The sequence below is a fragment of the Hyperolius riggenbachi genome, chromosome 3 (genome assembly GCF_040937935.1).
Source record: "Hyperolius riggenbachi isolate aHypRig1 chromosome 3, aHypRig1.pri, whole genome shotgun sequence".
Taxonomy (NCBI): Eukaryota; Metazoa; Chordata; class Amphibia; order Anura; family Hyperoliidae; genus Hyperolius; species Hyperolius riggenbachi.
In genome coordinates, this window is record NC_090648.1 from 450,144,400 (window position 1) to 450,270,089 (window position 125,690).

General features: G+C 46.6%; 1 protein-coding gene across 5 annotated transcripts; it reads right to left on the reverse strand.

The window, feature by feature from the left end:
* Positions 1-2,573: 2,573 nt before the first annotated feature.
* On the reverse strand, positions 2,574-118,007 carry LOC137564233 (WAG22 antigen-like). 5 transcript variants are annotated; one of them, XM_068277835.1, is made up of 12 exons: positions 117,798-118,007; positions 53,375-53,524; positions 52,162-52,250; positions 48,529-48,594; positions 40,683-40,730; positions 35,773-35,823; positions 28,633-28,710; positions 24,780-24,827; positions 23,777-23,824; positions 21,328-21,360; positions 9,975-10,849; positions 2,574-2,740 (listed from the first exon to the last, which is right to left on the reverse strand). In XM_068277835.1, exons 2-11 carry the CDS (start codon positions 53,421-53,423, stop codon positions 9,980-9,982), a joined length of 1,380 nt encoding a protein of 459 aa, XP_068133936.1. In that variant the 5' UTR covers positions 53,424-53,524; positions 117,798-118,007; the 3' UTR covers positions 2,574-2,740; positions 9,975-9,979. The 5 variants fall into 5 exon arrangements, with proteins under 5 accessions (XP_068133936.1, XP_068133934.1, XP_068133937.1 ...); XM_068277833.1 differs by having other exon boundaries at positions 117,683-118,007; XM_068277836.1 differs by lacking the exon at positions 117,798-118,007 and adding an exon at positions 114,935-114,954.
* Positions 118,008-125,690: the final 7,683 nt, after the last annotated feature.

Here is a 125,690-nt window from a genome sequence, read left to right on the forward strand (position 1 = left end):
TTACTTGCACCACTGTACCTAATTGTATGTGTTGAATTGCATGCACATGTTGTACCATCTCTGACCCTGTAAAAGCCAAAAAAAATTCTGGGTACAACCCCCGTTGTACTTGGCGAAATAAATATGATTCTGATTCTGATTCAGAGTACAACGTAACTGAAGGGTATCACTGGATAATGAGATGATTAATACCAGTGAGCAGTAAGCACAGTGCAACGTAAATGAAGGGTATCATTGGGTGATGATTAATACCAGTGAGCAGTGAGCACAGTACAACCTAACTGAAGGCAGGGTATCACGGGGAAATGAGATGATTAATGCAAGTGAGCAGTGAGCACAGTACAACCAAAGTGAAGGGTATCACTGGGTAATGAGATGATTAATACCAGTGAGCAGTGAGCACAGTACCACCTAAGTGAAGGGTATCACTAGGTAATGAGATCATTAATACCAGTGAGCACAGTACAACCTAAGTGAAGATATCACTGGGTAATGAGATTATTAATATCAGTGAGCAGAGTACAACGTAACTGAAGGGTATCACGGGGTAATGAGATGATTAATACCAGTGAGCACAGTACAACCTAACTGAAGGGTATCACTAGGTAATGAGATCATTAATACCAGTGAGCACAGTACAACCTAAGTGAAGATATCACTGGGTAATGAGATTATTAATATCAGTGAGCAGAGTACAACGTAACTGAAGGGTATCACTGGGTAATGAGATAATTAATACCAGTGAGCAGTGAGCAGAGTACAACCTAAGTGAAGGGTATCAATGGTTAATGAGATGATTAATATCAGTGAGCAGAGTACAATGTAACTGAAGGGTATCACTTGATAATGAGATTATTAATACCAGTGAGCAGTGAGCACAGTACAACCTAAGTGAAGAGTATCACTGGTTAATGAGATGATTAATACCAGTGAGCAGTGAGCACAGTACAACCTAAGTGAAGGGTATCAATAGTTAATGAGATGATTAATACCAGTGAGCAGTGAGCAGAGTACAACCTAAGTGAAGGGTATCAATGGTTAATGAGATGAATAATACCAGTGAGCAGTGAGCACAGTACAACCTAAGTGAAGGGTATCAATGGTTAATGAGATGATTAATACCAGTGAGCAGTGAGCACAGTACAATATAAGTGAAGGGTATCACTGGTTAATGAGATGAATAATACCAGTGAGCAGTGAGCACAGTACACAATGTCACTCACGAAACTTAATGAATGACCAGCACTAGCAGTGGCAGTGTGACTGTCTGTAAGTAGTAGCTGAAGTGTATGACTGGTTAGCTGAATACAAGTGAGCACTCTGAACCTGCCTGCCTGCACTAAACACACTAATCACCAATACACTCTGACTACACTGACTACAGCAATGACTCACTGGCTAGCTAGCTAAATACAACTGACAAGTACAATATAAGAGCACTGTTAGGAGTAAAAACACTGGGTTTTGACTCAGAAAATGCGCTTGCTGAAGGAACAATGGCCTGGTGATGATCCTCTCAGTACCAGAGTCTAGCAAGAACTGAGTTTTTCCATCATGGCCGCCGCTTTATATGCAGGAGGGGAGGGCATAGCCTCCCCTCCTGTGATTGGTTGCTAGGGCCTGGCTGGGGGCCTCTGATTGGGCCAGGGTAGTCACTTCCGCCTACTTCCGCTATTCACGACCTAACCACGAGTTCTGCGCCGTTTTCACGAGCCTGAATGCGTTCATTCACGGTCTGCTGAAGCGGATTTTAGTGAATAAAAATTGATTCACGGCGACGAATACCCGTGGTGGAGAGCTGAAAAATGGTTGTGGAATCACGGCAAGTCGTGATCACGACCTCCATCCGAGCATCACTGGAATGGAGATCAGGTCAGTGGAATGCAGAGACTCGGGTGAGTAACCTCTCATTTATACTCTGCTAGGGACTCTGCATTGGTAGGGTAGGAGGGAGGGAGGCACTTGGGGAGGGTAGTAAGCTGCCTTTCCATCATCAGGGGCCTGTAGGCACGTGCCTACAGTGCCTTATGGTAAATCCGGCCCTGCAAACATCTGTAAGCTATGGTGCCTATACACGGTACCATTTTTTCTTTTTTTTTGGAACATAGAAATTTGATTGATTATTCCATTTGGTCGAAATGTTTATCAAATTACTTTCAATTTCTCTTTTATATATATTTACATTATTTTCAAGGTACCATAAACAAACGTTTGATTTTTCCGAAAATCCGAGTAAAGCGATTTTACATGAAGGAATTTTTTTAAAATCTATTAGTACTTTCTTATACAACCTAACATACACTATACAATTTCACAAACAATCAACCAGATTTTTCCAACCTGTTCGATCAGATTTTTTATCGAAGGAACTGAATAATTGTTTGTATTTGCTTGATCAAAACATTTTTTTTTCGATTTTCACTCTATTTGATCTTTTAGATCGAATAAATGGGAAAATCGAACGTTTTCATTGTACCGTGTATGGGCACCATTAGTAATATAATAAATGTGCTATTTTTTTTTTTTTGAAAGTGGAGACCAGTAGTTAATAAGGCAATTTTCTGAGACAAGGCTGTTTTTAATGCATTTTATTAATCATATTTTTGAAGCATTCATCAAATAAAAGCTATGGACTTCAGAATCAAAACAGGAGATTTTGTGTAAATCATTTAGCAATGAATCATTCTAACATTTGCAGCAGCTGATTATTTTGTTGTTGTAGGAAATCACTTTTTGTGACCTGCAATTAAAAAAGAAATACAAGTTTAGTAACTTAAAAAAAATCACATACTGTAAATGGCAATTTTAAAAATGTGTTAGAGAAATTTTTTTTGTTCTTAAAGGATACCCGTAGTGACATGTGACATGATGAGATAGACAAGTGTATGTACAGTACCTAGCACACAAATAACTATGCTGTGTTCCTTTTTTTATTTCTCTGCCTGAAAGAGTTAAATATCAGGTATGCAAGTGGCTGACTCAGTCCTGACTCAGACAGGAAGTGACTACAGTGAGACCCTCACTGATGAGAAAGTCCAACTATAAAACACCTTTTCCTTGCAGAAAATGGCTTCTGAGAACAGGAAAGAGATAAAAAGGGGAATTTCTTATCAGTGAGGGTCACACTGTAGTCACTTTCTGTCAGCCACTTACATACCTGATATTTAACTCTTTCAGGCAGAGAAAGAAAAAAAAGGAACACCGCATAGTTATTTGTGTGCTAGGTACTGTACATACCAATGTCTATCTCATCATGTCACATGTCACTTCGGGTATCCTTTAAAGTGAAACTTAACCAGTTAATGGCAATCAGACGCATTAAAACATCCTGTTCGCCGCTGTTAATGGCAACAGGACGTTTTAATGCTTCTGATCGCTCTGCCGTCGCTGTGCACGAGTGCGCGCGCTCCCGCCGCGCACACACGTTGAGTCTCACAGTTCCGTGATTGGACCAGGGAATCACATGTTCCCTGGACCAATCAAGTGCCAGTAAGTGAAAAAGGCAGATCATTGTTACAAATCAGTAACAATGACCTGTCTTAAAAATGTTTGTAAATAAACTCGTTTTCTCCATCCCAGCTTATCTATCACCTCAGATTGCTGTCAATTAGCATTCAGAGGTGACAGGAGCTGGGAGAGAGAATCTGACTGTACTTGTGGTAGGCTTTTTGCTTTTTTAAATAACATTTTAACCCCATACTAGCCTAATTAACCCCTTAGCCCCCCCCCCTCCTTAGCCATTGACCCCTGTTCTGTTTAATTTTAGTATATTTTAGTACTTTTCTGTACTTTTTCACCCCTCTTGTCTCTCTTCTGCCCTTATTTTGGTATTTCTATCTATACTTTTCTATTTTTTCGTACCCACCTTAGTATAAAGGTTTGTGCGTTATACACATCAGAGAGAGATATTGTAGTGTATGAATCCCTCCTACCCTTCCATGGCAGGTTAGGGATCAAACAATACATCCCAAGTAAGGCTGCAAAGTATGGGGTGACATTTTATAAGGTATGGGAGAGCAACAGTGGCTACACATATGCTTTTATGCTGGCGTACGTACGAAAAGGGCGTCGGGAAAAAAGGGCGCGTGGTATAAACGATAAATGGAAAATATCGTTTATAGAAATATTGTGTAGAATTTCGTTTATAAATAGTGTTTTATGAATTTATAAATCACTAAATAATGTGTATGAGATCGGCAATTCTTAAAACGTTAATCTTCCCTATTTGTAAAGTGAAACTTATATTTACGTTTATTAAAAACCCTCCCTGTACCTATCCCTAACCCCTAGACCCCCTGTTGGTGCCTAAACCTAAGACCCCCCTGTTGGTGCCTAAACCTAAGACCCCCCAGTTGGTGCCTAAACCTAAGACCCCCCAGTTGGTGCCTAAACCTAAGACCCCCCTGTTGGTGCCTAAACCTAAGACCCCCCTGTTGGTGCCTAAACCTAAGACCCCCCAGTTGGTGCCTAAACCTAAGACCCCCCAGTTGGTGCCTAAACCTAAGACCCCCCTGTTGGTGCCTAAACCTAAGACCGCCCAGTTGGTGCCTAAACCTAAGACCCCCCAGTTGGTGCCTAAACCTAAGACCCCCCTGTTGGTGCCTAAACCTAAGACCCCCCAGTTGGTGCCTAAACCTAAGACCCCCCTGTTGGTGCCTAAACCTAAAACCCCCTATGGATAATAATGTTTTACAGACATTAATAAATAAAAAATGTAAAGAAAAAAATGTAAATTATTTTTTTGGGTGGATAATAATGTTTTAGAAATGTTTTAGAAATAGTGATTTAGTATCTTCATAAACGTTATTCGTCACGGGCTCATTTTGTAAACTTAAATCATCACAAACATAGTTATAAATCCTTAAAAATCTCCGGGCGCCGTTATAAATCCTTAAAAATCTCCGGCGCCTTTTTTTCCCTGTTCAGCGCCCATTAAACGATATTTATAATGGAAGTGAATGGGGCGCCCTTTTTGTCCACTTGTCTCATGCGCCCAAATCTACTGCTTCCTTTATGCTGTATGAGGGCAAAGATAGCCATTTACAGCCAGCTGGATGCCCACCATACATGCCAACCAGTGGGAAAATTGTGGTGGAACTATCTAACCCACTCCTCCACCAAGGCTATCATGTGTATGTTGACAACTACTACAGAAGTATTCCCCTTTTTCGCATTTTTATACTCAGCCCAGACTGGTGCCTGTGGGACATGAGGCCAAACTGCAAAGGCCTCCCACCACAGGCGGTTAATAAAAAATTAACAAAAGGGTAAATTGTACAGTCTCAGATGTGGTGAGCTCCTGGCTGTAAAATATAGGGACAAGAGGGGCGTCTTGATCCTGACATCCATTAAAAATGAAGCAATGGTTCCTGTCACAACCTCTGGAGAGCAGATCGAAAAGCCAGTGTCATAATGACTATAATAAGAAGATGGGTGTGGTGGACCTTACAGACCAAATGTTGTTGTACTACCTTTTACAAAAGAAAAAAAGAGGGCCTGGTACAAAAAAAGTATTTTTTTTTTTACCTCTTACAATGCACAAAGCTGTTGTGCTTTTTAGAAAGACAGGCCATGATGACAGCTACCTCCAGTTTCAGCAAGAAGTGTTAAGGTCGATGATTAACGAAAGTGCCCATATTACGAATTAATTCAATCCTATGCAATTGGATGACACAGTTCGCCCAAGTGGAAGACATTTTCCTGCCCTGATCCCCCCGAACGAAGTCAAGCAGAAGCCACAGAACAGATGTCTGGTGTGTACCAAGAACAAGAGGCGGTGTGACAGCAGATACCACTGTCCAAAATGCCCCTCACTGCTGGGACTCTGCGTTGTCAGCTGCTTTGAAGCATATCATACCCTCAGCAGTTATTAGACATCTTTTTTTTTATAACCCTAAATTTTAACTGGACTCTAATTTTTTCTCCCAACTTTTATTTGCCACTTACTGTCCCTCAAAAGAGCTCACAGTTTCCACTAGTGCACATTAACCCTCCACTGTTTTTGGGCTTGTGGGAGGAAACCAAGAAGTTTGGAGGAAACCCAAGACTCTTACAACCTGCAAATAGATTTTTTCCCCGCTTGGACTTTCTGCTGCAGGTTGAGAGTGTTAGTCACAAGACTTCACTCTGCAGACCACTCCCCCCCATCCCCAATAAAGAATTACATTGTTACATTTGGTAAAAAAGGGCCTTAAAAAAATCTAAATGTATAAAGGGTATCATTTTAAACGTGACAAGCAAGAGAAGAGAATTTGGGGTGTTTGATAGATGAGACCTATGTCATGTGAATTTTTTCTGTGCCAAAAAGAAAAAAAAACTAAAAAAAAAGTACAATGATCAAAGTTTTGGTGCAATTTCAGCAAAACCAAGTCCAAATGATACAAATATGTATATCTGAGTAGGTCTGGGTCTCTATAGTTTTCAGAATGGTGCAGGGGCGTAACTAGAAATCACTGGGCCCCCCTGCGAATATTTGGATGGGGCCCCCCCCCATAGGTGCCAAATAATAGTAATGGGGCAGCGTTTCACTGTAAATTAATTGTAAAGTGGGCAGCATTTTACCAGACAATCGTAATGTGGGCCAGAAAATCGTAATGTGGGCAGAGTTCACCAGAAAATCGTAATGTGGGCCTTTAGAAAATCATAATGTGGGCAGAGTTCACCAGAAAATCGTAATGTGGGCAGCAAACACCTGAAAATCGTAATGTGGGCAGCAGACACAAGAAAATCGCAATGTGGGCAGCAGACACCAGAAAATCGCAATGTGGGCAGCAGACACCAGAAAATCGTAATGTGGGCAGCAGACACCAGAAAATCCTAATGTGGGCAGCAGACACCAGAAAATCGTAATGTGTGCAGCAGACACCAGAAAATCGCAATGTAGGCAGACACCTGAAAATCGTAATGTGGGCAGCAGACACCAGAAAATCCTAATGTGGGCAGCAGTGACCAGAAAATCGCAATGTGGGCAGCAGTGACCAGAAAATCGCAATGTGGGCAGCAGACACCTGAAAATCGTAATGTGGGGAGCAGCCACCAGAAAATCACAATGTGGGCAGCAGACACCTGAAAATCGTAATGTGTGCAGCAGACACCAGAAAATCGCAATGTGGGCAGCAGACACCTGAAAATCGCAATGTGGGCAGCAGACACCTGAAAATCACAATGTGGGCAGCAGACACCTGAAAATCGTAATGTGGGCAGCAGACACCAGAAAATCCTAATGTGGGCAGCAGACACCAGAAAATCGTAATGTGTGCAGCAGACACCAGAAAATCGCAATGTAGGCAGACACCTGAAAATCGTAATGTGGGCAGCAGACACCAGAAAATCCTAATGTGGGCAGCAGTGACCAGAAAATCGCAATGTGGGCAGCAGTGACCAGAAAATCGTAATGTGGGCAGCAGACACCTGAAAATCGTAATGTGGGCAGCAGACACCAGAAAATCCTAATGTGGGCAGCAGACACCTGAAAATCCTAATGTGGGCAGCAGACACCAGAAAATCATAATATGGGCAGCAGACACCTGAAAATCGTAATGTGGGCAGCAGACACCTGAAAATCGCAATGTGGGCAGCAGTGACCAGAAAATCGTAATGTGGGCAGCAGACACCTGAAAATCGTAATGTGGGCAGCAGACACCTGAAAATCGCAATGTGGGCAGCAGTGACCAGAAAATCATAATGTGGGCAGCAGACACCTGAAAATCGTAATGTGGGCAGCAGACACCTGAAAATCATAATGTGGGCAGCAGACACCAGAAAATCCTAATGTGGGCAGCAGACACCAGAAAATCATAATGTAGGCAGCAGACACTAGAAAAAAAAATGCACCTGTGAAAAAAAACCAATTCACTTACCTGACAGAAGTCTTCTCCTCTCCCGGCATCTGGCGTGCAGCTCCCCGAGTCCTCCTGCAGCACATCTCCCGCGCTGACAGGCAGAGTGCAGGGCTACGGCAAGATGGCTGCCGAAGCCCTGTACTAGAGACACAAATAGTCTCCAGTGTAGGGCTTCTTCGGCGGCCATCTTGCCGTAGCCCTGCTCTGCCTGCCGGAGACTATGCAGGCTGCTGGTGGAGCGGGGCTGCGGGGAATGAACTGGCGCAGCGTCTATTAGACGCTGCGGCCAGTTGAGCACCTTGCTGGGGGGTCCAGAGCACAGCTCCCCCCCACGCACAGTGAGCGGGCCCCAGAGCAGCCCCGGGCCCCCCTGTGGCTGAGGGGGTCGCATCCCCGGTAGGTACGCCAGTGGAATGGTGACATTTATGACCTGTATCGAATGTTCTGAGACTCCAGGGGCTTTGCTAGGAAAGAATGACTGTATTACTTTTGGTGCAAAAAAAAAATCCATTGGCGCTGCTCAAGGTTAACACTGTATTGTGTGGCAAAAAAAGCTATCCGATTATGTATACAGGGTATCATTTTAACTGTGACAAGCTAGAGAAGAGAATTTCGGGTCTTTGACAGCTGAGGCCTATGTCATCTGATTATAGTGGCTCAACTCCCTTTCCTATACAGTTCTCTGGTGTCTAGTGGTCCACCTTTGCACCCATAAACAGTTCCCTGGTGTCTAGTGACCCCCATCCTCCCCTATACACTTTTATAGTGTCTAGTGCTTTCCCCATATGGCTTCCCTGGTGATCTAGGGCTAGACACTGAGACCAAGTTGCAAGCCAACCTCAATGTCTAGTGGCCTCTTCTCTCCCTTATAAAGAAGTTCCCTGTTGTCTTGTACCCCCTTGCTCCTCTATAAAGTTACCTGGTATCTAGTGGCCCCTCCCTCCCCTATACACATCCCCGGTGTCTAGTGGACCCATTTCCTCCCCTATAGAGTTCCCTGGTGTGTAGTTGTCCCTTTTGCACCCCTAAACAGCTCCCTGGTGTCTAGTGACCGCCCTCCTCCCCCTATACAGTTCCCTTGTATCAAATGCTTTCCTTCTTCACCCCCCCCCCCTTTCCCAAATGGCTTCCCTGGTGATCTAGGGCTTCACCCCCAATAAAGCTTCCCTGGTGGTCTAGAGTAGGTCAAACATAATCCATAGTGGGGAAAAAACTTGAGAGCCAAATGTGATGGCTCTGCAAGGCCAGAGTTTGCCCATGGGCCAGAGTTTGACATGCATGGTATAGATCCATACCAGGGGGTGCTTTTAAAAAGACTAAATAGGACATTAAAGGGAAGGTTCACGGTACTAAAAAAAACAAACTGCACTCACATGGGGCTTCTTCCAGCTCCTGGCAGTCGATCGGTGCCCTCGGCGAAGCTCCTCTCCCTCCGGGCGTCCAGCAGTGAAGAAGCCGACCTCGCCAGGTCTGGTTCCAGGTCAGCTTCCGTGCGCTCCACGCCGGGGGGTCACGTGGTGTAGAGACATCATCGGGTCTCTACTGCGCAGGCGCAGAACTACTGCGCCTGCGTAGTAGAGACCCGATGACGTCACGTACATCACGTGACCCGCGCCGTGGAACGCACATGACGCCGACCCGGAAGCCGACCTGGCGCCCGGAGGGAAAGGAGCTGCGCCGAGGGCAACGATCGACTGTCAGGAGCTGGAAGAAGCCCCAGGTAAGTGCAGTTTTTTTTTCTTTTAAGTGCGCGGATCTTCCCTTTAAGGCTTTCCTATGAGGAGATGGATTAGTCCAAAGCCTGTGGGTAAGAGAATCAGAACAGTCAGTTCAATAATACCTTCTGTAAATTACAGCTACATATGAAATCATTTAATGACATTACACTTTGCTTCAGGACAAATACAGTATACTTTTTCTATGTTAAAAAACATGTATTTAACATTTTACAGTTGTCATCATATTACTCCTTTAACTAAATCTCAAGTTTCATATTTTTGTTTCTAGTTAAGATCTCTAGATGTGGATTTCTTTCATAATTTTGCCCACATGAGGAAAAAAAGAAAATGCAGTCAGACAAATTAACCTTTTTTCCCCTCTATTTTAAAAAGAAACAAAAAGAAAACAACACACCTCTTCTATTTCTTAATTAAAAATCTTCGTGTTGTGCCTTCATTCTGTGATGTGCTTCCTCCAGCCATTGTCATACCACTTGTACCAGGTAGAGCAAATATTCCTTCACCAGCACCCAGCGCACCACTAAATCCATTTCCATTAAATCCTGCTGCACCTTGTGAACCACCTCCAGCACCTAGTGTACTGCCCCCTAGCATTGCTGTTCCGGTTGCAGTAAGACTGATATCTCCACCGAGACCAGTAGCTCCCATACCAGAATTTAATGAATCACCAACTCCACCTGCTTGCCCAACTAGTCCGCCAAGCAGACTTCCTTTTCCATCTTGTCCACCAAGCAGACCTCCTAGCCCAAGTACTCCACTAAGCAGACCTCCTTGCCCACTTTGTCCACCAAGCACTCCACTAACAGCATTAACAGCAGTATTTGCAACTCCATTAACTATATCTGTCACTGATGTAAGAAGCCCAGGAACCACTTCTGTGACACTTCCAAGTGCATTTCCCACATTAAGTCCTTTTGTTAGTCCTCCTACGGTATTCAGAACCCCTCTTGTGACTCCAGGAACTGCTCCTGCGACATCTCCAAGTATGTTTCCCACACCAAGTGTTCCTGTCATTCCTCCTGAGGGCCTTACAAGTCCTCCTGTGACACCTCTAAGTGTGCTACCCAGCCCTCCAATGGTTTGAGTAACTGGTTTTATTAGACTACTTATCCCCCGAAACACTTCATTAGTCAAAGAGGTCCTTCCAAGTAGCTGTTGAAGAAGGTTGCTCAAAAGTCCCAGATTCTTGGAACCTATCTCAGCAAGAAATTGCTTCGGACCATCTATTCCTGTTGTCCTTCCATCAAGGCTTGGAAGACCAAGGAAATCCTACATAAAACAAAAACAAACAAACAAAAACATCAGAATGCCTTAGCAATAGAAAATGAAATCATTTAAAGTTCGTGCTTTTTGGTAATTATTATTTTTTAGTAATTATACAGTGCTGACATCTTCCACAGCGCTTTACAAAGTATATTGTCTTGTCACTCACTGAGGGCTGGAACCCACAGGAGCGCTTTTGGCAGCGTTTTGGCAGCACTGCGATACGCTAGCAGTTTGCCAAAACGCTGGGCTAATGTTAATGGATGGGGCAACTTCCACAGGAGCGTTTGCGTTTCCCAGAAACGCAAACGCAGGACCTGCAGCATTTTGGGAGCGTTAGCGCTTCAATGTAAAGTATTGAAACGCTAGCAGAAACGCTCAGCAAAACCTAAACTGAGCGGTTTTGCTAGCGTTTTGCGGTTCAGCACACTGTAACAAAATGAAAAATAATTCACAGGACCAATCAGGATAAAAACGCAAAACGCTACGCACCCGCTGGGCAAAAAAATACAATGTTGCAAAACACAACCAAAAATGCGCATGAATCCGCTTGCAAACCGCTCAGACAAAACGCTAGCGGTTGCGTTTTGCTATGCTGATTTCAGTGGGTTCCAGGCCTAACTGTTCCTCAGAGGAGCTCACAATATAATTTCTACCCCAGTCATGTGTCCACCCACTATAGTCTAGGGCCAATTTGGGTGGAGCCAATTAGCTTATCTGTATCTTTTTGAGATGTGGGAGGACATCATTGTACCTAGAGAAAATCCACGCAGACACAGGAAGCCTACAAACTCCATCCAGGTAGTGGAATTCAAACCTTTTCTGCATTACATAAAGTGGAGTAGAGAATCTTCATTTTAAGTGACCATACAAAGGTCAATATTTTAGAATATGTAATCACTTTCATCAATGTTTTATTGATCCTGACATAGCCAATTAATCAGTGCTGCTCAGCAAGATTTCGGATATCCGAGTTACCCAGATAATCCAAATTTTTTCAGTTATCCGACCGGATTTGGATTTTGGATACCTGGGCCCAAATCCGGATAGCAATCCGCGGATAGTTGTGAGGCAATCCGGATATCCGCGGATATCCGAGGATATCCAACTATTGAGATACTCTAACTGAGAAGATGACGTCTATGACGTCATTGAGCCAATCAGAGGGCTCCCAGGGGCTCCCAGCAGAAGCCCTAGCAACCAATCACAGAAAGGATCCCTGGCCAGCCCCACCTGACCTCATTCAGCCAATCAGAGGCCTCCCAGCCTAAGCCCTAGCACCCAATCACAGAAAGGAACCCTGGCCCCCCTGTATAATAAGGAGCGGTGCCATGATGAGAAATATCGTCCTTGCTTGTCACTAGTGCTCACTGAGAGACATGCTCCAGTGCTGCTGGCATAGCAAGTGTTGTATACAGTGATAAACCTGAAGTTGTTCAGTGATTAACACCTTCAATATCACTACACTATTGTTCTATTGTTTATTAGGTAGCTAGTGGCACTTGGCACGTGGCACTTGGCACGTGGCACTCGGCACGTGTCACTTGGCACGTAGCACTTGCCAAGTGCCACCTGCCATTAGCCAAGTGCAACGTGTCAAGTGCCACATGCCAAGTGCCAAGTGCAAGTGGAACATGCCAAGTGGCACGTACCACATCCGGCATGCTGCTGCATTGCCCTGCTCCTGCTGCCTTTGCTGCTCCCACCGCCAGGGTGCCACAGGCCACTGCTGCTGTGCTGATACCACCTATATTTAACCCAAAACACAATTGCTGCCTAATTTTTTGGAGGTGTCTGTGCTGAAAACAGTCATGTCCCAGATGTGCGGTTGGACTTTGGATACAATATGGGCTGCACGACTGCTGTCTGGAACCTAGTCCTGATGTTAATTGACAGATTTTTCTTTTTTTAGGGGGGGGGGGGGAGTTTAAGTCCCCACATCATCAATTAGTGTTTTCCCTAAAAACATGATGCCACGTGCCTTATTTACCCTAAAACGTTTTAAAAGCAATTTAAAGGCCACTCCTACCCGGATATCCGAACCTGGGAGGATATCTGGGATACTGGGTTCGGATATCCGATTTGGATTCCAAAAGTTCAAACTCGGATATCCGATTTGTATTGGATTTCTGGGTATCCGGATCTGAATTCAATTCAGATTTTGAAAAGGGGTATCTGAGCAGCACTGCAATTAATAAACTTCCAATCAATGTGGGACAGTTTATTGGTCTGATCATGCACAGCAGTATATTATCATTAAGTGGGTGAGGGAAGAAGCAGAGGTGGCTTAATGGCCACATAGTTTTGTGCTAAACCAGGGCGTACATATGGCCGTACCGCCAGTGGGCTGGGCGCAGGGTAAGCCGAATGACAGCTCACCCTGCTAAATATCCCGGAGGCACTAAATACTATTCCCCCTCCAAGTTGTGGCAACTCGAAATTCAAGGTCTGGCGATCACCGGATCCCTAAATTACTCTTATGCAGAGGAGCAGCACAGCATTCCTGCTATGACTGCGCCCAGATTCAGCGCTAGGTGCTGGGGGCCGAAATAACCTGCTTTGAAATCAGGGCATATAAAGCTAGTCAGTGCAGTGATTTGAATGACTCCCAATCCTATTTCTACTGACATCTGATAGAGTGGTGCAAGGTGGTACAATGATCACCACTACCCATGTGATTTGCAATCAGGAAGTGATTGATCATTTGGCAGATTGGGCCAATATTAATTAGTGTAATCAAACACAAATGTACTAAGCGCTCACATAGCTCTAAGCAGTCACTAGAAAAGCATAAAAACATATAAAACGTCCAGTGTGAACAACATCAGATCTGGATTTAAGTCCTTTCAAATATGATGGAACGTACCTTCCCACTCGTGTAATGGTAGTGCAACATATATTGCAATAGGCTCAAACGCTCAGTGTTCATCTGGTGTAAGGCTATGTTCACATTGTAAATCACCAGCGCTATCGCAAGTGTTTTGTAAAGCGCCTTTCCCTGCGCTTTTAGCTTAGAAAAGTGCTTTTTTAAACACTTTTGCGGAGCGATTAGTTTTTTCACTTTCTGACATCAGTCAGGAAGTGAACTCTTTAACCCGGAAAAGAATATATACAATGGGGTGGATTCACTAATAGCGTGCCTTATCAGAGTTAACACTTATGCCTGCTAACTGAAAATGACGAGAGCTCTACTCGTCCTGATCTGAACCCCAGGGGGTCCAATCACTATATACTGTAGTGTTGGGCGAACACCTGGATGTTCGGGTTCGGGCCGAACAGGCCGAACATGGGCCAGATGTTCGGCATGTTCGGCCCGAACGCCGAACTCAATGGAAGTCAATGGGACCCCCGAACATGGGGGCCCTATGGGGTCGCAGGCATAAGGGGGGAGCATGCCCCGGTCGCGGGGGGGGGGTCAGAAATTCCCCCCACCCCCTCCGCTAGCGCTCCCCCCTCTGCCCGCTTCCCCATAAAAAAAGTTATAGTACCTGGTGCCTGGTGGCTGGCAGTGGAGTGAGGAGGAGGAGGAGGAGTCCGAGTAGCAGAGTGGCGTTGAGGCCGGGCAGCGGGCGGTTCAGCGCTAGTACCCTTGTGGTACTTCCGCCCTTTCTCTGACCTCACGTCCTCTGCATACGAGGGTACGCATCACGCGTACCCTCGTATGCGTCATCACGCAGAGGACGTGAGGTCAGAGAAAGGGCGGAAGTACCACAAGGTACTAGCGCTGAACCGCCCGAACCGCCCGCTGCCCGGCCTCAACGCCACTCTGCTACTCGGACTCCTCCTCCTCCTCCTCACTCCACTGCCAGCCACCAGGCACCAGGTACTATAACTTTTTTTATGGGGAAGCGGGCAGAGGGGGGAGCGCTAGCGGAGGGGGTGGGGGGAATTTCCGACCCCCCCCGCGACCGGGGCATGCTCCCCCCTTATGCCTGCGACCCCATAGGGGGGCAGTATTCGGCCGAACAGGGCCCTGTTCGGCCGAACAGGGGCCCTGTTCGGCCATGTTCGGCCATGCATTCAACAGTTCGGGCGAACCCCGAACAGTTTGGCCGAACACCACCAGGTGTTCGGCCGAACTCGAACATCACCCGAACAGGGTGATGTTCTGCAGAACCCGAACAGTGGCGAACACTGTTCGCCCAACACTAATATACTGTAAGCTGTGTGTTCTAAATGATGTCAGTATACAGGAATCATGTCTGAGGAAGGCTTCATATTCTTAGTCTTAGCTTACTCCTTTTCCACTAAGTTAGCCAATAAATGGTATCGTCCTGATTCAAAACTACTTTCTTTTACTGACGGCTAACACAGTACAATACTCCACTGCTACTACTTACTTAGCTAAGGCGTATTCAAGCCCCGTAAGCTTGTACGTCCCTCGCTGTCCTCTTCCTGTTTGGCCCTGTACAGTAGCCACGTCAGGCAAGTTGGAGACTACTGTGCATGTACTGGCCTGGTCAGCGCACCTCCTGGATCACGCTATCATGGCCAGGAGCACTCGGCACTTGTGCACTACGATAAGGCTAGTAGCCGCACATGCACAAAATGCGCCCAGGCCATGGGAGTGCAATCAAGGAGGTGTACCACCAGACCAGCGCATGCACAGTAGTCTGTGACTGTACTGGGCAGAACAGTGGATCAAGGAAGAGGCCCGGGAGGACAACAAGGGATATGCAATACTATGGGGGATGGAAGAAACCCCTGTGAGTAAAAGAACACTATTTATGTTCACCATGGGGATTCTTTAAGGTAGTCATACATTTACTGATTTTCCCAGTAGATCTGATCACTTTGATTGAAATCGAAGCTCCAATATGTCAGATCAATCGTAATACTTGATCAAAATTCAATCTGACATGACCAAAAAAGGGGGCGAGGCACCAGCAGCAGCAGCGGATAAGTGGCAGACACGGACAGGTAATGTGTAGTGCACTGGGCACTGTGGGGGTACATTGAGCATTAGGGGGGACAGCGTCGGGTTGGCGAGGTGGCGAATGCAGTGTCACAAGGATGATTCCAGATTGATTTCATGCTGAAATTGATCGGGAATCAGCCTGTGGCGTATGGGCAAGCAACAGATCTCTTTCCAATCAGATTCGAATAGAGAGAGATCTGTCTCTGGGTCAATCTGCCCATTCATGGTCTGCTGTATGGGCATGTTTAGCAACCATGAACGAGTTATCTTGTGTACAATAACTTGGGGCAGGGCTGCTCCAGCTGGCTATACCAAGCTCAGAGCAGTTGTGCTCGGATACCCCCAATCACAAATTAGAGTGATCACGAATTCGAATTTCACCCACTTACGAATTGCCTACTGATCACGAGTAGAAAGGAATATCCGACTCGAGTGTGGTTTTGAGTGGAATAACCGCATGTAATAACGAATCACGAGTGGTATTCGTGATTAAAAACCCGCCAACTTTAATGGTTAATAGCAAAGCCCCCTTACATGCCAGAAACACCAAATTTGCCAGATATGTTAAGAAGAACAGTAGGAACAAGAGGATTTTTTTTTTCAAAAAGACCTTATCGTTTTCGAGAAAATCGATTTTAAAGTTTCAATTGAAAAATGATACATATAAATGTGGTAAATACTTTAACTGTCATTTACCCCATTTTTTTCCTCTTGTTCCCATTGTTCTTTTCTCAAAAACTATAAGTTATTTTTGAAAAAAAAAATTCCTCTTTTTCCTACTGTTCTTCTTAACATATCTGGCAAATTTGGTGTTTCTGGCATGTAAGGGGGCTTTGCCTGATCGGCATTCGTGATCGAGAGCCAATTACGACCTTGTGATTGGAAAAAATGGCTCATGATCACAAGTTACTCGTGATCACGACCTCGTGATGAGCATCCCTGGCTAAGAGTAGTGCAGATCCTGCATCCAGAGCAGGTTAATCTCAAGCGCCCCCTGCTGCACTCTGCAATAGGTAGCGGGGTGCACACTGGCAAGCTGGAGAGCCACAAAAGAATGTGGAGTGCATGTAAAAAATAAAAATAAAAAATGGCTGACAAAAGGTAATTAGGTATACAGAAACATGTCACGCTAACAGCTTTGTAGCAGAAACTTGCAGCCAACTATTAAGCATTTGTATGCACGTTGCAGCTACTATTATCTACAGTACTTATTACCATCTGCACTGAACCTTCTTTGACTTTCCCCAACATTCCCAGCAGATTTGATCACTGAGATAGAATTCGCTGATAGTCTTTAGCACAACATGCCACATTGATCGTAATTTTTAGAAAACTTTTTAGAGAATTGCTGAAAATCAATCAAACTTATCAAGCTGACTGGGCGGATAATCTTGATTGATCGAGGCTGGTGGAGCAGCGATGCTTAATCGATAGCCCATAGTCCTGCATTCCATTAAATGGTGCAATGTTGTAATTCAATGGATTTCATGAAAAAACTATGTGTAGTAGGTGAAAGGATTCAATCCCTCTATAGGCCTATACCCACTTTGTGATTTTTACATCGATTTTTCCGACAAGCAATGATTTTGTGAGCGACGAGCAGTCGTTTCCGCGATCTCATGAGGTATGTACAGGCGTGCGATTACACAAACAATGTTTGGTAATAACAACCGTCACAACGGATGGTATTTTTAAGATCCCTGATGGCTCCTGTGCAAAGTACTGCAATCGTTTGATCTCCCGTTCTCACCTGTGTGCCGTTGCGTGTTCCTGCAGGTTCAGAAGATGAATCAGGGAACCTCATTTGTCGGAAGGGGTCGCTGTGAGGTTCACCAATCCAACTTCAGGTGAGTATTTAGCTTAGGATCAGATTCAGAAGATCTGATGTGTATGTGCACCTTTACAGATGTATATAAACAAAAAACTATAAACACACTATTTTATGCTCTGCGACTCTAACTACCCCTCACTGGTGCAAACCAAGAACACTTTTTTAAAACGCTAGCATTTTAAAAAGCGCTTGGCTGATGTATTTGAATGGGATGGATAACACCGGAGCGATGTGTTTTTTCCCAAACGCAAACGCAGGTCGTGCAGCATTTCTGCTGATTTCTGAGCCTTAATGTTAAGTATAGGAAAGTGGAAAATCGCTCTGAAAAGCGCTAGAGCAGAGTGATTTTCCAAGTGTTTGTTGTTACAGAAGCTGTTCAGTTCCAGCTCTACTGTAACAAAAACTTAAATAATGCTACACCAAAACGCTCCAAAAATCACTTGGCATAATTAGAAAATCGCTAGGCACATGCCTAGAATCGCTCTGAAAAATCACTTCAAAAGCGCTGAGCGTTTGCGATTACGCTATCGCTTTTTGGTGTGCACTGACCTTAAGTTTCTAAATGTCACTGATCTGACATCTGGGCATGAGACACCTGTCCTCTAAAAGGGAAGGGAAGTGGGCGGGGTAAAAAAATAGGCATTATTCATTTTGCTGTACAAGTAGTATGTACCTCGTAGATATGGAAATTTGTGGATAAAGCTGGGGACGGGGGAGGGGGGGGGGGGTAGAGTTGCAGAATGTTGTACAATGCTTTTACTCTTTAGGTCCCTTTCACACTAGCACATTTTCATTGCGTTGCATTACCCATTTTTAACGCAGGGTAACGCTACAGCAATGAAAGTCTATGGGACATTTCATACCTGATATGATGCAATGCGGTGGAAGTAGGCAAATTACAGCTAGGGCAACAGCGCGTTATGGGCCAGCATCTGCGGTGACGTTCGTTAGCCAGAAGTCATGTAAGTCAATGGTACCGCAAATATTTTTACTTTTTAGCGTTGCAGTGCGCATGCACTGAAGCAAAATTTGTCAATACACTTGCTTGCAATACGTATTTCCGCCACAAGAAGTGAGAGGTAGAGAGCCTCACTCATGGGGCTTGATTCTCTAAACCGTGCTAACTCATAGCACGGCCGCGCTAGCGTTTTTGCGTGCAAACTGAACTTTCAAGTGAAAAGTTTGCCATTGCGCGCAAAAATTTGTGATTGTGTGCGAAAACACGCTCAAAAAAGCTAGCGCGGCCGTGCTATGAATTAGCACGGTTTAGTGAATCAAGCCCTAGGTATATTTTACAACATGAATTACAGCATGCATACAAAAAAGGCTGGCACCACAGAATAAAAATAAGCTCTTTATTGAAATGCCATTAAAATGACATAATAGTCAAAAAAAATAGGCTTTGCCGCCAAAGCCTATTTTTTTGACTATTATGCCATTTTAATGGCATTTCAATAAAGAGCTTATTTTTATTCTGTGGTGCCAGCCTTTTTTGTATGCATGCTGTATGGGCCTCATTGGTGCTGAGACCTTTGACTTGCAGGAATGCAGGAATTTCTCCTTTTACTGAGTGCTCCTCCACTCCACGAATTTTACACTATGAATTACATTAATATGCATTACCGCAAGGATCTACGAGATTTTTTTTAGGGTTGCGGTGCGATCATAAAATAGAGGCACATTGAAAACACCAGTTATAGATGTGAGACCGGTCCTAAGGTTTTGCACACACCAACCAATATAATTTTTATTTTCAAAACTGATTTATAGAATAGGAGCAAACATATATATATATATATATATATATATATATATATATATATATATATATATATATATATATATATATATATATATATACAAATACAGAGTGTGCTGCAGCCCCTCTGTATTTGTATATTTCTGATGGAGTCTGGGGACTTCCAGTGCTGCGTGCATGCTTTGCATAGAATTGCATAAAATTTGGTTTGTCCTGCTTATCCCTTGGCATTTATATACCGTATATACTCGCAAGCAAGCCGACCCGCATATAAGCCGACCCCCCAACTTTTACCTGAAAAAAAAAAACAGGAAAAAATGATTTACCCTCGTATAAGTCGGGGGTAGGAAATGCTGGCCGCGTGATCCCCCCAGTGTGTCCCAATATAGCTAGTATAGTGCCCAGTATGGGTAGCTAGTGCCTCAGTATAGCTAGTAAAGTGCCCAGTATAGCTAGTAACCACGGACCACGGACCACATCACTCGCAAGCAAGCCGACCCCCCAACTTTTGGCCCACTTTTGGGGGGTCAAAAATTCGGCTTGCTTGCGAGTATATACGGTATATATATATTATTATATATTGTATATACACATATATTGTATAAACTAGCTGATGGCCCGGCGTTGGCCAGGCATGGTTTTGGCTGGTCACTCCAATATTCACCTAGGTGCTCCTTCAGTGTTGCTAACCTGGATGGGGTAGCTTGCCGGTGCACTCGTCCAGTAGGTTCACCACTCCAGCCACAGTAAATCCCAACAACAATGAGGGCAAGGCACTCCACGAGCTTCAAACTTGCATTTGTTTATTCAGAGCTTAGACACATACATGTTATGGGTCACCTGACTCATCCTCAAGTGAGGGTCAGGTGACCCGTAACATGTATGTGTCTAAGCTCTGAATAAACAAACGCAAGTTTGAAGCTCGTGGAGTGCCTTGTCCTCATTGTTGTTTTGATGTATTTGGCTGGTGTTGGAATGAAACAAATCTGACTGGCTGCGGCTCCACCTCCTTTTCTGAATTTGAACCCCAGTCACCCAACGACCAACTGTACCAGGTTTGAGGCTTGTGCCACTAACAGTGCAAGAATGGCTGCAATTAAATATTCCCCTTGAAAATAAAAAGGTGAATTTTGATTGGCTTTTGTAGGTTCCACCCACTTTTCTGAATACTAATCCCAGTCACCCAGTAACCAGCTGGTCAAAGTTTGAGAACCCTACCATGAGGGATGCTCAAATCCGACCCGGGAGACATCCGGATAGTTGCTATCTGGATATCTCCCAATAAAGCTGTGCGGGGGGGGGGGTCAATCTTACCAGAATGACATCTTCTTTCGTCCGTACGCGTTGCCTCCCACGATGCGCTCCAAGCGCCGCATGCCCCGGTCTCGTAACTACAAACACTTCCTCCATCTTGGGTGGCAACGCGTACGGACGAAAGAAGACGTCATTCTGGTAAGATTGACACCCCCCCCCCCCCCCCGCCACTCTCCTCCGGGACCGGCGCATGCGGCGCTTGGAGCGCATCGTGGGAAGCAACGCGTACGGACGAAAGAAGACGTCATTCTGGTAAGATTGACACCCCCCCGCCCGCACAGCTTTATTGGGAGATATCCGGTTAGAAACTATCCGGATGTCTCCCTGGTCGGATTTGAGCATCCCTGCCTACCATTAACAGTGTAAGAATGACTGCAGTTTACATTTTCCCAGTGAAATTTGTATTTGTCTCTGTCTACTTTTTGGTTATGGGGGTAAAAAGCATCCTATATGCTATTCCAGGTAATGTACTATGTGTGTGCCAAGTTTCATTCAAATCCGTTCAGCCATTGTTGCCTAATTGAGTAACAAACATCCAAACTGTTGCACTTATAATATTAGTAAGAGATATATATATATATATATCTTGATTTTTTATAAATACTCATTTTAATGCACCAGTGCTAAACAAAATGACAACATTTTCCACATATTATACTCACAAGATATTTGGATACTTTTTCGACGAGTGGTCGCTGTATAAAGGAAACAAGAGTTGAACATTTTAGATGAATCGGGTTGTCTTGATAATGTACAAAGTACCATAACATATCTGATGTCAGGATATTCAGAACAAATCAGTAAAAGATAAATTCCTATTGTTTTTTGGTTGTTACTTTGAGTTAGGTTCAGCATACACGCAAGGCCGGATTTACCATAAGGCACTATAGGCACGTGCCTACAGGCGCCTGTTGATGGAAAGGCAGCTTACTCCCCTCCCCAAGTGACTCCCTACCTCCTTTCCTATGCAGAGTCCTGAGCAGAGCATGAATGAGAGGTTACTCACCCGAGTCTGGCATTCCACAGTTCAGATCTCCCTTCAGTTGGGGGCACCTCTAGCTACCTAATGCTTGGGGGCACCTCTAGCTACTTAATACTGAGGATAGCTCTGGCTGCCTAATTCTAAGGGGCACCTGTACCTAACTATGACATGCAAGGGAAGTAAGGGAGAAACAACAGCTGGGTCAGCCAGCACACTGGTGTTTGTAGATACATGGAGGGCGGAGTCTAGGGTGCCAGGATATCGGTGCCTACAGGCTCCTGTGATGTAAATCCGGGCCTATGATACACGGGTCAATTACCGCCCAATATGCTAAGTTGGTTGCTGCTTCTCTGGCTGAACTGTAATAGGATAGTGATAAATTCCAATATATTTAATTAAAAATGTATCGGGAATCGATGGAATCATAAAGCCTGGTACACACATCCAATCTTGAGTGGACAATTTTACCACTTCCATGTAGTATGAGCACTTGCCTGAACAATCTGTTCATAGTATTCAGAATCTGTTGGCTCTCATGGTATATGGAGGTGGTAAAAGTGGTCAGCCATTGGCCAATCAAAATTACATGTGTGTACCAGGCTTAAAGGAAACAAAGTTAAATAATGATGGCCGGTTTTACTTACTTTGGGCTTCCTCCAGCCCCCTGTAGTTCTCGTGGTCCCGCACAGATTTTCCTCTCTGCTTCAATCAGCAGCTGTGGCCCTCCAAAAGCTGCATGAGCAGGCCCGAGCTGTGCAACTCTTGTTGGCATTCCCAAGGACGGGAGCGTTCTCCACTTGTGCAGCTGTAAAAATTGCATCTGTGCATGTGCCGTACACTCCTGACAATGGGGGTCCAATCGAGGAGGTGTGCATGCGCAGTAGCCTGCCACTGGCTCAGGTGGCCAGCTTTCAGAAAGGCACTGCTGTTGAACAGAGCAGAGCAAAAATTATGGTGAGGGGCCAGAAGGACTACAGGAGGCTGGAAGAAGCCCCAGGTAAATTAAACTGGCAACTTTTATTTCACTTTAGTTACCCTTAAAACGGTGTCATTTGATGTGGCCTTCAATCCCCCACAAGAGCTCCATATAGGGAAACCAGTACTGCAAGCAAGTTTGTTGCTCTGTAGAGTATGCAGCCATATGATGCCCATTAATGATACAATCCTGACTGTACAATCTTACAACCTTTATGTAATATGAGGGAATACCTGAAGTATACATTCAAAGCATATTCAGTCAGTTTACATTTCTACTACATACATTTGTACAGTCAGGATGATATCATTGATAAATACCTTTACACTAAAGCTGCATACAGACACCAGATCATAAAGACCACCTCGGGCAAGAATTAAGCATGTGTGTGTGTACAGAGGTTCTGCCTGCAGGCTAGAGACAAGTTTGTATAGAACTCTGCCACAAACTGTCATTCGAAGGATCAAGCCCCGATCCCTACCGGGGAACAGAGATTAAAGGTGTGTACATAGCTTCAGTTTAAAGAACAACTATCAAAGGAATAGTTTTTCTGTAAACCCCATATTCCTGAAAAAATGTTAGCCAGCAACACTAAAAAGCTTTTCAGACGTCTCTCACCACAGCCAGTATGAAAAAAATGCAGTGTTTACCAGCTGTTTGTAACAATTTTGTATTGGCATTGGGGGGAGGCAGATCTGTACTATGTAGCTAGGTTACACTTCTCCCTGGCTGTAAACTATTTACACTGCTAAGGCACAGAGAGAGACAGAGATAGGATCAGGCACACAGCTGCAGATGATGTTATTTACAAACTATGTGTAGGTATATGTCTGCTTTCTATCATTCTGAACTCATTTTACTCAAAGCATTACTGCTGGTGAGGACTGTCTCTGTATGCTGGATGTGCTGGACACAGTCCTCCATAGTAATCCCCACAGTGAGGACTCTATTCTGTCCTTTTTTTTTTTTTTTTTTTTTTTTTGTGTGGCACAAATGAAAAGATGAAAAAAAAATCGCTTGTATTGCTATTTGCTAGTAATTACTGGAAATATATGTGGCATTTAGAATTTTAGCTAACTTTGATAGTTGTCCTTTAATTTCTTCAACTTGCTACAAATGTGATTCAAATCTACAATTGGCATATGTGTCTTACCACTGGTCTACCGGAAGGTGTATTTAACAATCCAAGGTCAAAAGAAGCCTGCAATATGTATGAAAAGAAGTTCATAATTGTTAATTAAACATTCGAAACACCAAAACACACACATACACACACATATTTACATTTCTATTTTAAAATACCATCTCCCTCTAATGTCTGTATGTGTACAGAGAGGTACTTCTAAATGTAATATACAGTATTGGAAGACCTGTCTCTCTTAGAGTAATACGCTGTTCATCTTGTATTGCTGCTGGGGCAAAACTGTTTATATAGAACTCTGCCACAAACTGTCATTCGAAGGATCAAGCCCCGATCCCTACCGGGGAACAGAGATTAAAGGTGTGTACATAGCTTCAGTTTAAAGAACAACTATCAAAGGAATAGTTTTTCTGTAAACCCCATATTCCTGAAAAAATGTTAGCCAGCAACACTAAAAAGCTTTTCAGACGTCTCTCACCACAGCCAGTATGAAAAAAATGCAGTGTTTACCAGCTGTTTGTAACAATTTTGTATTGGCATTGGGGGGAGGCAGATCTGTACTATGTAGCTAGGTTACACTTCTCCCTGGCTGTAAACTATTTACACTGCTAAGGCACAGAGAGAGACAGAGATAGGATCAGGCACACAGCTGCAGATGATGTTATTTACAAACTATGTGTAGGTATATGTCTGCTTTCTATCATTCTGAACTCATTTTACTCAAAGCATTACTGCTGGTGAGGACTGTCTCTGTATGCTGGATGTGCTGGACACAGTCCTCCATAGTAATCCCCACAGTGAGGACTCTATTCTGTCCTTTTTTTTTTTTTTTTTTTTTTTTTTTTTGTGGCACAAATGAAAAGATGAAAAAAAAATCGCTTGTATTGCTATTTGCTAGTAATTACTGGAAATATATGTGGCATTTAGAATTTTAGCTAACTTTGATAGTTGTCCTTTAATTTCTTCAACTTGCTACAAATGTGATTCAAATCTACAATTGGCATATGTGTCTTACCACTGGTCTACCGGAAGGTGTAGTTAACAATCCAAGGTCAAAAGAAGCCTGCAATATGTATGAAAAGAAGTTCATAATTGTTAATTAAACATTCTAAACACCAAAACACACACATACACACACATATTTACATTTCTATTTTAAAATACCATCTCCCTCTAATGTCTGTATGTGTACAGAGAGGTACTTCTAAATGTAATATACAGTATTGGAAGACCTGTCTCTCTTAGAGTAATACGCTGTTCATCTTGTATTGCTGCTGGGGCAAAACTGTTTAAGGACCACTATCACAAAAATATGTACAGTTTAAAACACATGAGAACACATAAATCAAAAGTACATTTCTGCCAGAGTAAAATGTGCTACAAATAATTTTTCTCCTATGTTGCTGTCACTTACAGTAGGTAGTAAAAATCTGACAGAACTGACAGGTTTTGCACTAGCTCATCTCCTCTTGGGAGATTCTCAGGGTTTTCTTTATTTTCAAAAGCACTTAGCGAACGGCAGTGTGTGAAAACAAGAAGGGGGGTGGTCTGCATCTTTGTATAGTTCTTTTCCAGGGAGTGCTTTTGTAAAGAATAAATTAAATATTCAGAATCCCCCATTAGGAGATGGACTTGTCAAAAACATGACTTTTTGTCACACTTCTACCAACTACTGTAAGAGACATCAACATAGGAGAAAAGTGACAGCAAAACAATTGACAGCGCTCCAAGGCTGCAAATGAAATGAAACCACCGGAGGTGTGCAGATTCCCCCCCCCCCCCCCCCCCCGGGCGAAAATTCACACCTTAAATACAAATCATATGCAAATGATGCACTAATCCCTAATCTAAAAATATGAATGCAAACTGAAGCACATGGATGCAGCTTGCTATAAGTATACTTAGGTTTGTTTTGTACAGTAGGAGAGATTGGCAGCGCTTCCAGACAGAGGCTGCACCCGAATACACTACCTGCATAGTTGTGCAGAGCTCGAAAAACAGGCAAATTACACAGCTTGCATTCAAAACAGGAACAGCAAAGGAGGGTGTTAGCTGCAGCATAAATAATATGTGAACAAATGATTCCCTACTAGACTCTTCCACAGCAATGAAGTGCCCCCACGGAAGAGACCTAACCTCTAGTTAAAACATAATTCTTACCTGGTGCTGCTAGTCATAAAAGGTATATTTTTTTATTTTCAAGAGACAGCAAAAGAGGAGGAGGAGTAATGTATGCCATTTTACTCTGGAAAAAACATATTTCTTATTTGTATGTGTATTTAAATTTTTAGATTTTTTCTTTTTTCTGCAATAGTGGTCCTTTATGGTATTATAGCAATACAGCACTTGAGCAGTGGCAAGAGTTAGTGGAGGATAGAACAGAACGCATCCCACTCTTCCCTTTTAAGAGGAACTTTACTGAATAGAATGTAATGAGTAAAATTACTTATTTTTTACAATATTTATTTTGTAATTTATTCAGTCAGAGTCTGCCCAATATTTCATCACCCTGATTTGCATTATAAAATGTATCTCAGGAGGTGCCATCTTTACTGCTGGCAGGTGCATCACTGCAGAATGTTTGTTTACTGTGTGTTCTGAAGCCAGAATAAATAATGCCCTGAGAGAAGAATTCCACATAGATAAACAGCCTAGTCTAAGCAACACTGGCAGGGCGGAGCTACATACTAATATACAACAATACATAGATATAAGGTGTGTTTCTGATGCTGAAACCAGGATAATTCATGTAAAAATTGGGTATCTTGAATATTTTACTATATTCTACTATATGTCCATCTTTTACATATTACTTTATCAGAAGTGATGGGGAATCTCTCCGATCACAGATAGAACAAAAAATTGATAGACTGTAAGAGTTGGAATCTTTTATAGGTTTTATAGATGCCACTCTCATTTTTTAGGTCCGAATTCCTAACTCCACTACTCTTGACAAGTTGACAACCACATAAACGAAGGTCCTTTTACACAAAGAGGAACTCCAGAGTAACAAACATCCAAACATTCAAACTGTCGCATTGATAATATTAGCGATATATATGTACATATATATATATATATGTACATATATATATATATATATATATATATATATATATATATATATATATATATATATATTATATATATATATATATATATATATATATATATATATATATATATATATATATATATACACAGGATCTTCTCAAAAAATTAGCATATTGTGTTAAGATTCATTATTTTCTGTAATGTACTGATAAACATTAGACTTTCATACATTTTAGATTCAAATACACACAACTGAAGTAGTTCAAGCCTTTTATTGTTTTAATATCGATGATTTTGGCATACAGCTCATGAAAACCCCAAATTCCTATCTCAAAAAATTAGCATATTTCATCCGACCAATAAAAGAAAAGTGTTTTTAAAACAAAAAAAGTCAACCTTCAAATAATTATGTTCAGTTATGCACTCAATACTTGGTCGGGAATCCTTTTGCAGAAATGACTGCTTCAATGCGGCGTGGCATGGAGGCAATCAGCCTGTGGCACTGCTCAGGTGTTATGGAGGCCCAGGATGCTTCGATAGAGGCCTTAAGCTCATCCAGAGTGTTGGGTCTTGCGTCTCTCAACTTTCTCTTCACAATATCCCACAGATTCTTTATGGGGTTCAGGTCAGGAGAGTTGGCAGACCAATTGAGCACAGTAATACCATGGTCAGTAAACCATTTACCAGTGGTTTTGGCACTGTGAGCAGGTGCCAGGTCGTGCTGAAAAATGAAATCTTCATCTCCATAAAGCTTTTCAGCAGATGGGAGCATGAAGTGCTCCAAAATCTCCTGATAGTTAGCTGCATTGACCCTGCCCTTGATAAAACACAGTGGACCAACACCAGCAGCTGACATGGCATCCCAGACCATCACTGACTGTGGGTACTTGACTCTGGACTTCAGGGATTTTGGCATTTCCCTCTCCCCAGTCTTCCTCCAGACTCTGGGCCCTTGATTTCCGAATGACATGCAAAAGTTGCTCTCATCCGAAAAAAGTACTTTGGACCACTGAGCAACAGTCCAGTGCTGCTTCTCTGTGCCCAGGTCAGCCGCTTCTGCCGCTGTTTCTTGTTCAAAAGTGGGTTCATGCTTCCATCTGCTGAGAAGCTTTATGGAGATGAAGATTTCATTTTTCAGCACGACCTGGCACCTGCTCACAGTGCCAAAACCACTGGTAAATGATTTACTGACCATGGTAGTACTGTGCTCAATTGGCCTGCCAACTCTCCTGACCTGAGCCTCATAGAGAATCTGTGGGATATTGTGAAGAGAAAGTTGAGAGACGCAAGACCCAACACTCTGGATGAGCTTAAGGCCGCTATCGGAGCATCCTGGGCCTCCATAACACCAGAGCAGTGCCACAGGCTGATTGCCTCCATGCCACACCGCATTGAAGCAGTCATTTCTGCAAAAGGATTCCCGACCAAGTATTGAGTGCATAACTGAACATAATTATTTGAAGGTTGACTTTTTTTGTTTTAAAAACACTTTTCTTTTATTGGTCGGATGAAATATGCTAATTTTTTGAGATAGCAAATTTGGGTTTTCATGAGCTGTATGCCAAAATCATCAATATTAAAACAATAAAAGGCTTGAACTACTTCAGTTGTGTGTATTGGAATCTAAAAATATGTGAAAGTCTAATGTTTATCAGTACATTACAGAAAATAATGAACTTTATCACAATATGCTAATTTTTTTAGAAGATCCTGTATATATATATATATATATATATATATATATATATATATATATATATTATGCATATATACTGTATATAATGATTTATTATTGTATTTCAAAGTTTCTTTACCAGCACATCAGCCAGCACATCAGTAATGGCCCTAAGCATATATTGCAGAGTTCTATCCTTATCAGCAGCTAGGTCATTCTGTAATAAAAAGAGCAGAAAGGGCACATTTATTATAGCAGCACAGGTACATGACTGGTGGTATTACGCTTGAACTCCTACATCATAATCAAGGATGGCTACTTTATGCATGTGCAGTATCTGTCTCCAGAATCTGAGATAGAAAAGGAACGTTTGTACTAAAGGGTGTAGAGCAGAAAGCTGTATGACATGAAGAAGATTCCAGGATGATCAGTGGAACAATCTACGACTGCTTCAACCTCTTCACATCGGGAAATGGATATAGTTCACCCATGTAGAGACACCAGCTGTATTTTGAATGGTCCCAACAAACCTTGCTTTTTAGCTTGACCGATGGGACTTGCTAAGTTGCTATCAATTTGAAACCGATTCCTGCTGCATCCATCTGCTGTGTATGTTTCATCTCTAATCTGACCTGCACTCAATTTGAAACCGATTCCTGCTGCATCCATCTGCTGTGTATGTTTCATCTCTAATATATTACATGTGGCTCATTTCTGCTGTCCTGCTCTGCTTTTCATATTAGTAGCGCCTAAGTAACATATTTACATTGTAATTTACTACTTGCTATTGAAATTCTGGCTTTTGTTTCACACTGCTGGCCTATCTGTAATTTCAAACAAAGTTGTAACACCTACAAGCTTGTTTGATTTGCAGGAGACTATAGTGGCCCTCCCCCCTGCTTAATTGCAAATCGTCTGCCAGACCATCCTGATTACTCATTTGCTCTGATGCTGTGTGTATATCAGGAGGTCTGGTAGCCGGGCCGGCCGACTTCGGGTCGTCTTCTAAGGGTCGTTTCAAAGGGTGGAAATTAACCAGAATTTACCAGAATTCAACAGCAATTCAGCAGAAATCAGCATTACACCAAAAGTAACTTCCTCAATCTTTTAGCCTCACCTGCATTCCTGATCACTATCCAAACCTCACACACATTGCTTCCTCTCTCCTACTCCATGCATTTTCCACCGTTCTCTACACATCTACCTCTGTCCAAACCACTGCCAGCCTCCTCTCCACACAACGTAATGCACCCCTTCCCCCCAGTCCTTTCTCTGGCTCACCCACACTTCACCCACCATATTATTACCAATCCTTTGCCACCCCTCCACCACTACCACATGCTATTCCTCCACCTGCTTCTCCAGCTGGTCCCAGTGCTTTCTCCCTCCATCCTCAACCCACCCATTCCTAGACCCTCACTGGTCCCCAAACTCCCAGCCAACCCCCTTCCAGCCCCTCCACACTCCTCTTGCATCCGCAGACCACACCATAATAATCTCATTCCCATCCATACAACCCCCAGGCACTCTCTCCCTCTGTTTTGTGGTCTATGGAATGCCAGATCTGTCCGCAACAAGCTCACATCCATCCATGAGCTCTTCCTCTCTAAATCCCTCACCTTCCTCGCCCTCACAGAGACATGGCTCACCCCCTCTGACTGTACCGCAGCCGCTGCTCTCTCCTATGGGGGACTGCATCTCAGTCACACCCCCAGACCTGACAACAGGTCTGGAGGAGGAGTGGGTCTGCTTCTCTCCGCACCATGCACCTTCCGGGTCCTATCACCGCCCCCTTCCCTGCACTTCTCATCCTTCGAGGCCCATGTAATCCGCCTGTACCAACCTCTCCCAGCCATTATTGCGGTCCTATATCACCCCCCATCTGCTCCAACTTCACTCTTCCTGGACAACCTGGCCTCCTGGCTCCCCCACATCCTGTCATCTGACCTCCCCACCATCATACTCGGGGATTTCAACTTACCTATCGATGAGCCTATCTCCACTGCTGCCAAGCAGCTACTCTCCCTCACCAAATCCCTTGGTCTCTCTCAGCACACAAATTCCACCACCCACCGCGCTGGTCATACTCTTGACCTCATATTCTCAAAGTCCACCTCCCTCAGCAACCTGGACATCGCACCTTTCCCTATCTCTGACCATCACCTCCTCACCTTCACTATCTCCCCACCAACAACTTCTCTCCCCACCCCTCAGCCTGGTCGATGGCAGAGAGACCTACGTAATCTCAGCCCAAATGTCCTAGCAAGTCCCCTTCTCTCCCTCTCCTCCCACCTACCCACCCTAACATGCCCCAATGAAGCGGCTGCACAATATAACCTTGCCCTCTCATCTGCTTTAGATCAAGCTGCCCCCTCAATCTTCCGCCCTATCAAGCCCCCCAACCCCCAACCCTGGCACAACACCAACACACACAACACCTCAGGAAAGAAACTCGAGCAGCCGAACGGAAATGGAGGAAATCACATCTCAATGCTGACTTCCTAGATTACAAGGCCAAACTGTTACTCTTCCACACTGCCCTCTCCGAGGCTAAACAAAGGTACTTTGCAGCACTGATTGTAACCCAAGCTTCCAACCCTCGACAGCTTTTTGCTACCTTCAATTCCCTCCTCAACCCCACTCCTCCCCCTCCCAGCTCCTCCCTCTCAGCCAATGACCTTGCCAACCACTTCACCACTAAAATTGCAACAATACGCAATGAAATTTCCCCCCTCCATCCCTCCCTTACCAATGCGTCTCAGGTTGTCCCCTTGCCTTCCCTCCCAGCGGCTCCCTTGTCTCATCCACCCCTCGCCTCTTTTGCTCCTGCCACCATTGATGAAGTCAGCCTGCTGCTAGTGGCTTCCCCCCCCCCCCACATCCTCTCCCTGTGATCCGGTACCCGCGAATACTCTTCGTCCCCACTTCTCTGACCTGGCCCCAGTCCTCACCTCCTTGTTCAATCTCTCCCTTTCCACAGGCATCTTCCCCAAAGCATTCAAACAGGCCACTGTGCTTCCCCTGCTGAAAAAACCCTCACTCGACCCATCCCTACCCTCAAACTACCGCCCAATCTCCCTCCTTCCCTATGCTTCTAAACTCCTCGAACGCCTAGTCCACCAGCGCATTACCCAATACATCAACACCAATGCCCTACTTGACCCCCTACAGTCTGGATTCCGACCTGCGCACTCAACTGAAACAGCCCTCGCCAAGGTGGTCAACGACCTTACCCTTGCCAAGGCCAAAGGCAGTTATTCCATCCTGCTCCTCCTTGACCTCTCTGCAGCATTTGACACTGTTGACCACTCCCTCCTCCTCCAATCACTACAGTCCATGGGCATCCATGGGCTTGCCTTGGCCTGGATCTCCTCCTACCTATCCAATCGCTCCTTCACCACTTCCTTCAATGGCTCCTCCTCAACTCCTGCCCCCCTTTCAGTTGGGGTCCCCCAGGGCTCTGTTCTAGGCCCCCTTCTTTTCTCCATATACACTTCCTCAATTGGCAAGCTTATCTCCTCCCTGGGCTTCAATTACCACCTTTATGCAGATGACACTCAGATTTACCTCCATACCCCCGATCTCTCAGCCACCACCATAAACAAGGTCTCCTCGTGTCTCTCAGCAATTTCCTCCTGGATGTCAGCTAGGTTCCTAAAGCTTAACCTAGACAAAACTGAGCTCCTGATCCTTCCACCCCATGCTGCTGCACCCATCCCAGGTTTCCACCTCACAATCGACAACACAACCATTCTCCCTACCTCCCAGGCCCGCTGCCTGGGTGTCACCTTGGACTCTGACCTCTCCTTCATCCCACACATCCAAAACATCACAAGAGCCTGCAATTTCCACCTCCGTAATATCTCCAAGATCCGCCCATTCTTAACCCCGGACACGACCAAACTGCTCATCCATGCCCTCATCATCTCCCGCCTTGATTACTGTAACTCACTCCTTTCTGGCCTCCCCCTGAAACGCACTGCCCCCCTTCAATCAGTGATGAACGCGGCTGCAAGACTCATCCATTCTTCGCACCGCTCTGCATCCACATCTCCCCTTTGTGAATCCATGCACTGGCTCCCTATCCGTCTCAGGATAAGTTTCAAGATCCTATGCCTGGCGTATAAATCTGTGCACAAAACATGCCCTACCTACATCTCGCAGCTTGTTCACAAGTATACACCAGGTCGCCCCCTCCGTTCCTCCAACGACCTTCGCCTCACCACCCCGCGCATTTCACACTACCATGCCCGCCTGCAGAATTTCTCAAGAGCTGCCCCCACCCTCTGGAATGCCCTTCCACCACCCATCAGACTTGCTCCCTCTTTCAACACATTCAAGCAAGCCCTCAAAACCCACCTCTTTATGATGGCCTACCCACCTCCTACCACACAGTAACTCTCTAAGGAATATTTAACAGCCCCCCCTAGTGTTTCCACCCCTCCCTTTAGATTGTAAGCCTCTGGCAGGGTCCTCCACTCCCTAGTGTAATCTACAGGATCATGTGCTCCTGTCCTATGACAGCCTGTACTTGTATTACTGGGCCTACCTAACCAGCCCATATTGCATGATCATGTATTTTGTACAATTTGTATGTATAACTTTGTTCTATGTGTATAACCCTATGTATGTCATCCTTGTATCAATGTATATATTTATTGTCCAGCGCTGCGTAATATGTTGGCGCTTTATAAATACAATAAATAATAATAATAATAATATCTGTTGCCCAACAAAGTGGCGGCCTCATATGCAGTATGTATAAATAGTTATATCCTAAGCAGAGGATGGTTAGAGTAAGCTGACAGCAGTATTTTTCTAAAAAAGGAACCAATAAACCCATTTTTGGGGGGTCTAATAGTTATTTTCTCATTGCACATTTTTCACCAGGTCTAAAATAATCCTCTAATTTATAGGGTAAGGGTTCTGCTATATATAAAGTCTTCTGTTACATTATTTAGCATAATTGGAATGTAAGAAATACGATGTTACAGTTTACTGGTACTACTGGATCTACATTATTCATATAGATAGGGGTTTTTGTTACACCCCGGTGCCTCCTATGAGCAAATAGGGCAGAATTGTGATACACTTTGGTGGAAAAATGTCCTCACACTGACCCCTATTCAATAAAAAAGACGCTGAATCGAAAAAATAACTTGTGATATAAATTGTATGTGTAGTTGGGATATTGAATAGAACATTAGTAGCAAAGAAAAGAGTCTCTCGGGGAGATACGTAGAGGCCGTACTTCTTTTGCGCAGACTGGCTAAAGTTATGGGACCCGGTACCGAAGAGGGAGAGGACTGAGTACGTCGACGTGGGAGCGATCCGTGCGCATGGGGCTGGAGGAAGCCCCAGGTATGTATAAAACTTTTAGCTTATCTCAGCTCTGGTTTCCTTAAATGCACAGGTGTTGAACTCCAGGCCTGGAGGGCCAGATCCATGCCAGTGTTTAGGATGGACCGAGAGAGAGAGGAATGTGTTCTACCTGCAGGACCACACCTTTCACAATTCAGACCCATCAATTAATTTCAGCCGTGTCAAAAATGTGTGAGGACAGAGAGATCTGCAGCAGCCCATCATATAACTCACTCAGGCTCAGGATTACCGCTCTGAGTTGTGGATTATTATCCCGAGCGTGACTCGGGATTACCGCTAAGGAGGTTAGGAGTAAAAAGGAAAGGCTGAGTTTCAGACCACTTTAAGTTACAGATGTCCTTTAAAAGATGCTTTATTGTTGAGAAATAGAAATATCTCCAGGGAGAAAACTCAGGAATAAATGTAATTGAATAGGGCTCCTTGTTTTTAAAATGCCTCTTTATGCTTCAACGCTGTCCTCCTCCCATTACCACCAAGGGGATTGTGATTCATAAAGACATAGAGGCTCTTGCAGTGTTATTTAAAGTGGTGCTGATAGAGACAAATAGCCACAGTTAAAGCGGACCTGAACTCAGAACTTCCTTTCTGCTTTAAAAGATAAGCAACAACATACTAACTTTTAAAGAAAAATATTTCTTTGTTCTGCTGATACAAATCCTGCAATAAATCTGTAGAATGTCTACTTCCTGCTTTCATGGAAGCAGACATTGGGTTAAGATCCTGTGTTTACAAATTAGCTGCTCTGCTGTGGCAGTCAGATGACACAGCTGGGAGATCAAATTACAACTTGTGATTAGTCACAGATGAGAGGGAATTAGGCTAAACTCGCTAAATACATACAGGGTGCATTTCTCTCTGATTTCCTTCTGTCTAGTGCAAGAGTTCAGGTCCACTTTAAAGAAAAATCTGATCAAACCAGCATCCCAAACATCTGCTGGAGTTTATTCCATGAATAGGAACTGGCCCAAGCTCAACCCAAGCGATACCGACTCACTAATGATGATCAAATGAATGTAAATTATGTTCAAATAAATGTAATTCTGAAAATTATGCAAATAAGCTAAGAAACCATAATATTGTTCTTTGGTCCCAAGAAAGCAACTGCACAATTACCGTATTTTTCAGACTATGAGACACTCCTGACCATAAGGCGCACCTAGGTTTAGAGGACAAAACCAGGGGGAAAAATATATATATACTAAACCTTGTGCATCCATGGTGAAGGGGCATCTTGTGGATTATGCCTCCTTTGTACCTCATCCCCCCTTGTACCTCTTGTGTCCCCCTTGTGTCCTCCTCTGTGCCCCTTTGTGTCCCCCATCCTCCTCTATGCTCCTTTGTGTCCTCCTCTATGCCCCTTTGTGTCCCCCTTGTATCCTCCTCTATGCCCCTTTGTGTCCTCCTCTATGCCCCTTTGTGTCCCCTTTGTGTCCTCCTCTATGCCTCTTTGTGTCCCCCTTGTGTCCCCACTGTGTCCTCTTGTGTCCCCCTCTATCCTCCTTGTGTCTTCCACTATGCGCCTTTGTGTCCCCCGTGTCTTCCATTTGTCCCCATATTCTCCTCTGCATGGGAACAGTACAGGGAGTCCCCGACACTGCGGCGGATTGGAGGTTCGTATTGTCAGGCATTCACAAGTCAGGTACGCCCTGCATTTGGACTATAATACGCAGTGACTTTATTTCCCAACTTTTGGGTAGAAAAATTTAGTCTCACAGCAGAGCTTCGTCATTCAAGTGGAGATGCGTGCACATCGACACGCGCTATCTACTGCAAAACACACCCCCAGGACTGCACGCCAATTGGCATTAGTCATCCCTGGGGCTGCCAATTGGCGTGGAGCGGTCTTTAAGTACAGTAGTTAAAGAAAGTCAAGATAATCAATGGATCAGATACATACAACTGTTGTGTCGCCCCCCAGAAGACTTTCCAGACGTAATCCTGTCACCATCTGTAAAAGAACAGAACTCTTAAAGTGTGTTGTGATAGGGGTTTGTGAGATATGTACTAAAACATTGCTTAGTGATGTTTGTCTTCTTAAAACAGAAGGAAATTGTGATAATTTAGCTTTAAGTGAACATCCGTGGTTACCCACAATGCACCACTACAGAATATGCAAGTTATCTCTTTATGTCCCTGAAGCCAGGCTTGCATATAGAGCTGCTGGTGTCTAGCAAGCCTATAGCTTTACATTTTACAGAACCACACCAACCCCATACGCAGGCAGCCTGTTTCTGACATTTGGTTCTCCTCAGTGCACGGCAGGGATAGATATGGTTCTATAGGATAGGGCTTGGACCAATACAACAGAGTAACCAAGCAGCTCAGGGTGACTCAAAACCACAAGGGAAGTATATACTTTCCTTGTGGTTTTGGGTCACCCCGAGCTGCTTGATTACTCTGGTGTACTAAAAAAATGTTAATCAATATTTTGTTCTTGACAGCACTGCTGAGCTACAGTATAACCTTTCCTTTTGTTTTTTTGTTTATTTTTGGGCGAATTCTTTATAAAAAATATAACAAATTAGGAATAGGGATCGTCAGTGAGGTGCAAATTGTTACGAGTTGATGCAGGATTATGCAAATTATACGTACACATCTTGAAAATGGACCAATCGCATTCCACCGTGGCAGGATTCGATTGGTACATTTTTAAGCTGCACACATAATTTGCATAATCCGGCATCAAATCGGAACGAGTTGTATGTCATTGACCAATCCTAAGTAGTAATGACAAAATGAGAGCACTGCTCAGCACTAATTATGCTTTACACTATTATTCATTTAAAGTGACACCGAAGTGAAAAAAAAACGTATGATATAATGAGTTTTATGTGTAGTACGGATAATTAACCACTTAAGCCCTCAGTCGTTTTCACTTTATGCATCCGAGCAATGTTCAACTCCCATTCATTAGCCTATAACTTTATCACTACTTATCACAATGAACTGGTCTATATCTTGTTTTTTCCGCGACCAATTAGGCTTTCTTTGGGTGGTACATTTTGCTAAAAGCTACCTTACTGTAAATGCATTTTAACAGAAAGAATAAGAAAAAAACTGAAAAAATTCATTATTTCTCAGTTTTCGGCCATTATAGTTTTAAAATAATACATGCCTCCATAATTAAAACCCACGTATTGTATTTGCCCATTTGTCCCGGTTATTTCACCGTTTCAATTATGTCCCTATCACAATTTATGGCGACATTATTTTATTTGGAAATAAAAGAGTATTTTTTCCGTTTTTTTTTCACTATTTACAAGCTTATAAAAAAAATATATATAGAAATATTTCATCTTTACATAGATATTTAAAAAGTTTAGACCCTTAGGTAAATATTTATGTGTTTGTTTGTTTTTTATTGTAATGTTTTTTGTATTTTTTTATTAAACTGTAATGATCCGCTCAGCTGGCTGCACAGGCAGACAGCTGTTTGACCATTCCTTGAGTCTGTGGGATGCAGGTCTCTGGATAATAGACCTGTCTTTGCTTTGCAAGCTTCAGACCTGCTCTGCTGCTGAGGCATTTGCATATACTGATTATGCAAATTGCCAAGTCGCCTCCCTTGAAGACTTGCAGCATAAATACCATGTGATCCCACAATCCTTTGCTGGTCATCATGGTTTGTTACTGTTGAAACAATCCTGGAGTGTCAGCCTTGCTATTGTTTGCTAAAGATTATCTTAGAGTATTCCTGGGGACTGCATTAGGCATCCCTCTAGTACAGTCAGGTTGTATTATTTGTATTGCCTGTTCTGTCTTCTGTTTGTCCTTGCGATTGCACTGTCGCCAGCGGTTGGCAATGGTGAATCGTTTGTTCCAGAACCTAGATCACACTTGCTCTGGCGGAAAGAGCAGTGGATCCTGCTAACTCTGTTTCCCTACTTGGTTCACACTCGCTCTGGCGGAAAGAGCAGTGGATCCTTCCTGTCCTGTCCCTGAACCTAGATCGCACTCGCTCTGGTGGAAGAGCGGTGGATCTTATCTGACCTATTCCTGTTTCTGTTCGTTTGTCTGTCTGGATCGCACTCGCTCTAGCGGTAGCAGCGGTGGTTCCTTTTGAACTCTGTCTGGGAGTGTAGGCCAGAGCTGCGGTTGCTGCTGGCTGCTCCTTCTCTCTGTCTTGTCTGATACAAACGCTTGCTGTAGGCTCGGTGGGGTAACCGTTAAGCAAGCGTTCACGTTCTCTGTTTCGTGTTTGTGTCGCGTTGGTTAGTGAGGGTGGCGTGCTTGTCTCTGTTGCGCTTATCGTGCGGAGACCGTGCCGTAAACGCGTTCGCTGTTGCGAATGAGTGCGGTGTTCGCGTTTAGCTAGCGTTTGTTATTTTCCTTATCTTCTCATTGTTGTTTGCTGTGCTCATTCTCATTGGCAATCGCATCTCTTGCGATTGCGTTTTCACTTGGTTTCCACTGTTGTGTGTTCACCGTCGCAGGTTGGCGACGACATTGGTGGACATAAATACATTCCTTCTCTGTGCTTATTCAGTCTTGTGTCGCTGTTAGCAATAGCCATCTCTTGCGATTGCTTTCCCACCTGATCTTAACGGTTGTGGGTTCATCGTCGCTGGATGGCGACTAGATTGGTGGACACACATACACCCTGTCGCTGTGTGCTCTCTCTTTAAGGGCTATCTTGCCCTGCATTGCTTCTACTCGTACAAACCCTATCTGGCATCTGTGGCTGTGCAGAGGACCTGTTCCTCTGCACTCCACGGCTCCATCTGCCGGCAGGAATTCCCCTCTACAGGTGCATTGCACCTTTTGCTGGGTTCTCTCAGATTATACGCTTGTGGATGATTTCCGCAGTGTCAGCGCGCATCCTGTGCGCTGACTACGGAAAGAATTCCACAATCGTTACATAAACATTTTATGTGGGTATTTTTGGGAGGGTGGGATGTAAATAGTGTTTTATTTGGGGAAATATATGTGCATTTTAATGTTTTTTTACTTTTAGATGTAGTTTTACTTTTTAGCCACAAGATGGCAACCTTGAGTTTGTTTACATGACGTCACACTAAGCGTACAATGTACGCTTGGAGGGACATAGGAGTCAGAAAAAGCGAAGCTTCCGAGAGAAGCTGTCGCTTTTTCTGCGGGGGAGAGGAATCAGTGATCGGGCACCATAGCCCTATTCATTGATTCCTGGGATAACGAATCCATGGCCGGGAGCGCGCGTACATGCGCGCGAACGGCCGCGGGAGCGCGCATGTCATCCTTGAAGTATAACTACGTCAAGGAGGACAAAGTGGTTAATAGAACATTAGTAGCAAAGAATATAAAATATTTTTATTTTCACTTGTATAGCTTTTCTTTTATAACATTGCATCATTCTCTTATATTTGCAATTTGCAAACCACACTCTGTATTTTAAACTATTTAAGAGAGCAGAGCTAATGACCCTTTGAACTTCCCTGTAGTAAAACCTTATCTGAAGCTGTCTGTCACTGTTTCTTTGATGTATAAGTGCTTCAGAATACAGCACTGTAGCCAACCCAAGTTGGGTCGGAGAGCTCAGAGAAGCTCTCTTGCAAAAGATAACAACTGATGTTTCTTAACTCTTCCTGTACTGGAAACAATATGAGACTATTTTTCTAACACTAGCAGAGCATTTCATTTTGTTTAACCTCCTGGGAGTGGGGACCACACATAGCAAATCCTACACCACACTTGTGGCTGCCTAAGCCTGACGCGGCGTAGGATTTACGCCACCTGCTTTTACCGCTAAACAGTATACAATACAATATCCATTTATCATTGTTAAATCTTTCCTCACCCAGATTTCTAGTCTGAAATGTATCACTGGTGGTGACATATTTAGGTCTGCCAGATGATCTGTACAGAATGTCTGTTACTGAGAGTTCTATGCACTGAGGGAGATATTACTTGCTTGGCAATTGGAAACAGCTGTTATTTCCCACAATGCAATGAGGTTCACAGGCAGCAAACTGCCAGGACCCAGGTCATGACATCACACTGTGGGAGGGGCTTCACCACAATATCTGCCACACAGGCCCCGCTGATGACCTATTTGAGAAAAGGTAAATATTTCTCATGGAAAAAGGAATATCAGCTACTAATTGAAATGACGTTTTTGGCTAATTTTACACCAGGACGTTGCGTTAGAGGGGGCGTTAAGGTCGCATAACGTCCCCCTAACGGAACGCCTGGTGGTGCTGGATCTGGCCGTCAGAGTGAGCCGCGTTGTGCAGCTCACTCTGGCGTCAGTGATGCTGTGATGCGCACTCTTGTGCGCATGCGGCATCACGTGGTCCCGCCGGCCAATCGCCGCACAGAGCGGCCGCTCCAGGAAGTAAACACTGCACGTCACAACGTGCAGTGCATATTAATTAGCCATGTGCCTGGCCGCTCTCCGCTCCTCCCCAACGTTACTGAGCATGTGCAAGCAGTCTAACGTGGCTCAGCCGCGTCTAAAGTACTGCATGCAGTACGTTGCCTTGTGACGCAGCGTTACAATGTAACGCAACGTGGGCACTGTGAACAGCCCCATTGATTTTTCATTACTGTGCGGTGGGCTGCGTTACAGGCTGCTCTAACGTGCGCCTGTAACGTCCCACTGTGAAACCAGCCTCAATCCTGGGTTCCTCTTTAAAGTAAAATAAAAGTGGAGTCTTACTGGAGTCATTGATGTGTTGTGCATAATTAAAAGGTTTGTATAAATCCAATATTATTATTATTCATCCACAAAAATAGATCCCATTCTAGTTTTTATACAGATAATCATCTTTAAGCTAAAACACTGGTCAAGGGATATTTTGTATTTTAAAGATAAGAAGAAAAAAAAATTACCTTAAGATCTCTTATAGAATTTACTAATTCGTCTATGTTGCTCGAAGTCTAAAAAAGGAGGGAATATTGTACAAGTCAGTGTTATGGACAGATGATCGTAATCAGCTAATTACGATTATGCAAATGTATGCGTACATTTTTGCGTTTATGCCTATACATAATTACAAATTGTAAATTTAACCACTTAAAGACCAGAGGTTTACACCCTGCTAGTGACCAGGCCATTTTTCACAATTTAGGCCACTGCAGCTTTAAGGCCTCCCTGCAGGGCCGTACAACTCAGCACACAAGTGATCCCCCCCCCCTTTTCTGCCCACCAACAGAGCTTTCTGTTGGTGGGCTGTGATTACTGATCCTGTGTTTATTTATTTTCTTTATAAATATTTGATTGTATTTTTTAAAAATAAATATAGCTTTTTTTTTTTTTTATTTGGAGGGCAGGCCTCCAGGGGGGGGGGGGGGGGGCAAGACAGAGGCGAGAAATGCTCCAGCCTCAGGGCGCAGTGTATCATTCCCCTATCATGTTTGAAGCAGAGAGAAATAAGGAAAGGGGATACATGGCAGTGACTGCAAGCCAGATAACTAGAGATTAAAGGGACACTTAAGCCAGAAAAAAAATGAGTTTGACTCACCTGGGGCTTCTACCAGCCCCCTGCAGCAATCCTGTGCCTTCGCAGCCACTCACTAATCCTCTGGTCCCCCGATGTCAGCTAGTTTCGGTTTTGCCATCAGGCCCGACAGGACTGGCCACGCGTAGCTTTCTCCACATTCCCTACTGTAATTAGCGCTATTGCGGGCCACAACGCGTACAAAAATATGTGTTGCCGCATTTCTATGCATTGGTAATGCGGCAACGCGTATCTTTGTACGCATTGCGGCCCGCAATAGCGCTAATTACAGTCGGGAATGCGGAAAAAGCTACGCGTGGCCAGTCCTATCGGGTCTGACGGCAAAAACAAAACTAGCTGCCAGCGGGGGACCAGAGGATTAGTGAGTGGCTGCAAGGGCACAGGACTGCTGCAGGGGGCTGGTAGAAGCCCCAGGTGAGTAAAACTCCATTTTTTTCTGGCTTAAGTGCCTTTTTAAGTTGTTGGGGGGAAGGGGGGGTGGTTGAGGGCCTTGGGGAGCCTCTTACTCTAATAGCAGTCAGTGTGTGGCAGCTGGGGTGGGAGGGATGGGGGGCGCACTTTGGTGTCTCTGCCTAGGGTGCTGGAGGACTTTGTCCCTGTCTCCCTCTCCCCACCAGCCAATCACCGTGATCGGCTGTCAGAGGCATCAGCCTCTGACAGCTGATCTCTCCTGAGCCTGCCAGGGGGACAGCCGTGTCACACTGTCCCCAGTACACCGCTGCCGTAGATCTCAGCACTGAACAGAGTAAATAGACGAGAAGTTTCGCCATCTAACAGTCTCCTAGCGGGACTGATGACAGAGCGGAGCTCCGTCATTCAAGCGGAGATGCGCATGCATCTGTATGCGCAATCGCCTGCAAAATCACGGCCTAGGACTTCACGCCAATTGGCGTTTAGCGGTCCTGGGGCAGCCGTTGCGACCACGCCAATTGGCATGGAGCGGTCTTTAAAAGGTTAATTGACTTTCTATAAGCATTCGTAATTATGCATGAATTTACGCGCCGACTTTGGCGGTGAATAGGCAGTATATTTGGCAATGACTTTGGCGGTGAATAGCAAGTCCCATACATACTATTGCTATCAAAACTGCTACATATGTTAAGGAGAATAGTGGGTACTAGTCAAAGTAATAATTTTTCAAAAAGACCTTGTAGTTTTTGAGCAAATCGATTTTAAAAATGCAAAGAAAATTTTTTTTTTAAACTCCAAAAAAAAGTCAGTTTAACCACTTGAGGACCACAGTCTTTCTTCCCCCGTAAGGACCAGAACCTTTTTTTTCCATTCAGACCACTGCAGCTTTCACGGTTTAGTGCTCGGTCATACAACCTACCATCTAAATGAATTTTGCCTCCTTTTCTTGTCACTAATACAGCTTTCTTTTGGTGCTATTTGATTGCTGCTGTGATTTTTAGTTTTTATTATATTCATCAAAAAAGACATGAATTTTGTCAAAAAAATGATTTTTTTAACTTTCTGTACTGACATTTTTCAAATAAAGTAAAATTTCTATATACATTTTTGTCCAAATTTATTCTGCTACATGTCTTTGATTAAAAAAACAAAAACATTCAGTGTATATTTATTGGTTTGGGTAAAAGTTATAGCGTTTACAAACTATGGTGCCAAAAGTGAATTTACCATTTTGAAGCATCTCTGACTTTTCTGAACACCTGTCAGGTTTCATGAGGTGCTAAAATTCCAGGATAGTATAAATACCCCCCAAATGACCCCATTTTGGAAAGAAGACATCCCAAAGTATTCACTAAGAGGCATGGTGAGTTCATAGAAGATTTTGTTTTTTGTCACAAGTTAGCGGAAAATGACACTTTGAAACAAAGATAAAACAAAAAAAGTTTCCATTTCTGCTAACTTGTGACAAAAAAAAGAAATCTGCCACAGATTCACCATGCCCTTCTCTGAATACCTTGGGGTGTCTACTTTCCACAATGGGGTCATTTGTGGGGTGTGTTTACTGTCCTGGCATTTTGTGGGGTGCTAAATTGTAAGCACCCCTGTAAAGTATAAAAGTGCTCATAGGACGTTGGGCCCCTTAGCGCACCTAGGCTGCAAAAAGGGGTCACACATGTGGTATCGGTGTATTTTTACACATACCCATGCTGGGTGGGAGAAATATCTCTGTAAATGAGATTTTTTTTGATTTTTTTTTTTTACACACAATTGTCCATTTACAGAGAGATTTTTCCCACCCAGCATGGGCATGTGTAAAAATACACCCCAAAACACGTTATACTACTTCTCCTGAGTACGGCGATACCACATGTGTAACACTTTTTTGTAGCCTAGGTGCGCTAAGGGGCCCAACGTACTATGAGTACCTTTAGGATTTCACAGGTCATTTTGAGGCATTTGGTTTCTAGACTACTCCTCATGCTTTAGGGCCCCTAAAATGCCAGGGCAGTTTAGGAACCCCACAAATCACCCCATTTTAGAAAGAAGACACCCCAAGGTATTCTGTTAGAAGTATGGTGAGTTCATAGAAGATTTTATTTTTTGTCACAAGTTAGCGGAAATAGATTTTTACTGTTTTTTTGTCATTTTCCGCTAACGTGTGACAAAAAAATAGAATCTTCTATGAACTCATCATAAAACTAACAGAATACCTTGGGATGTCTTCTTTCTAAAATGCGGTCACTTGTGGGGTTCCTACACTGCCCTGGCATTTTAGGGGCCATAAACCGTGAGAAGTAGTCTAGAAACCAAATGCCTCAAAATGACCTGTGAATAGGACGTTGGGCCCCTTAGCGCACCTAGGCTGCAAAAAAGTGTCACACATGTGGTATCGCCGTACTCAGGAGAAGTAGTATAATGTGTTTTGGGGTGTATTTTTACACATACCAATTCTGGGTGGGAGAAATATCTCTGTAAATGGACAATAGTGTGTAAAAAAAATCAAAAAAATTGTCATTTACAGAGATATTTCTCCCACCCAGCATGGGTATGTGTAAAAATACACTCCAAAACACATTGTGACACTTTTTTTGCAGCTTAGGTGCGCTAAGGGGCCCAACGTCCTATTCACAGGTCATTTTGAGGCATTTGGTTTTCAAGACTACTAACGGTTTAGGGCCCCTAAAATGCCAGGGCAGTATAGGAACCCCACAAGTGACCCCATTTTAGAAAGATGACACCCCAAGGTATTCCGTTAGGAGTATGGTGAGCTCATAGAAGATTTTATTTTTTGTCACAAGTTAGCGGAAATTGATTTTTATTGGGTTTTTTTCTTCACAAAGTGTCATTTTCCACTAACTTGTGACAAAAAATAAAATCTTCTATGAACTCATCATACACCTAACGGAATACCTTGGGGTGTCTTCTTTCTAAAATGGGGTCACTTGGTGGGGTTCCTATACTGCCCTGACATTTTAGGGGCCCAAAACCGTGAGGAGTAGTCTGGAAACCAAATGCCTCAAAATGCCTGTTCAGGGGTATAAGCATCTGCAAATTTTGATGACAGGTGGTCTATGAAGGGCCGAATTTTGTGGAACCAGTCATAAGCAGGGTGGCCTCTTAGATGACAGGTTGTATTGGCACTGAAGTGCAGGAAGCGCAGGATGTTCTCAAATCGTGACCTGGACATGGCAGCAGAGAACATGGGCATGTGATGTATTGGGTGCATAGACCAATAAGACCGCAATACATTATTTTTGACTAGACCCATGTTAAGGAGAAGGCCCCAAAAAATGTTACTTTGGGAATATTGGAGTGGCTTCCACCGAAAAGGCTGGGCATAGTAGCTTCTTGGATTGGTGGTTGCGTATTGTGTGGCATAACGGTTGGTCTCGCCACAATTGAGTCGTACCAGCAGTGATGATCAGTAAAAAAAAATTCTGTCATTGCGGTGGGGCGGGTGAGGGTTTGGCTGGGTGATCAGAAGCCCGCAGGGGGGCAGATTAGGGCCTGATCTGATGGATAGGAGCGCTAGGGGGTGACAGGTGGTGATTGATGGGTGTCTCAGTGGGTGATTAGAGGGGAGAATAGATGCAATCAATGCACTGGGGAGGTGATCGGAAGGGGGTCTGAGGGGGATCTGAGGGTTTGGCTGAGTGATCAGGAGCCCACACGGGGAAAATTAGGGCCTGATTTGATGGGTAGGTGTGCTAGGGGGTGACAGGAGGTGATTGATGGGTGTCTCAGGGTGTGAATAGAGGGGGGAATAGATACAAGCAATGCGCTGGGGAGGTGATCGGGGGTATCTGAGGGCAATCTGGGGGTGTGGGCCGGTCATTGGGTGCCTGCAAGGGGCAGATGAGTGTCTGATCTGATGGGTATGATGGGTATCAGTGACAGGTGGTGACAGGGGGTGATTGATGTGTGATTGATGGGTGATTTGGTGCCTGCAAGGGGAAGATTAGGGTCTAATCTGATGGGTAGCAGTGACAGGTGGTGACAGGGGGTGACGGGGTGATTGATAGGTGATCAGAAGGTGATTACAAGTGAGAATATATGCAAGCAGTGCACTGGCGAGTTGATCAGAGGGGGTCTTGGGGGCTATTTGAGGGTGTGCCGGGTGATTGGGTGCCCGCAAGGGGCAGATTAGGGTCTGATCTGATGGGTAGCAGTGACAGTTGGTGACAGGGGGTGATTGATGGGTGATTAGTGGGTGTTTAGAGGAGAGAACAGATGTAAACAATGCACTTGGGAGGTGATCTGACAGCGGGTCTGCGGGCGATCTGAGGGTGTGGGTGGGTGATCAGACGCCCGCAAGGGGCAGGTTAGGGTCTGTTCTGATGGGTAGCGGTCACAGGTGGTGACAGGGGGTGATTGATTTGTGATTGACAGGTGATTGACAGGTGATTATAGGGGAGGATAGATGTATATAGTACACAGGGGGTGGGTCTGGGGAGGATCTGAGGGTGTGGGGGGTGATCAGGAGCCCCCAGGGGGGCAGTCAAGGGGTTAAGCTAAAAAATAGCGTTGACAGATACTGACAGGGAGTGATTGATGGGTGATTAGGGGGGTGATTGGGTGCAAACAGGGGTCTGAGGGGGTGGGCAGGGGAGGGTCTGAGGGGTGCTGTGGGCGATCAGAGGGCAGGGGGGGCAGATCAGTGTGTTTGGGTGCAGACTAGAGTGGCTGCAGGCTGCCTTGGTGGTCCTTTGATCACTGGGACCACCAGGGCAGGAGGCAGCCTGTATAATATGCTTTGTATACAATACAAAGCGTATTATACGCTTGTATTGCGGCAGATCAGGGGTTAACAACCCGCCGGCACTTCCGAACGGCCGGCGGGTTGACGTCACGGGTGGGCGGAGCCTATTGCCGGCGGATGCGCGCGCAACGAGCGTGCGATCCCCGGCAGCACAGAGCAGAACGACCCGCCGCCAATCGGCGTATTACAGACATTCTGTGGGCCACTTTGCCGCCGCCCATCGGCTGTGGACGGTTGGCAAGGGGTTAAAAACTATTTTTGTTTGTATATTTAAAATTGATTTTCTCAAAAACTACGAGGTCTTTTTGAAAAATTCTTTTTTTTTTTTTTTTGTGCCCACTATCCTCTTTAACCTATGTAGCAGTTTTGATAGCAATAGCATGTATGGGGCTTTGCTATTGCAAAATCAGCACAAAATTATGCGTAAATTCATGCATAATTACGAATGCTTACAAATGCATACAAAATTAATAACGCTTTTCCCCCAAAAATTCTCATTACTATTACGTTGCGTAAATGCGAATTATGATGCGTAATTACACATAGGCGTAATTTCTGCTTATCCCTATAGACATACTAATACTGAACGATGTGGAAGGGTGAGCAACACACCCTAAGAATAAAACACAGAGACAACAGGAAACCAAATGCTGCAGAACATCTTAAAGAGACTCTGAAGCGAGAATAAATCTCGCTTCAGAGGTCATAGTTAGCAGGGGCACGTGTGCCCCTGCTAAACCGCCGCATACGCGCCGCTAAACGGGGGTCCCTTCACCCCCAAACCCCCCACTGCGACACTTGGTTGCAGGCTTGGTCGCTCCTGGAGGCAGGGCTAACGGCTGCAGCCCTGCCTCCATTCGCGTCTATCAGCCGCGCATCGCCGCCTCTCCCCCGCCCCTCTCAGTGAAGGAAGACTGAGAGGGGCGGGGGAGAGGCGGAGATACGCGCTGACAGACGCGCGTGGGGCAGGGCTGCGGCGGTTAGCCCTGCCCCAACCAGGAAGCGCTCCCCCGCATAACGGAGGGGATTTTGGGGGACAGAGACCCTCGTAAAGCCGCGGGATAGCGGCGGTTTAGCAGGGGCACGTGTGAGATTTATTCTCGCTTCAGACTCTCTTTAAAGTATAACAAATTAAAATATAGGCGAAATGAGTACTCACAAAGGGAGGTTGCAAAGGAAGCAATCAAGCACTGGAAGCAGGTGGAGATGCACAAACCCGACTCAGACCCAGAGAGAGTGGTGATGGTCGCACTCTTGAATAACAGCAGTAAGGTCCTGACATGTGGCATCAGCCATGTGGTGACCAGACTTAGCCCTCACAAGCACAAAGGGGGTAAGAGGCGCTCTGTGTCTGGCTTATGAAACCCTTTGGCACTTTATTTGGCCTGACGCTGTAGGCAGAGACTTACAAAACGTGTTTCCTGTGCTTATTAAAAATGTATTATATTTATTATAAATAAATCTGCTGTTAGTGAGGTAAGCCACCTCCTCTTTTTTTTCTATTTTATTTGTTTTTAACTAGTTTTATACACGCCTGGGTGCCTCTTATCCCTTTTATACTAATACTAAACTTTTGTTTTGAAAAGGAAAAATTATCATTTTTTTGAAAAAAAGAAGTATATGTAAGATTTTTGTCAATTGCCAAATCATCACAAAACATTATAGGTTAAAAAAAAAGAAAAAGGAAGAGGCGTGTGCGTGCTGCGTGTGGTGCTCTAAAGCCTGTACAGAAATGGAAACATTGTTGCCTAAAAATGACCATTAGTGATCATTTTAGGTGACAGTTTTAGGAAACGTCATTCTACAGACACTGCTGACAAACGAGAGGCACCAACCAATTGTAGTTGTTCATGCCAGTCAGCTTCTTCCTGTTGTGCTTATCCACATTTTGTTGGTATGAATAGGGTATCCCTTTAGAAATTGAAATTGACATGAATATGGCTGGCTGACCTATTTGGCAAATCTTTGGACTCTGTATCTTAGTAAGTACGGACGGTATATTCCAGAATGTATTACACTCACTTACGTTAAAAATTCATTTTCTTACCTTACTTCTGTCATAGGCATCCAGGAAGTTTGTTAAGGCGTTAATGACTGGAAGGCCATTGCTTTGCTATTAAAAAGAAAAAAGAAAGAAATTTTATTTTGGAAATCATGTTGTTAAAGCCCAACTAAGGCCTCTTGCGATTCTGATTTTTTTTATCTGATCCGATTTTTGATTCTGATTAAAAAACATACTGCATGCAGTGCGTTTTTTAATCGGAATCAAAAATCGGATCAGATAAGAAAAAATCGGAATCGCACGCAGTGTGCAAGAGGCCTCAAAGAGTTTTTTTGATTGTGGTAAGTATGCTTAGCATCCCACACAACTTGTGAAAATAAATAATTTACTGTACAGACACTCATCAGCTAAAACATAAAAACCTGCCTAGTACCTCTTTAAGTTTTCTTGTAGTGTTTCTTTAATTTTTTTATATTATGTAGCCCTCTAGTAATGATTGGCTTGGCCACGTACCCCTACTGTGAGGAACATCGCCTTAAGTACCCCTGGATGCATTTATATTTGTTAGGGACGTTTTGATGGTTTTAATTAACTCTAAATACTGTGTTTAAACATGATTTACCATTGTTTTTGTCTCAAAACGTACTATAATGGATTGTCTTTGCCAGGTTTAAGTACTTCCCTGGGCTTTCCTAACCTACCCCTGGGGAACACCTACCATATGGTGAGAACCTAGGGTAGGGTATACAGAACAAAGGCATTAACAGAATTACCTGCAAGCTACTAAGTGGGGACTACACTGAACTTTTCCCCCAACACATCCAACAGATGCTCAAACAAATTCGGATCTAGGGAATTTGAAGGCCAAAGTAAACATGAACCATCAGACCTGGTCACCTTCTATTGCTCCACTATCGAGTTCTGAAGCTCATGTTCCCATTGTATGTGTATGTGGACAGGAGACAGAATGGGCACTCTGACTGGTAAGGCAAGATGCCGTGTATTTTCTGGCACTCTTTTTTCATATCCAGCGTCACATTTTTCAACAATTTGTGCTGCAATAGCTCTTCTGTCCCAAGAACCCCTCATTTTCCATTTCTCTGCACACTAAACCCTTTCCAATCCTGTGTCGTACTACATTCAACATTGGCATTTTGCTCTGTATGTCCAAATGTGCTAAGAAGATTCATGTTTGCTTGACTATAAAGGCCTGATCAGATGAAATAGCGTTAGATGGAAATTATACTTGTGACTGTTCATATTTTTTATGATAAGCAAATATAATTTTTAATATAAAAATCATGTACTCTATGCTCCAATTTAATGTGAGGTACCGTCAATCTATAATCACTGTTATAGAGGGGTTCAGACCCCACTATGCCTGATATAATGGTTGCAGTGCTTTAAAAGCTGGTTCTTTTACTAAGTTAGAGAACAGGGATGTAGCTATAGCCATAGCAGCCATAGCAACTGCTATGGGACCCTGGAGCTGAGAGGGCCCAGGTGGTACTTGATGTTTTCATTATTAACTTCCTTTTTGTTTCTCCTCCCTCTCATTTTATCTCGGTGCCCATGGACTATATGCAGTGAAGATAGCATGAGAATGTAAACTACCCAATTAACTCATATCCATAGGGTAGGGGCAGGCGGCATTGCTCTAGAGTGCCTGCATCTGATGGCCCTATGACATTTTTTGCTATAGGGCCCAATAATCTCTAGCTAAGCCACTATGTTAGTGATAACGCTAATGCAGAGCCAGATCAGGCAATATTAGTCAGTTGCCCAGGGCCTGGAGAGAGTCTAGGGGCCTGGTGGATGCTCACCCCCACCGCCAGGCAGTGGCGTACCTAGGGCATTTGGCACCCGGTGCTGGGTATTAAAAGACACCCCCCCCCCCCCCAAATGTGCGTGGCCACAACCTGCGGCGTGCTTTGCGCGCCGAGGTAAAAAATGAGCGTGGTCATGACTGGATGAGGGCGAAGCTGTTATTTAAAGTATTAGCTAGTATAGTTGCCCCAGTATAGTTCCCCCCAGTATAGCTAATATAGTTGCCCCCAGTATAGCTAGTACAGTTTCCCCCAGTATAGCTGTCCCTAGTGAAGCTAGTATAGTTGCCCCCAATGAAGTTAGTATAGTTGCCCCAAGTATAGCTAGTATAGTTTCCCCCAGTATAGATGCCCCCAGTATAGCTAGTATAGTTGCCCCATTATAGCTAGTATAGTTTCCCCCAGTATAGATAGTATAGTTGCCCCCAGTATAGCTAGTATAGTTGCCCCCAGTATAGCTAATATAGTTGTCCCCAGTATAGCTAGTATAGTTGCCCCAGTATAGCTAGTATAGTTGCCCCCAGTATAGCTAGTATAGTTGCCCCCAGTATAGCTAGTATAGTTGCCCCCAGTATAGCTAGTATAGTTGCCCCAGTATAGTTGCCCCCAGTATAGCTAGTATAGTTGCCCCCAGTATAGCTAGTTTAGTTGCCCCCAGTATAGCTAGTTTAGTTGCCCCCAGTATAGCTAGTTTAGTTGCCCCCAGTATACCTAGTACAGTTGCCCCAGTATAGATGCCCCAGGAGAGGGGAAGCAGCGCTAGAAGGAGGGGCAGTGGGGGCAGCGGTGGGGAGGGGGGACATATTCCCCCCCTCCCTCACCTGGGACCCTTCCTTCTGCCTCTCTCCCCCTCCATAGATTACCAGCGGCAAGTGAAGGGGTGGCGAGGAGGCATGCAGAGAATTACTCACCGCTTTCACGGTCCAAGCGCCGGCAGCGTCATGTCGTCACAGATCTCCGCCTTCAATGCCGCCCACTGTGCTACCGCTAATCAGGAAGCACAGTGGGTGGCATTGAAGGCGGAGATCTGTGACGATATGACGCTGCCGGCGCTTGGAACGCTGACGTAGTGAGTAATTCTCTGCATGCCTCCTCGCCGCCCCTGCACTTGCCGCCGGTAATCTATGGAGGGGGAGAGAGGCAGAAGGAGGGGTCCCAGGTGAGGGAGGGGGGGGATATGTCCCCCCTCCCCACTGCTGCCCCCACTGCTCCAACTTCTAGCGCTGCTTCCCCCTCCTGCTCTGCTGCTGTGGGGGGTTGTGGCGACACCCCCCCTAGCCATCCGTCACCCGGTGCGCCACGCCCCCTGCACCCTATAGTAGGAACGCCACTGCCACCAGGTGATCATCAGCAGTGAGCAAAAGCTGCTATCTTGCCTAGGTAGGGCCCAGAGCCGGGACAAGGTCCTCCAGCACCCAAGGCTGAGACACCAAAATGCGCCCCCCCCCCCATCCCTCCCACCCCAGCTGTCACACACTGAGTGCTATTAGACTAAGAGGGCCACAGGGCCCACAACCTCCCCAACACCTTAATATCTAGTTATCTGGCTTGCAGTCACTGCTATGTATCCCCTTTTCTTATTTCTTTCTGCTTAAAACACAATTAGGAATGATAGCTGAATGAATTCTGCGCCCCCTCCTACACTGCGCCCTGAGGCTGGAGCCTCTCCAGCCTATGCCTCGGCCCGGCCCTGGTAGGGCCCCATTTCATCCTAATCCTTTTCTGTGCTAAAGGCAAGATCCACGTAGGTAGGAGGTAGTTGCTTTTTTTTCTCAACAAAAGTAGAGTTTTACCTTTTTTTATTATTATTATTATTTATTTATTTTTTTACTTGACTATGCATTGCACTTACCACGGCATTCAGTAGAAAGGACCTTTCATTATTATTGCTTTGTCGACATTGAGAAGCACATGTCTCCATGCAGTTAGCTGCTGCTGTGCCTACAAGGAGAAGTTTTCAAAAAGTTACCGTAAATATTATTTACATGTGCACTATATATGAAGCATCCACTTATCCAATGCATTTTTTTTCAAACAGTATTTTAGACTCTAAACCAAGCTTGGCGCCAACTTGAACTGTAAATAAGCTTAAAGCAAACCTGAACTGAAAATTAAAAGTGAAAATAAACAAATACACATCATGCTTCTTCTTATCAAACTCTTTCTCCTCTCCTACTGTAAGTACCATTTGTTCACTGTGATCAATGGAATTATCCATCCTCCATTTTAAAAATGGCAATTACTCTATAACAGCTTCCCGATCAGCACACTGTTAGACTATAATATCGCCCACATGAGTCATAGGGAAACATGGACATTACCTTGCACATCAGTTGTTCTTTCAGTTATAACTTCAGTTCTGACAAAATCTTGTCAGAACTGGAAGGAATTATTGTTAGAAGCAAATGGAGAGCTTCTGAGAGGAATCAATGGCGAGGTAAGTATGTAATATTTATTTGCAGGTGTATCATATGTTTATTTTAAATAATTTTACTCGGTTCAGGTTTCTTTTAAGAGATCATTAATTGTCTGAGTAGTAGGAATGGTAAATAGAACTTTCCCCAGTATCTCATATCTGTATTTTCAATTCAAGGGCTAAAGTTTTATCTTTGAAATGTAGACCACATCCAAGTCAATGTGCATACAATCTAGTTCATTCGGCTCCCAAAAAAGAAAAATAATGAGCCTTTGAACCACTCAGCACTATCTTCTCATCAGGACTCTTTGGCTTTACTAGCCTTATTAAAATTAATCTTTAAGCAGCCCACAATAAAGAAAAAAATATATACAATTTAATAACGTGCTCATTAAACTATATGTAATAAAGATATCCAGTTCAGTCATGAAACCTGCTTCATCTAATTTCCTTCACAGAAGCAGTCAACCTGGCAGCAGGAAGGCAGCGCTGTGTGCCAATCAGCTTCTACTGCCTTCTACAATAATGATTGTCTAACAGTGATTACAAAGCGCAATAACACATGCAGTTCTGACAGTAAGTACCTAAAAAAGTGACTATTGAATCTTCTATAATAAGCCATACAATAGCAATGCAAAACTTAACTTACTGAAGCAGCAGCTGATGGCAACCACCAATATGCACACAACGGTCTTCATGGTTGAAGGATGTATGTGGATTCCTATCAAACTGCTCCCCCATCTCACTCTATATATACCTCACTGGACAAGCAGCTCATCACTATTCCAGGAAGTAAAAGCTGAAACATTAGAAGTGTGATTAAGTTAATTGTAAATGTCTTGGTTATGATACTTCCATTGGTCATGGTCTGTACAAAGATGATTTCAAGAATATTTCCCTCTTAATTTTTAATCTCGTCTTGTGGAACTAATCAAAAAATGAATGAAAAGGTCAGACTAAATCCTAGAAGATCTGACATGTACTTGGGAGTGTGTACATGTTTTTCCCAGAAGCCTAGAGTTGCTAAAGGAAACCTGAAGGTGGATATGAAGCTACCATGGTGGCGTAGTGGTTAGCGCTCTCGCTTTACAGCGCTGGGTACCCGGTTCGAATCCCAGCCAGGTCAACATCTGCATGGAGTTTGTATGTTCTCCCCATGTCTACGTGAGTTTCATCCGGGCACTCCGGTTTCCTCCCACATCACAAAAACATACATATAAGTAAATTGGCTTCCCCCTAAAAATTGGCCCTAGACTATGATATATACATTACTCGATACATACATAGACATATGACTATGGTAGGGATTAGATTATGAGCTCCTCTGAGGGACAGTTAGTGACAAGATAATATATGTACAGTGCTTCGGAAGATGTCAGCGCTATATTAATAATAATAATACATATCTGAGTCTGAAGTAGGTAATTTTGGTGCTAAAGGCACTGCAGAGGCTTGGGGGTGACCATAGGTGCTCCTACAAATATCATCTACAGGTAGAAATTTGGGCAACGGGGTGCTGGAGCTGCCTGCTATGCAAACTGCAGCTACAAATAGCATGCGCTCTCACCTCCAGTATATTTTTGATTTTAGCACCGGGAAAGGAAGGGGGGAGGGGTTAATGTTAGGTGTTAGCAAGGGGAGTTTGAAGGTTAGGCATCAGAAAGGGGGGTTGTTAGGTTAGGCCTGAGGAAGAGGGGTTTTAAGGTTGGGATTAAGCATCAGCAGAAGGGTGGTTAGGCATTGGCAGGTGGGTGGTTAGGGTTAGGCATCGGAGGTGGGAGGGTTCTGTGTAGGGTTAGGTTAAGCTGTAGTAACATATTGGTAACATTTCTTGAAATGTTACCATCTGAATTATCACTGTAAAATAGAATAATATTGGTTAGTGTTACCAATATTCTATTTTTGGCTCTTTCCATGGTGCCCAAATTTCCTTGCACCTATATTTTGTGTACACGTCTAAGCCATATATTGGGGACAAGCATGCAACTGGTAGAGACGAGCCTCGCACATATGCTAGATGGTTGTCAGTCGAGGTGTCCAGTTTGGGCTGTCTCTGCCGATAATCTAGTGTATACATAGTGGCCCCCGCTCCTTCGCAAGGTGTCGCCACGAGATCCAGAGTTTCAGATAATTTCAGCCAAGTACAGAACCTGTGCTTTGATCTCCTCCTTACCAGTTTCGCTTTGTGTGCATGTCGTTCATGGCAACAGACTGCTAGCTAGAGTAGGGTACCGATGCTCTGTACAGCCCTCAGCCAGAAAACATTGCCCGCGGGATCCCTGCAGGTGACATTAATTGAGTGTGTGTCTGCAACTTAAAGAGGAACTCCAGTAAAAATAATGTAATGAACAAAAGTATTTAATTTTTACAATAATTATGTATAAATGATTTAGTCAGTCCTTGCCCATTGTAATATCTTTCTTCTCCCTGATTTACATTCTGACATTTATCACATGGTGACATTTTTACTGCTGGAAGGTGATGTCAGTGGAAACAGCTGCTGCTGGCTTTGTTGGCAGTTGGAAACAGCTGTTATTTGCTACAATGCAACAAGGCTCCCACAGTCCCTCATCACAATGGTCCTGACTTCACACTGTGGGAGGGGTTTCACCACAATATCAGCCATACAGAGCCCCTGCCCTGATGATCCATTTGAAAAAAGGAAAAGATTTCTCATAGGAAAGGGGGTATCAGCTACTGATTGGGATGAAGTTCAATCCTTGGTTACGGGTTCTCTTTAAGAATAAACTCAAACTATGAGGGACCCTGAATGCATCTAGCAGCAGTGAGAGGTTTTGTTTTAAATGCTCTACCTCACAATTTGTTTTCTTCATTTACTATCAATCATTCACTGCTTCTTTCAGTTGTTGCATAGGCATGTTCATATCTTCACATACACTGTATATCCTTCTTAGCTTCTGCTGCCATCTTCATCTTTTGACATCAATTTTTCCAATTATCAAGGATTTTTCCAAAGAATCCTTTCTTCTCATTATGTGACAAAAGTATTTGAGTTTAAATAGTAGAAACCAGATTTCTATGGAATAATCTGGCCTTATTTCTTTATGTTTACTGGTTGGATCTTCTAGCAGTCCAGGGAACCCTCAGTAGCTTCCTCCACACCCACAATTCAAAACAAAAGCATAAATGTTTCTTCGCATGCCCTTATTTATAGCCTAACTTTCACAATCATATGTTTCTGCTGGGAACACCGTAGCTTTAACTAATGTTAAGCAGTAGACAAGCTTTGGCACTTTCTTGTTTAACATTCATGACTAGGCTCTTCAATTCTTCCTCAGTTTCAGTCAGAGTGCTATCATCGGCATATCTCAGATTGTTAATATTCCAGCTATTTTAATTCCAGCATGTGGCTCATCCAAACCAGCTTTTCGAATTACATGTTCAGCATCTACCATACGTTTCTGAATATAAGACACTGAAAAGTAGGACTATAAGACGCACCTAGATTTAGAGGGCCAAAAAATTACTAAACCAGGTGCGTCTATGGACAGGGGCATCTTATGGACCTTTTCCTCCCAGTGGAAGGTTGTGCAGTGGCTGCAGCCTGAAGACGGAGACTGGGGAGGAGGCGCATGGCAGCTGGGGTCCTGATGTGTAAAGAACGGCACCCTCGATGATCAGAGCGTAGAGTGTCCAGATGATCTGAGACGGAAGTGGAGAGGAGCGCAGCAGCAGGATCGGTAAGTGCTTCTCTGCGCACTCTGCACCATATATTCTGAATATCAGATGCACCAACTTTTTCCCTCAGTTTTGGGAAAGAAAAAGTCCATTTTTTATTTGGAAAAATATGGTAAGTTAAATAACGAGACAATATTCAACCTTGTTGCCCTCCTTTGACAATTGTGAACCAATCAGTTATGCCATACTCAGTTCTGTTGCTTCTTGGTTTGAATATAGATTCCTCAAAACACAAATGAGATGGCCTTGTATCTTCATTGCCATGAGAATCTGCCACAGTCTTCCATGATCTACACAGTCAAAAGCTTTAGAATAGTCAATAAAGCAAAAGTAGACATTCTCTGGAATTCCCTTGCTTTCTCTATTATTATGTCTGTTATTTTCTCTATTTGTCTATTATCAAGCTTTGACCAAAACTGAAACATACCATAGCCTCTCCAGCCTTGACCAAAACTGAAATATAGTATAGGCACTCCAGCCTAGACAAAAACTGAAATACACCACTTGGCTATAATGACCCATCAACATGTTCATTTTATCTCCGCTTTCTTCACATCCGTCTTTACAATGTAATAAATACTGTTTAATTTTGTCCACTCAGTATCCAATTTCAAAATTATCCAGGAACTACACTAGAATACCAAAGTTCAAATTAAACACTTTTCTAAAGTTACCTTTGACACGTTCTATTTGCAACAAGCCAAATACACCTTAGCTTCATGTCCTGCCAAACAAAACATGTTAGCCAATGATATTTATTCCGGAGCTTTAGTGCAAAAACATTTTTCCAAGACGCGAGGAAGATTGCAAGAGCTTAGGATTAAATGTCATTCCCATGCGTAACAACACTCATAATGAAAAAGTAACACTTTTAGGAGCACCTAAAAAGAACTGCCCTAAATCCAACAAACCAGGCAAATCTCCTAAACCTAACAAACCCCATGGAAAACCTGGGAAGGGCCCTAATGGGGGAGGGGGTGGTTGGACCACAGAATCAGGGTCAGAAGTTAGTGGGGCAAAGGATGAAGCTACACCTAACACCGGTGAGAGTGGTGGTAATAGTTCTGGACCCAGTAAGAAGGGGGGAAATCACCCTTTAGGTGTAGGCAAAGAATGGGCGGGGGAGCTATAGGAGGACTACCCAATAATAGTGTTGGGCGAACAGTGTTCGCCACTGTTCGGGTTCTGCAGAACATCACCCTGTTCGGGTGATGTTCGAGTTCGGCCGAACACCTGACGGTGCTCGGCCAAACCGTTCGGCCATATGGCCGAACTAAGAGCGCATGGCCGAACGTTCCCCGAACGTTCGGCTAGCGCTGTGATTGGCCGAACGGGTCACGTGGTTCGGACCCGAACGCGCTCTGATTGGCCGAACGGTCACGTGGTTCGGGTAAATAAATACCCGAACCACGTCATATCTCCGCCATTTGTCTGTGGGTTTAGCTTTGGGTAGGCAGGCAGGGTAGTTCGCGCTCCAGCCACGCTAGCCAGGGTCCCCCCTGTCATTGTGTCACTGCTGGGAACAGTAGTACACCGCTTGCTCAGCCACACTATATAGCATTCTGTTTACTGCCACTCTGTGTACCTCGCTCAGCCACACTATATAGCATTCTGTTTACTGCCACTCTGTGTCTGCTGGGAATAGTAGTACACCGCTTGCTCAGCCACACTATATAGCATTCTGTTTACTGCCACTCTGTGTACCTCGCTCAGCCACACTATATAGCATTCTGTTTACTGCCACTCTGTGTCTGCTGGGAATAGTGGTACACCGCTCGCTCAGCCACACTATATAGCATTCTGTTCACTGTTCTGTGTCTGCTTGGAATAGTGGTACACCGCTCGCTCAGCCACACTATATAGCATTCTGTTTACTGTTCTGTGTCTGCTGGGAATAGTGGTACACCGCTCGCTCAGCCACACTATATAGCATTCTGTTTACTGTTCTGTGTCTGCTGGGAATAGTGGTACACCGCTCGCTCAGCCACACTATATAGCATTCTGTTCACTGTTCTGTGTCTGCTGGGAATAGTGGTACACCGCTCGCTCAGCCACACTATATAGCATTCTGTTCACTGTTCTGTGTCTGCTGGGAATAGTGGTACACCGCTCTCAACCTAAAATTCAAGGACCGCCACTCAATAGCTATAAAGACATTTTATTGTATCAAAAAGATAAGACAGCCCAATTCCATCCCACACCCCCTCCCTTTAAAACCCCAATAGCCCGCACCGGACATACATAGGAGCACTCCTATAGCAATACAGAACACACAATCAATCACACCCCATTCATCTTCAATTGGATTGGCCAATCCTAATTTTAGAGACGTATAGAGGCTAATGTGCTTTATATAATTTCCAAGGAGTATCTCTGTTGTGATACAGTGATAGTCTTATCTCCAAAGGATCACCATAGATTTTCAAAATTATGGCACATGGTAAAAAGTCCACAAGACAGCGCTCCTAGGTTCTAATGAGCACAGTTCATGTCCTCCGTGTGTGAATAAGTTCGCTGCTCGTATCGGCACCAGGCCCAATCAGCATGTCACAACTGCATATTCTTTAGCCGAGTCTCCACACATCATTAGATCTGCGTTAGCCACCACCAGGTATTCCGGCTTTACCTTACATCCAGTACAGGTACCTGTAACAGCCCTCTGACTCCCGGTAATTATTGCACAATGTGTCGCTCCGTTAGAACGCCAAGTTGCTCCTCGTGAGCAACTTGGCGTTCTAACGGAGCGACACATTGTGCAATAATTACCGGGAGTCAGAGGGCTGTTACAGGTACCTGTATACTGCGGGACGCCGCAGCAAGGAAGCTGAGATTATACCCACGCACTGGATGTAAGGTAAAGCCGGAATACCTGGTGGTGGCTAACGCAGATCTAATGATGTGTGGAGACTCGGCTAAAGAATATGCAGTTGTGACATGCTGATTGGGCCTGGTGCCGATACGAGCAGCGAACTTATTCACACACGGAGGACATGAACTGTGCTCATTAGAACCTAGGAGCGCTGTCTTGTGGACTTTTTACCATGTGCCATAATTTTGAAAATCTATGGTGATCCTTTGGAGATAAGACTATCACTGTATCACAACAGAGATACTCCTTGGAAATTATATAAAGCACATTAGCCTCTATACGTCTCTAAAATTAGGATTGGCCAATCCAATTGAAGATGAATGGGGCGTGATTGATTGTGTGTTCTGTATTGCTATAGGAGTGCTCCTATGTATGTCCGGTGCGGGCTATTGGGGTTTTAAAGGGAGGGGGTGTGGGATGGAATTGGGCTGTCTTATCTTTTTGATACAATAAAATGTCTTTATAGCTATTGAGTGGCGGTCCTTGAATTTTAGGTTGAGAGCATTGTCGTATGGACCTGCCTTCCCCCATATGATGTGGGGTATGCTTATATGATTTACAAGGATTTGTGCACCGGAGCAATTGTTTTTGTAAATAGTGGTACACCGCTCGCTCAGCCACACTATATAGCATTCTGTTTACTGTTCTGTGTCTGCTGGGAATAGTGGTACACCGCTCGCTCATCCACACTATATAGCATTCTGTTCACTGTTCTGTGTCTGCTGGGAATAGTGGTACACCGCTCGCTCAGCCACACTATATAGCATTCTGTTCACTGTTCTGTGTCTGCTGGGAATAGTGGTACACCGCTCGCTCAGCCACACTATATAGCATTCTGTTCACTGTTCTGTGTCTGCTGGGAATAGTGGTACACCGCTCGCTCAGCCACACTATATAGCATTCTGTTTACTGTTCTGTGTCTGCTGGGAATAGTGGTACACCGCTCGCTCAGCCACACTATATAGCATTCTGTTTACTGTTCTGTGTCTGCTGGGAATAGTGGTACACCGCTCGCTCAGCCACACTATATAGCATTCTGTTTACTGTTCTGTGTCTGCTGGGAACAGTAGTACACCGCTCGCTCAGCCAGAGTATATAGCATTGTGTTTACTGCCACTCTGTGTACACCGCTCAGCCAGACTATATACCATTGTTTACTGACACTCTGTGTACACCGCTCAGCCAGACTATATACCATTGTTTACTGACACTCTGTGTACACCGCTCAGCCAGACTATATACCATTGTTTACTGCCACTCTGATTCTGCTGGGAACAGTAGTACACCGCTCACTCAGCCAGACTATATAGCATTGTGTTTACTGCCACTCTGTGTACACCGCTCAGCCAGACTATATACCATTGTTTACTGACACTCTGTGTACACCGCTCAGCCAGACTATATACCATTGTTTACTGAAACTCTGTGTACACCGCTCAGCCAGACTATATACCATTGTTTACTGCCACTCTGATTCTGCTGGGAACAGTAGTACACCGCTCGCTCAGCCAGACTATATACCATTGTTTACTGACACTATATAGCAGACTATATAGCATTGTGTGTACACCGCTCAGCCAGACTATATACCATTGTTTACTGACACTCTGTGTACACCGCTCAGCCAGACTATATACCATTGTTTACTGCCACTCTGATTCTGCTGGGAACAGTAGTACACCGCTCGCTCAGCCAGACTATATACCATTGTTTACTGACACTCTGTGTACACCGCTCAGCCAGACTATATACCATTGTTTACTGCCACTCTGATTCTGCTGGGAACAGTAGTACACCGCTCGCTCAGCCAGACTATATACCATTGTTTACTGACACTATATAGCAGACTATATAGCATTGTGTGTACACCGCTCAGCCAGACTATATACCATTGTTTACTGACACTCTGTGTACACCGCTCAGCCAGACTATATACCATTGTTTACTGCCACTCTGATTCTGCTGGGAACAGTAGTACACCGCTCGCTCAGCCAGACTATATACCATTGTTTACTGACACTCTGTGTACACCGCTCAGCCAGACTATATACCATTGTTTACTGTCACTCTGATTCTGCTGGGAACAGTAGTACACCGCTCGCTCAGCCAGACTATATAGCATTGTGTTTACTGCCACTCTGTGTACACCGCTCAGCCACACTATATAGCATTGCGTACTCTGCCAGTCAGTGTGTATATTGCTGGGATCAGTAATACTCCACTCACCGTCAACCACTATATGAGCTCAACATGAGTTCCCCAGAGACCTCCGCTGTGAGCAGCACTCCCAACAACAGCAACAGCCAACGCCCCACGCAAGCTATAACATCCACCCCAGCAGCCAGTGGTCAGCAGCAGCCCTCCCCGGAGGAGAACGTTGTGTCCATCAGTCCGTCGCCAGAGCGATTAATGAGGGCTGCCATTGAGGAGATGATGGGGCCTGATGTGGAGGAGGAGGTCTGGCTCAGGCCAGCATCCCAAGTTAATGTTGAGGACGATGAGGGGTCTGTGTCTGGGGATGTTGGGGTGGCAGAGGTGGTGGGTGGGTCAGACTCAGGAGAAGAGTTGTATGATGAGGATGATGATCGGGACCATCTGTATGTGCCTCAGAGTCCGACCCCGGAAAACATGTTGTATCGTGTGTTTAGGTACTAAAATCTGCGTTCCCTCCCAGTAGTGTTGGGCGAACAGTGTTTGCCACTGTTCGGGTTCTGCAGAACATCACCCTGTTCGGGGTGACTATATAGCAGACTATATAGCATTGTGTTTAATGCCACTCTGTGTACACGGCTCAGCCACACTATATAGCATTGTGTTTACTTCCACTCTGTGTCTGCTGGGAACAGTAGTACACCGCTCACCCGCCACTGTATAGCATTGTGCTCTGTGTCACTGCTGACAATAGTGGTACACCGCTCACCCACCACTGTATAGCATTTCTGTACTGCCACTGTACTGCTGCCAGTCAGCGTGTACTTTAAGGATAAGTGAAATGAGGAAGAAATCCGGTGAAAGAGGGAGGGGCAAGGGAAGAGGTGTTTCCCCTGACGGTTCACGTACAGGCCACAGGGGAGCACCCAAGAAAACCCACTCAATACTGCCCATGTTGTCCAGGACAACAACCCTCACAGATCCAAAAGAACAGGACCAGATAATTACTTGGATGACCTCTCAAGCGTCCAGCAGTGGGTTAAGCAGCACCAGCACATCACGCACGAGGTCCGAGTCCTCAGCCAGTTAAAGTCTGGGCTTTCTTTGAAGACTGCACTGAGGATGTTACCATGGCGATTTGCAAGGTGTGCAAGACCCGCCTGAGCAGGGGGAAAAGTATTAACAACCTCTCCACCACCAGCATGAGCCGCCACATTCTATCCAAACATCCCACTCTGTGGGCAAACGCGGCAGGACAGGGTACCACCAGCAACACTGCCTCCCTTGGGTTATCCAGACTCACCACCAGACCCGCCTCAGCAGCAGCAGTAGCCCAGCCATTGCGTGGTTCACAACATTCACAAACATCAGACGATGCTGACACTGTCACTTTCCGGACTAGTGCTCTTGAGGTCTCCCAGTGTTCATCAAACACAACAACCAACAGCCCTTCGGTGTGCAGCGCTACGGTTGAGTTGTCTGTCTCTGAGATGTTTGAGCACAAGAGGAAATTGCCAGCAAATGACCCCCGGGCCGTGGCAGTAACAGCCAGCCAGCATAGCCAAGCTTCTGGCCTGCGAAATGCTGCCATATCGAGTGGTGGAGACAAACAGCTTCAAGGGCATGATGTCAGTGGCCATCCCACGTTACGTGGTTCCCAGCCGCTACCACTTTGCGCGCTCTGCAGTGCCTGAGTTGCATGAGCACGTGGTCAGCTAAATAACCCGAAGCTTGAAGAATGCCATTGCCTGCAAGGTTCACCTCACCACTGACACCTGGACGAGTGCGTTCGGCCAGGGTCGATACATCTCCCTTACCGCGCACTGGGTGAACCTTGTGGAGCCTGGCAGCGATTCCTCACCTGCTACGGCGCGGGTGTTGCCCACGCCGCAAACAGCTGGATAACAACAGCAGCACCTACCTCTCTGACTCCTTCTCCTCCAACGCATCTCAAAGCTGTACCTCATCCGGAAATGCTAACCCAGCACCAGCAGCAGTAGGATCGTGGAAGCAGTGCAGCACAGCTGTTGGCATGCGTCAGCAAGCGTTGCTGAAGCTGATCTGCCTTGGGGATAAGCAGCACACAGGGGAGGAAATTTGGAGGGGAATAAAGGAACAGACGGATTTGTGGCTGGCACCGCTGGACCTGAAACCGGGCATGAAGCTAGACACCTGGCACGAACTGGCAATGTACGCAATAGAGGTGCTGGCTTGCCCGGCAGCCAGCGTTATGTCGGAACGCTGTTTCAGTGCTGCCGGAGGCATCATCACAGATCGGCGTATCCGCCTCTCCACAGAAAATGCAGACCGTCTGACTCAAATTAAAATGAATCAATCCTGGATTGGAAACGACTACGCAACACTCCTGGACCCCAACCAAGTAACATGACCGATGAACATCTGGGATGGTTTAGCGTTTCCGGTCCCTGTTTATTGAACCTCTCATCTGTATTACATTTATGACTGCATGGCGGCAAAAAGCATTGCTGCTATATCCGCACGCTTTTTGTCCTCATGCAAGGCCTGGGTTGTTGTGTCTCACAAAGCGTGGCCTTCTCCTCCTGCGCCTCCTCCTGTTCCATCACGTGTGCTGCTGCTGCTGCTGGGTTACCGTTGCCGGTCCCTGTTTATGGAACCTCTTATCTTTATTACATTTATGACTACATGGCGGTACAAAGCATGCTATCCGCACGCTTTTTGTCCTCATGCAAGGCCTGGGTTGTTGTGTCTCACAAAGCGTGGCCTTCTCCTCCTGCGCCTCCTCCTGTTCCATCACGTGTGCTGCTGCTGCTGCTGCTGCTGCTGGGTTACCGTTGCCGGTCCCTGTTTATGGAACCTCTTATCTTTATTACATTTATGACTACATGGCGGTACAAAGCATGCTATCCGCACGCTTTTTGTCCTCATGCAAGGCCTGGGGTGTTGTGTCTCACAAAGCGTGGCCTTCTCCTCCTGCGCCTCCTCCTGTTCCATCACGTGTGCTGCTGCTGCTGCTGCTGCTGCTGGGTTACCGTTGCCGGTCCCTGTTTATGGAACCTCTTATCTTTATTACATTTATGACTACATGGCGGTACAAAGCATGCTATCCGCACGCTTTTTGTCCTCATGCAAGGCCTGGGTTGTTGTGTCTCACAAAGCGTGGCCTTCTCCTCCTGCGCCTCCTCCTGTTCCATCACGTGTGCTGCTGCTGCTGCTGCTGCTGGGTTAGCGTTGCCGCGTGGTCCCTGTTTATTGAACCTCTTATCTTTATTACATTTATGACTACATGGCGGTACAAAGCATGCTATCCGCACGCTTTTTGTCCTCATGCAAGGCCTGGGTTGTTGTGTCTCACAAAGCGTGGCCTTCTCCTCCTGCGCCTCCTCCTGTTCCATCACGTGTGCTGCTGCTGGGTTAGCGTTGCCGCGTGGTCCCTGTTTATTGAACCACTTATCTTTATTACATTTATGACTGCATGGTGGTACAAAGCATGCTATCCGCACGCTTCTTGTCCTCATGCAAGGCCTGGGTTGTTGTGTCTCAAAGCGTGGCCTTCTCCTCCTGCGCCACCCTCCTCCTGTTCCATCACGTGTGCTGCTGCTGGGTTAGCATTACCGGTCCCTTTTCCTGGAACCTCTTATATGTATTACATTTATGACTGCATGCCGACAAAAAGCATGTTACCTGTGCAAAGAAAACAGACATTTCCCGCATTTAAAAGACAGTTTTCCCTTCGAAACTTTAAAATCGATTTTCTCAAAAACTATAAGCTCTTTTTGCTAAATTTTTTTTTCCTCTTGTACCCACTCCCAAGGTGCACATACCCTGTAAATTTGGGGTATGTAGCATGTAAGGAGGCTTTACAAACCACAAAAGTTCGGGTCCCCATTGACTTCCATTATGTTCGGAGTTCGGGTCGAACACCCGAACATCGCGGCCATGTTCGGCCTGTTCGGCCCGAACCCGAACATCTAGATGTTCGCCCAACACTACCCAATAATAGGAAACAGATACAGTGGAAGGGCCAGGAATAGTGGTTGATTTACACCCTGAAAGTACCAATAGTAAGGAGGAACAAGAACTGAGTCATTAATTTATCCTACGTAGTGCTGTCAAAGGACTGCCTTAGTGTGAGGATCCGGTTGGCTGCCTGCGCAGGCAGGCAGGCAGGCAGCCTTTTGACCACTGTTCAAGTCTGCATTCTGCAGGTCTCTAGAAGAGAGACCTTTTGTCAGTATTGCAGCTTGCTGCTGACGATTGGATACACTCGTTATGCAAATCCCCTACCTGCTTCCTTTGATGACTGGCAATATAAAGAGCTATGTTTCCCAGAGTCCTTTGCTGGTCATAAGGGTTAGTTCCTGTGAAACACTTGGTGGAGTGTCAGCCTTGCTCATCGTTGAAGAATAGCTTAGAGTAATTCCTGGAACTGCACTAGGCAGTTTCCCTAGTGCAGTTAGGATTGCATATCTGTTTTGTTTGTCTGTTGCGATTGTCCTGTCCCAGCGGTGGTCGACAGGAAATCGTTCTGTGTGTCTGGGTGCTAACCGGAACATCGGTTGTTACTGGTAGCCCCTTCTGATCTGTCTTGCCTGAATCGCACTCGCCTTGCGCTAGTGCTGTGGATCCTTCTGGTCTGCTACTCTCTTGCTGTACTTGGATCGCACTCCACTTGCGCTAGTGCTGTGGATCCTTCTGTCCTGTCTTCCTGGATCACACTAGCCTCTTGCGCTAGTGCTGTGGATCCTATCTCTGACTTGTTCCGGTTTTCGTGTATCTGTCTTGTCTGCTACGAACGCTTGCTGGAGGCTCGGTGAGGTAACCGTTAAGCAAGCGCTCGCGTCCTCTGTTTCATGTTTGTCTGTTGGTGGTTAGTTAGGCGTGCTTGTCTCTGTTGTGCTTATCACGCGGAGACCGCGCATAAACGCGTGCACTGTTGCGAATGAGTGCGGTGTTCGCGTTTAGCTAGCGTTTGTTATTTTCCTTATCTTCTCATTGTATGATTTGCTGTGCCTTTGCTACTCTCGTGCTCTGCCTTGCTGTAGCCTTGTGTCACCTCTGGCAATCGCCTCTCTCGCGATTGCGTTTCTACTTCATACCTGCTGTTGTGTATGCACCGTCGTGGGTTGGCGACTAGTTTGGTGCACACACATACAATCTGTCCCTGTGCTCATTCTCTTTCGCAATCGCTTCTCTTGCGATTGCGTTCTTACTTGGTTTCCTTTGTTGTATGTCCGCCGTCGCAGGGTGGCGGCTAGATTGGGGGTCATACATACATTCCTCATCTGTGCTTATTCAGTCTTGTGTCGCTGTTAGCAATCGCCATCTCTGGCGATTGCCTTCTCTCATGTTCTTCATGGTTGTGTGTGCAGTGTCGCGGGTTGGCGACTAGATTGGTGCACACACATACCCTCTGTCGCTTTGCTCTCTCTCCTTCAGGGCTATCTTGCCCTGCGTTTCTTCCCTTCATGCAATTCCTGTCTTGCATCTGTGGCAGGGCAGAGGAGCTGTTCCTCTGCACTCCACAACTCCACCTGCTGACAGGAATTTCCCTCTACAGGTGTGTTGCACCTTTTGCTGGGTTCCCTCAAATTACACGCTTGTGGAGGATTTCCGCAGTGTCAGCGCACGTCTTGTGCGCTGATCACGGAGAGAATGCCACAATCGTTACACTTAGCTTACATTATTATCTAAAGGACTGAATTACTGCATTACAAGTGATTTTGACATGTGTCGGTTTGAAGTAGATCTTTTGGAAGCCATTAAGAAAATAAATGTGCACAAATTCTTTAAGAGCAAAAATGAATCGAATATGGTGAATCCAAGTGTGGGTCTATTGGGTTTCAGCACCAGTGCCGCTTTTGATGCCAAACATGAGGAAACATTGGGGTTCTTAAGAGAGCTCCTTGAAGAAGGAGAGGGTCAAAAAAGAAAGGGGGAGGGAGAGGAAAGGAGTACAGACAGGGGACCTAGATCCTTTTGTAGGTCAACCTTTAATCCGCCAATTACCCCAGGAAGCCCTATAGATATATTCCATAAATGGATTCTTAATAAAATTAAGTCCTGTATCTATTCCAAAGACTCAATGAATATTACAGAAGGCGAGAGAAGGGCATTTGGTTGGCTGAAATCCAGGACCGACGTTATTTGTAAGCCTGCCGATAAGGGGGGAGACCTAGTCATCCTTTCTAGGGAGATGTATCTAGAAGAGGCATATCGCCAATTGGGAGATGCATCTACCTATATGGAGCTAAAATCTAGTCCAATAGAAAAATATAAGGGCAAGCTAAGGAGGCTACTTAAAAGGGGGTGGAGTCAGGATTCCTAAGCCGTAAGCTAGGCGAAGAATTGTTTGTGGAAAAAAACAGATTCCCCCTTTGGTACTATCTGCCGAAGATGCACAAAACATTGAAAACCCACCGGGGAGGCCGCTTGTCTCCGGGGTGGGTTCTCTAACAGAGGTACTGTCGAGATACTTGGATTATAGGTTAAGACCATGTCTCAGGATGGTTAAATCATTGGTGCAGGACACTGTTGACATTTTGAATGTCCTTGAAAACTTTGAGTGGAAGGAAAACTATCATCTGGCCACAATTGATGTGGTCAGCTTGTATAGTAGTATTCCACATGCAGCGGGTCTGCTGGCACTAGGTTGTGTTTTGGAAAAATATGGTAAAAGTGATGAGTTCTCTGATTTCCTATGTGAATGTTTGCAGTTTATCTTGGAACAGAATTCCTTTATTTTTAACAATAGATGGTATAAGCAAGTGTCAGGGACAGCCATGGGGACTCCAGTGGCCCCAACCTATTCCAATCTCTTTCTGTCAGTATGGGAAAATGAGACCATTCGGTCCCCCATTAACCTTTAAACAAATTGAAGTTGTGGCGTTTATACGTGGATGAGGTCCTTGTAGTCTGGGATGGTGACAGCGAGGAGTTTGCTCAATATATGGAGATGATTAATTCCAACCAAATTAATATGAGTTTCACATCTCACTTTGGGGACAGGAAAGTTGAGTACCTAGATCTCAAGGTGGTGATTGAGAACCAGGCGGTTATTACCAAAGGTTATAGGAAGGAAACCGCCGCTAATAGCTTGCTCTATTCAGCTAGTTACCATCCTGTGAGGAAACACGGAAAAGCCGCCGTCTCTCAAGGTGAGGCTGCATTGAGAACGGCGGAATCCGCATTGGAGGCGGCCCCCGCAAGCGGTTCACAAGATACATTGCAAGACAGTACTGGTGTGGCTGGGACTGATAGTCCACCAAGATTCAGAGTGACACGCGCGCGCGCACAGAGGCTGAGTTTAAATAACAGCCAGAAGTGAGTCAGCTGACCAGGCAGGTCAGCTGACATTTTCCACAACTCTCATTGGTCCAGCAATTAGGTAGGCCCTGGAAAGGTCCTTGTGTATATATACTGCTGGCTGTTCACTTGCTCCTTGTCTGGCGTTGCGATCACATACGTAGGAGCACCCAGATCCGTAGTCAGATCCGCAAGTGTGCCGGGACCAGCTGGAGCTGTAATCCTACACTTAGCTAGATTCTGTTGATAGCTAAAGTACTAGTTTGATTGTGATTATCTGTTATGACCTTTGCCTGCCTTGACTATCCCCTTGAACTCTGATCTTGTACCTCGATACTTCTGATACTCTGTTGCCGAACCCCGGCTCGTACCTAGACTCCGCTTCTGCCTCCTGATTCTGTACCTCGCTATATCTGATTCCCCGTTGCCGAACCCTGCCTGTTCTTAGACTCCGCCTTTGTCTTCTGATCTTGTACTGTATCTGTCCGTGTGTGTACTACCTGGCTTGTCCGACCTTCGAGAACCGACCTTACCGTTAGAGGCAGTTCCTCGCTCTGTTAGCGACCCTTCCTCCTGAGGGTCACTTTCAGACAATCCTTCCTACTGTCAGTCTGACTCCTCCCGTCTTGGAGAGCTCAGGTCTGCGGAAGGAATCTGTGCAGTACGCCTTGCTGCACTGAGGCTTTGTCCTCTAAGTATTACTGTTACACCAAACACTACATTCTACTCAGGTGAACAGAGGTTAGCTTGTATATCGGATTATCGGTGATACTGCAGATCACTTATAATCTGGTATACAACTGTATTCCCAGTGATACTGCAGATCACCGGTAATCAGATTCTCTCTGTGCTTCACCGATCGTTACAGAACGCCAGACCACTAAACAGATGGACGCACGCGCTGACCCTCTGTCTGTGCTTGCCACTTCGGTGGATACTATCCATCAAGCACTGGGTCAGCACAAAGCTTTAATTGATGCCCTAACAGGCTCTGTGCGAACCCTTCAGACGTCAGTTGATTCGGTGCGATCCCCTCCTAGTGATGACATACGGATGCCCGTACCAGACAAATTTTCCGGCCACAAGTCTGACTTCCGGAATTTTAAGAGTAGAGTGTTATCTTACTTCGAGTTGAGACCCCGATCCTCGGGGACTGAGACCCAACGGGTCATTTTTATGAAAACATTGTTAACTGGTGATTCCCAGACCTGGGCATACAATCTGATATACGACGACCCTGACCTTGCGGCAACCTCTGAGCGGAAGCTCAAACTTTTGCGACAAGGCAGAGGCTCAGTCGAGGATTACGCGGCGGAATTTCGTAGATGGTCAGTCACCGCCAGATTTGATAATTTTGCCCTGATGGATTACTTCTTGTCTGGGTTATCGGAGGAGGTCTCCGATCTAATGTTAACCTTACCCGAGCCCAAGACAGTCGATGAGGCCATCACATCGGCCATTCGAGTCGACCGTCGATTACGCCATCAGAGGCAGATTCGGGGCAGTCACCGTGTCAGGGTGACATCTTATGCGGCATGCTCCGCTGCACCCCTAGTAACGCCATCTCTGTCTGTCTCACCCTCTCCGGCCTTGCCTCCACCCAAACCAATGCAGATTGGTCGATCGAAACTGACCCAGATGGAGGGAAGGCGGAGAATGACGGAACAACTGTGCTTATACTGTGCAGAAGCAGGGCATAGGGTGCGAAACTGCCCGAACAAGTCGGGAAACGAGTTTTCCTAGGAGTAGTGGGGGGTGACACCCTAGGCACACAATTTTCACCCCTTAAAGAAAAGAAATTACTTCTCCCCTGTACGATTACATGGGAGAATAAGTCTGTGGCCACTGAGGCTTTTATTGATTCTGGCTCAGCGGCCAATTTTATGAACTTTGAGTTTGCTCAGGAGTTGGGTATTCCCCTCACCCCTGTGAGACCCCCCATTCAGGTCACGGCAGTAGACGATTCCCCTCTGCAACGGAATCGTGCTCTGTCACAGACTCCGGAGGTGAAGGTCACCATAGGGGAACTGCATGGGGAACAATTATCTTTTTTTGCATTGCACATGTCAACCTACACTATTATCCTAGGCATGCCGTGGTTGCAAGTCCATTCACCTCAAATAGACTGTGCCACGGGTCAGTTAACTACTTGGTCACCTCGTTGTTTTCAACGGTGTTTGGGAAAGTTGATCTTGGCGCAAACCAGAATTCAGGTGGGAGGGGTACCAGACCAGTACTCTGAATATTCCGACGTGTTCTGTCCCAAGGCAGCAGACAAATTACCCCCACATCGCCCTTTCGATTGTCCCATTGATCTCCGTTCAGGTTGTGTACCCCCCCGGGGTCATTTGTACAATCTGTCGGGGCCCGAAAAATTAGCCATGCAGCATTACATCCATGAAAATTTGGCCAAGGGTTTCATTCGCCCGTCCCGGTCGCCTGCTGGAGCAGGTTTCTTTTTTGTTAAAAAGAAAGACGGAGGTCTGCGACCCTGCATCGACTATCGCGGCCTTAACAAAATTACAGTAAAAAATCGCTATCCGTTGCCACTGATAGACGACTTGTTCACACAGATTACAGACGCTAAGATCTTTTCTAAGCTTGATTTGCGGGGTGCGTACAACCTGATACGCATAAGAAAGGGCGATGAGTGGAAGACGGCCTTTAATACACCAGACGGGCATTATGAGTACCTGGTGATGCCCTTCGGGCTATGTAATGCTCCGGCCGTTTTCCAGGAACTCATTAACGAGGTATTCAGGGAGGTGTTGGGGAGATTTGTTTTAGTCTATCTAGATGATATCCTTATCTTCTCCAACAACCTCTCTGAACATAGAAACCATGTGAGGTTTGTTTTGAATCAGTTAAGGCAGAACTCTTTATACGCAAAGCTTGAAAAATGCATCTTTGAAGTAACATCTGTCGCGTTCTTGGGGTACATAATTTCCACCACGGGCCTATCTATGGATCCTGCCAAGGTCTCCGCTGTTCTGGAGTGGCCGCAGCCGGTTGGGTTGAAGTCCCTTCAGCGCTTTCTTGGCTTCGCCAACTATTATAGAAGGTTTATAAAGGGGTACTTCACGGTCATTTCTCCCCTTACCAGTCTCACTAAGAAAGGGGCAGATACCACTCACTGGTCTCCTGAGGCTTTACATGCTTTTGCCACCCTGAAGGGCCTATTCTGTTCAGCACCCATCCTCAGACATGTGGATACGTCTTTCCCGTTCATTGTGGAGGTGGATGCCTCGGAGGTTGGGGTGGGGGCTCAGCGGTCAGGCTTGCAGGGTAGAATGCACCCGTGTGCCTACTTCTCTCGCAGGTTCTCCCCTGCAGAGAGGAATTACGATATTGGCAACAGGGAGCTCCTGGCCATTAAATTGGCTTTCGAGGAATGGCGACATTGGTTAGAGGGAGCTGAGCATACCATCACGGTTTACACCGATCACAAAAACTTAGAGTACATCGAGGGGGCTAAGAGGTTGAGCCCTCGTCAGGCTCGATGGTCGTTATTCTTCTCCAGGTTCAGTTTCATTATCACGTACACCCCGGGGAGCAAGAATGTTAAGGCGAATGCTTTATCCAGATGCTTCGAGTCAGAGACAGCACATCCCTCCGTTCCAGAGACCATTATTCCCCAGAGGTTGATACTGGCAGCCACTGGAACTTGGGAGGATTGGAGGGAGACGTTGATTCCCTTTCAGCAGGACATCCCGGAAGGGAAGCCCGCAGGGGTTCTGTTCGTTCCTCTGCCATTTCGCCTCCAGGTTCTAGAGATGTTCCATGCGCATAAGAATGCAGGGCATCCTGGGGCATCTAGAACACAGGATCTGGTAGCCAGATGCGCCTGGTGGCCTTCCTTGGCAGCGGATTGCAAGGAATACGTGAAGGAGTGTGTGATATGTGCCAAGAGTAAACCCTCCCGGCTGGCACCTGTCGGTACCTTGCAGCCTTTGCCCACCCCGAGTGAGCCGTGGACCCACCTGTCCATGGATTTTGTGGGTGAGCTTCCCAGATCTGAAGGTATGGCGGTCATTTGGGTGGTAGTCGACCGCTTTAGCAAAATGGCCCATTTTGTGCCTTTGAAAGGACTCCCCTCGGCTCAGGAATTGGCCGAGTTGTTCATCACTCATGTCTTCCGATTACACGGCATTCCCGAAGACATAGTCTCAGACAGGGGAGTCCAATTTGTCTCACGATTTTGGAAAGCTTTTTGCCAGCTCATGGGCATAAAGCTGTCTTTCTCATCTGGCTATCAGCCACAGACCAATGGCCAGACTGAGAGGATAAATCAGTCTTTAGAACAGTTTTTAAGGTGTTATGTGGCAGAGGCGCAAGACGATTGGGTCAGATTCCTTAATTTAAAAAACTCGTCCTCCGGATTTTCCCCTTTTCAGGTAGTGACGGGGAGATCACCCAAATTTTCCCCATTACCTATAGCCTCCACTCCGTTCCCAGCCCTGGAGGCCTGGCAAAGGGCATTTAAGGACCTTTGGGGGACGGTAAGAAGTAACCTGGAGAAGGCCTTTCTGAGTCAGAAGGGTCAAGCCGACAAGAGACGGTCGTTGGAGTGGAGGTTCCGACCAGGAGACTTGGTCTGGGTGTCCACACGTCACTTGACCCTAAGACAACCTTCTAATAAGCTTGGTCCCAGGTTTGTGGGTCCATTCCCGGTAGCCAAGAAAATCAACGATGTTACTTATACCGTCGATCTTCCCACTAGCATGCGGGGGGTAAGGTCCTTCCACGTATCCCTTCTTAAACCAGCAGTCCAGGTGGGTCCCACTCCTCCTCCTCCTGTGTTGGTAGATGCCCAACCCGAATATGAGGTGGAAAAGATTCTAGATTCACGCACTGTACAAAACTCGGTACAATATCTCGTACACTGGAAAGGGTACGGCATTGAGGAGAGGCAATGGGTACCGGGGACGCGCATGCATGCAGACGAATTAAGGAGGGAATTTCATGCCTTACATCCCGAGAAACCTGGTGGGAGTTGTCCGGAGTCCACTCCTCGGGGGGGGGGGGGGGTACTGTGAGGAAACGCGGAAAAGCCGCCGTCTCTCAAGGTGAGGCGGCTGTTTCCGCGTCCAACAGGGTGTCACAACGCGGAAAAACCGCCGCATGCCGCTTAGGCAGAGCGGCGGAATCCGCATTGGGAACGGCGGAATCCACATTGGGAACGGCGGAATCTGCATTGAGAACGGCGGAATCTGCATTGGAGGCTGCCCCCGCAAGCGGTTCACAAGATACATTGCAAGACAGTACTGGTGTGGCTGGGACTGATAGTCCACCAAGATTCAGAGTGACACGCGCGCGCGCACAGAGGCTGAGTTTAAATAACAGCCAGAAGTGAGTCAGCTGACCAGGCGGGTCAGCTGACATTTTCCACAACTCTCATTGGTCCAGCAATTAGGGAGGTCCTGGAAAGGTCCTTGTGTATATATACTGCTGGCTGTTCACTTGCTCCTTGTCTGGCGTTGCGATCACATACGTGGGAGCACCCAGATCCGTAGTCAGATCCGCAAGTGTGCCGGGACCAGCTGGAGCTGTAATCCTACACTTAGCTAGATTCTGTTGATAGCTAAAGTACTAGTTTGATTGTGATTATCTGTTATGACCTTTGCCTGCCTTGACTATCCCCTTGAACTCTGATCTTGTACCTCGATACTTCTGATACTCTGTTGCCGAACCCCGGCTCGTACCTAGACTCCGCTTCTGCCTCCTGATTCTGTACCTCGATATATCTGATTCCCCGTTGCCGAACCCTGCCTGTACTTAGACTCCGCCTTTGTCTTCTGATCTTGTACTGTATCTGTCCGTGTGTGTACTACCTGGCTTGTCCGACCTCGAGAACCGACCTTACCGTTAGAGGCAGTTCCTCGCACTGTTAGCGACCCTTCCTCCTGACGGTCACTTTCAGACAATCCTTCCTACTGTCAGTCTGACTCCTCCCGTCTTGGAGAGCTCAGGTCTGCGGAAGGAATCTGTGCAGTACGCCTTGCTGCACTGAGGCTTTGTCCTCTAAGTATTACTGTTACACCAAACACTACACTCTACTCAGGTGAACAGAGGTTAGCTTGTATATCGGATTATCGGTGATACTGCAGATCACTTATAATCTGGTATACATCTGTATTCCCAGTGATACTGCAGATCACCGGTAATCAGATTCTCTCTGTGCTTCACTGATCGTTACACATCCCAGACAGGTCAAGGACGCCAACCCGTATGGCAAATGCCTGCGCCTCAGGAGAAACCATAAGAGTGAGGTAAATTTTGAGACTCGGGTGAGTTAATTATGCGAACGCCTTATGAATAGAGGGTACAAGTCAGAACTGGTTCTTGGGGTCCTAGCTAGAGCCCGGGAGGTTCCAAGAGAGCAGTTGCTCACCAGGAAAAATCGGTCACGTCCAAAAGTAAATCGGTGTAATTTTGTGTTTGATTACTCACCCCTTTCTAAAAAGATTTGACAGGCCATCCAAAACCAATGGCAAATTTTAAAGATGGATAGTAGTTTGAAAGATATAACTATCTTACCCCCTAGGGTGAGTTTTAGAAGTAACTAACAATCATACCTTATTAGATTATTAGATAATTTATGATGGATTTTTGATCACCTACTGTTGCACAAATGGGGTTTGATTTGTAAATAACTGATTTATTTGTAAATAACTGGCTGTGATGTTGATCTATTCCTAGCACCTCTTAGTCTTGTTTTTTATGTTTGTTTTTTATAGAGTTCTCCTTGTTCAATTGCCTGATGAAGCGGGATGCTTGGCCCGTGAAACGCGTTGCAGCATTTTTTGGAGAGTTGTAAAATAAAATGTTTTGGCCATAAACGGTTTATACTGCTTGGTCATTTATGTACCTGAGGGAAGTGAATCCACCCATTTCCTTCCTTTTAGACTGCTTTTAATATATTTTACCCTACTTTGGCGCCTCTGTTACTACTTTTTGCATTATCTAAGTCCACCCTTGGTGGAGGGGTGCATCCCCATTCCTTTTCCTATCTACAGAGAGCGACTTTTTAGCCTGAGTGGGGTCAGGTGATAATTCTCCCCACCTGCTTTTTCAGTGGTCGCCTGTTTGGTGACCTAGACTTGTGAGTATATTTTCATTATCCTTAAACTTATCCAAAATCTGCAGTAAATACTACACCAGATTTGGCTCTCGGCAGGGATGCTCAGCAGAGCTCGAATATTCGAGTAGCTCGAATAATCGAGCTCTTTTTCAGCTATTCGAGCTCGGTATTCAAGCTCGAATAGCTGCAGCTATTCGAACGGGCTATTCGAGTGAACTCGAATAGCCCATTCACTATTCGCGCTATTCGAGCAAACAGCGGTAGTCGAGCTGGAATACCGAGCTCGAATAGCGTCATAGCCCAGATTGATGTCCTTAGAGCCAATCAGAGGGCTCCCAGGCCCTCTGACGGCAGCCAATCACAGAGGGGGACCCTGGCCAGCCCCTACCCTATAAATAGCGGCCGCCATGTTAGGTTTTTCCGTCCTTGCTTGAGACTTGTACAGAGAGAGATCTGCTCCTTTGTGCTTTGGCTTAGCAAGTGCTCTATTGTGGTCAATCACCTAGCGTTTTTGCTCACATACACCTGCTATACGCACCTATATTGTTGTTAGCTAGATAGAGATAGTATTTGAGTTAGTAGCTTGTGTGTTACATAGAGACAGCTGCTGCTGCAGGAAAGCTTACAGGGCCTTGCCTGTGTGGGCAGCTGTCATCCTGTCCTCTGTTTATTTCTCATCTATACCTATGTTTGTGCTGTGTATTCTACCCTGTCTTGTCCTTTACTACTGATTATTGTATTTTGTAGTTGTACTGTACTAGGGACACTCACTGTCACTGTTCATAGCTCCTGCGTGTGTGTGTGTATGCACTGTCTGTAGTGTACAGTACAGCAGCTGCGTCAGTGGCTAACATTCCGCCTATAGCCACTGGCCGTGGACGCCTTGGGCGCCCAGCAGGACCATCTGCAACTCACGCTGCAGAGACACAGCAGCAGCAGCATGTAGTACCTGCTCCTATTTTCCTCCAGCCGGGTTGGAAACGTCCCATTGAGGAAAAGGATGCAGCCACTGTGATGCAACTGATGACGGAGGATGAGCAGCCCGCCATCAGCTCTGCATCCGAGGCCTCCACCCTCACCACCACCACCACCACCCCTGTTCGCAGCAGCCGCCCAGCAGGGCCTGGGGAGGAGGAGGAGGCCAGTTCACCGTCACAAGTTGGCGACCTGTCATTCAGCAGTATTTTGACCCCAGGCATCATCAGGGAATTGTCTGCTGTTGTTGGCGATTTTGAGGAGGAGATGCTGATGGGCACTTTGGGGGAGGAGGGATTGGACAGCAAGACTGTGGCGACAGTCAAGCAGCCCATCCATGCATCAGGAGAGGAGTTTGGGGGGTCATCATCCCAGCAGGACATGTTTCAGGAGGGGGAGGATGATGATGATGACAGGGTGACGGGCAAAGACTAGGTGCCACCAGCTCCTGGGGATGTCATCATCAGCAGCTCTGAGGAGGAGGAGGAGGATGCGCTTGTGGGCCTTGCAAGGAGGCGCATCATTGCAAGCATTGGCAGCAGTAGGCAGGTCCCACAGCCAGCTGGTGTCTCAGGCTCAGCAGCAGCATCTGCCAGTACCACCACCAGCCGCACCCAAGCCCCCCCCCCCCCCAACCACCACAGGGAGACAGGCAGCAGCTGCTCCAGTCTGTAGGGGGGCTTTCACATCACCAATCTGGCAATTTTTCAACATGCCCACAGTTGACAGCAAGTACGCGACTTGCAACCACTGTCAGCGGAAGCTGAGCAGAGGTGCAGACCCCTTAAAGTACAGCACCACCTCTCTTCTGAACCATCTTGCTGCTAAACATTACCACCAGCATGAGGAGTTCAAGAGGCTGAAGGCATCTGGCGCTGGCAGTGGCACCACACCCACCACTGCACAGCCTTCAGCAGCAGCAGCAGCAACAGCAGCCACCTGCCCTCCTGCTCCTCCAGCACCACCAGCAGGAGTGCGGAAACGCACTGCTCCTCCCCCCTCTGCAACTCCTGCCGCCGACACTGAGGCCTGTTCTGGCAGCCAGTCCTCAGTGGCCTCCTCTGCTGTCTCCGCTGATTCCCGTGCTAGCAAAAGGCGACGCCAGAGCCTTTTGAGCGAGTCCTTCCAGGGGGTGGTTAAGGCTCTGCCTCCCAGCAGCCGTCACGTGCAGCAGCTGAACGGCTTGCTGGCACGGCCATGTGCTCCGAACTCCTGCCGTACACGCTCGTGCAGGAGGGGAGCGACATGCGTGCGCTGCTTGCTTGTGCAGCCTCAGACTGGCAGAGACACTTCTTCGCCCACAAGGTCATGCCTGCACTGCACCGCTTTGTGATGGCCAATGTGGAGCGAGGGCTGGAGCACGCAGTTGGTGAAAGGGTCCACGTCACCATGGACTCCTGGAGCAGCCGCTTCGGGACAGGCCGCTACCTGTCCTTCACTGTCCACTGGGTCAGCTTGGTGGAAGGGGGTGAGGATGGGAGAGCAGCAGCGGGCACAGCAGCAGCAGCAACACAGTGGGTGGTGCCACCCCGCAGGGTCAGGTGGACTGCAGCAGGTTCCTCCGATCCTCTGCCATCCTCCGGCACACCTGGCCAAGCCCCCCGCATAAGCAGCAGCATGAAGCCACGCCACTGCCAAGCTCTGCTGCAGTTGGTCAGCCTTGGTAAGACCAAACTGACGGCAACCCATGTGTTGGCCAAACTCCAGGAGCAGGAGAGGAGTTGGCTGACCCCCAGAGGCCTCAGAGTCGGAGAGGTGGTGGCCGACAATGGGGCCAATCTGGTTGCCGCAATCGACAGGGGAAACCTGACCCACATCCCCTGTCTTGCCCACGTGCTGAACCTGGTGGTGCAGAAGTTCTTGCGCACCTACCAGGGGATGGACGAACTGCTGGAAACGGCAAGGAATGTTGTGCGTCACTTCCGGCGCTGGCCTGCAGCCTCTGCGAGCCTGGAAGGCGTGCAAAAGGAGCTGGAGCTTCCACGCCATCGGCTGATCCTTGACGTTCCAACTCGCTGGAACTCCACCCTGGTGATGTTGGAGCGTCTGGTTGAACAGAAGCAAGCTGTCAACCAGTACCTTGCCCTGGCCACTGTGTCCGCCCCTCAGAAAAGGGACAAGACCAGCAACATCCCGTCCATCGTCCCCGATGACGACTGGGGGCATATGCAGCAGGTGTGCTTAGTGCTGCCTTTCTGCAGGCCACCAACATGGTGAGCAGGGACCATGCTATGGTGTGCGAGTGGGTGCCCCTGGTTTGTCTGCTGAACAGGGCCCTCGATGCTTTGCTGGAACAGGGAGCGGCAGCCTTGGCCCAGCAGGAGTGGCATGCAGCTGCACAGTCCACCTCTGAGGGGGAGGAGGAGGAGGAGGACTTGGTGGAGGTCCCTGACCTTGCTGCTGATGAGGGGGATCAGCACAGTGCAGCTGAGTTGGTGCGGGGGTGGAGAGAGGATGAGGCTGAGGAGGCAGAGGAGGAGGATGAGGACAGCACTGCCGTCGATGTGCCAGCACACGTGACCCGCATATTCCCAATGGCAGCGCACATGCTGACGTGCCTGCGCAGGGACCCCAGGGTGATCCAGATGAAGCAGAGGGATGACATCTGGATCAGCATGATGTTGGACCCACGCCTCAAGGGGAAGTTGAGCCAGTTCCTGCCTCCTGCAGGAGGAGACCCAGCGCAACAAATAAGGAGCTTGCAGCAGGCCCTTGTTGAGCGCTTGGAGGAAGCCTTCCCCCAGCCTTCCACCCCCATTGTCCAGCCAGCACAGAGGCAGCAGCAGGTGCCTGCATCCAGCAGCAAGCGCACCACAGACCTGCTGTCTCTCAGCAACGGGCTCTACAGGACTGTAGAGGCTCCAGCAGTGACTAGAGAGGAGGTGCATGCAGCATCCTCCTCCTCCGGTCACAGCCAGCGCCTGACCCGCATGGTGGCTTACTACATGGGGTCCTACAGCGGGCTTGACAGTGATGCCCCTGTTGACCCCATGGAGTATTGGGTCAAGCGCCTGGAGATCTGGAGCGAGCTGGCAAAGTACGCCCTGGAAGTGCTGTCCTGTCCCCCTTCCAGCGTGCTGTCCGAGCGCTGCTTCAGTGCAGCTAGCGGCGTGGTCACCGAGAAACGATCACGTCTGTCTCACAAGTCTGTGGACAGACTGACGTTTCTCAAGATGAACCAGGCGTGGGTGGAAGGCGAGTTCCTGGCCCCTGTTGTCGGCGAGAGGGGGACATGAAGTGGCTGCCGGAACCATCGTTAATATGCCTTACCACCCTTTACCACCTCCTGGCTCATGCTCACTAAGCCAGCCTGGTTCACTTTGACTATTACGTCGCCTGCAGCCACACATTTTACACCTACAGTGGGCTGCTGTGTACTGCCCTTCTGCTGTCTGTCTGTGTTTCCCACTACCAGGGTACACAGAATTACCATCTGCTGCCATTCTGCCACCAGCTATTACGTCCAACAATAGCTATATGTGTAATTTGCTGTAAAAAAAATAAATAAAAAAAAAAGGTTTAATTTTTCTGAGGTGCCCGGGTTGAAAACTGTGTTGTCCCAGTTGTGTATTGGACACGATGTGGGCTTCATGACCGATGTCTGGAACCTCATGCTGTGTATTTACGGCCTGGTACCACTGCTAGGTACCGCAGCCTATTATGTCTCGCTGCCTGCCTCATTGACTGCCTGCTGCCACACACTCCTCCTCCTCCTCCTACTGCTGAATTTACCTCCTGCTGTCTGTGTGTTTCCACTGCCAGGGAGCACATACAATGGCGCTTCCACCATGCGCCACCAGCTATTTATTATGTTCAAAAATAGCTGCATTTCTTTAAAAATAAAAAAATATATACTTTTTAATACTTTTTAATACTTTGTGATATTATTTTTAGAGGTGTCCGGGTTGAAAACTGTGTTTCCACTGCCAGCGAGCACATACAATGGCGCTTCCACCATGCACCACCAGCTATTTATTACGCTCAAAAATAGCTGCATTTCTTTAAAAATAAAAAAATATATACTTTTTAATACTTTGTGATATTATTTTTAGAGGTGTCCGGGTTGAAAACTGTGTTGTCCCAGTTGTGTATTGGACATGATGTGGGCTTCACGACCGCTGTCTGGAACCTCATGCTGTGTATTTAGGGCCTGGTACCACCGCTAGGTACCACAGCCTATTATGTCTCGCTGCCTGCCTCATTGACTGCCTGCTGCCACACACTCCTCCTCCTCCTCCTACTGCTGAATTTACCTCCTGCTGTCTGTGTGTTTCCACTGCCAGGGAGCACATACAATGGCGCTTCCACCATGCGCCACCAGCTATTTATTACGTTCAAAAATAGCTGCATTTCTTTAAAAATAAAAAAATATATACTTTTTAATACTTTGTGATATTATTTTTAGAGGTGTCCGGGTTGAAAACTGTGATGTCCCAGTTGTGTATTGGACATGATGTGGGCTTCACGACCGCTGTCTGGAAACTCATGCTGTGTATTTACGGCCTGGTACCACCGCTAGGTACCACAGCCTATTATATCTCGCTGCCTGCCTCATTTACTGCCTGCTGCCACACACTCATCCTCCTCCTCCTTCTGCTGCTGAATTTACCTCCTGCTGTCTGTGTGTTTCCACTGCCAGGGAGCACATACAATGGCGCTTCCACCATGCGCCACCAGCTATTTATTACGCTCAAAAATAGCTGCATTTCTTTAAAAATAAAAAATATATATACTTTTTAATACTTTGTGATATTATTTTTAGAGGTGTCCGGGTTGAAAACTGTGTTGTCCCAGTTGTGTATTGGACATGATGTGGGCTTCACGACCGCTGTCTGGAACCTCATGCTGTGTATGTACGGCCTGGTACCACCGTTAGGTACCACAGCCTATTATGTCTCGCTGCCTGCCTCATTGACGGCCTGCTGCCACACACTTATCCTCCTCCTCCTCCTGCTGCTGAATTTACCTCCTGCTGTCTGTGTGTTTCCACTGCCAGGGAGCACATACAATGGCGCTTCCACCATGCGCCACCAGCTATTTATTACGCTCAAAAATAGCTGCATTTCTTTAAAAATAAAAAAAATATATACTTTTTAATACTTTGTGATATTATTTTTAGAGGTGTCCGGGTTGAAAACTGTGTTGTCCCAGTTGTGTATTGGACATGATGTGGGCTTCACGACCGCTGTCTGGAACCTCATGCTGTGTATGTACGGCCTGGTACCACCACCATAATAATAAGAGGAAGAAAAATAAAAGGAAAAAGAAAAAAGATATAGAAGAGAAAGAAGTGAAGAAGAAGAAGAAGAAGAAGAAGAAGAAGAAGATATAGAAAAATAATAATAATAATAAGAAGATATAGAAAAAGATGAAGAAGAAGATATAGAAAAAGAAGAAGAAGAAGAAGAAGAAGAAGATATAGAAAAAGAAGATGAAGAAGATATAGAAAAAGAAGAAGAAGACGAAGATATAGAAAAAGAAGAAGAAGATATAGAAGAAGAAGCTATAGAAGAAGAAGATGATATAGAAGAAGAAGAAGAAGAAGAAGAAGATATAGAAGAAGAAGAAGAAGAGAAGATATAGAAGAAGAAGAAGAAGAAGAAGATATAGAAGAAATAGAAGAAGAAGATGATAAAGAAGAAGAAGAAGATATAGAAGAAGAAGATATAGAAAAAGAAGAAGATATAGAAGATAAAGAAGAAGAAGAAGTATATACAGTACTGAACAGAACTTTGGACACACCTTATCATTTAAACTTTTTTTTTTTTTTTTAAACGAACATCCCCACATAATCACTTGCTGTTGTTACTTGGAAAAAAGGATGTTTCTTGCATCATTCACCCCCAAAACAAGTGTTGGAAGCTATTTAAGGGCAATTCGAATAGTCAGCTCGAATAATGAGCTCGAATATCGACTCGAATAGTGAGCTCGAATACCGAGGTCGAATCGAATAGTAGAAAATATGCGACTCGAATATTCGACCTAACTCGAATAATTTACTTTTGAATTCGACCTAACTCGAATAATAAAAAGGGGTATCCGAGCATTCCTGGCTCTCGGCTTCTTGATTTTTGTCTTTAAAGTGATGTTAGGAAGAAGGAGGAGGAATCTGGTAATTGGTTAACAAAGAAAAAATGAGAAGGAAACTTTGGTTGCGGGCATTGCAGTGCCTGTTGTTCTATTAGAAAGGGTAAAATTCTCCAAGTGATAGGACCAATCTGAACGACTGGTCCTATCACTTGGAGAATCAGAGAATTTATCAATTGCCATACTAAGTACGTTGTTTATTGTGTGTGATGTCCATGCGGTCGCTATTATATCAGCAGAACAGTCCAGCCATTAAAGGAGCGTTTTCTTCAGCCCATTCGGGTAATGCTGATTGTCTCTCCTTTGCTGGACTGGAGATTGTACAAGGCGACGGTAGGGGCGGTTCAAGAGATGACTAACTCTCAAAAAGGGAGGCCTGGATGATCTCATGTACTGAGGCTCTGGGGAATCTGGGTTTTAATAAGAGGGATGAAGCCAACGCTTTTTTTTAAGTAAAGGTCTAGGTGGAAATTTATAGACTCCTGATCTAGCATTTGCCCCTCCCCACCCCCCTGTGAGAGAGAGGTTAGGTGGTGGGAGGGGTTACCTGCATATAGGTGAGGTAGTAATAAAGGGTGACAGGCCCCACTTGTCCTGAAGAGGCGTGACACTCATGTGAAACAGCTGTAGACAGACAGTAGGGGCTTTCTGCTGTACCTGTTCTATGTGGCTGAAAGTAAAAGAAGACTTACTTGTAGAGTGAAGGAGTCCGTGCTTTTTCTTCTTGCATAAGAATGAAAATGTAACAGTTTTATCTCTGGGGGAAAAAAATGTGCATAGCACAGATTTTTCTGAACTATCTTAACATTTTTGCTTTACAAAAAGTTGTAGTTTTTGAATTGACTTTTAAACTAGAAGTTTAGAAATGTTTTGTTTTAGCAGTCAATAGAATCTATGGAGTTCTGTGCTAGTTGGGTAAACAGTGTGCCATGTGGTTTGTAGAGTGAACTGCGAAAATGCGCAGGCTCATTTGTGAATGGATGTATCCTGTTGAGAGCACCACCAACACATGCACATGCTTTGGCACAAACATCCTCAACATGAACGCACACTCAAGCTTACTAGAGATGGACTGAACGGTTCGCCGGAGAACTTGTTCATGCAAATTTAGCTGGTTTGAGTTTACAGTGAACCGCGAACACTTAGCGAGTTCGACCTGCCCCGATACTTTGACCCTCTACATCACAGTCAGCAGACACATGGCAGCCAATCAGGCTGCACTCCCTCTTGGAGCTCCCCCTCCTCCTTATAAGAGGCAGCAGCGTCGGCCATGTTCTCATTCTGTGTGCTGCTGTATTAGTGAGAGAAGGTAGAGATGTTGGAGAGATAGGAAAAGCGATAGTTAGGAGGTCTGTTGCTCCTTGCTGATATTTGTTAATGAAAAGCACCCCAAAACAACTCTTTTGAGAGCTAATGTTCTTCTGATGTGTTTTTTTGTGTGTGTGCCCTCTCTGTCGCAGCTAGCCCTTGCTAATTGCTGTACTGCGCCAGGCCCAGCACATTCAGTGCATACCTTTCACTGCCTCTGTGTGACTGCACTTTGTATTATACAATACCACCACCAGTCAGTGCATACATTTTCCCTGCAACTGTGTGACTGCACAAATGTATTATAGCAGCAGTCAGTGCATATCTTTTCCCTGCACCTGTGTGACAGCACAATTGTATTGTAGCAGCAGTCAGTGCATACCTTTTCCCTGCAGCTGTGTGACTGCACAATTGTATTATAGCAGCAGTCACTGCATACATTTTCCCTGCACCCGTGTGACTGCACAATTGTATTATAGAAGCAGTCACTTCATACCTTTTCCCTGCACCTGTGTGACTGCAAAATTGTATTATAGCAGCAGTCAGTGCATACCTTTTGACTGCACCTGTGTAACTGCACATTATATTATACCACCAGCAGTCAGGTCAAAAAAGTGTTCAGTACCTCACCTTTATCAAAATGAATGAGGCATGGATGCCGGAGTGCTACTGCCTGCCGAAAGACTAAGTCGGTTCCCACACACAGCATCTCTGCCTGCAAGCCGTGAGACTGCCAGCCTCAAGACTAAGTCAGTCCCCACACAGCATCTCTTCCTGCAGACCGCTTGACTGCCTTCTCTTCAACCACCAACAGGGTCCAGGACTTCAGGTGGATTCCTGAATTTTTATGGCCGAATTTTTATGGCCGCTGCTGCTAGCAGCAGCTGCTACCAAACATAATAATAATTTTTCTGGTGCGTGTACATGCCTAATTTTTCTGGCTGCACTGCAGCTGCAACAACAAAACAAAAGGCATCTACATGTGTCAATTCCCCTTCGTTACATTGCCATGGTGAAGGGGCTTGCATATCACAATGAAGCAATGACCTCTATGAGTGTGTTGGAGGGGAGGGGGGACACCCAAGATAATGAGGTAATTGCCTCATTGTGGAGAAACCAAATTCTATCAGCTGGACAGTCACTGTTGTTCTGTCGTTGAGCTACCTCAGCCCGACCATATGGGCTTGAAAACCACCATTGCCTGCACTCTCGCCATGGTGTGCACCAGTCCAGCACGGCCATCACTACACAAACAGCTGTTTGCGGTGTGTTACACAGTGAGTTTGGTCTGTCAGTGTGAAGCAGTACACTTCTCACACTAACTGCTGATCCACGTATACACATGCAAGATGTTTTCAAGCACTTTATGCATCCAATTTAGCAATTGTGATGAAACGCGGAAAAGCCGCTGCCTCTCAAGGTGAGGCAGCTGTTTCCGCGTCCAGCATGGCGTCACAACGCGGAAAAAAAGCCGCATGCCGCATAGGCAGAGCGGCGGAATCCGCATTGGTAACGGCGGAATCCGCATTGGAGGCGGCTCCCGCACTCGGTTCACTGGATACATTGCAAAACAGTACTGGTGTGGCTGGGACTGATAGTCCACCTAGATTCAGAGTGACGCGCGCGCGCACAGAGGCAGAGCTTAAATAACAGCCAGAAGGGAGTCAGCTGACCAGGCGGGTCAGCTGACATTTTCCACTACTTTCATTGGTCCAGCAAATAGGGAGGTCCTGGAGAGGTCCTTGTGTATATATACTGCTGGCTGTTCACTTGCTCTTTGTCTGGCGTTGCGAACACATACGTGGGAGCACTCAGACCCGTAGTCAGATCCTTAAGTGTGCCGGGACCAGCTGGAGCTGTAATCCTACACTTAGCTAGATTCTGTTGATAGCTTAAAGTACTAGTTTAATTGTGATTATCTGTTATGACCTTCTGCCTGCCTGACCATCCTCTTGTATTCTGATCTTGTACCTTGCTATTCTGATACTCTGTTGCCGAACCCCGGCTCGTCCTTAGACTCTGCTTCTGCCTCTTGATCTTGTACCTCGATATTTCTGATACCCTGTTGCCGAACTCTGCCTGTACCTAGACTCCGCCTCTGCCTTCTGAATCTGTACTTTATCTGTCCGTGTGTTACGATCTGGCTTGTCTGACCTCGAGAACCAACCTCACTATTGGAGGCGGTTCCCCGTCCTGTTAGTGACACTTTCTCTTGAGTGTCACTCTCAGACTTCCTTCCTACTCGCAGCCGGACTCCTCCCGCCTTGGAGAGTTCAGGTCTTCAGAAGGAAGCCGTGCAGTACTCCCCACTGCACTGAGGCTCAGTCCTCTTAGTGTTACTGTTACACCAAACACTACACTCTACTCAAGTACAGAGGTTAGCTGGTATATCGGATTATCGGTGATACTGCAGATCACTTATAATCTGGTATACATCTGTATTCCCAGTGATACTGCAGATCACCGGTAATTAGATCCTCTCTGTGCTCCACCGTTCGTTACAGAATGCCAGACCAAAGACAAAATGGATGCACTCACTGGTCCTCTGGGTGAACTTGCCACCTCAGTGGATAATGTCAATCGAGTGCTGGGTGAACACAAAGCATTGATTGAGGCTCTGACAGGGTCCGTCCAAACCCTCCAGACGTCAGTGGATGAAGTGCGATCCCCTCCTAGCGCAGACATACGCATGCCCGTTCCAGAACGGTTCTCTGGCCACAGATCTGACTTCCGCAATTTTAGGAGTAGAGTGTTATCATATTTTGAATTAAGACCCCGATCCTCTGGTACTGAGGCCCAGAAAGTCACGTTCATCAAAACTTTACTGGGCGGTGATTTTCAGACCTGGGCATATAACCTGTCCCCTAGAGACACAGCTCTGACCTCAGTAGAGGAATTCTTTAAGGCCATGGCCGTAATTTACGACGACCCAGACCTTGCTGCGACCTCTGAGCGGAAGCTCAAGCTTTTACGGCAAGGCAAGAGTCCAGTCGAAGAGTACGCGGCCGAATTTCGTAGGTGGTCAGTTACTGCCAGATTTGACACCTATGCCCTGATGGATTACTTCCTGTCTGGGTTGTCGGAGGAGGTCTCTGACCTAATGTTAAGTTTACCCGAGCCCAAAACAGTCGATGAGGCCATCTCATCGGCCATTCGAGTCGACCGTAGGCTACGCCATCAGAGACAGATTAGGGGCAGTCACCGTGTCAGGGTGACATCTTACGTGGCACCTTCCTCTGCACCCCTAGTAACACCATCTCCGCCTGTCTCACCCTCTCCGGCCTTGCCTCCACCCGAGCCAATGCAGATTGGTCGATCAAAACTGACCCAGGTGGAACGAAGGCGGAGAATGACTGAACAACTGTGCCTGTACTGTGCAGAAGAGGGGCATAGAGTGCGAAACTTCCCTAACAAGCCGGGAAACGAGTCTGCCTAGGAGTAGTGGGGGGTGACACCCTAGGCATGCAATTCTCACCTCATAAAGAGAAAAAATTGCTTCTCCCTTGTACGATTACATGGGATAATACGTCTGTAGCCACTGAGGCTTTCATTGATTCTGGCTCAGCGGCTAATTTTATGAACTTTGAATTTGCTCAGGAGTTGGGTATTCCTCTCACTCCAGTGAGACCCCCCATTCAGGTCACGGCAGTAGACGATTCCCCTCTGCAACGGAATCGTTCCCTGTCACAGACCCCAGAGGTGAAGGTCACGATAGGGGTACTGCATGGGGAACAACTACAGTTTTTCGTATCATCCTAGGCATGCCGTGGTTACAAGTCCATTCACCACAAATAGACTGGGCTACGAGTCAGGTAACCAGCTGGTCCAATCATTGTCGCCAGCAGTGTTTAGGGAAGGTGACATTGGGCCAGACCAGGGTTCAGTTGGAAGGGGTTCCAGTACAGTATTCTGAGTATGCCGATGTGTTCTGTCCTAAGGCCGCTGACAAGTTACCGCCGTATCGCCCATTTGATTGCGCCATTGATCTCCAAACTGGTTGTATGCCCCCTAGGGGTCATCTTTACAATTTGTCCGGGCCAGAGAAACTGGCCATGCAAGAGTACATTCGTGAGAATTTAGCTAAGGGGTTCATTCGACCATCCCGGTCGCCCGCAGGTGCAGGGTTTTTCTTTGTTAAGAAAAAAGACGGGAGTCTGCGACCGTGCATAGATGGGCCTGAATAAAATCACGATAAAAAATCGTTACCCCTTGCCCCTAATAGATGACCTTTTCACTCAAGTTACCAGCACTAAAGTCTTTTCAAAATTAGACTTGCGGGGCGCATACAACCTGGAGAGGATCAGAAAGGGCGATGAATGGAAGACGGCCGACGGGCACTATGAGTACTTGGTGATGCCCTTCGGGTTGTGTAACGCCCCGGCCGTCTTCCAGGAATTGATTAATGAGGTATTCAGAGAGGTGTTGGGCCGGTTCGTGTTAGTATACCTGGACGATATACTTATCTTTTCCAACAACCTCTCTGAGCACAGAACACATGTCCGAATTGTACTGGACAAACTGAGGCAGAACTCGCTTTATGCAAAGTTGGAAAAATGTATTTTCGAGGTGACATCTGTTTCTTTTTTGGGGTACAATATTTCCACTTCGGGTCTGTCAATTGATCCTGCCAAGGTCTCTGCTGTGATAGAGTGACCCCAACCCGTGGGGTTAAAGTCTTTGCAGAGATTCTTAGGCTTTGCTAACTACTATCGGAGGTTCATAAAGGGGTACTCCACTGTTATCTCACCCCTCACTAGTCTCACGAAAAAAAGGGGCAGATACCAGGGCCGGATTTCTGAGCAGGCCCCCGAGGCCGGTGACTAGGACGGAGACTTCTTTGCTACTTCAAGGGGCGGGTGGGGATGCGTGCGCACACTATTCTCTATCCCAACAGTACAGCTTCATGTACATCGTTCAGGCCCGTCTGTCAAGAGCTGCAGCTGAAAGCAAAGAGAGCATTCTCCTGCTCTTCATGCTTCTTATTAGCTGCAGCGTCTGCTTGCAGCCTGTCAGGTTATCTGGCTCTCCCCTGCCGTTATATGACACTGTGACCTGGCAGGGGAGACGTGATCTGCAGCGGCCCCTCCCCCACCCCTCTCCACGGACACAAACACAACAGCACGAGGAGGGAGTCAGCCAGGAGGAGGGAAAGTTGCCTGTGCTCCATCCAGGCCAGCACTAGAGATGGCAAGAAGTGTGCAGGGATGTGAACTTGCACAGTGGTGTGCTAAGGTACCATGCTCATGCTGGGGCATATATATATATATATTTTAACTAGTCTTTTGAATGGGGTCACGCAAAGTATATGAAGTGTGCTGCAATCCTACACAGTGCTGGCCACCACTACATCAAGTTAATCATGTTCTGCTTTGTAGAAAATTATGATGACTGTCTTTTGGGAAATCCACATTTTTTTTTAAGTAATGTCTGTATCTCACATCTTACACAAAGCTAAACTGGAGATATTATTGAGGATGCTACAGTGGCAGAGGCAGGAGAAGGGATGATTCAGATGAGTTTCTGTGGATGGTTGGTGGCAGCTCGTTTATCTAATGTTAGCTTGTGTTAAAACAGTTTTCTGCTACCAAGCAGAAGAAAAGCGTTTAGCATAGGTGCCCGGCAATTCGTCATGGGGTTGTGCTTTGAGCCCGTCTCCCATCTTGCACTCCCCCTCTGTACTTTACACTTTTCTCACTAGTTTTACTTTCTAGTTATGGTCTAATGTCCTACCATATTTTTAAAGTGGTTCTGTGGTGGTCTGGTGACATCAGGGGCGTAGGAATAGGCCCTGCAGCCCCTGTGCCCGCGGGGGGCCCGGCCCCCCCCCTGGGGCCCGCTCGGGGCCGTTTTGTGGGTGCTGGAGGGGTGGCAGCATGAGGGGAAAGCCTTGCCCACAGTCGGCGGGGAGAGGGGTAGTTCCCCCCTCTCCCTCACCTCGGGGCTCTCCCCTCTGCGCTCCCCTCCAGCTCATAAGTGTCTGTGGGGCTGTGGTGGGCAGCGAGCGGCGGGCAGATACATACCTGCTTCCGTGCGTTCCATCGGAGACTTCTCCCTCTAGCGGCTGACGTCACTTCCGGAAGTGACGTCAGCCGCTAGAGGGAGAAGTCTCCGATGGAACGCACGGAAGCAGGTATGTATCTGCCCGCCGCTCGCTGCCCACCACAGCCCCACAGACACTTACGAGCTGGAGGGGAGCGCAGAGGGGAGAGCCCCGAGGTGAGGGAGAGGGGGGAACTACCCCTCTCCCCGCTGACTGTGGGCAAGGCTTTCCCCTCATGCTGCCACCCCTCCAGCACCCACAAAACGGCCGCGCTCAGAAAATCTGCAGGGGGGCCCGGTGGGGCCTAGTTACGCCCCTGGGTGACATGACTATGTACTCTGTAAAGTGCCTCAGATGACAGTGCTGTACACATACTTATTAAAGTGGTTCTGTGGTGGTCTGGAAAAACAAAAAGTGTCACTTACCTGGGGCTTCTAACAGCCCCCTACAGATATCCTGTCCTGCGCTGTCACTGACAAATCCACTGTTTCCCACCGCAGGTCACCGTCTAATGCGGGTATTTGTCTAACAAGACGAATGTCAAAGCGGCTGTGCAGCCGTGGCCGTGCGCATCCTTGCTCCAGCTTGCGTCTCCAGGAGCTTACTACGCAGGCGCTGTACGAAATAACTTTGTACTGTGCATGCACAGTAAGCTCCCGGAGACAGGAGCGAGGACGTGCACAGCCACGGCTGCGCAGTCGTTGTGACATTTTGAAGTTTTTCCGTACAGCGCCTGCGTAGTAAGCTTCTGGAGACGCAAGCGGGAGAAAGCGCGCGGCCATGGCTGCACAGCTGCTTTGACATTCGTGTTGTTAGACAAATACCCGCATGAGACGGTGACCTGCGGTGGGAGACAGAGGATTCGTCAGTGACGGCGCAGGACAGGATAACTGTAAGGGACTGTTAGAAGCCCCAGGTAAGTGACACTTTTTGTTTTTCCAGACCACCACAGAACCACTTTAATAAGTATGTGTACAGCACTGTCATCTGAGGCACTTTACAGAGTACATAGTCATGTCACTGACTGCCCTCAGAGGAGCTCACAATCTAATCCTACCATAGTCATAGCCTAATGTCCTACCATATTATTATGATGTATTTATATAGCACTGCCATCTTCTGCAGCACTTTACAGAGTACATAGTCATGTCACTGACTGCCCTCAGAGGAGCTCACAATCTAATCCTAACATAGTCATAGCCTAATGTCCTACCATATTATTATGATGTATTTATATAGCACTGACATCTTCTGCACTCTGCAGCACTTTACAGAGTACATAGTCATGTCACTGACTGCCCTCAGAGGAGCTTACAATCTAATCCTACCATAGTCCTAGTCTAATGTTCTACCATATTATTTCTGTAGCACTAACCTCTTCTGCAGAGTACACAGTCATGTCACTAAAGGTACATACATCAAGTGATTCTGATTCAATCGATAAAGCAATAAAATTTATTAAGCGATCAACTTGAGTGTGGTTGATCGATAGTCAATTGACAAGTGGCCCACACACTACAAGCGATATTCTATGTGATTGACCTTCACTAGTCGATCTGACCGATGTTGTACCACCATGCTCTGAATGATAGGTGAACGGTAGCTGATCCCTGTGCGAACAACTGATATTTTGCACATCCTGCTCGATCGACTCTCTCGATTCTATAAAATGATGGAATAAAATGGTTGATTGTTTAGCAAATGGCTAAATGTATAGCTACCTTAAATATCCTTAGTCAATTTAATCACCCCAATCTCTTGATCTGTAACCCTAACTTGATACTTAATGTTATCCATTATCCCATTCTCAAATTCATAGCCTCACCCTAATTTTCCGAAGTTCCTAGCCTTTAATTTCCCCTTACCGCCTTTTTGTTACTTACCTTACTTTAACTCCTCTATATCCCTAACCTCTCCACTTTTCCTTGTTGGTTAAACCTTTTCTAACCCCACTGTTGTTGAAGAGGAGGAGGGGGCGGCTGGTGTTAGTGGGCCTTGGGCGGTAAAAAGTACAAATCCGGCCCTGGCAGATACTAACCACTGGACCCCAGAAGCCCTACAAGCCTTCTCTACCCTGAAAACCTTGTTTTGTTCAGCACCCATCCTGAGGCATGTCGACACCTCTTACCCCTTTATTGTCGAGGTGGACGCCTCGGAGGTCGGGGTGGGGGCTGTGCTGTCTCAGCGGTCAGGGTTACAGGGAAGATTACATCCTTGTGCTTATTTTTCTCGTAGGTTCTCCCCGGCGGAGAGAAACTACGATATCGGCAACAGAGAGCTCCTGGTCATTAAACTTGCCTTTGAAGAATGGCGTCACTGGCTGGAAGGAGCAGAGCATACCATTACAGTATGAATGGCGTCACTGGCTGGAAGGAGCAGAGCATACCATTACAGTATACACTGATCACAAGAACCTGGAGTACATCGAGGGGGCTAAGAGGTTAAGTCCCCGACAGGCTCGATGGTCATTGTTCTTTTCGAGGTTCGAGTTCATTATTACGTACACCCCGGGCAGCAAGAACATCAAGGCAGATGCCCTGTCCAGATGTTTAGAGCTGGAGACAGCTCAGCCCTCTGACCCAGAATCCATAATCCCACAGAGGTTAGTGCTAGCGGCAACTGAGACTTGGGAGGACTGGACAGAGACCCTGAGTCCCTTCCAGCAGGATGTCCCTGAGGGGAAACCGGAAAGGGGTTATGTTTGTGCCCTTACCCTTTCGTCTCCGCATTTTACAGATGTGTCATTCCCACAAGAATGCGGGACACCCGGGGGCAGCCAGAACTCAGGATCTGGTATCCAGGAATTGGCCGACTTGTTTATCACACATGTTTTCCGGCTACACGGCATTCCGGAAAACATAGTGTCGGATCGGGGAGTCCAGTTCGTTTCTAGATTTTGGAGGGCATTTTGCCAACAAATGGGCATGAAGCTGTCGTTTTCATCAGGCTACCACCCACAGACCAATGGTCAAATGGAGAGAACCAATCAGTCTTTAGAGCAATTTTTGAGGTGCTACGTTGCAGAGGCGCAGAATGACTGGGTCAAATTTCTGCCTTTCGCGGAGTTTGCGCAAAATAATTTGAGAAGCTCTTCCACCGGATTTTCTCCATTCCAGGTAGTGTCTGGAAGATTGCCCAAATTCTCACCATTGCCAGTGGCCTCCACCCCGTTTCCAGCTCTGGAGGCCTGGCAAAAGTCTTTTTAAAACATTTGGCGCACGGTGAGAGATAGTTTGCAAAAGGCGTTTTTGAATCAGAAGGGTCAAGCTGATAAAAGACGTTCGGTGGAGTGGAGTTTCCAGCCAGGAGACTTGGTGTGGGTATCCACACGTCATTTGACCCTGAAACAGCCCTCAGACAAATTGGGCCCCAAGTTTGTCGGTCCGTTTCCGATAGTGAAAAAGATTAACAACGTTACCTATACCGTTGATCTTCCCACCAGCATGCATGGGGTAAGGTCATTTCACGTATCCCTGCTCAAACCTGCAGTCCATATGGGCCCTACTCCTCCTCCTCCTGTCCTGGTAGATTGTCAACCTGAGTTCGAAATAGAGAAAATTTTGGACTCACGCATTGTCCAGAACTTCGTACAGTATCTGGTACACTGGAATTCTGGGACTCGCATGCATGCGGATGAATTGAGGAAAGAGTTTCATGCCTTACACTACGAGAAACCTGGTAGGAGTTGTCCGGAGTCCACTCCTGGGGGGGGGGGGGGGTACTGTGATGAAACGCGGAAAAGCCGCTGCCTCTCAAGGTGAGGCGGCTGTTTCCGCGTCCAGCATGGCGTCACAACGCGGAAAAAACGTTGCATGCCGCATAGGCAGAGCGGTGGAATCCGCATTGGTAACGGTGGAATCCGCATTGGAGGCGGCTCCCGCACTCGGTTCACTGGATACATTGCAAAACAGTACTGGTGTGGCTGGGACTGATAGTCCACCTAGATTCAGAGTGACACGCGCGCGCGCACAGAGGCAGAGCTTAAATAACAAAAATCAAATAGTGTTGCGCCTACCCACTATGCTGCAAGTTCTGTTAAGGGATCCCACTTCCTTTGTATTGAAGAAATAAATAAAATAACAGACTGCGCTAAAAAGATTATTTAATAAGATCAGAAATATAAAAATTATTCAATTGATCAATATTTGATTGCCTGAAAAATTATGTGTATATATATATATACAAGGTAATAAATGTCCATAAAAACAAATAAAACAAAATCATGTGCACCCCTTAAGGATTGAAAGTGCAGAGAGCAAGCTGATTTTCACTGGCCAATGAAATATTCACAGTAGGTTACTTGTAATAGATCCAAGGAATAGTTTCCAGTTGCATTAATTTATAGTGAAGCTTAGTATTGCACTGATAATGGGTGCTGGGACTAATATCCCATACGAAGTGATAGCAGGCTGCTTGATACAAATGTTAATGCATCCTCATGCGAATGTCTCAAATGTTATAAGTGACGTAGAAACAAACATTGTATATCATGATACGTCTCACCGTTCCAATTCCGTATGCGTGTAGTGGAATGCTGTTGCGGGGAGCCGCTCAATCTCACCCGCCCCGGCCGGCAGCTAAGTGAGAGAGTCTGGACGAATGTTAACGTCGGGCTGGATTAGCCCGGCTCCCTTGTCTGGCGAAGGCAGTGTTGGGTGAGACCTTTGTCCGGAGATGAAGCTTCCGTGTAGTACAAGCGGTGCTAGCAGCCACGTAGTTTCACCACGCCTCCTTCCCCTCTAGTGTGTGACGTCACAATTGCAGCCACTGCTGACGTTTCGGGAGGAACGCCCAGCTTTGAGAAAGGGAGGCGTTCCTCCCGAAACATCAGCTGCCGGCCGGGGCGGGTGAGATTGAGCGGCTCCCCGCAACAGCATTCCACTACACGCATACGGAATTGGAACGGTGAGACGTATCATGATATACAATGTTTGTTTCTACGTCACTTATAACATTTGAGACATTCGCATGAGGATGCATTAACATTTGTATCAAGCAGCCTGCTATCACTTCGTATGGGATATTAGTCCCAGCACCCATTATCAGTGCAATAGTAAGCTTCACTATAAATTTATGCAACTGGAAACTATTCCTTGGATCTATTACAAGTAACCTACTGTGAATATTTCATTGGCCAGTGAAAATCAGCTTGCTCTCTGCACTTTCAATCCTTAAGGGGTGCACATGATTTTGTTTTATTTGTTTTTATGGACATTTATTACCTTGTATATATATATATACACATAATTTTTCAGGCAATCAAATACTGATCAATTGAATAATTTTTATATTTCTGATCTTATTAAATAATCTTTTTAGCGCAGTCTGTTATTTTATTTAGAGCTTAAAGAGTAACTGTCAGGCTGCAGAAGCTAATTTAAACCTCTATTCTCCTGTGTTAAACAGTTTAGACAGAAGCCAAAAAGACATTACTAAAGATAAAAATCTCTCTTACATTTAATGTGTTCTTATCAGCAAAGCTAAGCTCCTAAGGAGGACGCAAGCCGCATTCCATACTGCAAAGCATTCTGGGGCCCTCCCCTCGGCTGCTAAGGAGAAGACGGGATCAAGTTTCAGCAGCTTCTAACTCAGTCCAGCCACAGCACAGATAAATCTCCGGGGCAGAGTACACTGCAGGAGTCAGCTATTGTTCCTAGCCACATGGCTCATTAATATTCACTGCACACTGTGTTATTCTGTACGAGCTGTTCTGTGATCAGAAGCAGGCAGGACATGACGACACATTTGGCTTCACAAACATGGAACCTGCCATGGGCTGTCAGGAGCATCATTCTCTGCATATACTATATAAATATTCTGTGAAATCCAAACGTGGACAGTGAAATGCATATGTAATGTAAGTACAGCCAATCTTTAGCTACTGATATATGTGTTTATTTTCTCTGAGACCTTATACCTAACAGCTCCTCTTTAAATAACAGCCAGAAGGGAGTCAGCTGACCAGGCGGGTCAGCTGACATTTTCCACTACTCTCATTGGTCCAGCAATTAGGGAGGTCTTGGAGAGGTCCTTGTGTATATATACTGCTGGCTGTTCACTTGCTCTTTGTCTGGCCGAACCCCGGCTCGTCCTTAGACTCTGCTTCTACCTCTTGATCTTGTACCTCGATATTTCTGATACCCTGTTGCCGAACTCTGCCTGTACCTAGACTCCGCCTCTGCCTTCTGAATCTGTACTTTATCTGTCCGTGTGTTACGATCTGGCTTGTCTGACCTCGAGAACCAACCTCACTATTGGAGGCGGTTCCCCGTCCTGTTAGTGACACTTTCTCCTGATTGTCACTCTCAGACTTCCTTCCTACTCGCAGCCGGACTCCTCCCGCCTTGGAGAGTTCAGGTCTTCAGAAGGAATCCGTGCAGTACTCCCCACTGCACTGAGGCTCAGTCCTCTTAGTGTTACTGTTACACCAAACACTACACTCTACTCAAGTACAGAGGTTAGCTGGTATATCGGATTATCGGTGATACTGCAGATCACTTATAATCTGGTATACATCTGTATTCCCAGTGATACTGCAGATCACCAGTAATCAGATCCTCCTCGTTACAGCAATGCAATGTGATTTCTGCCTTTTAGGGATTATAACCCTGCTGTGCGTCAAGTCCGGGACTTTAGGCATGTATCTCACTCCGCCATGCCCCTCTCCAGGTGTTAGACCCCTTGAAATATCTTTTCCATCACTTTTGTGGCCAGAAACAGAGTTTGTAATTTTTCAAGTTCGCCTGCCCATTGAAGTCTATTGCAGTTCGAAAAGTTTGCAGGTTTGTGAATTTTTTCGGAACTTCGAGTTCGAGGTTCGCAAACCGAAAATCAGAGGTTCGAGCCATCTCTAAAGCTTACTCCTAAGTGGCGGTTTCAGCCAGGATTACTATTCAAAGGTCATGCAGCATGTATTCAACAGTGTGTGTGCAAGATTTTAGAACCTTTCAAAGCTCTCAAATTTTTCAAATCCCAAATCTCTCTAATCCTGTACACAGGGCTCAATTTACCATAAGGCACTGTAGGCACGTGCCTACTGGCACCTGATGATGGAAAGGGGGCTCACTCCCCTCCCTGAGTACCAACCTCCTTCCCTATGCAGAGTTCGGATGAGAGTGTAAATGAGAGGTTACTCACCCAGCTCTCGGCATTCCACTGACGAGATCTCCCTTCAGTCTGGGGCACCTCTAGTTACTTAATACTGAGGGTACTTCTAGTTACCTAATACTAAGAGGCACCTGTAGCTACCTATGATCACGTGATCACGAGCCATATTTTCACGATCATGGGCTCGGTATTCGGATCCTGTGATCGATAATGATCACAGGTCCGAATTCGAGTTAACGCGTGATCACCAATCCGGATGACGGCGGTATCCAGGGGATGTCGTCATTGGACCAATTAGAGGGCCCCCAAATGAGCCTTGCCCTCCCCTCCTCTATATAACGTGTCGGCCATCTTAAGGAACTCGTCCATGCTTGTGACTCTGGGGTACTGAGAGCATCTCCAGTGCTATTGTTGGTCTGAGCAAGTGCTTTTCACCTTGTAAACTAGAGTGACCAGACGTCCTGGATTGCCCGGGACGCGTCCCGGATTCGGGGTCCGCTGTCCCAGGCAGCATGAGGTCCCGGGAAACGTCCCGCTTTCAGCGGGTCTATAGACGCCGTGCCAGTTCATTGCCTGCAGCCCTGCTCCAGCCTCCTCTTCCGGTGTCTGCTCCGACACCGGCAGGCGAGCAGGGCTACGGCAAGATGGCTGCCGAAGCCCTGTACTGGAGACTATGTGTCTCCAGTACAGGGCTTCGGGCGCCATCTTGCCGTACCCCTGTCAGCGCTGGAGACCAGAGCACTGAGAGCAGGAGGAACAAGACGGTCCCGGGACGGAGCAGCGCGCCAGAGGAGACTTCTGCCAGGTGAGTAAATGCTTTCTTTTCCAGGTGAACTTTGCCCGCATTACGTTTCTTGCCTGGTGAAATGTTTGCCCGCATTGCGTTTCTTGCCTGGTGAAATGTTTGCCCGCATTGCGTTTCTTGCCTGGTGAAATGTTTGCCCGCATTACGTTTCTTGCCTGGTGAAATGTTTGCCCGCATTGCGTTTCTTGCCTGGTGAAATGTTTGAACGCAATGCGTTTCTTGCCTGGTGAAATGTTTGCCCGCAGTGCGTTTCTTGCCTGGTGAAATGTTTGCCCGCAGTGCGTTTCTTGCCTGGTGAAATGTTTGCCCGCATTGCGTTTCTTGCCTGGTGAAATGTTTGCCCGCATTGTGTTTCTTGCCTGGTGAAATGTTTGCCCGCAGTGCGTTTCTTGCCTAGTGAAATGTTTGCCCGCAGTGTGTTTCTTGCCTGGTGAAATGTTTGCCCGCATTACGTTTCTTGCCTGGTGAAATGTTTGCCCGCAGTGCGTTTCTTGCCTGGTGAAATGTTTGCCCGCAGTGCGTTTCCTTTCTAGTGAAATGTTTGCCCACATTGCGTTTCTTACCTGGTGAAATGTTTGCCCGCAGTGCGTTTCTTGCCTGGTGAAATGTTTGCCCGCAGTGCGTTTCTTGCCTAGTGAAATGTTTGCCCGCGCTGCGTTTCTTGCCTGGTGAAATGTTTGCCCGCAGTGCGTTTCTTGCCTGGTGAAATGTTTGCCCGCATTACGTTTCTTGCCTGGTGAAATGTTTGCCCGCAGTGCGTTTCTTGCCTGGTGAAATGTTTGCCCGCAGTGCGTTTCCTTTCTGGTGAAATGTTTGCCCGCATTGCGTTTCTTACCTGGTGAAATGTTTGCCCGCAGTGCGTTTCTTGCCTGGTGAAATGTTTGCCCGCAGTGCGTTTCTTGCCTGGTGAAATGTTTGCCCGCAGTGCGTTTCTTGCCTGGTGAAATGTTTGCCCGCAGTGCGTTTCTTGCCTGGTGAAATGTTTGCCCGCAGTGCGTTTCTTGCCTGGTGAAATGTTTGCCCGCAGTGCGTTTCTTGCCTGGTGAAATGTTTGCCCGCATTGCGTTTCTTTTCTGGTGAAATGTTTGCCCGCATTGCGTTTATTTTGTACTGACATGTTGCCCGCATTGCGTTTATTTTGTACTGACATGTTTGCCCACATTGCGTTTATTTTGTACTAACATGCTTGCCCGCATTGCGTTTATTTTGTACTGACATGTTTGCCCGCATTGCATTTATTTTATACTGACATGTTTGCCCGCATTGCATTTATTTTATACTGACATGTTGCCCGCATTGCGGTTATTTTGTGCTGACATGTTGCCTATTGCGTTTATTTTCTGGTGTCCGGGGTAACTGTTACTGCATTTATTATTTAATGGTCATAGATGGCTATGTTTGCTGCTTTGTGGTTACGGTATACTATTAGCATCACACAGTTTCTGCACACCCATGATGCAAAGTCTCGTTTGTCCACATCATGGCGTAAACACTGCTTTCTTATGCCTCGCTGTTACATCATTACGTTAGCTCCGCCCATACAATGTCATGGCCACGCCCATTTTTCGCGCGCCGCAGCCCCCCCGCCCCCGGTCTTCGGCGCTGCGCGCTCCTCAGTCCTCCCCACTTTTCCCCCCACGCCCCCCTCCCCGTCCCAGGTTGGACCCACAAAAATCTGGTCACTCTATGTAAACCCAATTTTTTTTTTGCTACTTCACACATTTTGAACACATTTATTGTACTGATTTATAGATAGATATTGTTTTGAGTGTTATAGTTTTCAGTCAGCTAGTGTATACTGCAGTGTACAGTGCTACGCTAGCTTTTAGGTGTGTGCAGGCTAGGCCTGCTAGCCTAGGTAGCCTTAGCCTACTAGCCTGTAGGTAGGTTAGGGATTAGGTAGTTGTTGTGTAGTGTAGTTCATTTGTACTGTTAGTTGATTTAGTGTTAGACTAGCAGCTGCAGTACCAGTTAGCAGGCAGACCAGCATCTGTGTGATTATTTCTGACTGCTGCGGCTGCCTGTATTGAGTATGTGTGACAGACAGTCTTTTAGTGTCACTGTCTGTCACTCTTGTCTCAGTTAAGTGTCGTGCTTGTAGTTCATTCACTGTTACTGACCGTTTACGATTTGTGTACTTTGAAAAAAAAAATCTTTGTCACCACAACCACCTTTTAGAATTTAAGTATTATATGATTAAATTCTTGGGCCTCAGTTACTTTAACTGAGTTTAGTTAAAATACTTGATTTGCAGAGTCTCTGTTTAAAGAGACACTGAAGCGAAAAAAAAATGATGATATTATGATTTGTATGTGTAGCACAGCTAAGAAATAAAACATTAAAATCAGATACATCAGTGTAATTGTTTCCAGTACAGGAAGAGTTGAGAAACTCCAGTTGTTATCTCTATGCAAACAAGCCATTAAGCTCTCCGACTAAGTTAGTTGTGGAGAGGGCTGTTATCTGACTTTTATTATCTCAACTGTTCCTGGACTATTTACTTTTCCTCTGCTAGAGGAGAGGTCATTACTTCACAGACTGCTCTGAAAGACTCATTTTGAATGCTGAGTGTTGTGTATTGTGCACATATTATAGAATAATGCAATGTTAGAAAAAACACTATATACCTGAAAATAAAAGTATGAGAATATTTTCTTTGCTGCTAATCTTCTAGTAATTATTCATAGTACACAACCAATTCACTATATCATATATTTTTTTTCGCTTCAGTGTCTCTTTAAGCAGCATTTCTAGAAACACTGGAACATGGTTTTGTGTCTTACACAAAACCAGCCAAGGTTAAAGAGTTTATCTAGGCCCGATGGGAAGACATTGAGGCAGTCTTTTCTGTAAACATTGAGTGTTTGCATATTTTGTGGGATTTGTGTGGCTGGACTTTGCGGGAGTTTGTGAGACGTCCAGCAGGGTAGAGATTGTGGCTCACAAACAGCGTGTCTGAGAACAGAGATTTTTGAATCAGGAAGATATGTATCAGTCACATGTTAAAACTGTCAATGGGTTTGCATTTTTTTTCTCTTTTGTCTGTCTAGCCGATAATGGGCTGATTGAAAGACAAATAGCAGACTTGCGGTAGGTCTGTCTGGCATGTTCCAGTTTCCAAGATGGAGACACAGTTCATGGAAAGGTTGCCCCAACCTTAGTGACGTAGGTGGGAGGGGTGGTGCTGGAAGCGCCCACGTAATGGCATGCCCTCAATGAGAAGCTGGCAAGCTAGCGTCATGTCAGCGAGGGTGGGGGCCATGGATCCAGGGATCAGGGCTGTGTAAACGGGCACCTTGCATGGGGCAGCTGATCGGGGATCCATAGAGGGGACAGAGACACTCTACAGAGTATCTGAGTAAAGAGTATTTTCCCAGAGTCTGGTCACGGGGAGAAAGAATGCCAGAGATGTGAAACATGCAGTTGCTATGAGACATTCATAGTTGCTGAGGTTATAGGAAGTGTTTTCCAGCACGGTACATGGAGAAACATAAATGTCAGATATTTCCCGGGAAAAAAGGAGTTTACCAATGCAGGTTTCTGTTGCCACGGCTGCAGTGCGGTAAACCTTTTTTTTAGGTTTTTGTCGTGGACAGGTCCAGAGCTTGACAAAGAGGTCAATGCTGGGCTGTTTAGGTGCTTTTCCTCATCCACTGATTGGTCATATATATATTTTTCCAGCTCCTACCAAGTTTAGCACAGAACAGAACTGAAAATAGTTCATAGGGCAATTACAAAGAAGCAAGGCATTGCCATTTACAGAGTGACAGTGTATCAGTACAGTGTTTGCCATAGGACTACCTACCCAGTGGGCATTCAGTGTAGTGATGTTCATCCGAGCTAGGATATCCGAGATACTCGGATATCCTAGCTCTTTTTTCACTATTCGAGCTCGAATACCGAGCTCGAATAGTATTAGCTATCCGGGCTGTGCTATCCGAGCGCACTCGGATAGCAATCAGAGATATCCTAGCTATCCGAGCTCAGATAGCGTCATCCGCTCGGATAGCGTCACGTCAGACGTCACCTCGAGTCCTCACAAGCGAATCAGAGGGCTCCCAGCCCTCTGACTGCAGCAAATCACAGAGGGGGAGCCTAGCCAAGCCCCCCTCTATAAATAGCGGACGCCATGTTGCCTCACTCGTCCTGCTTGCGACTTACTGACTGACTGTACTGACAGACTGCTCCAGTGCTTTTTGTCTGTGCAAGTGCATTTATTGTTCAATATACCTAGCGTTTTTACACTCCAACACTTGATATCCACCTGTATTGCTTTGTATTGTAGATAGATTGTATTTTAGGCAGTTTAGTTTGTGTGATTAGGGACTAGGGAGGAAGACTGTCACTGGTGCTGCTGCAGCTGCAGCCAGCAGCTAGGCCCCAGCTGTGCCCTGTGCCTAGGCAAGGCAGCCTGCCCTGCTCTGTGCTCTAGTCCCTACTAGTTACCTTACCTGTGTTCTCACCTGTCCTATTCTACTGTACTACTTCTGTGTTAGATAGATTATTGTCCTATTTTGTAGTTAGCAAGGCCCAGCTTTACTGCTATACCTGTCCTGTATCTGCTCTCTGTAATCTAGTCACACCTGTTCTATTCATTGTTTAGCTAGATTCTTCTATTGTTTAGTTAGTACTGTAGTGTACTCCAGTCTGTGTATAGGGACCGTCCGTCACCGTGTTACCTAGGGTCTTTGTGTGCGCAGTGCACGTCTGCGCTGTCCGCACCCTCTCGTTAGTGCTACACCCGTCCTATTGTTTATATTACTTGTATTGTGTATTCGCTGAATTGTACTGTACTGTAGTCTGTGTATAGGGACACCGTCAGTCAGCGTCAGCTAGGGTCTTTGTGTGCACTGCGCACTCTCTCGTTAGCGCTACACCAATCTCTGCTGTAGAGTACACCTGTCCGTCACCTCACACCCACCACCACCACCAGTCCCACCCCATTAAAGTACCCCACTTGTCCCACCCGCCTATACATAACTTTTTTTTTTCATTTGTATAATATTAAAAATATACGATGTCTGGCACTGGCAGCCGCGGTTTGGGCAGGGGCAGCAAGGGCAGCAAAGGCATCGGCAAGAGAGGAGGTCGTGGGCGTGGCAGCCGCGCCACCACCACCACCATGCACAGTTCTGCGTCTGCACCAGTGGCTATTCCGCCATTAGCCACTGGCCGTGGACGCCTTGGCCGCCCAACAGCTGGGAGTCACACTGCAGAGACACAGCAGCAGCAGCAGCGTGTGGCGCAGATGTTCCTCCCACCGCCAGGTCGTAGCCGTCCTATTGAGGAGAAGGACACAGACTCTGTGGTGAAACTGATGGTGGATGAGCAGGCCACCATTAGCTCTGGAACCGAGTCCTCCACCTCCGCCACCACTCCTGTTCGCAAGAGCAGCAGCAGCCGCCCAGCACTGCCTGGGGAGGAGGAGGAAAAGTGCAGTTCTCCAGCCCCAGAGGGCAACACCAGCACCCTGTCACTTAGCACCTTCTTATCCCCAAGCACAGCGGAGCTATGGAGTGCTGTTGCGGCAGAATTGGCAATGGAGGAGGAAGAAATGCTGATGGGCACTTTGGGGAATGATGCTTTGGACAGTCAGACAGTGGTGACTGTCCCTCAGCCCATGCATGCAGAAGGGGAGTTTGTGGGGTCATCCCAGCAGGACATGTTTGCGGAGGGGGAGGATGATGATGACAGGGTGAAGGACAGAGACTGGGTGGCAGATCCTGGGGATGTCATCAGCTCTGAGGAGGAGGAGGAGGATGCGTCTGCGGGCCTTGCTAGAAGGATCAACATCACAGGCATAGGCAGGATCAGAAGTGGGCGTGGTATGCAGGCCACACAGGGTGCTGATCCGGAGGCGGAGAGTTCTGCCAGGGCCACCAGCCGCACCAAGAACCCCCCCAACCACCACAGGGAGACCAGCGGCAGCAGCACCTTCCAGCCGAAGGGGCAACTTCACCTCCCCAATTTGGAGTTTTTTCACCCTGCCATATGTGGAGTGCAAGTATGCCACCTGCAACCAGTGCCGCCAGCAGCTCAGCAGAGGGAAGGAGCCCTCTGCGTACGGCACCACCTCTCTGGTGAACCATCTGGCAGGGAAACACTTCCATAAACATGAGGAGTTCATGAAGTTGAAAGAAGCTGGCAGTGGCAGACCCGCCACCACTGCGAAGCCGTCGGCACCCACCCTCCTCCACCTCCTCCAGCAGCACCAGCAGGAGTGCGTCAGAAACGCACTGCTCCTCCTCCCTCTGCAACTCCTGCCGCTGACACTGAGGCCTGTTCTGGCAGCCAGTCCTCAGTGGCCTCCTCTGCTCCCTCCAGTGATTCCCGTGCCAGCAAAAGGCGTCGCCTGACCCTGCTCAGCGACACCTTCCAGGGGGTGGTCAGGGTTCTGCATCCCAGCAGCCGTCGCGTGCGTCAGCTGAACGGCTTGCTGGCATGGGCCATGTGCTCTCAACTCCTGCCTTATTCCCTTGTGCAGGAAGGGAACGACATGCGTGCGCTCCTGATGTGTGCAGCCCCTGATTGGCCAATCCCCAGCCGACATAATTTTGCACGCACGGCCATCCCTGCACTTCACCGCTCTGTGATGGCCAATGTCGGGAGAGGGCTGGATCACGCGTTGGGTCAACGGGTCCACGTCACCATGGACTCGTGGAGCAGCCGGTTTGGGACAGGCCGCTATCTGTCCTTCACCGCGCATTGAGTCAGCTTGGTGGAAGGGGGTGAGGAGGGGTGAGCAGCATCGGGCACTGTCAGAGCAGCAGCAGCAACAACGCAGTGGGTGGTGCCACCATACAGGGTCAGCGGAATTGCAGCTGGTTCCTCTGATCCGCTTCCATCCTCCGGCACACCAGCCCAAACCCCCCGCCTCAGCAGCAGCGTGAAGCCCTGCCACTGCCAAGCGCTGCTGGAATTGGTCAGCCTGGGGAAGACCAAACTGACGGCGAACCATGTCCTGGCCAAACTCTGAGAGCAGGAGAGGAATTGGCTGACCCCCAGAGGCCTCAGAGTCGGAGAGGTGGTGTCCGACAATGGGGCAAACCTGGTTGCTGCAATCAGCAGGGGAGACCTGACCCACATCCCCTGCCTGGCGCACGTCCTGAACCTGGTAGTCCAAAAGTTCCTGCGGACCTAGCAAGGAAGGTTGTGCGTCATTTCCGGCACTCGCCTGCAGCCATAGCGAGCCTGGAAGAGGTTTAGAAGGAGCTGCACCTGCCACAGCACCGGCTCATGATCGATGTTCCAACTCGCTGGAACTCCACCCTGGCGATGTTGGAGCATCTGGTTGAACAGAGGCAGGCTGTCAGCCAGTACGTTGCACGAGCAACAGTTGCCGCCATCACTGCAACTGGGCGTGCCGCCACCAACCTCCCGTCCATCATCTCCACAGAGGACTGGGGGAACATGCAGCAGGTGTGCTCAGTGCTGGCACCCTTCCTGCAGGCCACCAACATGGTAAGCAGGGACCATGGTGTGCGAGTGGGTCCTCATGGTGTGTGTGCTGGACAGGGCCCTGTATGCACTGCTGGAAGAGGGAGCGGCAGCCTTGGACCAGCAGGAGCTGCAGGCAGCTTCACAGGCCACCTCTGAGGAGGAGGGCTTGGAGTTGGTGGAGGTCCCTGACCTTGCTGCTGATGAGGGGGAGCAGCAGAGCGCAGCTGGAGTGGTGCGGGGTGGAGAGAGGGTGAGGTGGAGGAGGCAGAGGATGAGGAGGACAGCCCTGTCGGCTCTGGGGCTGCCGATGATGTGCCAGCAGACGTGGCCAGACTCTTCCCAATGGCAGCGCACATGCTGAGGTGCCTGCGCAAGGACCCAAGGGTCATCCAGATGAAGCAGAGGGAGGACATCTGGATCTGCATGATGCTGAACCCACGTCTGAAGGGGAAGCTCAGCCAGTTCCTGCCTGCAGGAGGAGACAGTGCGCAACAAATGAGGGATTTGCAGCTGTCCCTTGTTGAGCGCTTGGAGGAAGCCTTCCCTCAGCCATCCACCCCCATTGTCCAGCCAGCACAGGGGGAGCAGCAGGTGCCTGCATCCACCAGCAGCAAGCGCACGCGCGCCACAGACCTGCTGTCTCTGACCAACGAGCTCTACATGAGTGTAGAGCTGCCAGGGACTAGAGAGGAGGTGCCTGCAGCAGCATCCTTCTCCGGTCACAGACAGCGCTTGACCCGCATGGTGGCTGACTACATGGGGTCAGTGGGCTTGACAGCGTTGCCCCTGTTGATCCCATGGAATATTGGGTCAAGCACCTGCCGATCTGGAGCGAGCTTGCGCAGAACGCCCTGGAAGTGCTCTCCTGCCCCCCCTTCCAGCGTACTGTCAGAACGTTGCTTCAGTGCAGCCGGTGGAGTCGTCACTGAGAAGTGATCTCGTCTGTCTCACAAGTCTGCGGACAGACTGACGTTTCTCAAAATGAACCGGGCTTGGGTGGAAGGCGAATTCCTGGCCCCTGTTGTCGGCGAGAGGGGGACATGAAGTGGCATACACACATTACACCTGCTGCTGCTGCTGTATTTCTTCCTGCTATCTGTGTTTCCACTGCCAGGGAACACATGAAAAGGTGCTTCTGCCCATGCGCCACCAGCTATTTACGCTCACAAATAGCTGCATTTCTGAAAAAAATATTTAATAATTTTTTGTGTTATTATTTTAGAGGTGTCCGGGTTGAAAACTAGGCTGTCCCAATTTTGTATTGGACACAATGTTGGCTTCACGACCGCTGTCTGGAACCTCAAGGTGTTTATTTATGGCCCTGGTACCACCGCTAGGACCCAGGGCCTATTATGTCTCGCTGCCTGCCCTCCTGCTGCCTGCTGCCAGTCTGCCACACACTCCTCCTCCTCACGCTGCCTGCTACTGTATTTCCTCCTGCTGTCTGTGTCTCCACTGCCAGGGAACACATTACAAGGTGCTGCTGCCCATGCACCACCAGCTATTTACGATCAAAAATAGCTGCATTATTTTGAAAAAAAAACCATTTAATTATTTTAGAGGTGTCCGGGTTGAAAACTGTGCTGTCCCAATTGTGTATTGGACACAATGTGGGCTTCACGACCGCTGTCTGGAACCTCATGCTGTTTATTTACGGCCCTGGTACCACCGCTAGGAACCAGGGCCTATTATGTCAGCAGTCACATCACACTGCCTGACACACACTACTCCTCCTCCTGTAGCTGCATTGAACTTCTGCTGTCTGTGTGCTGCTACCACTGCCAGGGAGAACAGAAGAAGAAGTATTTTCTGCTGCCACCCACTCTCCTACCAGCTATTACCACACTACAATAGCTGCAACTACTTCCTCTTCCTGCTGATGTCTGTGTTTTACCACCGCCAGGGTACACAGAAAAAGGCGCTGTGGCTTGCAATGTGCCACTACCTATTATGCCATCAACACAAATATAACTATGGTATTAAAATAAAATATTTCCACAAATGAAGTAAAAAAAAAATATTACAAAAGAAAGGAAAACCAAGACACATAATATAATGATAGAGAAGAAGAAGAAGAAGAAGAAGAAGATATAGAAGAAGAAGAAGAAGATATAGAAGAAGGAGAAGAAGAAGATATAGAAGAAGAAGAAGATATAGAAGAAGAAGACGAAGAAGATATAGAAGAAGAAGAAGAAGAAAATACAGAAGAAGAAGAAGATATAGAAGAAGAAGAAGAAGATATAGAAGAAGAAGATATAGAAGAAGAAAAAGATAATTGAAGAAGATACAAGAAGTAGAAGATGAAGAAGATTCGAGTAGAAGAAGATATAGAAGAAGAAGAAGAAGAAGATATAGAAGAAGAAGATGAAGACTTCCAACTTACAACCATTTTGGACACACCTTCTCATGCAAACACTTTTCATGAAGTTAATTTACTATTTTTGATACCTTTTTTATAACTACTACATCACCACATAATCACTTGATGTTTTTCTTCATAAAAAAGGTGGTTTCATGCATCATTGACCTCCAATACAAGTTTTAAAAGCTATTTAAGGCCAGCTCGAATATTTTACTCGAATACAGACTTGGATGGTGACGTCGGATATTCGCGGTCGAATCGGATATTCGATTAACTCGAATATCGAACTTCGAGTGAATTCGATTAGTTTACTATCCGAATTCGACCAAACTCGAATAGGATAATGAGGTATCCGATCAACACTGATTCAGTGATTCACATGCAGGCATATGATGCTGGCATGCGTAGCCCTGAACCCTGTGTTGTTAAAGTGCAAAGCACACCTACCTACAGGGAGGTAGCCATTTTTTGAGCAAGTATGGAGGTAGTAGCATTGGCAAACATTGGTCAGAGGGTACAAAAAACAGGACTTCTAGCAGAGCTGGTTGTGAGCAATGAAGTTCTAGGTGAGTAAAAACGCAAATGACTAAGCATTGTAAGCTCAGCTGAAAAGCAGTCTGCAGGTAGCAGCTACATGTGTGGGGCATCCTTACTCAGTACATACTGCGGCCGAGTATGTAAAGGAGGGGATGAGGTAAGAGTTTTCAGTGAGGTAAGAGCTTCCAAAGATGCAGTCCATAGGAGCATATTTTAAAAAGGTAAGTACTTATTACATTGTACATTAGGTAGTGGAAAGGAGTTTAGCTCCACTCTACCAAAAAGAGTAAACAGAGTTCAGGAGAACTATGAAAAAACGAGATTAATTACGGTATATATTGATCAATCTGAGGTGTACAGAGTACAAGCCGCATGACGAAACCCAAATCATTAATAAACCCAAATCATTAATAAGAATTGATTTGTTTCAGAATCAGAATCAGAATCTGCTTTATTCGCCAAGTGCGACCGTACTCGGAATTATTTGTGGTTCACATAGCATATGCAGGTACAAAGACAGGCACATAGGTGCGCAGGCAGACAAAAACAGACATCTACAAATGTTCAAGCTACATAGACATTAACAGAGTTTGACAGATAAGAACGGCCCCATGGGGCCTGCGTAAAGTCATTTAGATCAAAGAGTCCCAAAGCTGTGTGAGGATCACTCAAAAACAGCTGAGAGGTTTCCTGGCCAAGGAAATTACTGTACTGCTCCACTAGCTTAGCAGCAGAACTGCTTGGGGGAAGAAGGAGTTCTTGTGCCTGGTGGTTTTGGATGGGATAGTTCTATAGCGGCGACCCGATGGGAGGAGATCAAAGTAGTGACTGCCAGGGTGGGAGGGGTCGCAAGAGATCCTGGTGGCCCTCTTCTTCATTCTGGCAGAGTGGAGGAGATCAAGAGATGGCAGTGGTGATCCAATGATTCTCTCTGCCACAGTGATGACTCTCTGCAGATTATACCTGTCACTAGCCGTCATACTAGCATACCAGACGATGACTGAGGAACAGAGGATGGACTCATGGGTTGCAGTGTAGAAGCTGGTCAGCAGTTCCCGTGGCATGCCAAATTTTTTAAGTTGTCGCAGGAAGAATAGCCTCTGCTGAGATTTTTTCTGAATTGTGGTGGTGTTCTTTCCCCATTTCAGGTCGTTGGTAAGGGTTGTTCCAAGGAACCGCACCAATGGTACCCTAGTGACTTCGGTATCGCCTATGCGGACTGGTGGGAGGGGAGGGGGGTGCCTCCTGAAGTCAACAGTCAATTCAACAGTCTTTGCTGTGTTGAGTACTAGATTGTTTTCCTTGCACCAGTTGCAGATTCTTTCGACTTCGCTGCGGTACTCGTGCTCTCCGTTGCTACCAATTAGGCCGATGATGGTGGTGTCATCTGCAAATTTGATGACCTTCACAGAGCCAACGGTTGAGGTACAGTTGTTGGTGTACAAGGAGAACAGGAGTGGGGACAGTACACATCCTTGCGGAGCACCAGTGTTTGTAGTTCTCACGCTGGAGGAGCAGTTGCCGAGCTTGACCTGTTGCGTTCTCTCAGACAAGAAGTCTTTGACCCATGCACAGAGAGTGAGGTCAACTCCGAGCCGCACCAGGTTGGCAAGCAGGATGTCTGGGCAGATCATATTGAATGCAGAGCTAACATCCAGGAACAGGATTCTAGCGTAGGAGTCAGGCCTGTCCAGGTGTTCTGTGATGTATGCCAGGCTGACGTTGATGGCATCCTCCACAGACCTGTTTGCCCTATATGCGAATTGGTGCGGGTCAAGGAGGGTGTTGGTGTAGTTCTTGAGGTGGGCAAAGACCAGTCTCTCCAGGATCTTCATAATGTTGGAAGGTAGGGCCACAGGTCTGAAGTTGTTAAGATCCGTGCTGCCTGTTTTTTTGGGGACTGGTATAATTGTCGACCTCTTGAAACAGGAGGGGACTGTACCTTCTGATAGCGACCGCTTGAAAAGGGAGGTGAGCACAGGAGATAACTGAACTGCGCAGGTTCTTAGGCATACCGATGACACACCATCCGGGCCTGAAGCCTTCCTGGGGTTCAGTTTGCGGAGGTGCCGGAGAACTTCTGCTTCTTGGATGCCAACTGGAGCCGAGGCGCAGAGTTCCCCCTGCACCTTAGCCATGGTTGCAGGGGCCTTGAGTTGCTTGGACTGGAGTTCGAATCTGCAGTAGAATTTGTTGAGCTCCTCGGCCAGCTGGAGGCTGGGGGTCACAGGCTGAGGGGGAGGTTTGAAGTTCGTGGCAGCCCTAAGGCCTTTCCATACTTCTCGTGTATTGTTGGACTGGAGGCAGAGTCCCACCCTTTCAGAGAATGCGCAGTTCACATTTTAGGGCGTTCCTTGCTTTTCTAAACTCCTCAGGGGAGCCAAACTTGTGTGCCGCCTCCTTATTCTTCCGGAGCCGGCGCAGTTTGTCATTAAACCAGGGCTTGTTGTTGGGGAAGACCTTGAAGGTTTTGGATGGTATACATGCTTCTTCACAGAAGCTGATGTAGGAGGTAACATTCTCTGCCCATTCATCCAGAGTGGGTGCCTCCAGGATCCTCCAGTCGGTGGAATCAAAACAAGCTTGCAGCTCCATTTTGGCTTCAACAGTCCATTTTTTTACAGTTCTGATGGTGGGATTCACAGACTCCAGAAGTCTCCTGTAAGTGGGGATCAGATGGATTGTGTTGTGGTCGGAACTTCCCAGGGCAGCTCCCTGGATGGCCTTGTAAGCGTTCTTGTGGACCGTGTAGCAGTGGTCCAGGATGTTGCGATTCCTGGTGGGGCAGGTAATGTGTTGTTTGTAGTGAGGCATCTCTTGACGTAGGTTTGCACTGTTGAAGTCCCCCAGGATGATGAAGAGGGCCTCCGGGAGGGCAGTTTCCCACCGCGAGATGCTGTCGGTAAGTGCCTGCAGAGCAGTCTTGGTGCAAGCGTTTGGGAGAATGAAGACCCCAACGAGAATGAGGGAAGAGAACTCTCTCAGGGAATACTGAGGCCTGCAGTTTATGGCAAAGAATGCAACATCTGGGGTGCAGGTCTTGCTGAGAATGCTGGTGTTTGTGCACCAGGCAGTGTTGATGTAGAAGCAGATTCCCCCCCTCCCCCCCCCGCTCTTTTTCCCAGAGAGAGCTAGGTCCTGGTCTGCACGTAGGAGGTCGTAGCCTGGCAGTTGCAAGGGGTTGTCGGGGATGCTGTCGCTCAGCCAGGTCTCAGTAAAGCAGAGAACTGGGGTGTTATTGCCAATCAAGGGTTTGCTGCTGAGTAAAAGGAGCAGCTCCTCCACTTTGCTTGGGAGTGAGCAAACATTTGCTAGCAGGATGGCAGGGACAGGAGAGCGTAGGCTTTTTCTCTTGAGCCGCACCTGGGCACCCACCCTTCTCCCTCTGTGGCGGCGTTTTCTCTGAGCTCACTCGGTGGTCAGATGTCGGATGTGGGCTGTGACTGCGTCCCACAGAGGGGTTCTCGCAGGCGGCTGGGGGCTACCCGGGGGTTCCCATTTGAGGAGGTCCTCCCTCGACAGGGTGGTGATGAGGTGTGTTGCCCGTTCCGCACCAATAGCAAGAGTCCCGCGCAGGGGCGGACTGACCATTAGGGCACTCGGGCACGGACCGAGGGCCCGTGGTCAGGGGGGGCCCGCCACCCGCAAGAGAACCCTGAGCAGGAGGGGAGACAGCCAGTGAAGGAGGGCGATGGGCATAGCAGCGGAGAAGGGGGGAAGTTCCCCCCCCCCTTCTCTCACCTTGGGGCCCCCCTTCCTGGCTCTCCCCTCCATAATCTGCAAAGTGCAAACAGCTGGAAGCGGCTGACAGCGGGCGGAGATTTACCGCTGTTCAGCCATTGGATGGATCACTGATCTGTGTGCAGCTAGTGTGGGCTTGAGAAGCCCAGACTAGCTGCACACAGATCAGCGATGCCTCCGGTGGCTGAACAGCGGTAAGTCTCCGCCCGCTGTCAGCCGCTTCCAGTTGTTTGCACTTTGCAGATTACGGAGGGGGGAGAGCCAGGAAGGGGGGGCCCAAGGTGAGAGAAGGAGGGGGGGGGAAACTTCCCCCCTTCTCCGCTGCTATGCAAATCGCCCTCCTTCACTGGCTGTCTCCCCTCCTGGAGACACCTACAAGCCTGGCTGTTTATACTGGGGGCACTTACAGACCTGGCTATACTGGGGAGACCTATACACCTGGCTGCATATACTGGGGGCACCTATACACCTGGCTGCATATACTGGGGAGACCTATACACCTGGCTGCATATACTGGGGGCACCTATACACCTGGCTGCATATACTGGGGAGACCTATACACCTGGCTGCATATACTGGGGGCACCTATACACCTGGCTGCATATACTGGGGGCACCTATACACCTGGCTGCATATACTGGGGAGACCTATACACCTGGCTGCATATACTGGGGGCACCTATACACCTGGCTGCATATACTGGGGGCACCCATACACCTGGCTGCATATACTGGGGAGACCTATACACCTGGCTACATATACTGGGGGCACCTATACACCTGGCTGCATATACTGGGGACACCTATACACCTGGCTGCATATACTGGGGGCACCTATACACCTGGCTGCATATACTGGGGAGACCTATACACCTGGCTGCATATACTGGGGAGACCTATACACCTGGCTGCATATACTGGGGGCACCTATACACCTGGCTGCATATACTGGGGGCACTTATACACCTGACTACATATACTGGGGGCTCTTATAGACCTAGCTACATATACTGGGGGCACCTATAGACCTGGCTGTATATACTGGGGGCACCTATAGACCTGACTGTATATACTGGGGGCACCTATAGACCTGGCTATACTGGGGGCACCTATAGACCTGGCTATACTGGGGACACCTATAGACCTGGCTATACTGGGGACACCTATAGACCTGGCTATACTGGGGACACCTATACACCTGGCTACATATACTGGGGACACCTAAAGACCTGGCTATCTATACAGGAGACACCTATAGACCTGGCTATCTGTACTGGGGACACCTATAGGCCTGGCTACCTACTGTATTCTGGAGACACCTGTAGACCTGGCTACCTATACTTGGGAAGCCTATAGACCTGGCTATCTTAACTGGGGACATCTATAGTCCTGGCTATCTTAAATGGGGACATCTATAGACCTGGTTATCTATTCTGGGGACACCTGTAGATTAGGCTATTTATACTGGGGACACCTATAGATCTGGATACCTGCACTGGGAAAACCTATAGACCTGGATACTTCCACTGGGGATACCTTTTGACCTGGTTACCTATACTGGGGGCACCTATTTTGGGGGAACTGCTGCCAGATTAACTATTTTTGGAGAACTGCTGCTGCCAGATTAAGTGTATTTTGAGAAACAGCTGCCAGATTATGTGTATTTTTGGGGAACCGCTGCCAGATTGTGTATAATGGGGGGACTGCTGCTTCCAGATTCTGTGTATTTTGGGGGAACGACTGCCATATTATCTGTATTTTGGAGGAACCTCTGCCAAATTGCATGGATTTTTGGTGAAATGCTGTCAGATTACATGTATTTTGCGGGGAAACACTATGGCAGAGTTCAAACTTCCCCGGCAGACCTTTTACACCACTGCTAAGGTCATGTATATTTTGCCCCACCCATGACCACGCCCACATTCTGTTGCGTGACCACACCCATTTTTTGGCGTTTTGTCAGTGTACAATATAACATATTTACTGTTGTCAATAAATTATTATACCTTAGTCTGTAAAAATATAACGTGAAAGGTGGGTAACACTGGTATGGGGGCCCCATATTCTCCTATTGCCCGGGGGCCCCATGAGTTGTCAGTCCGCCCCTGGTCCCGCGTTAGAAGGAGGAGGGACGTTAGACGTTGACCGGGTTGAGGTGGTACAGGGGTCACACTGGCAGGGGTCAGAGCACATCTTCCGAGACTGAAGCAGGGGTGGTCTGCAGTGACCTTGATGGCAAGGCAGGTATGGTAGCAGGCGGGCAGATAGTAGGCAACTGCCGGCTACTGATCAGGTTGGAGCAGCAAACAGGGCACAGTACAGTGAGCGGCCCAGCTGGTATGCAGCATAGGCAGCGGTGGGACCCAGTTTTAGGTCTCACAGTGTATGGACGTGGGGTACAGAGCAGAGTCCTAGGGTCCCACAGAACCCGGTATGGTGGATGGCAAGGCTAGTTCAGGCCAGACTAGAGTGACCAGGGCACAGTGCAGAACAGTGAGTGAAGCTATGGAACACAGCAGCAAGCAGCGCAGAGACAATAGACCCCACGTGTGTGGTCAGTAGCAGGCAGAGTCCTAGGGTCCCGCAGAACCCGGTATGGTGGATGGCAGGCCAGACTAGAGTGACCAGGTCACAGTGCAGTACAGTGAGTGGCGCTATGGAACACAGCAGCAAGCAGAGCAGTAGCAGGCAGAGTACACTGTGTCAACAGAGACAGGATCTCACCATGTGGGCTCAGCAGATGCTTGAGGAAGCTGGTCTTCTCGATCGCAGGTTCTGAGGGCTGCTGTAGCTGCTGGAGGTGAGCCTGGAGGAGAGGTGTCCAATTTGTCAGGCCCCCCTGGGCCGCATCAGGAGGAGAAGCAGAAGCAGTCCCGATGTGTGCGGACCACGTGGAGCGATGGCTGATGTCAGAGGCCCCTTTAAGCCTAGGCTAATCGGCGGCGAGTGAGCCGGAAGTGTTTTCCGGTAGCCAGAGGAGCTGTCCGCCCCCACCGAGAACTGGGCTGGCTGCAGACGGGTCCCCAAGAGCGGTTTCAGGAGTTTGGCGATACGGAATCGAGAAAGCTGAGGTGCTGGCAGCAGAGACAGAGACAGACATGTCAGTCAGATAAGCAAAAGTTTCCAGAGGCCAATCCTGGTTTGGAGAAAAGCAAGATTTCCAAGATCGGAAAGAGACTAAAAAAACTGACTGAGCAAGGCATAATGCAAATTGCTAATGTTTTTCTTTCCCAAGGAGGTGCTCTCATAATGAAGAGTACCGTGCTGATTGTGATCGTAGGCTGCCATTTCACTCTAGGAGACCGAGTAGAGGACATTCTTATGAACAATAAGGGGTTAAGGAGACCACAAGGTCCAAGCATGTTAATGTTTGGAGAAAAAGGTACTGATCCTTTTGCACTTCCCTCTGATTGGCCCGACTGGACCGAACAGGGAAGGAGGAAAAGATCACTTGTGCCAGGTGGAAACAAATTTCATCGCAAAATGTTGGTGAAAGGTATGAAGGGTCAAGTGTGCTGGAAGTGTGATGTGAACGGCAGCTTAAATCTGCTCTGGAATGTCACACTCCCGGAACCAACGCACCGATCCAAAGTTTTATTAAAAGGTACATTGCAGTACAATGGGTACATGCAAAAGTTGGAGTGTGTTGTTCAGGATTACCTTGTCTTGGTTCTCTGGAGTGAGATGGTTCTAGATTGGAGAGGAACGAGCAGTAAGCGCCACTTCTCCTTCGAGGAGAGAAGCAGTGAACAATATCACACTCTGGAGCAACCGACAGAGCGTCTCTGAGACAACTATACACACGTAAAGGCTGGAAAGCAGAAGGGATTTGGTTCTCGGAACGAGAAGTAAAAATCAAGATCCAGCCACATGTTCAGGTGACAAAGAGGATGTGGAGAGTGATTCCAGGAAAGGGAGAGCCAACACAGGTAACACCATCCTCACTACACGGGTCACAGTATGAGTCAATATTGCACAGTCCATATTTAGCCACTTATTCTCATGCTAGATGGGTAAGTGAGGAGGTACTCTTAACTGAAAGATTGCAGAGAGTACATTCTTCCCGACCTAAGGTACGCATTTTGCCTCAGGACATAAGGGGGGAAAAGGTCCAATCTGGACAGTTGGGAACATCTTTTGTCATTGAGATGCTAATCAATTTCCCAAAGGAAAGAGTACCAACAGGATTCTTCTGGAGAGGGCCACAAGGGTTAGCATGGGACGTGAGTTTAATGGATCAGGGGACTTTTTGGAGTAGAGAGGTAGAATCCTGGGATACATCAGGTAGCACCCAGGGGACTCTCTATGATGGAAGGGTGATGGGACTAAAACGAGGGAGTTTAAAAATAGCGCCCTTAGTCCGGGAGGATGAAGGACCATGGACACACGGTTTTTGCATCCCACAGTCCCTAGAATTTAAAGGTCCAAATAGATCTTGCATAATGAAAAGGGGAACCGTAACAGTAAAAGTAGGGGTTCCCATGACTCCTAAAGCTCAGGTAGTCACACTGCCAGTGACTACCCAGGAACCATACCTACCGTCATGTGATACACATCAAGTTGTAAAAAGTGGCCCTTTTCAGTTAAATCAACTGAGGGCAACTCCAGTTATCATGGAGGCCCAGCTTCAATTGATCACTTGGCAGGTTAACTTAGAAGAGTGGGTAATATCTAATATCTACCCTAACTGCAGCATGCCACCCTGGTACAGGCTTTTATGTCATGGGCACATTCCACAGGGAATAGTGTAGCCAGAAGAAGGTCCCGGGATTTAGCAGATACAATCTTGGGAGGCATGGGCGCTGGAATGGGGGTAGCAAACAGTGTAGACATAGAAGGTAGGTCCGAGGCCATTCAACAATTAGGCACATTGGGACAACAGAATGTGGGTACCCAACATCATCTGAACTTGGTTTTGGAACAGTTAACGCACAACACATATAAAGTTCAGGGGTACACTCAAAGGCACATTCAAATAATTCTTCAGAAGATGATTGCACATGCTAGGGGTAATGCATGGGAAATCGCATGCTTGTCTATGCAGACCGAGTTAACAGCGGATTTTTAGATAATGGCTCAAGCCTTATTAAAAAGGTAAAACTCCTTTAGTGAGACTTGACAAGGAGCGATTTATCGATTTTCCTGGGGAAGGATCTTTTGCATGGAGGCACCGAGATGTCTGGGTAAACAGGTGGAAAGAGTGCGACAATTCTTTATGCACCGCTACTTCCTTAGTTCCTACCGCTGGAAAAACACAGGTAGTTTTTCCAGTAGTATCACTGGGGACACCTGTTTCTTCCACACATGTCTTACACCATGACCTGAGAGGTCAACATTTTTTGGTGCTAGACAGGGAGGTGAAACAAGTAGATTTGTCGTTATGCTGGCAATTCTCAGAGAAGTACCTGTGTTTGCCAGGGCAAGTCAGATTTAGAAATTTAGAAAGGCATACAACCTGTTTTGCGATCCCACCTCTCAAGCAACTCTACCAAGTGCAATCCAGTACTTCAGTGCCATGCACTTTCAGTGTACAGTTCCTTTCCTGATTGTAGCGCTGGTTGCGGCAGTATAAACAATGGATGACCACCTTGTAAGCGATGTACACGCAGAGGCTCTCTCCAGCCTAGATGCAAACTCTCCTCACAGAGCAGGCTTCCTCATCACAGCCCCCTGCTAGCCATCCATGTACTGCCGCGTGGGAGTCGCTTGTAGGGATCCAGAACGCATGCCTGCAGCGGCTGTTAATGCATTTCGGCCCCCGCCATCTTGGGCCTTCATCGGAACATGCTGCATGCTAACGTCTGTGCTGCATTTCCTTATATCCAAATCTTTTCCCCTTGTCATGTGGTATTCCCTCTGCAGTCTCCTCAGTGACATCATGTGGCCGTTTTTTGTATAACACCACCTTTTTACCAGGATTTTTTTAAACGATAGTTTCATTGAAAAATCTTTTTCCATTATACATAGCTTCTAGTGCCATCTTGTAGACGTATTTTACATTACACTCCATTTAATTTCTCACACAGTTATTCTAATTACTACCTTTCAAAGGGCCATATCTCCACCACAAAGCATGCAAAAACGAGAGGAAGAACACCCACTTTGCAGTAATGTAATATATATATATTTATTTTTAGGTGTCTGGGATGCAAACTGTGCTGTCTGAGTTGTGGGGAGAACTCAACTGCGGCTGTACCGCCATGTCCTGGAACCTCACGGTTGTTTATTTTTGTTTGTGCCGTGGTACCACCGCTAGGTGCCATGGCCTATGCCGTCTGCTGCCACACATCACTACTCCTCCTCCTGCTGCTGCATTTAACCTCCTGCTGTCTGTGCTCACACCACCAGGGTCCACAGAATTGTGTGCTGCTGCTATGCACCACTAGCTATTACGCCACTATAATAGCTAATATTGTGTTGTTGTACACGAAAAAAAGACAACATATTTTTCTCATGCAATTATTATATTATGCGTGAATAGGGTTGTATCGTGGGTGTGATTAGGGGTGTGGCAGGGGCATGGCTTAAGTGTTCCTCTTTTTGATCTCAAAAAATTGGGAGGTAGGCAAAAGTATGCAAGGATGCACTCTTCACAAAGTCTTTCTCCAAAACAGACTTTATTCAAAATCTTCACACGCAAAGCAGTAAAAACATGGCAGGGCCAGGAGAGATCCACAGCAATTAGACAATCATCAGAAATAGTCACTGTCAATCAAAAAGATTACTCTCCCAGATCCAAAAGGCTATAAAAGTGGACAAATGGGTAAACACCAAAGTCACAGCATTATATGTCCCAAACAGATTTGTTTTAGGATTAACGTCCATGTGCAGGTTTCTTGGCTGGAGGATGGGCATTAGGCCCGAAACAGTGATGCTGTGAATGTGTTGTCTACCTGCTTTTCCATTATTGTACCTATTGGATCTGGGAGAGTAAGCTTTTTGATGGACATTGACCATGATTATCCAATTGCTGTGGATCTCTCCTGGTCCTCTGATGTTTTTAGTGCTTTGTATGTGAAGATTTTAAATAAAGAAAGTCTGTTTTGGAGAAAGTCTTTGTGGAGACTGCTGGTCCTTGCATACTTTTGGATCTTTGTCCTGCCTGGTTTTCTGGCGGACTGACCTTGCACCTCTGGTAAGCTGCGGGGGAGCGCGACCTGGAGAACACACTACATCTTAGCCTCTGATTGGCTAGTCTTGATTATAAGCTAAAGCAGATTATAAGCTAAAGCAAGATGTGATCACAGTAAATCAGAGCTTTGCAAATCTATCAGAGAGGCGGCCTCCAATTATTATACACAACACTCTGAGGTACTAAAAATAGTTAACTTATCAGACAAACCCTTGAGTGAGGATGAAGCCTCTGTCCTTCAGAAAGGTCTTTATTTTGCCCCAACTAATCATTTTGATTATTTTGAAGTGTTCAAGGATGTATATCTCTTTTGCAGGTGTCTGGCCCTGAAAAAGATGTTTGACAAACCTACTCATGTTGCTGAACAACTTGAGAATGATTTCCCGGACATACAGGACAGACAGGCTATACAAGATCTGGTGGAACTATTGGAAGAAAATCAAAAAAACAGGCAGGTGTGACCCCCTTTAATCCGGCCCCTAAATTTATATCAGCCCTTAGTGTGTGCCCCGAGGTAAGATTTTTTTTATTATTATTATTTAGTGAGTAGAGATTTAGAATCCCTGGATCACCAAAACATCAGGGGAATACAAAATCTAATCTTACGGGAAAGAATGGCTTTCATGCACTGTGGGTGTCTGTGATGCCTATCTATTGCAGTTTGCTGGCCCTTCTCTGACACACAATTTCTTGTATGGATATCGTTTTTCATTCAAAAGAGCTATACATTTTGCAATATATCCTTTGAGTGTGCTGATCCTTTTGGAATACATAGACTTCATTGCCACCTTGTGCTCTGGTGGCCTGATCGTGTGCACTTCAGTTGTGGGAAGGAAAGTGCGGCCATGTATTCCCTCTAGTTGACAACAGGAGTGGTGGTCACACTGGAGGTCTGTGTGGAACCAGTGGCCTCCTGCTTCACCATCAGCTCCATGACAGCCTCTGCCTGCCTCTCCTCAATGGCCCACTGACCCTGGCCAAAGATGGGTGCAAATTTCTGCACCGCCCCTCTCAGCTGCTCCCTCCTGACAGCTGAGCACCTAGCGGCTGGCGGCGGACCAGCCATAGACCTGCCAGCGGCGGCGATGGTGCTGCCTCTGCCCCTGCTCCTGGTGGCAGACATTGCACAATTTAATAAAGATAAATTTTAAAAAAAGGTGAACGCCATTTTTTTTTTCATTAAATGTGTCTGATGACGGTCGGACAAATTTAAATGTGTAAAAGTAACAGTAAGTCAGTATGAACACCAGAACACTAGAGTGTGAGACAACAAGAGAGTGACAGTGAGTGACACTAACACTGTCTGTCACACTTACACTACAGGCAGCAGCTGCAGAATCAGTGACAGACACAGATGCTGCTCTAGTACTGTCTGCTAGTCTAACACTATATTAACTAACAGTACAGATGATAAATCAACAACCCTAATCTACCTACAGGCTAGTAGGGCTACCTAGCTAGCAGTCCTGGCCTGCACACAGACCCCAGATAAGCTAATCTAACTCAGCTTCAATTCTAAGCTAGCGCACAGTATACACACTATACACTACACTGACTGTAAATGACTAGCTAACACTAAATCAATACAATATTTGTGTTGTACAGGTGTAAATGAGGTAAAACGCACTGTTTTCACAGTAAAACCATTGCTCACAGCTAGATAGCACAGAGAAGCTATCAGTTCTACCAGAGTTGAGCAAGGACGAGATTCTCAACATGGCTGCCACCTTATATAGAGGAGGGGAAGGCAGAGGCTCCCCTCCTCTGATTGGTTGCTAGGGCCTCTACTGGGAGCCCTCTAATTGGCCCAACAACGTAATTTCCATTTTTGAGCTCGTGATCACAGCTAACCCGTGATCATGAGTCTGATTCTGAATGCAATCACGAACGCATTCAAAACCAGCATTCGTGATCAGGGATGCCAATTTCGACCTCATGATCGCAAAAATAAGCTGGTTATCATGGGGTAGCGGTGATTATGAGCTTGTGATGAGCACCCTGCTCCAGTTGCGCTTGTTCAACTGTTAACAGTTAACACTTCATATTGCTACTCTGAGCAATTGTGTCTGCCAAACCCAAATCCGGGCACGACCCAGTCTTGCTTGGCCATTAAAAAGAAACCGTAACCAAGAACTGAACTTCATGCCACTAGAACTGAACTTCCCACTAGAAATCAATATCTTTTCACAAACGGATCATCAGGGACTCTGTATGGCTGATATTGTAGTAAAACCCCTCCCACTGTGGGAGCCTTGTTTTATTGTGGGAAATAACAGCTGTTTCCAACTGCCAAAAAAGCAAGCAGCATCCCCTTCCACTGACATCGCCTGCTAGCAGTAAAAATGTCACCATGTGATAAATGTCAGAATGTAAATCAGGGAGAGGAAAGATTTTACAATGGGCAAACACTGACTAAATCATTTATACATAATTATTGTAAAAATGAAGTACCTTTTTTATTACATTATTTTTACTGGAGTTCCTCTTTAAAATGATTCTGATTCAGCCTGCATTGGTTGGCTGCCCATTTGCAACATCACTTTGTGAGTACCAAATTCTACTAATTGCTTTGTGAATGTCGCTTTGTGACATTCTACCCCATCGGGGGTCCCGTTTTCTCTGTGAGTTTTTTCTTTTCGGGGTACCCTTTTATCACCCTCCACACCAGTATCTAAATGTGGGGACACCTAGGAATTACCTTTCCTTGCTAAACCAGCCAAGCATCCAGGCCCGGATTTACATCACAGGAGCCTATAGGCACAAATATCCTGGCACCCTAGACTTTGTCCTCCATTTACCTACAAGTGTACTGGTTGGCCCAGCTGTCACTTCTCCCTTAGTTCACTTGCCTGTCATAGGTAAATACAGGTTCCCCTTATTATTAGACAGCCAGAGCTATCCTCCGTATTAAGTAACTAGAGGTGCCCCCAAGCATTAGGTAGCTAGAGGTGCCCCCAAGAATTAGGTAGCTAGAGGTGCCCCCAACTGAATGGAGCAGTGATGCTCGGATGTCTCGATCCACGAATTCGGCAACCACGGCCGTTGTTTTAAAAAAAAAAAAATCCGCCTCCGGCGTGATTGGTTCCGTATTATGAAATACGTCCACGCCACAACGCCGATTTTCGATCGTGAATGAGGCAATCACGGCCAGATCCATGGCCGGATTCGGATTTTCTTTTAACGTTAATAGCAAAGCCCCCATACATGCTACAATCCCCCAAATTGCATGGATTATCAAGGTGATAAGGGGCTATAACTTAAACAAAAAAAATTCCAAAAATAATTTTTTGTTTTTGAAAAAATGGATTTTAAACTGAAATCAGCATTTTAAATGGGGCTATTAATTGGTAATAAGTGATTTTAAACAGGGAAATACACGTTAAGCAATCACAGAGGTGAAGGTGAGTCCCAATGGCACTTGGCGGTGATGGTACCACTGGAGGAGGATGAGTGGTTGACGCCAAAAAGACCCAGAGAGGTTTTTGTAATTTTTTTGGGGGGGGGGTTTGCAGCGATTAGCAATGACATAACAGCAGAGTTGTCAGTGGACCCGGGCAGTGTGAACGCAGACTTTAGTAGCGACAGAGTCAGGAGGTCAAAGAGGCCGGTCAGTGCGGCAGCACAGAAGGACCATGGACCATGGCAACTCACTGGTAGTATCATAGTGTAATAGTGCTGCATAGGGATGCTCAAATTCGGCTTCGGGAGATATCCGGATTTTTGCTATCCGGATATCTCCCAGTAATGCTGTGCGGGCTGGGCGGGGGGGTCAAGCTTACCTCTCTGACGTCTTCTTCGGTCGTCCCTCGGCGCCTCCCACGATGCGCTCCATGCACGTCACGTGAGTACAAACACTTCCTCCTTCAACCCGGAAGGAGGAAGTGTTTGTAATCAGGTGACCGCCGCTTGGAGCGCATCGTGGGAGGCGCCGAGGGACGACCGATGAAGACGTCAGAGAGGTAAGCTTGACCACCCCGCCCAGCCCGCACAGCATTACTGGGAGATATCCGGATAGCAAAAATCCGGATATCTCCCGAAGCCGAATTTGAGCATCCCTGGTGCTGCACAAAAAATTACATGCGTCCGGTGACCCGGGCAGTGTGAACACAGAGTGTAGTAGCGACTGAGTCAGGAGGACAAAGCGGACGGTCAGTTCGGCAGCACAGAAGGACCATGGCAACTCACTGGTAGTACAACAGCCAAAAAATGAACCAAGGTATGCAGGTAGTAACTTTCTTTAGAAAGGCAGGCATGGTTAACACATTGCAGCAGCCACTTCATGTCCCCCTGTGTCCGACAATAGGGGCCAGGAAGGCAGCGTAACATGTGCACACCCATGGGAAACAAGTGGGCCTTGGCAACAAGATATTCATCGTCCTCATAGTCCCATATCACATGCCTGTCCTCTTCCTGTGCCATGTCGTCCTCCCCAAGCCGCAATCCCCATACAGTGCCTGCGGCGCTCTGCTCCTCCTCCTCAGCATTCAGGTTAGGGACCTCCAACTCCTCCACCTCCTCCCCTACCTGTTAGCCCTCGTGTGCTGCCATCTGCTCCTTATCCAGCTGCCTCAGGGCTGCCTCCCCATGCTCAATTAAATTGCACATTGCCTGGTTCAGCAGGCAAACCATGGGCACCCACTGACACACGGAGGCCCGCTCCTCACTCCTCGCTGACCATCTTGCTTGCCTCCAGGAAGGGACTCAGCACAAGGCATGCTTGCTGCATCAGTGTCCAGTGAGTTGCACTGATGATGGGGACTTGCTGTTTGCTGGTGACACTTGGGTCTAAGGGTGGCCACTAATGATCCAATATTTTCATCCAATCTTACCAAATCTATGTAGTAGAAGAGTAAACTGATGGAATATATTAATTGGATACTATAGGCAGTTCCCTTATAAGATAGATATGGTAAGATTGGATGAAAAAGATTGGATCATTAGTTGCCACCATAACATGTAGGCCCTAAAGATGGACACACGCGATACAATAAAATGATCCGATTTTACAGTAGTTCGATAAATAACATCGCATTTCCAGAGAAATCGAAAGCTTTTTTTTTCATTCGAGCAAGAAATCCGATCGGATTTCCCGTTTTGTTTTTTCGATAAAAGTTGATCAGGAGTGCTGGATTTTTCTGATCAATTTTTATGAAAATTGAATGTTGTGTGGTAGATTGTCAGTTTATACACCCAAGCAACTTTCTCAGAGTTTCCAACAGGGCTGTGGAGTCGGAGTCGGAGTCGTGGAGTCGGAGTCGTGGAGTCGGGCAATTTTGGGTGCCTGGAGTCGGAGTCGGAGTCGGGAAAAAATGCACCGACTCCGACTCCGACTCCTAATGAATTTGTAACTGTAATTAAAATAGAAAATATGATAAAATGTTCTATTTCTCAGATAATAGTCATTAAAAATAATGTATATATACAGTATATATACAGTAATAGCTGTGCTTAGTATACAAAAATGAAATAAACCAATCAAAATTAGTTACTTGTGCTGCTTCAATAAAGCAGTCCACGTATTTTTAAGGTCAGATATACTGTACATATCTGATTGTGACTGTATATATGATGTGTACACAGGAATCTCTTATATATACTAAATAACATCTATGCTGTAAGAATAAAGCCTGATGTGTAGCTATGTCACTAATAGAGATGGTCAACAAGATGGAAATAATTCTGCATTGATGCTGATTTATGCAAATGTATGCACTCCCTTTGCTGATGAAATAAAATAATTTGATATGTTATTAAAATTTGGTTTGGTGACTACAAATTAAAGGGTAACTGAGACGGATGAAAAGTAAAGTTTTATACATACCTGGGGCTTCCTCCAGCCCCCTTCAGGCTAATCAGTCCCTCACTGTCCTCCACCACCCGGATCTTCTGCTATGAGTCCCGGTAATTCAGTCAGTCAGCGGCTCCCACAGCCAGGAACATTCTGCACCTGCGCAATAGTGCTGCACAGGTGTAGTATGCTCCTGGCGGCGGAGTGTGTGCATGCGCACTACGCCTGACTGGCTCAAGTACCTGGACTCATAGCAGAAGATCCAGGTGGTGGAGGAGGATAACGAGGGACTGATTAGCCTGAAGGGGGCTGGAGGTTACCCCAGGTATGTATAAAACTTTAATTTCATCTGTCTCAGGTTTACTTTGTTACACAGTAGTACTATACTCTACATATGCACTCCCCACAGAGCTGCAGGGAATCCACTGAAAATGCTGTGCACATTGAACACAGAGGTGTTGTCTGTTTACAATCTCCTCATTCCCCTGCAGAGTACCTGCACATCATTCTTACATGTACCCACACTTACATTGCCTAGGGCCTGATAGATGTTCTTTGTT

Excerpts from the sequence above, each read along its gene's own strand:
- LOC137564233 (XM_068277835.1), bottom strand. The coding sequence starts at position 53,423 with ATGAAGACCGTTGTGTGCATATTGGTGGTTGCCATCAGCTGCTGCTTC. Across the intron at positions 40,731-48,528 it reads ATGCCTATGACAGAAGTAAG|ACTTCGAGCAACATAGACGA; the intron begins GTAAGAAAATGA and ends CTCCTTTTTTAG. Across the intron at positions 28,711-35,772 it reads TGGGGGGCGACACAACAGTT|AATGACCTAGCTGCTGATAA; the intron begins GTATGTATCTGA and ends TTTTTATTACAG.